We start from the raw sequence: 144,179 nt of genomic DNA, 5'->3' as shown, positions 1-144,179 counted from the left end.
TGCATAGGATAATGCAAAATGAAGGAAGGATTTCTGGACAGCCGCACTCCAAAACTTGTTGCTTTTATTGTAAAATGAAAAACATAGGATACATGCAGGGCCGGATTTGCTCTCCCTGCCGCCCCAAGGCCAGGTTCCGCAATGCACCCCCCTCCCCACCAACCGAACCACCACCCCCCCCCAAATCAATGGAGAATGGCAACCGGATGGCAAGGGCGGCACAGTTAGTTCTAATAGTTTTTATTTTGTAGCTTGTCGTTGACTTTTTTTATTTCTGTATAATTTTCTTATTATTTTTAGTATTGTTTTTCTTATTCTTTACTTTTTAATTACTTTTTTTATTTTAATAATTTAATTATTTCTTATTTTTTAATTTTTTTATCAATTTTTTCTTTCACTTGGCAATAAAGTTATCACACAGGAGAAAACAATTCCCTGTGTGATAGCAATTGGAGGTGACAGGTTCTCTTTATTGACATTGTCACCTCCAAAACAGGAGTCCTAGCACTGTGCTAGAACTCCTGTCACAGCTCACCCCTCTCATTGTGTACATCGGTGGCAGGGACAGTCACAGGAGACAGACTCAGCAGCCTGGGGGAGGACGGAGTCCCGAAGACAGAGCCAGTAGAGAGAGGTATGTGGGGGACGGGGACGGCAGCACACATCGCCGCAATCACTTAAGGAGCAAGCGGATTCCAGAAAGCAACTTGCCGTCCTTAACTGGCCATCGGGGGACTCAATGCCGCTGCCGCCCCATGATGCCCCGGGGCCTGGCCTTGGTGGCTTTGTGGGAAATCCGGGCCTGGATACATGCCACAGCAAGCGGGAAACAAGCTGACGCGTTTCACACTAAACTTTAGTGCTTTATCATAGCTAACAATGTTAGCTATGATGAAGCACTAAAGTGTAGTGTGAAACGCGTCAGCTTGTACCCCGCTTGCTGTGGCATGTATCCTGTGTTTTTCATTTTACAAAAAAAGCAACAAGTTTTGGAGTGCGGCTGTCCAGAAATCCTTCCTTCATTTTGCGTTGATTTACTAAAACTGGAGAGTGCAGAATCTGGTGCAGCTTTATATGGTAGCCAATCAAATGGAGCTTTTTAATAATAAATGGTGGAGGTTTCCTAAAAAAAATGGTTCTGTTGATGTATATTGCAACATATCAGGCGAGTTACAGACAGGTCCTCTTTGATTCTTGCAGGCCGTGTTTATTGTCGGTGATACGGGGAAGTCTGGTGGATGGTTTCATGACATTAACTTATACGGCGTGACCTTTGATACCATTAGTCACAGTTTATGATGGTTATAATTTATTAGCAGCCTGTAACTGGAACCATGACAAGTTCTCAACCCCAAGAGATCAGGACAACCCGGACTGTGACGGGACAAAACAAGAAGGCAATCAGAGGATAGGGAACATTTTCAAGAAAGGTCGTTCAAAGCCAAGGCTGGATCTAATACTAGAGAGCCTTCCTAAAAAATTATAATCTGTTGGCAAGCTGACGCAGTTTCCAGGCGAGATCATGCTGAACATGCGGCTGAGTCCTTCTTGATTTATTTAAAAAAAAAAACAACCGAAACAGAAAACAGGAAATGACATCACAACCCTGTAGTTCCTCTACAAAGAACATTACATTATACATGCATGTCAGCTGACACTGCCATCTGGTGGCATAACTAGTAATCACAGTGTAGGGCTTATTCCCGTGGGAGCCGCTGGTGATCACAAGTCCTCTGTTCTTCCACGACTCTTAACCACTTAAGACCCGGACCAAAATGCTGCTAAAGGACCCGGCCAGGTTTTGCGATTCGGGAACAGCGTTGCTTTAACAGACAATTGCCCGGTTGTGCGACGTGGCTCCCAAACAAAATTGGCGTCCTTTTCTTTATCGTACATCACGGGACACAGAGCGGCATATTCATTACTATATGGGTTATATGGAGTACCTTCAGGTGATGGACACTGGCAATCTCAAAAACAGGAAGTGCCCCTCCTTATATAACCCCCTCCCATAGGAGGAGTACCTCAGTTTTTACGCCAGTGTCTTAGGTGTTGGTCATGGTTTAGCTTGCCTCCACATCCTTGGGATTAAGGTGGGCTAACCGGTTCTGTCCAAAGGCCTCAGTGCTAAAGTGGTCAGCAACCGGACCCCAAACCATTGGGGTATAGCCCATAATGCTTTCTGTCACAGAGAGCTGGACCCTGGGCCCAGAACTTAGAAACCTTTGGGGGCCTAATGTTTCTGTTGCCAGGGTGCTATATGGGCCCAGGACAGTGGATCCTTCATAGGAACCCAGGGCCTGAAGGTCTAGACGCCCCACGGAGATAGGGGAAGATTGGACCTCTTGCTGTGCAAAGTCCTGCGGCATGGAGCAGGTAAGTGAAGGGGAAACTTGCGGAACTTGGTTCGCAGCAGGTTTTGTCTGGGGGAAGGACACAGCGGGACATGCCTATGGTTTATGCGCTGCATCTGGCAAGGTGAGTCACATATCTTAAGATAGGATGACTCTATATGTGTATATTCCCCATAATTGTGACCTCCCTGGTAGTATTGCAACTGGTGCTAGTAGCATTGAAAAGGGCCTGTGTGTATAGTGACAATTCTCTTTAAGAGAAGCCCCTGGGAATCTATTGAGGTTTCTTATGTAGAGAGTGAATGCTCTTACCTGCAAGCCTGCTCAGAGAGGTCCAGGCGGTTGCTGCAGAAAAATAAATGCCGCTCTGTGGATCCTGGCCTGGACGGCAGGATCAGCCTCTGACCTCCTCGTGGGCCTCCCCCCCCCCCCCCCCCCCCCGCCGGCGGGCGCGCGCGCGTCCCCGTGATATGGGCGCAATTTCGCGCCGTTTTTCTGAAGGGGAAGGGCGGGCCCGTAGGTAAAAGGAAGGGGCGGCCCTTCCAAAAGAGTTCCCAGCTCAGTGATGTGTTGGAACTGAGAGAGGAAGGACCAGAGCGGCAGAGTGGGGCGCCGAGGACACACAGTGGCCAAAGAATAGTATTACAGTCTTCAAAAAGACTGTCTTTCACCCTAAAGATAGGGTTTCTTTTTCTTTTTAGCAGTTTTTATTGGCAAATACTACTAAAGGGGGACAGAATGGTTTTTCTTTCTTTGGTTTAAAAAAAAAAAAAAAAAAAAAAAGAAACAAACCAAGATTAATAAGGAAAGGCATTTTTTTCCCCAGAAAGGGTTTGTGGGCAACAACTATTTATTTTCCCAAACACCATTAAGTAGCGGGCGTACCTCGGTATTGTACCATGGCATCTGGTTCGGAGGGTACAAAAGGTGGGGATTCCCCCAGAGGGTCCGGGGTCTCGGACAAAGTCTTACCGCTACTTTCCCCAGAAGGAGCCTTGGTGAGACCATCGGGATCTGGGGCTGGAGCTGGCACGGGTCAGTCCAACCCTAGGGTGGTCACGGACGAGGTACTGTCCACCTCTCTAAAAGAGATGGAAAAAAGAATGGAAAAAATGATAGCCAAGGCTATGCGGGGCAGAAAACGGAATAGATCTCCGTCGCCCGAGCGTGAACCCTCAGATGAGGAGGTCCCTTCCGCAGAGGAATGGGAAGACCTCTTGGACAAGGACCAAGTAGGTTCAGGGATCGAGGATCCGGGTACGGAGGAGTCTGGCGCAGCCTCCCAAGGGGAGAGCTGGTGGGTTCAAGTTTTAACAGACTTGGTCCATAGGACGTTCAACTTGCCAGTACCAGATCTCCAAGTATCAACGGTCTCAGCTTTGGGCTCAGAGCGCCTCAAACCAATGCGGTTTTTCCGATCCATCCTCTACTAGAGGAAGTTATGTTCCAAGATTGGGCCAAGCCAGATAGAATCTTTGTACCACCAAAGAGATTCTCTGCCTTATATCCTATGGAAGAGAAATTTTCCAAGAGATGGGCAGCCCCGGCTGTAGACGCAGCCATCTCATGTGTTAACAAGTCTTTAACATGCCCTGTAGAAAACATACAGGTGTTCAAGGATCCGGTTGATAAACGCTTGGAAATGCTACTTAAAACCTCCTTCACTACTGCAAGGGCAGTAGTGCAGCCAGCTGTGGCTGCAATTGGGGTTGCGCAAGCATTATCGGATCAAGCTAAGCAGATGCTTAAACGTATTCCTGCCCAGCAGGCAGAAGAATTTTCGGACGTCCCTAGGGCCATACGCTTTACGGTAGATGCGATTAAGGATTCGATCCAGCAAGCGTCACGTCTATCATTATCCCTTATCCATATGAGAAGACTCTTATGGTTAAAGAGCTGGGAGGCAGAGCCCCCATGCAAGAAGCTCCTGGTAGGGTTCCCCTTCCATGGAGGACGACTCTTCGGAGAAGACCTGGACAAATACATCCAGACCATTTCAAGCGGAAAAAGTACTCTTTTGCCCACCAAGAAGAAGTTTCGGGGGCCTGCGTTTAAACGACAGTACTCCCCTGGGCAGGGGCCCTCCAATACCAAACAGTATCGACGGCCTCCTGCAAGATCAAATTTTAACAAGTCGCAGGGACAGGCCGGCGCAGGCAAGAAGCAGTGGTTTCGCAAGCCAGCAAAGCCAGCCCCCAAGCCGGCCTTATGAAGGGGCGCCCCCACCCTCGAAGGTGGGGGGAAGACTGCGTCTCTTTACAGAGGTTTGGGAGGCCAGCATTCCTGACAAATGGGTACGGTCCTCCGTGGCTACAGGCTACAAACTAGACTTCCTAAAGTTTCCTCCTCCTCATTTTCAGGAGTCAAGAGTACCAAACGATCCGAAGAAGGGAGCCGCATTAATAGCGGCATTGAATCATCTACTCTCTCAGGAGGTAATAGTAGAGGTACCAGTCCAAGAACAGGGGCTAGGTTTCTACTCCAACCTATTCATTATCCCAAAGCCCAACGGCGATGTCAGGCCAATTTTGGACTTAAAAATGGTAAATGCATACCTAAAGGTCCGCTCATTTCGGATGGAATCCGTGCGGTCAGCAGTTGCCGCACTTCAGAAGGACGATTTTATGGCATCCATAGACATAAAGGATGCTTACCTTCATGTTCCAGTTTACCAGCCACATCAAAGATTTCTACGCTTCTCGGTGGCTCTACGTCATTTCCAATTCATGGCGCTTCCCTTCGGGTTGGCTACGGCCCCCCGGGTGTTCACGAAGGTCCTAGCTCCAATCCTAGCCAATCTAAGGATTCAAGGGGTCACAATCCTAGCATACCTGGACGACCTCCTAGTCATAGATCACTCGTCTCCTGGCTTGGAACAAGCAGTGGCCCTCACAGTTCAGTACCTCGAGAGGTTCGGCTGGGTCCTAAATCGAGAAAAATCAGCATTCCAGCCCACAAGGCAGTTGGAATATCTCGGCATGAGATTAGACACAGAACAACAGAGGGTGTTTCTGCCTCTGATAAAAGTCAAAGCCATCAAGGAATTAATTCTACTGGTTCTAAGCAAGAAGGAACCAACGGTTCGCCTATGTATGCGGTTACTAGGCAAGATGGTGGCCACATTCGAGGCGGTACCGTACGCCCAGAGCCACACTCGCATCCTGCAGGCAGCCATCCTGTCAGCCTGGAGCAGGAGGCCACAGGCCTTAGATATCCCTTTGCCGCTCTCATCAAGAGTCCGACAAAGTCTGTGTTGGTGGTTAGACCCTCAGAATCTACTGAAGGGGAAGTCTTTCAGCCCAGTGGCTTGGAAGATAGTAACCACAGACGCCAGCCTAACAGGCTGGGGAGCAATTTTGGATGGTTGCACTCGCCAAGGCACTTGGGCAAAGCCAGAGAAGCAGTTGCCCATCAACATCTTGGAGCTCAGAGCTGCTCGACTAGCCCTCAGGGCTTGGACGTCCAAGTTGCAGGGGTTCCCGGTGAGAATTCAATCGGACAATGCCACGGCAGTGGCATACATAAATCACCAAGGGGGAACCAAGAGTCAAGCCGCTCAGAGAGAGGTGAGCTTGATTCTCCTATGGGCAGAAGCTCATGTGCCCTGCATATCGGCGATATTCATTCCAGGAGTGGACAACCTTCAGGCGGACTTTTTAAGTCGCCAGACTCTGTTGCCGGGGAATGGTCTCTACATCCACAGGTCTTTCAGACACTCTGCCAGAGATGGGGAGTGCCGGACGTGGACGTCATGGCATCAAGACTCAACAAGAAGCTAGACAGGTTCATATCCCGCTCAAGGGATCCGATGGCCTGCGGAACCGATGCGCTGGTTTGCCCTTGGCATCAGTTCAGACTACTTTATGTATTTCCCCCGCTCCAGTTACTACCCCGCCTGCTGCGCAGGATCAGGGTGGAGCACATACCAGTCATCCTGGTAGCTCCAGCATGGCCCAGAAGGGCATGGTATTCACTAATCCTAAAGATGGTAGTGGGAGACCCTTGGACTCTTCCTCTACGGCCAGACCTGCTATCGCAAGGTCCGATCCTCCACCCTGCCTTACGGCATCTAAATTTGACGGCCTGGAAGCTGAATCCCTGATTCTCAGGGGTAGAGGTCTGTCTCAGAAAGTAATCTCTACCCTAATCAGAGCCAGGAAACCGGTCTCTAGGGTGATTTATTACAGGGTCTGGAAGGCCTATGTAGGCTGGTGTGAGTCCAAGCGATGGCTTTCTCGCAAGTTTACCATCGATAGAGTATTAAGTTTTCTCCAGCTAGGAGTGGATAAAGGACTGGCATTAAGCACAATCAAAGGACAGATTTCAGCTTTGTCAGTATGGTTTCAGCGGCCGCTGGCCACCCACTCGCTAGTTAAGACCTTCCTTCAAGGGGTCTTACGTATTAATCCTCCAGTTAAATCCCCGCTTTGTCCGTGGGATCTAAATCTTGTTCTGTCAAGTTTACAGAAACAACCTTTTGAGCCGTTGGCTGAAATTCCTTTGGTTCTACTGACAAGGAAGTTAGTATTTTTGGTCGCCATAGTTTCCGCCAGAAGAGTATCGGAACTGGCAGCCTTATCCTGTAAGGAACCATATCTTATTTTGCATAAGGACAGGGTCGTTCTCCGCCCTCATCCTTCCTTCCTACCAAAGGTTATATCCAGTTTTCATCTAAACCAGGATTTGGTATTACCATCCTTCTTTCCTAAACCTACTTCCAGAAAGGAAGGGTTGCTGCATACCTTGGATATTGTCAGGGCCATGAAGGCCTATCTTAAAGCTACAGAGAAGATCCGGAAAACAGAGGTGTTGTTCATTTTACCGGATGGGCCCAAGAAGGGGCAGGCAGCTGCAAAATACACCATCTCGAGGTGGATTAAACAGTTAATCACTCAGGCCTACGGCTTGAAAGGGTTGCCTCCTCCGTTATCATTAAAGGCTCATTCTACTAGGGCCATGGGCGCCTCCTGGGCAGCACACCACCAGATCTCTATGGCTCAAGTTTGCAAGGCGGCAACCTGGTCTTCTGTCCACACGTTTACAAAATTCTACCAGTTGGACGTAAGAAGGAATTCTGATACAGCCTTTGGGCAGGCAGTGCTGCAGGCTGCAGTTTGAGACCCTCGGATTCCGGGGGGCTCCCTTTTGAGTTAAATTTAAAAAATTTATTTTTTCTCAACTAAGTTGGATTTATTATGATTTGAGTATATCTCTAAATTAAATCCTTTTGTCTTAGGAAGATGTTCTCCCTCCCCTCATTGTAAGCATTGCTTTGGGACATCCCATATAGTAATGAATATGCCGCTCTGTGTCCCGTGATGTACGATAAAGAAAAAGAGATTTTTAATACAGCTTACCTGTAAAATCTTTTTCTTGGAGTACATCACGGGACACAGAGCTCCCACCCCTCTTTTGGGGACCATTTTGGGAGGCATACTGCTTGCTACAAAACTGAGGTACTCCTCCTATGGGAGGGGGTTATATAGGGAGGGGCACTTCCTGTTTTTGAGATTGCCAGTGTCCATCACCTGAAGGTACTCCATATAACCCACATAGTAATGAATATGCCGCTCTGTGTCCCGTGATGTACTCCAAGAAAAAGATTTTACAGGTAAGCTGTATTAAAAATCTCTTTTTTCCCCACAAATAAAGCTTTCTTTTAGTTGGTATTTGATCACCTCTGCGGTTTTTATTTTTTGCGCTATAAACAAAAATAGAGCGACAATTTTGAAAAAAATGCAATATTTTTTACTTTTTGCTATAATAAATATCCCCCAAAAATATATATAAAAACATTTTTTTCCTCAGTTTAGGCCGATACGTATTCTTCTATCTATTTTGGGTAAAAAAAAACGCAATAAGCGTTTATCGGTTGGTTTGCGCAAAATTTATAGCGTTTACAAAATAGGGGATAGTTTTATTTAATTTTTATTAATATTTTTTTTTTTACTACTTATGGCTGTGATCATCGATTTTTTTTGTGACTGCGACATTATGGCGGACACTTCGGACAATTTTGACACATTTTTGGGACCATTGTCATTTTCACAGCAAAAAATGCATTTAAAATGCATTGTTTATTGTGAAAATGACAGTTGCAGTTTGGGAGTTAACCACAGGGGGCGCTGTAGGGGTTATGTGTGACCTCATATGTGTTTCTAACTGTAGGGGGTGTGGCTGTAGGTGTGACGTCATCGATTATGCATCCCTATAAAAGGGATCACACGATCGATGACAGCGCCACATTGAAGAACGGGGAAGCTGTGTTTACACACGGCTCTCCCCGTTCTTCAGCTCCGGGGACCGATCGCCGGACTCCAGCGGTGATCGGGTCCGCGGATCCCACGGTCCCGGTCACGGAGCTTCGAGCCGGGTCGTGCGTGCCAGACAACACCACAGCACATACAGGTACGTGCTTGTGCCCAGCCGTGCCATTCTGCCGACGTATATGTGCAGGAGGCGGTCCTTAAGTGGTTAAAACCGTTCGGACCCCACTGACACACCCAGTTAGAGGTGGAGGACCATTTGCACCTATATAACTTGAGGGTTACTAAAGCAGGCCATACACGGTCGAATTTCGAACAAATTTTCTTTTCAAAATCAAAAAGTTTCTTTCTTTTGTGATCCGATGATGCCACCATTGATTTTCGAAATTCGGCCGACCAAACCTTCAAGTTGCCGGGAATATTCTTTTCTCTCCGGGAATATTCTTTTCTCTCCGGGAATATTCTTTTCTCTCCGGGAATATTCTTTTCCCTCCGGGAATATTCTTTTCTCTCCGGGAATATTCTTTTCCCTCCGGGAATATTCTTTTCTCTCCGGGAATATTCTTTTCTCTCCGGGAATATTCTTTTCCCTCCGGGAATATTCTTTTCTCTCCGGGAATATTCTTTTCTCTCCGGGAATATTCTTTTCTCTCCGGGAATATTCTTTTCTTGCACATGCGCATTTTTTTTTTCTATTACAATTTCTCGCACGATTCTCCCATCGTTGATCAGAAAATGGTTTGGTTTTTCAAAAAATTTCCAACATGTCGGATTCCTCAGATTTGATTGCCGCACGAAAATCGGCTGTTGCTGCAGCCCAATAACGGTGCGAAATTCGTACGAAGATTCTTTGATACGATTTTTGAAAGAAAATTGTTTTTCGAAATTCGAACCGTGTATGGCCGCCTTACAGTAAGTCACAGATGTAGAGTATTGTCCAGAAATCAGGCCAAAGATTACCAGATGGTACTGTATGTTAAATTGGATGTAAACCCAAAATTTTAATTTTATTTTTGATGTCACAATGTAGATTATAAGATTTCCTATCATCTGTGCCCAGTCTTGCCACACAGAGTTACTGTAATCCAGCTCTGAGCAATCCTCTTTTATTGTTCAGTGAAAATTAACAGACTTCCAGATAAAACCCTGTCTAAATAAAAAGTCCTTTCCTCTCTCCTTGCTTCGAGTGACAGGTTATTTACATATCTAGCTTGGACATGTTTATCATATGTTATGTTTATCATAATATGAGGTGATCCACAGCTCATTGTATATTACCAGGATGTGTTATGTGGGGGAGGGGTGGATTTCTCACCTCATATTATGATATGAGGGGGCGGAGCCGGAACCCGGGAACACACCGGCCTGCATTTTTACTGAACAGTGGAGGATGTCATCAATTACAGGGGTTCAGTACATGGGGCACCCAGCCGGACAAGATAAATGCTAGGATGAGTTCCCTGAGCCACCTTTGTATTGTATAGGAATGTTACAGTTTTCTTCTAGTATGTGACTTGGCCCCATTCACACCTAGGCGTTTTTACGCCTGAAGCGCACTGCTCACAAACGCCAGAGGGGAGAATTAACATTATTCCCTATGGTGACTGTTCACACCTGAACGCCCGAACGCCTGTCGCGCGAAGCTCAAACAAGTCCCGGACCTTTTTTTGTCGCGCGTATCGTGCGGTTTGGGCGTATTTGAGCGTTTTTTTTTTTTCCCATAGAAAGTAATGGGAAACGCGCGAATTGAGCGTATCGCGCGACAACGGGCGTTTGCTACGGGCGTTTCGTCGCTTTAATAAATAGAACTTGTCGCCCATGCAGAAGATTAAAAAAATCTACCAACATAGCAACAAGTGATGAAAAGATGATAATTTTTCCTATTGGCTAAAATAAAAAACGCCGAAGTACAAAAACGTCGCACAACGCTGTATGCAAACGCTCAAATACACGCGACAAAACGCCAGAAAAAAACGCCCAAAAAACCGACGCTCAGGTGTGAATGCAGCTTTATAGGCTCTATCACATTTGTGCGATTTGGTCCCACTCCATTCTTTTCAATGGCACTTTGAAAAGGTACCAGCACCACTTCGGTGAGACTTTTGATGCAACTTGGCTTCATTGAGTGTAAAGTCTGATCAAAGTCGCACTGGAAATTGCGCAACTTTGGAGACGAGCTAATGTGAACGGAGCCTAAGTAACAGAGGTCCTTCCTATGGCTGAAGCAGGTATTCAGTGACAACCAAAATATTTTAAAAAATCCTAATTTCCCCAGTCAATGTTCTCTGTTCTGCTGTCCAATTATTTGTTTTTGGGGTCACCAACTGAAATTTCCTCTCGTGTCCTACAGAAATTATTGCAGTGGAGTCGGCGAGCTCAGGCGTGCTCAGCAACGGCGTTGGATCCTATTGCTCTATCTGCGGGGACCGAGCCACCGGAAAACACTACGGAGCTTCCAGCTGCGATGGGTGCAAAGGGTTCTTCCGAAGGAGCGTGCGCAAGAATCACGTGTACGCCTGCAGGTAAGGCGCTGAGCACTAATCTGCATGCTTTTCTCCTAAGCATAAATTCCACCTCCTCCCAGTACAAAACTGCCCCCCCTGCTGAAATCCACCCTCTCAGCACAAATCTTTGCCCCCTCCACAAATAAAAATTCACCCCCCCACCCAGCACAAATCCTTTACCCCTAAATTTTCCCCTCTTAGTACACATCTTCTCTCCCGCACTTCAAATCCCCCCCCCCCTCCCAGCACAAATTTCCCCCCAAATCCCCTCTCTTAGCACAAATCTTCTCCACTATTACCCCTTGACACACAAATCCCTCTAAATCATCACTCTTATCACCTCTCGCACCAAATTTCCTCTACTAGAACAATACTTACTGCCTGCCACCCCTACCAACACACATATACTCCCCCGTAACCTTCTTGTGGTACCCCAACCTCACATGATACCACTGTGCCCAGAGCAACCTCCCCTCGTGCCCACCCCCTGTCCCTGCCCACTGGCTACTGATTGTGAGCAGAGACCAGGGGCGGACTGACAACTCATGGGGCCCCCGGGCAATAGGAGATTATGGGGCCCCCGGGCAATAGGAGATTATGGGGACCCCGGGCAATAGGAGATTATGGGGCCGCCGGGCAATAGGAAATTATGGGGCCCCCAGGCAATAGGACATTAGAGGACCCCCTGGCAATCGATTATGGGGCCACACAGTAAACACACACATACAGTATACACACACACAGACACACAATATACACACACAGTATACATACATACATACAGTATACACACACACAGACACACAATATACACACACAGTATACATACATACATACAGTATACACACACACACTGAGAAGGTACTGGAGAGGCGGGGCAGCTATAATCTTGGGATTTTTAGACCAAAAGGATGTCGTTAAGGGACATTTCAGGGACTGATGTAAAAAAACACAGATTTTTACATACTGTCCCTGGTTTTACTGAGGCTGGCAACCCTGATGGGGCCCCCTAGTGGCATGGGGCCCTCGGGTTGTGCCCGAGTGCCCGAATGGTCAGTCCGCCCCTGGCAGAGACTGAGCTCTCAGTCACTGTTCTGGGAGGGCACAGTGAGCGCTCTCTTAGCAAAGAAAGCTCTGCTACCCATGGACACATAAATGGGGTATGTGGGCATTAAAGCCCACCCTCTTTGCCGCCGCACGTTTGCATTACATGGGCTGTGGGAGGTTAAAGTTCAGAATGTGGAAAAGCTTAGACTTTAAGGTAAAAGCTACAATTTACAGCAATGAGGTTGCACTGGGATGTCTATAGGTTCACAACGGCTACTTTTCAGCCACTGGCTCAGCCGCCGCGTCCATCATCCCTCCCCTCGCTGGCGACCTCTGAGCTCGCTGGCTCCCGTAGCGCTCGCATTCTGCCATATCGCAGAGTCAAGGTTTACACTTGTTTTCCGCTCATTAATTACCGCTAACCCTTCCAAGGCACGGAGAGGGAAATAATCAGTCTGCTGATGGAGCTAATTAGGCGGCGGGGAAAGTGGTAACGAAGAGGAATGAAAGCTTCTGGCTCTATTCATCAGGCCGGGCCGAACAAAGGAAACAAACAGCAACTCTCTGCAAAGCACAAATATTCCATAGGACTAGAGGCAGAAAAGGGGAGAGCGGGGCTCCAGCTGTGGGCCCCCCATTAATAAGGATTGCAATAGGTACAGAGAATCCCCCCATTTGCATTGGCCCATCAGACACCAACTGCCTATAAGTACTCTCCATCCTTCCGACATTGACCAATTGCACTATCCCTCTATATTACTGCAGGAGAATGAAGGTTATAGATGGGCCCCTAGACATCCACCGGGCCCTAGGCTCCTGCCTGTAACAGCATGAAATAAAATGTTGGGGAAAAGCAGCAGAAAACCAAAAAATAAATAAAACAATCCCTTTAAAGTACACATAAAGCTAAGCTGAAATACAATAACCACTTCAGCCCCAGAGGATTTGGCTGCCAAATGACCGGGCCACCTTTTGCGATTCGGCACTGTGTTCACTTACTTCCTTTCAGTCCGGCCCGGGAACAGCAAACTAAATCTCCTGTTCCGCGCGGCCGACCGGACTGCAGGAGGAAGCAGCGGTGCTGCAATGGCTGGCGTCTTAGTAGGCTCTGCAGAGGATAAAGGTGGACTGTCTTGAGCGGGTATAGTAGCGGTATCCTGGATGGTGGGGAGAGGAGTGCTGCCCATACACGTGTATGCAGGCTAGAGAAGATTGTAAGATATCCTAACAAATTATGTAATGTTTTCGGCAGCAATCCCCCCCCCCCCCCGCTTCTCAACTTGAAAATGTGACATTTTTTTTTCTATGCTTGGGGCCCCCAAATTCCTTCAAACGGCCCTGGGTATACCACATTCATTTTACTCAAAATATACTCCCCAATTACACAAATGAGAGCCTCACAGACACACATAAACTTCAGCACAAAGGATCCGTTTTTAATATTTAAATTCTGTCATTACACATTGCTGTGAGCTGAGAACAGGAAACTGAGGCTACAATTCGCACAGGATTACCAAAATTGGACAATAGAAGACTGGAGAAACGTTTCCTGGTCTGATGAGTCTCGATTTCATCTGCGACATTCAGATGGTCGGGTCAGAATTTGGTGTAAACAACATGAAATCATGGATCCATCCTGCCTTGTGTCACCAGTTCAGGCTGGTGGTGGGGGTGTAATGGTGGGGGAGGGATATTTTCTTGGCACACTTTAAACACCACAGCCTACCTGAGTATTGTTGCTGACCATGTCCATCCCTTTATGACTACAGTGTCCCCGTCTTCTGATGGCTCCTTCCAGCAGGATAATGTCACCATGTCACAAAGATCCAATCATCTCACCACCAGGGATGGACTGGCCATTGGGACTACAGGGAGTTTCCCAGTGGGCCGACTTCAGTGACATCAGACCGCCGCCCCCCTCCGCTCCTCTGTCTCTCCCTTCCCGCAGCGCTCACCTCCTCTCCCTCCCCGCAGCGCTCACCTGGGGGGAATAGAGAAGCAGGGGGAGGACCAGAGGAGCAGGAGGGACGACAGAGGAGCATGGGGAAGGGGACAGACAGCTGACTCAACAGTTATGGCCTGGGAGTTTCTCACTTCTGCCTAATATTGTCCCATAAGGGGGGGGCACCAAACTGATTATTTTCCCCTGGTGAAATAATGTCTACCTTCCCCACTGGTACTGCCTATAAAAGTACCAGTACCAGCCGTTTTACTCTAATAATGTAGAACGGCTAGTGGCTAGTGAAGGGGGAGAGGGGGCTTGGGTGGCCGGAGGGGGGGGGGGGGGTTAGTTGCGGGAGTTGTCCGGCCACCATGGGAGAGACCTGTCAAAGTGGGCCAGTCTGGATGAAGCCCAGGGCCAAATTTTTGTCCCAGTCCAGCCCTGCTCACCACTGGACAATGAGGTCCCTGCACTCCAATGGCCTCCACACTTACCACATCTCATCCGATAGAGAACCTTGGCATCATGGATGATGATATCATGTCAATATGGACTAAAATCTAGAAAGAATGTTTCCAAAACCTTGTTGAATCTATTCCATGAAGAATGAAGGCAGTTCTGAAACCAAAGGGGGATCCGGCCCGGTACTAGCACGGTGTACCTAATAAAGTGGCCTGTGGGTGTACTTGCCCATTATGGCAAGAGCTCACGCAGAGCACAGCAGTTTAATATCACATTAACTACTATAATGAGATATAAGCCACACAGGGGGTGCATTGTTTTTATTGTGATGGCCGAAGCAGGAAACTGATTATACATGTGTGTGAGCAAACATGGCACCCCAGTGTACCCATATAAGTACACATTATAATTATCTTGTACATGCCTACCTAATAATAAACATTCTAAATTGCCTTTAAATTCAAACATCTCATGTTAGAGGGGAGTCACCCCCCAATGCGGAATTTTAGATTATTTTCAGGTTTAGTTGTATTTTCTCACAGATTCTTTATCTGACCTCTCTTTGCTCCTCTGTACCCATCGTAACTTTTTTTTATTAACGTTCCCGTCATTTCAGATTATTTTTCCCCCCGGCAGAAATCCAACAGCTAGGCTCAGAGGGTTGTGGGAAAGTATGACGGCTCTAGCTTTTTATTATAGGATTGAGACATCATATGGGTCTGTATGGGATGAGCAGGTGACAGCTGGGATGAAAATTATATAACAGCCATGTGATACGATCACTGACCCCATTACCACCATGGGCGTAGGAACTGGGGGGGACGCATCCCCCCCAGGAAATAATGCGGGGGGGACAGGTATGGTAAAATCCCCCCCAGACAACTATATGTGATACGATCACTGACCCCCCCAGACCACTATATGTGATACGATTACTGACCCCCCCAGACCCCTATATGTGATACAATCACTGACCCCCAGACCACTATATGTGATACGATCACTGACCCCCAGAGCACTATATGTGATACGATCACTGACCCCCCCAGACCACTATATGTGATACGATCACTGACCCCCAGAGCACTATATGTGATACGATCACTGACCCCCCCAGACCCCTATATGTGATACAATCACTGACCCCCAGACCACTATATGTGATACGATCACTGACCCCCAGACAACTATATGTGATACGATCACATACCTCCCAACCGTCCCGGATTTCACGGGACTGTCCCGCGATTTGCAGTAAATCCCGCGATCAGTGCTAGAGTCCCGCGATTCTGCGGACGCCCCCCCCCCCCGCTCAACAACTTCGTTGGGAGGTATGCTCATTTGACCCTCATTCTGAAGTTGAAAAGTTGGGAGGTATGCTGACCCCCAGACCACTATATGTGATATGATCACTGACCCCCAGACAACTATATGTGATACGATTACTGACCCCCCCAGACCACTATATGTGATACGATTACTGACCCCCCCAGACCCCTATATGTGATACAATCACTGACCCCTAGACAACTATATGTGATACGATCACTGACCCCCCCAGACCACTATATGTGATACGATTACTGACCCCCCCAGACCCCTATATGTGATACAATCACTGACCCCCAGACCACTATATGTGATACGATCACTGACCCCCAGACAACTATATGTGATACGATCACTGACCCCCAGACAACTATATGTGATACGATCACTGACCCCCAGACAACTATATGTGATACGATCACATACCTCCCAACCGTCCCGGATTTCACGGGACTGTCCCGCGATTTGCGGTAAATCCCGCGATCAGTGCTAGAGTCCCGCGATTCTGCGGACGCCCCCCCCCCCGCTCAACAACTTCGTTGGGAGGTATGCTCATTTGTCCCTCATTCTGAAGTTGAAAAGTTGGGAGGTATGCTGACCCCCAGACCACTATATGTGATACGATTACTGACCCCCCCAGACCCCTATATGTGATACAATCACTGACCCCTAGACAACTATATGTGATACAATCACTGACTCCCCCAGACCACTATATGTGATACGATTACTGACCCCCCCCCCAGACCCCTATATGTGATACCATTACTGACCCCCCCAGACCCCTATATGTGATACAATCACTGATCTCCAGACCACTATATGTGACTCGCTTATAAGTACTGATTGGTAATTATAAATCTCCAGACATACTACAAGAGATGGTGAGATCCTGGCTGGTGATGGAAGCTCTGTGAGAAGCTCTCTGGCCTCTTGCTGTAATGATGACTCCCTAGTTGCTTTCTCTTGTTACCTGGAATTGCTCCTTAATCCAGACCGCTGTACATGGCACATAACCTGTCACTGTTTTGTCCCCTAGGTTCAGCAGGCAATGCATCGTGGACAAGGACAAGAGGAACCAGTGCCGCTACTGCCGGCTGCGCAAATGTTTCCGAGCGGGAATGAAAAAAGAAGGTGAGTACTCCTCGCTGGGGTGCTGGGACCTCTCACAGCGCCGGTGTCTTTGCGGCACAAGAATTATCTTTTCTTAGCTCTATCTGTTGAAAGAAATCATTAAAATAATTTGGGTATATTGTTGCATGTCAAAGTAATTGTCAGTAAAACTATCAAAGTACTGAAACATTTCCTTGTAATGAAGGGGGTATTATAAGCTGCTTCTGAAGGGGTTAACAGGGGTCCAAATCAACAGGAAAATATTATTGCCTTCCTCTGCATGGCGGTTAACCCGTCTCATGGTTCCCAAGGCCGTATGAGTTTATCTGCCGGTCAATATTAGCAGAGAAGGGCCAGACCTTTAACCCACTTCCTTTTGCTCTTTGAAGTCAGAATTGTATTGATTGGTTGGCCCATATGACGTCACCAACCAATAACTCAACGTGATTGCCTGAAGGGTCAGTTTACTCAGAAGTGAGATTTCAGTGTTCAATGTTAGACAATAAAACCTCAGAACTGTTTTCTCAGAGACCCCAACAGTGAGATGTACCATATCTACCATAGTATCTGCAGGACTGGAGGATCGTCTACACCAGTGGTTCTCAACCTGGGGGTCGGGACCCCCTCGGGGGTCGAATGATGATTTGCCAGGGGTCACCGAATCCTGGGCTGGTCCTGAAGCCCGTATCGCTCTCCCAGTCTTTTTGCGACCACCCAGCAAGGGCTATCCCTGGAGCCTGTGGCCGCCCAGCTGGGCTGTTCCTGGAGCCCACAGCTGCCCACTCAGCCTCTTCGCAGGCTCCCATTCAGTTCACGACATGGCTGGGGAGCAGAGACTAGAGGTCAGCTGACCGGTGAGGAATGGGAAGTGGGAGGGACTGGAGGAGACCCTATCTCCTAATTTCGGCATAGGTGTCACTGCTACGAAACACCACAGAGGAAGCCACTGACCAACATTAAAACATCATCCCAACGGTGAAGCATGGCGGAGGGAACATCATGATTCCGGCTTGCTTTGCCGCCTCGGGGCCTGGACCACTTGCTATCATCGAGGAGAAAATTATTTCCAAAGTTTACCAAAATATCCTACAGGATAATGTCAGGGTATCTGTATTAGTAGAAGTTGGGTGATGCAGCAGGATAATGATGACCCTAGGCATGAAAATAAATCCACCACAGTCTCGTTAATTCTATTCCCTGGGTTAGGGCAAGTTCTGGTACTGAGTTGGCATTACAGATATCACTCTTCTCGTTACAGCAGTTCAGAATGAGCGGGATAGGATCAGCATGCGCAGGAACAGCTATGAGGACAATGGATCCTTATCTATCAGTGTACTGACACAAGCGGAAGCCATAACGCATCAGGTGAGCTGTGCCATGTGACTTGTAATATCCAAATCCATTTACACCAAAAGCTTGGAAAGACAACCCATAAACCCTGTGGCGGCTGGTGCTTACATTTTTTTGGTGGGGGGGAAACAAATTGAAAAAAAAAACATTAATTGCAGCCTCACTGTGCCATCAAATGCTGCCACTGTGCCCATCAAACGCTGCCACTGTGCCATCCAATGCTGTCACTGTGACATCAAATGCTCCCAATGCTGCCACTGTGCCATCCAATGCTGCCACTGTGCCATCCAATGCTGCTACTGTGCCATCAAATGCTGTCACTGTGACATGAAATGCTCCCAATGCTGCCACTGTGCCATCCAATGCTGCCACTGTGCCATGCAATGCTCCCAATGCTGCCACTGTGCCATCCAATGCTCCCAATACTGCCACTGTGCCATCCAATGCTGCCACTGTGCCATCCAATGCTCCCAATGCTGCCACTGTGCCATCCAATGCTCCCACTGTGCCATCCAATGCTGCCACTGTGCCATCAAATGCTCCCAATGCTGCCACTGTGCCATCCAATGCTCCCACTGTGCCATCAAATGCTGCCAATGCTCCCACTGTGCCATCAAATGCTCCCACTGTGCCATCAAATGCTCCCACTGTGCCATCAAATACTCCCACTGTGCCATCAAATGCTCCCACTGTGCCATCCAATGCTACCACTGTGCAATCAAATGCTGCCACTGTGCCATCCAATGCTACCACTGTGCTATCCAATGCTGCCACTGTGCCATCAAATTCTCCCAATGCTCCCACTGTGCCATCCAATGCTCCCACTGTGCCATCCAATGCTGCCACTGTGCCATCAAATTCTGCCACTGTGCCATCAAATGCTGCCAATGCTGCCACTGTGCCATCAAATGCTGCCAATGCTGCCACTGTGCTATCAAATGCTCCCACCGTGCCATCCAATGCTGCCACTGTGACCCCCCCCCCGCCCCCCATCTGCCCGACACTTACCCTGTCTCGGTGGGGCAGCGGGTAACGGAGAACGGTGTCTTCCATGCATCTTCCCCCCTCCATGTGTCTTCTCCCGTCTTCTTCCCCTCCCATCCTCTCCTATGATTGGACGCCTGATAAGCGTCCAATCAAAGCGCCTGACATTTCGTTTCAGCCAATCAAGCGACCGCTAACAGACCCGGTAACCTGATGAGGCTGAGAGGCGGGCCAATGTCAGCAAATCGAATTCCTTTCCGCTTTGCTAACATTGAGCTAAGTGAGAAGGAACGCACAGCGTTGCGCCCGCTTCTCACTTTTTCGGACGCTCCTGCGCCCCTTATGGACGAACCGCCACTGCATAAACCTGACAGGTTCAATTAATAGATGGATAATAAAGTAGAATTTCAGTAGAAGACTGCTCCTTGAACTAATGCTCCCCTCCCAAAATACTCTGCTTATTCCTCCATCTAACTCTCCTCTCCTGAAATACTCTGCACTGCCGGAGGACTCTGCTCCTTCTTCTATAACTCTCCTCTCCTCTCCTGAAATACTCGGCTCTGCTAGAGGACTCTGCTCCTTCATCTATCTATCCTCTCCTGAAATACTCTGCACTGCTGGAGGACTCTGCTCCTTCCTCTATCTATCCTCTCCTCTCCTGAAATACTCGGCACTGCTGGAGGACTCTGCTCCTTCCTCTATAACTCTCCTCTCCTGAAATCCTCTGCTCTGCTGGAGGACTCTGCTACTTCCTCTATAACTCTCCTCTCCTGAAATCCTCTGCACTGCTGGAGGACTCTGCTCCTTCCTCTATAACTCTCCTCTCCTGAAATCCTCTGCTCTGCTGGAGGACTCTGCTACTTCCTCTATAACTCTCCTCTCCTGAAATCCTCTGCACTGCTGGAGGACTCTGCTCCTTCCTCTATCTATCCTCTCCTCTCCTGAAATACTCTGCACTGCTGGAGGACTCTGCTTCTTCCTCTATAACTCTCCTCTCCTGAAATACTCTGCACTGCTGGAGGACTCTGCTTCTTCCTCTATAACTCTCCTCTCCTGAAATACTCGGCACTGCTGGAGGACTCTATATCTTTTCCGTCTCTCACCCATTGCAGTATTGCACCCCATGGGCCAGATTCATAAAGAAGATATGACGGCGTATCTCCTGATACGCCGTCGTATCTCTGAGTCCGGCCGTCGTATCTATGCGCCTGATTCATAGAATCAGGTTACGCATAGATCTCCCTAAGATCCGACAGGTGTAAGTGACTTACACCGTCGGATCTTAAGCTGCAATTCCAGGCCGGCCGCTAGGTGGCGTTTCCATATCTTTTACGCGTCGGATATGCAAATGAGCATTTACGCCGATTCAGAAACGAACGACCGCCCGACGCTTTTTTTTTACGTCGTTTGCGTTCGGCTTTTTCCGGCGGAAAGTTACCCCTGCTATAGCAGGGGTAAGTGCGGCGTATCCTATGTTAAGTATGGCTGTCGTTCCCGCCCCGAGTTTTGAATTTTTTACGTCGTTTGCGCAAGTCGTTCGCGAATACGGCCGGACGTAATTTACGTTAACGACGAAACCAATGACGTCCTTGCGACGTCATTTGAAGCAATGCACGCTGGGTAAATTTGCGGACGACGCATGCGCTGTTCGATCGGCGCGGGAACGCGCCTGATTTAAATACTACACAACCCCTAGCCGAGGAATTTGAATTCCGCCGGGGGAATTACGATACGCGCCGGAACTTTAGAGGCAAGTGCTTTCTGAATAAAGCACTTGCTTCAAAAAATAGCGGCGGCGTAACGTAAATCAGATAGGTTACGCGGATCTAAAGATCCGCTAACCTATCTGAGTCTAGCCCCATATCTCTACATCTTTGAAAGCATTGATCATTTCTGGATGCCAAAATAAAGAAAGATTTGCAGGACTGGCTCCGGTATGCGATGCTCTGCACATTGTCAGCAAACACTGAGGACTAAACTTCTCTGATCTGCAGCCAAATCTAAAGAAAAAGTCAGAAAAACAATAAACTTAGCTGTGTAATGCCTGTCATACAGTGACCTCTAGTGGATATAAACTAAAAGGCATGCAGAAGCTTTATTATCCAATAGTATGTTGTGATGCCACATGCACAGCTTGTGAAGGTGTCAGATGTTCAGCATAAATGTCAGCTTCTCTCCCATTAGGAAATTTTGTAACAACACCTGATCATTGGGAATCCACTTCCTGCACATAATTTAGACCCGGGAACTCAGTGCAAGGATGGTGGGAATCTCAAATAATGGGCACAGCAGGTGTTCAGAAGCAGGGGCGTAACTAGAAATCACAGGGCCCCATAGCAAAATGGGGTATGGGGCCCCCCCAGAGCCGCCCTAGTGTCAATGCAGCGTGACCTGTGCCCCATACAGCGTGACCGGTTCCCCATGCAGCGTGACCTGTGCCCCAATGCAGCGTGACCTGTGCCCCAATGCAGCGTGACCTGTGCCCCAATGCAGCGTGGCCTGCCTGTGCCCAATACAGCCTGGCCTGACTGTGCCCCATACAGCGTGACTGTGCCCTATACAGCATTGCCTCTGCCCAATGCGGCATGAACTGTGCTCAATGCAGCCTGGCCTGCCTGTGCCCAATAAAGTCTGAACTGCCTGTGCCCAATACAGCCTCACCTGTGTAGAGGAAGAGGCAAGCCGGCCGGATCAGCAGAGAGCGGGATTTCCCGCTGTAATAGCTTTCATTTGAATTTCCCGTCTTCCCGGGGCTCATTGTCACATAGCCCCACCTCTTAGCCCAACACTGGAAGTTCTAATGAAAGCTATTACAGCGGGCAATTCCGCTCTCTGCTGATACGGACAGCTCGCCTCTTCCTCTCCTCTCTCTTCCCCTGGCTGGGAGACCATGCCGGCGATCAGGGCCAGTGCAAGGATTTTTGCCAACTCAGGCGAAGGTGCATTTTGCTGCCCGTAACCCGTGTGCGTCATACCGTCTGCAAAGTGCCTCAGTGTGAAAGGGGTCTTAGGCTACTTTCACACTGAGGAGCTTTGCAGGTGCTGCAAAAAAAACTACAAAATAGTGCCTGCAAAGTGCTCTGAAAGACCACACAGATGCAAGCAGCCAATCAAATATAGTACTTGCTCAATATGGATTAAATAAATTAGAATTATGCATAGCCATAGATATAAATAAAGTGATTTGTGCAACAGCAGGTACTACTTGCACAAATCACTTTATTTATGATATCTATGGCTATGCATATTTCTCATTTATTTAATCCATGTTGAGCAAGCACTATACATTTTGGTGGCTTGGCACTGTCTTGCAGTTGGAATCTGGCACACATCATGATGATACAATGCAACATACACATGATAAAAAGCAGAATCAATGCCTATGTGAAATAAAATATTTGCTCAATAACTCAGTTAGCAACATCAACATTTCCAGGAAGAAAAAAATTGAATAGATCTACTTTCCTAGTGAATTACTAGCTTTCTCCTCTGTGTTTTTCTGCTGGAATAGGTGGCAGCTGTCCCTGACACACACACATGATTCATGGTACCTGGCTGGCCTAACCTGCTGCTGCCTGGGCCTGGCTTTGGGGTTTCCGGTTCCCCTAATAGCAAAGTCTCCTCACCTGTCCAGGCTCAGTCCTCCACATGATGGGTACGAGATGAAGTCAAACAAGGCGCGCAGAGGAGGGTAGGCTCCGCCTACTCTAGCTACCCAGCCGAATGACGCTAGTTTGGACGATCACACTATTCACCAAGCATGGGGGCGCCTGTCAACTCGGCTCCTCCATGCTGACAGCTGCTGAGCTAATTTTTTTTTTTGCAGGTGAAAATGTGCTGTGCTGTGCCGCCGCCGGGGCTTGCGGGAGACGGACGCAGCCATAGAAGGACGAGTGGGAATCATTTTAGGAGCATGGAGGTTTTTTTCATGCCGCACCCCCTCCCCCATAGCGCCGATGGTACTTCCCAACATGCATATCACATACACAGACACATTTTCTCTACTGCGGCAGCGGTGGAAAAAAAAAAAAAAAAAAAAGAAAGACTCGGTCAATTTTCCGATGCTCTTATCCTCACCGGGCCCCCCTGATCCTCACTCAGCTGCGGGCCCCATAGCGCCCGCGTGGGTCGCTATGGCGGTAGTTCCGCCACTGTTCAGAAGTATGAATTCAGCACAGGGATAGTGGAAACTCTTGATAACGGGCACAGCAGGTGTACAGACCCAGGAACTCAGCACAGGGATGGTGGGAACCCCTCATAATGGGCACAGCAGGTGTACAGACCCAGGAGCTCAGCACAGGGATGGTGGGAACCCCTCATAATGGGCACAGCAGGGATACAGACCCAGGAACTCAGCACAGGGATGGTGGGAACCCCTCATAATGGGCACAGCAGGTGTACAGACCCAGGAGCTCAGCACAGGGATGGTGGGAACCCCTCATAATGGGCACAGCAGGTGTACAGACCCAGGAGCTCAGCACAGGGATGGTGGGAACCCCTCATAATGGGCACAGCAGGTGTACAGACCCAGGAACTCAGCACAGGGATGGTGGGAACCCCTCATAATGGGCACAGCAGGTGTACAGACCCAGGAGCTCAGCACAGGGATGGTGGGAACCCCTCATAATGGGCACAGCAGGGATACAGACCCAGGAACTCAGCACAGGGATGGTGGGAACCCCTCATAATGGGCACAGCAGGTGTACAGACCCAGGAGCTCAGCACAGGGATGGTGGGAACCCCTCATAATGGGCACAGCAGGTGTACAGACCCAGGAGCTCAGCACAGGGATGGTGGGAACCCCTCATAATGGGCACAGCAGGTGTACAGACCCAGGAACTCAGCACAGGGATGGTGGGAACCCCTCATAATGGGCACAACAGGTGTACAGACCCAGGAACTCAGCACAGGGATGGTGGGAACCCCTCATAATGGGCACAACAGGTGTACAGACCCAGGAACTCAGCACAGGGATGGTGGGAACCCCTCATAATGGGCACAGCAGGTGTACAGACCCAGGAACTCAGCACAGGGATGGTGGGAACCCCTCATAATGGGCACAGCAGGTGTACAGACCCAGGAGCTCAGCACAGGGATGGTGGGAACCCCTCATAATGGGCACAGCAGGTGTACAGACCCGGGAACTCAGCACAGGGATGGTGGGAACCCCTCATAATGGGCACAGCAGGTGTACAGACCCAGGAACTCAGCACAGGGATGGTGGGAACCCCTCATAATGGGCACAACAGGTGTACAGACCCAGGAACTCAGCACAGGGATGGTGGGAACCCCTCATAATGGGCACAGCAGGTGTACAGACCCAGGAACTCAGCACAGGGACAGGGGGAACCCCCTCATAATGGGCACAGCAGGTGTGCAGAGCTGGGAACTCATCAATATCACCCATCCAGAAGCCTGAGTTTCCATCTCTTTGCACTGACCATGGCATCTATGAGTAGTGGTGTAAGCCTGTTGTTGATTCCACAACCCACCCTTCGCCCCCTCTGGCTCGCTCACAGCCAGTAAAATATACAGATTCATACACTGTATGAATCTGTATATTTTCGCCGCTGCCGCCCACTATTCAGCTGGCCGGAAGTTGAGCGCCGGTGGAAGTGCCTATCAGGGCCAGCGGCCTTGTTTTTTTTTTTTTTTTTCGTTTGAGCCCCCCCAAAAATTTTGAGCACCAGCCGCCACTGCTCGCCCCCGTAACTGAGATATCATTTATGTCTTGTGGGGGGCTGACCCTTTGACATTTTATTGACCCTCCTTTTTTCTTCATGTCCCTCCAGTTTTCTTCTCTCAGCCCCATGCACACCGGTGACATCTCCATGAAGAAAGTCGCAACAATCAGTGACGTCTGTGAGTCCATGAAACAACAGCTCCTTCTTCTGGTGGAGTGGGCAAAGCACATCCAGGCATTCTGCGAGCTTCCTCTAGACGACCAGGTGACACCATTACCAATAACTGACTTCCACCCTTTCTATTTGACCAGCTCTAACATTTCACCTAAGGGGCCCCTATACTCAGTTCCAGGGTTTTATCACACTTTATCATAGCTGCTTCTGTTCTGTAGTTATTAAAAAATAAAAATAAAGTAACAATGTTTATAAACATTGACCAAACAGGAGATAGAGAGAAATAAAATAACGTTGTTTATAAACATTAACCAAACAGGAGATAGAGAGAAATAAAATAACGTTGTTTATAAACATTGACCAAACAGTGGCTTGCCGTGACATGTCACTGATCGCTGTTTCCAGGAACAGACGATCAGTGACATGTCAGGGGAAGGACGGGCGATGTTGTGTTTACACTGACATCTCCCTGTTTTTCAGCTCTGTGACCCGATCGCGGGACACCGGCGGACATCCAGTCCGCGGGTCCCGCGGGCACGGTCACGAAGCTTGCAACATGGTTGCGAGCGCACCGCCGGCGCTGGCGTGCCCGACCACACAGCTTGCAAATAAAAGGGGAGGTATATATACGCCCATTTGTGCAGCCGTGCCATTCAGTCAACGTAAAAGTGCGTGCGGCGGTCAGAAAGAGATTGACATCCCGTGCCCTAACATTAACAGGCCAGGCTTTATGTATTGCCCTGGGGAGATGCAGAGTAGAATGCTGCAATCACTGAGCAGCAAATTATTATTATTATACAGGATTTATATAGCGACAACAGTTTACGCAGCGCTTATGTTATCACCTGTGACGTATTTCAGTTATCTTGCAAACCTGGCCTGTTAGTGGGCCCTGAGAACAGGAGTTGATGACCAGTGCTTTAACTGCTTGCCGACCTGCCGCCGTCATTCTACGGCGGCAGGTTGGCTCTCCTGCGTGAGAGAGCCCGTCATACTACGTCGGTTCTCTCGCAGGCTACCAGGGGCGCACGCGCCCCCCGCTCACCCCCGACTCCCGTGCGCGTGCCCGGCGGGCGCGATCGCCGGGCACACGCGATCGCTCGTAAACACACAGCTCCCGGTCCTGTCAGGGGGGGAAATGCTGATCTTCTGTTCATACAATGTATGAACAGAAGATCAGTGTTTCCCCTAGTGAGGCCACCCCCCCCCCCCACAGTAAGAACACACCCAGGCATACTTAACCCCTTCCCCGCCCCCTAGTGTTAACCCCTTCACTGCCAGTGGCATTTTTATAGTAATACAATGCATTTTTATAGCACTGATCGCTATAAAAATGCCAATGGTCCCAAAAATGTGTCAAAAGTGTCCGAAGTGTCCACCATAATGTCGCAGTACCGAAAAAAAACGCTGATCGCCGCCATTACTAGTATAAAAAAAATATTAATAAAAATGCCATAAAAATACCCCCTATTTTGTAAACGCTATAACTTTTGTGCAAACCAATCAATAAACGCTTATTGCGATTTTTTTTAACGAAGAATAGGTTATGTATCGGCCTAAACTGAGGAAAAAAATTGTTTTTTTATATATTTTTGGGGGATATTTATTATAGCAAAAAGTAAAAAATATTATTTTTTTTCAAAATTGGCGCTCTATTTTTGTTTATAGCGCAAAAACTAAAAAACGCAGAGGTGATCAAATACCACCAAAAGAAAGCTCTATTTGTGGGGAAAACAGGACGCCAATTTTGTTTGGGAGCCACGTCGCACGACCGCGCAATTGTCAGTTAAAGCGACGCAGTGCCGAATCGCAAAAAGTACTCTGGTCTTTGACCAGCAATATGGTCCGGGGGTTAAGTGGTTAACACACATATATGAGACAGCAAAGAGGGTGGGAGAATCTCCCTCGTGGGGACAGCAATAAAAACCTGACAGAGTGTCCAATCCGTTTACACTCCTTCCAAAACAAAAAAAAAAGTTTTGATTTTAGTGCCATATTACCAGTATGTGGAATAAAGACCTGTATACATTATGTGTTATTCTTGAATAAACCATCATACTTCCTCTTTCTGCCTGCAGGTGGCACTGCTACGAGCGCATGCCGGGGCCCATCTCCTCCTGGGGGTTGCCAAACGCTCTCTCCCTTACAAAGACTTCCTGCTGCTCGGTAAGGCCAAATTCCCCCTTTGCATAATAATAATAATGAAACAACAATGGATTGTCAGAAAGGTTCTAGGATGAAAATGTGTGACAATGAGAGATGACATAATCAAGCAAATCCAGGTGCCTGTGCAATTCTTGGCTGTGTTCACAAATTTATTGACACAGCTCAGCCCCTGCTGCAGCGTCTCACCTTGCAACTTTCTACAATCACTAGGGGAGGAAAGATTGAGGAAATGCTTCCTCCTGCCTGCAGCAGACGGATGACATCATCTCAGCCTAGGCAGTCTCACTGGACTGGAGCTTAAAGCGTTTGTAAAATTATTATTTTTTTTCTCCTGCAAGGCAAAAGTCATAATGAGCTAATATGCACCGCATATTAGCTCATTATGAAATACTTACCTCGGAACGAGGTGTGTAGAACTTACCTGGTCCACGCCGAGCGAGATATCATCTTGACTCGGCGTGTCTTCCGGGTATCGCCGCTCCAGCGCTGTGATTGGTTGGAGCGGCGATGACGTCACTCTAAAAGTGGTTTTAGAGCAGCTAGAAAACAGCGATAATAAATTAGAATCACTTGCAGAATAGAGCGATAGCGATTTGTGGGAAAATTCGTCATCAAAAAATTAAAAGTAATAATTTGTATTATTATATTATTTGTTATAATTATTTATATGTATTTATTATATTATAATTTCGTGTTTCAAATTTTATTATACCCGGGATGTCTACTAGACTCTTGTTTGGACAGATTTAACCACTTACCCACCGGAACATATTGCTGCCTAAAGACCAGAGTACTTTTTGCGATTCGGGACTGCGTCGCTTTAACAGACAATTGCGCGGTCGTGCGACGTGGCTCCCAAACAAAATTGGCGTCCTTTTTTTCCCACAAATAGAGCTTTCTTTTGGTGGTATTTGATCACCTCTGCGTTTTTTATTTTTTGCGCTATAAACAAAAATAGAGCGACAATTTTGAAAAAAATGAATATTTTTTACTTTTTGCTGTAATAAATATCCCCCAAAAATATATAAAAAAACATTTTTTTTCCTCAGTTTAGGCCGATACGTATTCTTCTACATATTTTTCGTAAAAAAAATCGCAATAAGCGTTTATTGATTGGTTTGCGCAAAAGTTATAGCGTTTACAAAATAGGGGGTAGTTTTATGGCATTTTTATTAATATTTTTTTTACTAGTAATGGCGGCGATCAGCGATTTTTTTTTCGGTATTGCGACATTATGGCGGACACTTCGGACATTTTTGACACATTTTTGGGACCATTGGCATTTTTATAGCGATCAGTGCTATAAAAATGCATTAGATTACTATAAAAATGCCACTGGCAGTGAAGGGGTTAACACTAGGGGGCGGGGAAGGGGTTAAGTATGCCTGGGTGTGTTCTTACTGTGGGGGGGGGGGGGGTGGCCTCACTAGGGGAAACACTGATTTTCTGTTCATACATTGTATGAACAGAAAATCAGCATTTCCCCTGCTGACAGGAACGAGAGCTGTGTGTTTACACACACAGCTCCCGTTCCCCGCTCTGTACCGAGCGATCGCGTGTGCCCGGCGGCGGCTATACGATAGGACGTATAGCTACGGGCTCTCGCCCAGGAGAGCCGACCTGCCGCCGTATAATGACGGTGCGCGGTCGGCTAGTAGTTAAGTGAGTTATTCCTAAGAATTACAGGCCTACAATATAAAACGCCAAATTTCCGTGCAAAATAATGGTACCGCTTTCAGCACCTAAAAACTGAAATAATCATACCGCCAGGGAGGTTAAAGGATAGTGGAGTTTTCTGTTAACCCGTCTTCTCCACCACCAGGTAATGATTTCATCATCCCCATGCATTGCCCTGACCTGGAGATCGCTCGCGTTGCTGTGCGGATACTGGATGAGCTGGTGAAACCGCTGCGGGAGATCCAGATTGATGAGAATGAGTATGCCTGCCTGAAAGCCATCATATTCTTTGACCCAGGTGAGAAGAGGTGGGACCTCTGCAATAGAGGACTACCTTTTAGATGATCATATTTAGAAATTAATTTATTAATATTCCTATTTTGTGGCTTAAAGATTTTCTCCACCCTCGACTGATATTTGAGTGTTAAGTGGATGCTGGAGAGTTAACCATTAATAGTTCCCTACCTCTCAGGAACTTTATTGATGAGTTCCTGGGTGTGTACACTTGAGTTGCCCGATATGAACACTTCCACCATCTCTGGTCATTTGGTGAGACTTCAAGGCTCCGGATTACAAATGGTCTCTCGTTTGTAGCTCACCTTTTATTTATTTACAGGTTCTTATACAATACAATGTGACCGTTTTTAATGTTTGAAACAACATAGCATAACGGCGGATTCCACCTAAAATAATAATTCCAGATTTTGATCATCTCTGTATCCCGTAGACTGTAAGGGCCTGAGCGACGCCAGCAAGGTGAAGAACATGCGCTTCCAGGTGCAGGTGAACCTGGAGGATTACATCAATGACCGGCAGTATGACTCGCGGGGGCGGTTCAGCGACATCCTCCTCCTACTCCCGCCCCTGCAGAGCATCACCTGGCAAATGATCGAGCAGGTCCAATTCGCCAAGCTCCTCGGGATGGCCAAGATCGACAGCCTGCTGCAGGAGATGCTGCTAGGAGGTACAGCGACTGCTCTTGCCAAATATTCTTCTCTATATATTACAGCATGGAATGAGAGGGAGGGGTTTAGACCAAAATGAATTTCACAAAATTACTCATTTAAAATGATTGAGAGAAAAATAAATTATTTCCAGGTGAATGTATAATAAAGATCCAGAATGAGACTCCCTGAAAATTATCTACAATTTCCCATTATTAACAGATAAAGAGGGTTCAGATCTGTCCTTTGTCTTTCAGGATCCACCATGGAGGGGGGTCATTACCTTCACTCAGCTGCACCAAGCCTGGGCATGGACGCAATTCATAGTCATGTCATTCACAACCTGCACTCAGTGATTCATGCTGTGCCATCAGGTACGATCCCAACACTGTGATTGGTCACTATAGAAGGTTAGCTTGCAGGGATTGAAAATGTGTCATTCTCTATCTTCCAATGAGAAGTACAGCTTAACCACGTAAGGACCGGACCAATATGCTGCTAAATGACCCAAGGGGTTTTTACAATTCGGCACTGCGTCGCTTTAACAGACAATTGCGCGGACGTGCGACGTGGCTCCCAAACAAAATTGGCGTCCTTTTTTCCCCACAAATAGAGCTTTCTTTTGGTGGTATTTGATCACCTCTGCGGTTTCTATTTTTTGCGCTATAAACAAAAATAGAGCGACAATTTTGAAAAAAATGCAATATTTTTTACTTTTTGCTATAAAAAATATCCCACCAAAAACATATAAAAAAAAAATGTTTTCCTCAGTTTAGGCCGATACGTATTCTTCTACCTATTTTTGGTAAAAAAAATCGCAATAAGCGTTTATCGATTGGTTTGCGCAAAATTTATAGCATTTACAAAATAGGGGATAGTTTTATTTTATTTATTTATTTATTTATTTTTTTACTACTAATGGCGGCGATCAGCGATTTTTTTTGTGACTGCGACATTATGGCGGACACTTCGGACAATTTTGACACATTTTTGGGACCATTGTCATTTTCACAGCAAAAAATGTGTTTAAATTGCATTGTTTATTGTGAAAATGACAGTTGCAGTTTGGGAGTTAACCACAGGGGGCGCTGTAGGTCTGACGTCATCGATCGAGTCTCCCCTATTAAAGGGATCACTCGATCGATGCAGCCGCCACAGTAAAGCACGGGGAAGCCGTGTTCACATGGCTCTCCCCGTTCTTCAGCTCCGGGACCGATCGCGATGTGGTGGCTATAAACGAATAGCCGCGCCGTCGTCCCGGATCGCTCCCCGCGGGTATCCGACCACTGCATGTAGCGGGGGGGGGGGTCCCGATCGGACCCCCGACCTACGTCTAGGCAGGAACGTACAGGTACGCCAATGTGCCTGTACGTGCCATTCTGCCGACGTATATCTACATGCGGCGGTCGGGAAGTGGTTAAAGCCGTGATAAACCCAAAATCAAGCATTTATTTTATTGCAGCTTACCATTTCTTAGTTGTGATGGCTGCATAGTTTTCTTTTTTAGGCTTTCTTTCTTCTATTTTCATCTGGTGACCTTCCCAGTTCGATCGACCGAACGGGTCGAGGTGGGTGGGTGTTCAGGTGGTTTGTTTGCCGCCACTGGTTATACAGCTGTCCTCATAGCTATTTCTCCTGTAGGTGGCACTATAACCCTAAGTGGCTTAATTATCATTAAGCTGTATCCCTCATAGCTATTTCTCCTGTAGGTGGCACTATAACCCTAAGTGGCTTAATTATCATTAAGCTGTGTCCCTCATAGGGTTATAGTGCCACCTACAGGAGAAATAGCTATGAGGGACACAGCTTAATGATAATTAAGCCACTTAGGGTTATAGTGCCACCTACAGGAGAAATAGCTAAGTGGCTTAATTATCATTAAGCTGTGCCCCTCATAGCTATTTCTCCTGTAGGTGGCACTATAACCCTATGAGGGGCACAGCTTAATGATAATTAAGCCACTTAGGGTTATAGTGCCACCTACAGGAGAAATAGCTATGAGGGACACAGCTTAATGATAATTAAGCCACTTAGCTATTTCTCCTGTAGGTGGCACTATAACCCTAAGTGGCTTAATTATCATTAAGCTGTGTCCCTCATATCTATTTCTCCTGTAGGTGGCACTATAACCCTAAGTGGCTTAATTATCATTAAGCTGTGTCCCTCGTAGCTATTTATCCTCTAGGTGGCACTATAACCCTAAGTGGCTTAATTATCATGAAGGTGGCACTATAACCCTAAGTGGCCTAATTATCATTAAGCTGTGTCCCTCATAGCTATTTCTCCTGTAGGTGGCACTATAACCCTAGGTTGCTTAATTATCATTAAGCTGTGTCCCTCAAAGGACTGGGATTTTATATGTCATTACAAAAACCTTATTTTGAAGCATTCATCATTGAGTTTTTATGTTAATACTGTGAATAAATGTGAAAAAGTCACTCTTGACTGACCAACTTCTCTCTCTCTCTCTTCAGCTTCCCCTAAAACATCCTTATCTTCCCCTTCGGGCAGCGCCGGAAATGACGATTATAAGATCAGCGGGACATCTATGGGTGCAATTTCTCTCATGCCGCGCACCGTCATCGCCAAAAAAGAGATTTTATAGAACATAGAGCAGACTGGAGGAAAACTATTTTGTTTCCAACATTGAACAAAGTTATTAGGAAAATGATGCTACTGAGCTGGAGTGACTCAGCCTGCTGTGGTCTGTACAGCCCCTAGGGACTGCAATACACCGTCCCTCACCATCTCCGGGTACCATCCCTCACCGTCTCCGGGTACCATCCCTCACCGTCTCCGGGTACCATGGCACACCATCCCTCACCGTCTCCGGGTACCATGGCACACCATCCCTCAACTTCTCTGGGTACCATGGCACCTCCTCCCTCACTGTCTCCGGGTACCATGGCGCACCATCCCTTACTATTTCCGGGTACCATGGCACACCATCTCTTACCTTCTCCAGGTACCGTGGCAACCATCCCTTACCATACCCAGGTACCATGGCGCACTATCCCTCACCGTCTCCGGGAACCATGGCGCACTATCCCTTACCGTCTCCGGGAACCATGGCGCACTATCCCTCACCGCCTCCGGGAACCATGGCGCACTATCCCTCACCGTCTCCGGGGACCATGGCACACTATCCCTCACCGTCTCTGGGGACCACGGAGCACCATCTTTCACAGTCTCCGGGTACCATGGCGCACCATCCCTCACTGCCTCCCAGGACCATGGTGCACCATCCCTCACTGCCTCCCAGGACCATGGCGCACCATCCCTCACTGCCTCCCAGGACCATGGCGCACCATCCCTCACTGCCTCCCAGGACCATGGCGCACCATCCCTCACTGCCTCCCAGGACCATGGCGCACCATCCCTCACTGTCTCCCCGGACAATGGCGCACCATCCCTCACTGTCTCCCAGGACCATGGCGCACCATCCCTCACTGTCTCCCAGGACCATGGCGCACCATCCCTCACTGTCTCCCGGGACCATGGCGCACCATCCCTCACTGTCTCCAGGGACCATGGCGCACCATCCCTCACTGTCTCCAGGGACCATGGCGCACCATCCCTCACTGTCTCCAGGGACCATGGCGCACGATCTATTATCCCCTCCAGGTACCATCGCTCACTGTCTCTGGGGACCACGGCTCACCATGCTTCACTGTCTCAAGGGACTGCCTCGCACCATCCCTCAAGGTCTCCAAGGACCACGGTGCACCATGCTTCACTGTCTCCAGGGACCACGGCACACCATCCCTCAAGGTCCACAGGGACCACGGCACACCATCCCTCACTGTCACGAAGGACCACGGAACAACATCCCTCACTCTGAATGCAGCACTGCATTGCATGAGAAGGACATAATTTTTTTACAATTTAAAAAGAACTTAAAGACTTATTAATTTTTTTTAAGGCTACATATCTGGAAGTGATCAGCGTAATGTGTATAGTTCAATTATAATCTCAGCATTCACTTATCTGAGGATGTTTCTATGGCTTGATGTACAAGGTAGCCACTAGAGGGCGACTATCCAAGTCGTTAAAATACCATCATGAAAACATGTAACAGAAATATTGTCACATCAAAAATTCCAGATAAATGTTACAATAACAATACAATGTTTTAAAACCCAAATGTATACAAACACAATTACAAAAATAATATTCTTTCACTTTAAATCTTTTTTACTCCATGTGTTGAGTTCCCGGGTCTGTGCACCTGCTGTGCCCATTATAAGGGGTTTCCACCATCCCTGTGCTGAGTTCCCGGGTCTGTACACCTGCTGTGCCCATTATGAGGGGTTCCCACCATCGCTGTGCTATGTTCCCGGTCTGTACACCTGCTGTGCCCATTATGAGGGGTTCCCACCATCCCTGTGCTGAGTTCCCGGGTCTGTACACCTGATGTGCCCATTATGAGGGGTTCCCACCATCCCTGTGCCGAGTTCCCGGGTCTGTACATCTGCTGTGCCCATTATGAGGGGTTTCCACCATCCCTGTGCTGAGCTCCCGGGTCTGTACACCTGCTGTGCCCATTATAAGGGGTTTCCACCATCCCTGTGCTGAGTTCCCGGGTCTGTACACCTGCTGTGCCCATTATAAGGGGTTTCCACCATCCCTGTGCTGAGTTCCCGGGTCTGTACACCTGCTGTGCCCATTATAAGGGGTTTCCACCATCCCTGTGCTGAGTTCCCGGGTCTGTACACCTGCTGTGTCCATTATGAGGGGTTCCCACCATCCCTGCTGGATTTATATTTCATTTTATGGGGAATACAGCAGAAGGGCTGGAACACACAAAAGGTGTGCAGGGAAACCCCTAAATTCCCAGGTAGACAGGAACAGAGCGGGGAATTATTGCAGGTGTTAGGCTGGATTGACACCTATGGCATTTTTAGTGATTTTTGCATTTTGCCGATTTGCACTGCAGTCCACATAACATGATTTCCTATGGAACACAATCTGTAATGCAAAAATCACTAAAAACGCCACAGATGTGAATCCAGCCTCAGAGCTGACTCAGCACTCCACCTCGGATGAAAATAGCCGCTTTGGGTGGAATGCACTTTGGAAAATAAGTCATTGGTATATTTTGAATCCTGCAGTAATAAACCTCCACATGTAACTCGAGAAATGATTTACGGTATAATTGGCTGCTACAGGTCTATGAGCAATCTCCCAGCCGCAATAATCCTGATTAACGACATCCATAAATCCTGTATTACCATAGTCTATGTATAACTGCACTTCATACGGGATTATCCACCAGTGCTGAGTCACTGCAGAGTCACCAAACAAATTCCATCCATGTTTATGTGATGACATGGAGACGGACTCGGAATGAACGCGATGTAGGAGACTAGCGCACAAAAAAAAAAAAACAATGATCAGCAGCTCTACAGAACACGTTTTCATGATTACAGTAAACTCTCTCATCTGGAAACAAAGGTTTCAGTACAATTTCCGGTTTGTGAAAATCGCAACATACCGTATATACTCGAATATAAGCCGAGGCACCTAATTTTACTATAAAAAAAACTGGGAAAACGTATTGACTCGAATATAAGCCTAGGGTGTATATCTGCATGCCTCACTGTGCCCATGACTAGACTGACGTTTAACATGGGAGTCTATGGAAGGGGTGCCCGGCTTTGAAAAATTGGTGCTCCCCAGCCAACGAACTTTGCAAACTTGTAGAGGAGAAATGGGGCTACATGTGTGCCAAGTTCGGGGTCCAGGGGACCTACGACCGGCCGGTACCGGGTCCCCAAATCACCGGAGAAATTACCATTTAACATGGGAGTCTATGGAAGGGGTGCCCAGCTTTGAAAAATCGGTGCTCCCCGGCCGCAGGTTCTCCGGACAACAAACTCTGCACACTTGTAGAGGAAGAGTGTGGCTACTTGTGTGCCAAGTTTGGGGTCCAGGAGACCTACGGGCAGTCAGTACCGGGTCCCCAAATTCTGAGAGATCAGGCGCAAAAAGGTGACTCGAGTATAAGCCGAGGGGGCAGGGCCGCCATCAGGAATTATGGGGCCCCTTACACAGCTTCAGGCATGGGCCCTCCCCTCCAGCAGGAGCAGAGAACCAGGGGGGGTGGGTGCTGCCGCCTGAAATTGAGAAGCAGGGGGGGGGGGCTGCCGCGAATTGAGAAGCGGGGGGGGCCCTTTACAAAAAAAAAGAAGAAATAAAGAAAAATATATATATAAAAAAAGGGGGGTAGCCCTTTGGGCCCTATAATAAAAAAATAAATAAAAAAAAAAGATATATATATATATATATATATATATATATACACACACACACAAAGTAATTTTTTTTATAAAAAGAAATTACAAAAAACCGGGGGTTGCCAACCGGGACCTCTGGGCCCTTTAATTAGAAAAAAAAAACTCTGGGCCCTTTAATAAAAAATAAATTAAAAAAATATATAAAAAATAAAATAAAACATTTATAAAAAAAAAAAAAAAAAAAAAAGGGGTTGCCATCCAGGGCCCTGGGGACCTCTGGGCCCTTTAATAATAATAATAATAATAATAATAATAATAATAATATATAATAAAATAAATAAAAAAATACAAATAAATATATAAAAAATAAATAAAAAAATGGGGTTGCCATCCGGCCCCCTTACAGGTGTACTGCCTGTACCCCCCTGATGGTGGCCCTGTAAAGGGGGGCATTTTCAGCACAAAAAAATGTGCTGAAAAACTCGGCTTATACTCGAGTATATACGGTAAGTAACTTTTTCCGTTTTAAAATGTAACTCCCGGGAAAACGATTTCTCTAGCTTTGTACAGCTTGTACTGCCAAGTTTTTATTTCTTCAGAATCACAAAGTACAATGCCCAAGGTCTTCTTCTGGTGATGCTCTCCAAAGCTGAAAACCGGTGCTTGCAGCTGGCAAGTGCCGTCCCTCAATACTTTTAACATTGATAAATAATCAGCCGGAAACGTGGTGGACTCAAGCGTTAAAAATCTTTATTGGCTACACAAGAACACCCAGAAAAACAAATCTAATGCATTTCAGCGACTGTGTCCCTATGCTATGAGTAAGGCCAAAGCGGCCGAAACGCGTTAGTTGGTTTTACTGGTTGTACTTGTGCAGCCAATAAAGATTTTCAACGTTTGAGTATACAGCGTTGCTGTTTTTTTTTTTTCTTTAGGCTCAGTTCACACAGCAAACACACCAGGATAAAGATGCTTCCAGAGGAACCGTGGATTACGAGCATAATCTGTTCCAGGAGAATGCTCGTAATCCAAAGCACTTGCATATCAAAACAAGTTTCCCTAAAGAAGTCAATGGAAATGAAAATAAATTTGTTCCGCATTGACTTCTATGGCATGCAATACCACATGCGGTCAGAGGTGGGGGGGCGCCGGAGAGCCTCAGAAATACTCGGGGACAGCTAGGCTGAACTCGGATACCCTCGGAAAGGCTAGAGAATGGAGTATTTTCAAGTATTTCTAAACGGCTCCGATCGATTCCGCCACCCCGCTTCTCTGCCCAAATGCGGTACTGCACACCGCAGAGGCTTGACAACACTCGCAAATAAAAAAATAAATAAATAAAAATGCTCGTATTGTGAAATGCTCGTTGACTGCGTTACTCACAATCCAAGGGTTCACGGTATTAAAAAAAATAAAAGTGTCAGTTATTTTTAGCAGAGTCCAATGAGATTTGAAAATTACAGTCACATGACTGAAAATAAAGACCCTTATTTTTGTGTTAAAGCTTTGTGAATTGAGCCTCTTATCTCTCTGCTGTAGGCATGCCCAGAAGTATAGTGGAAGCGATATGCAAATACGACTTTAATGGTAAAAGTCAAGCTTTGCTCCACCCTCTCCCATCAAGCCAACCTCATTGGATAAAGAGAAGGTCCATTAGAAAATGGAAATAGTTTGCTTAGCAATTCAGAGGGAAAAATTTGCTGTTCACATAATGTGTCTATATCTCCTCCATATAGTGTCATATAGTTTAAACCAGTGGTCTCCAAACTATGGCCTGTGGGCAACATCCGGCCCCCAACTAGGGTCCCTCCCCTGGCATATCCTCAATGAGCACCGATTCAGGATTAAAGTTAAGCAGAGGCTGCCTATGGGCTCCACTTCTTATGTAAGGAAGGACTCTAAGGACCTTAACATAAGGGGGACTCTGATAGCGACCCCGATGTATGGAGGGCTTTGAAGGGAACCCTGTTGTATAGGGCAGGGTTTGACAAATTTGCTCGGAATCTAGGAGCCAGCTAAAAAAGTTAGGAGCCAGAAAACGCGCCCCGTCCCGACGAGCTCGCGCGCAGAAGCGAACACATACGTGAGCAGTGCCCGCATATGTAAACGGTGCTCAAACCACACATGTGAGGTATCGCCGCGATTGGTAGAGCGAGAGCAATAATTCTAGCCCTAGACCTCCTCTGTTACTCAAAACATGCAACCTGTAGATTTTTTTTTAAACGTCGCCTATGAAGATTTTAAAGGGTAAAAGTTTGTCGGCATTCCACGAACGGACGCAATTTTGAAGCGTGACATGTTGGGTATGAATTTACTCGGCGTAACATTATCTTTCATAATATAAAAAAAAAATGGGGATAATTTTACTGTTGTCTTATTTTTTAATTAAAAAAAGTGTATTTTTTTCCCCAAAAAGTGCGTTTGTAAGACCGCTGCGCAAATACGGTGTGCCAGAAAGTATTGCAACGATCGCCATTTTATTCTCTAGGGTGTTAGGATAAAAAATATATATAATGTTTGGGGGTTCTAATTAGAGGGAAGAAGATGGCAGTGAAAATAGTGAAAAATGACATTAGAATTGCTGTTTAAATTGTAATGCTTAACTTGTAATGCCAACGGCCACCACCAGATGGCGCCAGCTCACAAAAAAGTCGCCAAGGACACTATTTCTAGTCGCCCTGGCGACCGGTATTTGTCGAGCCCTGGTATAGGGGATTCAGATTTAAGGCCGGACTCTGATAGCGACCCTGATGTAAAGGGAACTCTGATGGCGACCCACTTGTTTAGGGGATTTTAAATAAGGCGGGACTCTGATGGAGACCCTGATGTAAAGGGTACTCTGCTGGGGACCCTGTTATTTAGGAGATTTTGATTTAAGGCCGGACTCTGATGGAGACCCTGATGGGGATCCTGTTGTATAGGGCATTCAGCTTTAAGGCCGGACTCTGATGACGACCCTGTTTAGGGGATTCTGATTTAAGGCAGGACTCTCATGGAGACCCTGTTGTATAGGGCATTCAGATATAAGGCCGGACCCTGATGGAGACCCTGTTTAGGGGACTCTGATGGAGACCCTGATGTAAAAGGGGCTGGGAGGAGGACCTTGTTGTATAGGGGATTCCGATTCAAGCCAGGACTCTGCAGAGGACCCTGTTGTATAGGGCATTCAGCTTTAAGGCCGGACTCTGATGACGACCCCGTTTAGGGGATTCTGATTTAAGGCATGACTCTGATGGAGACCCTGATGTAAAAGGGGACTGTGATTGGGACCCTGCTGTATAGGGGATTATGATTAAAGGCAAGACTCTGCTGAGGACCCCGTTGTATAGGTTGTTCTGATTTAAGGCAGGACTCTGATGGGGACCCTGTTGTATAGGCAATTGATTCTGATTTAGGGCAAGACTCTGCTGAGGACCCTGATGTATAGGGGATTCTGATTTAAGGCAGGACTCAGAGAGAGACCCTGATGAGGATCCCATCGTCGGGGAGGACCCTAAAGTATCGGGGACCCTTTATTTTAAGGGATTGTAAATCTTCGTGTTTTTTCACCTTAATGGATCCTATCCATGCAGTCACCTTGCAGTCTCCGCCCCCCCTTAGTGTATTTTAACATAAAAATATACACTATATTGTCAAAAGTATTGGGACACCTACTTTTACACGCACATGAACTTTAAAGCCGAGTTCCACCCAAAAATGGATCTTCAGCTTTTTAGAATCCTCCCTCCTGTATAATACAGGTATTTGCTCCCACTTCCCGGCATAGATCACCGCTGTGACCTATGCCATGTCCTGCGCCTACTGCCCCCTCTGGTGTCTTCTGGGAGACACACAGGTCCCAGAAGACAGCAGGGACCAGTGAGGACGCGCATGCGCAATAGGGAACCAGGAAGTGAAGCCGCAAGGCTTCACTTCCTGATTCCCTTACCGAATATGGCGGTGCCTCCATTCGAGAGCCGAAGGATAATTCAGCTTCGGTACCAGACATCGCGGGTGCCCTGGACAGGTAAGTGTCCATATATTAAAAGTCAGCAGCTGCAGTATTTGTAGCTGCTGACATTTTTTTTTTTCGGCGGAACTCCGCTTTAATGACATCCCAGTCTTCGCCTGTAGGGTTCAATACGGAGTTGGCCCAGGGTTTAGAAATGTGTCTATGGGAATGTTTGACCATTCTCCCAGAAGCACATGTGTGAGGTCAGGCACTGATGTTGGATGAGAAGGCCTGGCTCACAGTCTCCGCTCTAATTCATCCCAAAAGGTGTTCGATCAGGTTGAGGTCAGGACTCTGTGCATGCCACCCACCCCAAACTTGCTCATCCAATAGAACTTGCTTATTCCACTGGCGCTCGCTCGTTTGACGAGAAGGCCTGACTCGCAGTCTCTGCTCCAATTCAAAGCCCATCCACTTTGCCACACATATATGCATTAAAAGGTAAAGCGGAGTCCTGGCCACAATTTCACTTTTTAAATATAAATACCCCTGTAATACACAAGCTTAATGTATTCTAGTAAAGTTAGTCTGTAAACTAAGGTCCGTTTTGTTAGGTTGTTACAGCATTTAGACACTTTATAAAATAGAAATTGACTGGGGCCATCTTAAGTGTGGGCATCATGAAGCCAGACTGTATGACTTCCTGGATTTCAGCCTTGCAGATCTCGCACATGCTCAGTGCTGCACAAGCAGTGTATTAGGTTTCAGATCAGGTTTCAGCACCTGTACTGTCCAAGTCACATGATTCTTCGAGACTGGGGAGTGCACAGACTCCTGGAAAGTTACACCCACTACATTCCCAGGAGTCTGTGCGGTGTAGGTTAGGAAGCTTAAGCACCTAGGTGCAGGAAGTGGGAAGATTAACTATTCTGCCTAGCAACAACACTTTGAAGGCATCTAAAAAAAAAAAAAAAATTCTTAAAGGACTAATGACATTTTTTTTTTAAACTACTGATGTAATGTTATATTTATGGGTGGAACTCCACTTTAAACATTTTTTTTTTTTCAACACTCTTAAACGAGTGCCAAGCATTGAATATTCCACAGACAGACTATAAGAAAATGACTTCAATACTTTATTTCACAAATCAGTGCAATTGAACTTCCATCGGTAACGGCGCTCAATCTTATACATTGAAGATAAAAATTAAAAATAAAAATCAGATATGGAATTCCAGAATGATATTTACCAGCAAGCAACAAAGTGTTTCACAATGACGTGCGGCGGCGGGGGTGTGGTCAAAGATTCGCCAGCTTCGAAGCAACAAGAGTTTTGGTAGCCAAAAACCGACAAGAAGAGTGCATGCCAGAGCGTCTTCAGGAGAATGGCCACAAAACGACTGGCTGAACAGGCCGGCCTGAGGAGGCATCAAAACTAAAGAGGAACTCCACTCCAGCAGAACGTTGTTGGCAAAAAAAAAAAACAGAGGCGCAAGAACAATATAAACTATCAGTATTTACTTTCAACCTAGTTAAGGAATGCAGTACCCGACATCCTAAACATGGGGTGTCCAAGTCCCCCTACCAGCACAAGAGGCTCCAATTGCATGTAAGGAGCAGAGTCCCTGTTACCAGGTTCAGCCCCCCCTCCTCCACTATTATATTTTTAATTCTTCTACATGTGCCTACAGAAGTGAATGTACAAGAATGAGGCTAGAGCTGGGTGATTTGGGCCTCCCCAAAAAATCAGCGATTTAAAAAAAAAAAAAAATCAAAATCAAGTTTTTTTCCTGATGGACACTGCGCCGGTCCTAAGTTTTTAGGAGAGGCCACGGCTTCGGCCTAGTCCGTCGCGATCCTGGGAAAGGGCCGTGGACCGGCGCTCCATGGAATAGGCCGAGGCCTCGCCTAAAACATCCTGCCCGCAGCTCGCCGCGATCCTGGGCAAAGGCTGTGAGCGGCGTCCTTTTCCCAGGATGGCGGCGAGCTCCGGGCAGGATTTTTTAGGCGAGGCCGCAGCTTCCGCCTAGTCTGAAGAGCGCCGGTCCTATGAAAAAAAAAAAAAAAATCTAGAAAAAACGATTTGGTCAAAATCTGAATCGATTTGCCCTCGCAACTCGATTTTTTCCCCAGCCCTACCACTAGCACAGTCTTTATTAAGGATCCAGAGAAGGAAGGAAGAGCCGCTCATTGTACTTTACTATTGAGTGATCTAATGCAAAGACAACTCCAACTGAAGTCCAATCACCCCTCCCCCCAACACGTTTTACTCAGTAAGAAGCCTACTCTAAAGGCCCGTAGACACGATCGGATATTGCGACAATTGTGTGATGGACGTGTTTTGTCGTATAATCCGACCATCTGTACGCTCCATCGGACAATTGTTGTCGGAATTTCTGACAACAAATGTTGGGTGTTCATGCTCTCAAATTGTCCAACAACAAATGTGTTCCGTCGAATTATCCGATCGTGTGGACACAAATCCGTCAAACTAAAATCCAAAAGTACAACATGCATGCTCCGAACCAATGCTAACCATAAGACAACATTAGCAGAAGTTGCCCAAAAGGGTGGCGGTAAAGAGCTAAAAAAACACGTAGTTTTGTGAATGTTGGGTGAAAAAGCTCCTTACCGAGTGACACTTGTTAGAGAGTTTGTACTTCGAATAGAGAAGTCTGTGTGTTGGAAGACTCAATAAATTGTTCCAAGGCAATATGGGGCGTGTGGTTCCTCCTTCCTTCTTTGGACCCTTTGTAGAGACTTTACAAATTTGAATTTCCGCTTGGTTTCGCCTAGGTTTGGGTCCAGCGCCCCATCAATACAACTGAAAAGCTGACCATATACGTGGAATTTTCTATTGTAATAAAGATCAAAGGAATCATTCAGTGCATTTGACCGGGAAAGTAAGTTTAAGAAACCGAGAATCATCCACAACAGCAGACAGGGCTCGCGTTTTCTATTGAATTGCAACTTTCAATATATTAAACACGTTTCAATCTGATTGGCTCTTCTGATCACTTTTGAGTCTGTTAGTAAAAAATCGAAAAAATTGCTCGTAATGGCATAAAATAATTTACGTGAATAAACAGCATTTAGGTATTGGGACCCGTAAACCATCTGTATTTAACAAAGAATGGAGGATGTATTTTTAATTTAGAGTGGCTTGACCCCGCCCCCCCACTCTCGTCATTGGTTCACTGCCTGTGATTGACAGCGGCCAAAGCCAATGGCCCCAGCTGCTGTTTCAGCCAATGAGGAGGGAAAGACCCCAGAGAGCCGAGGCTTCCATGCACAACCCTGGAGGAAGATCGGGCTCTGGTATTAAGGCTCTTTCACATGGGCGATCTGCAGTACCGATCCTGACCACCTCCCCCCTGGGGCCCTAAGCAAAATGAAATGACATGTCACATTAAAGTTGAGAAAAGGGGGGGGGGAGTTGCGCTGCTGACAGTGACATATCAAAGATTAAAGTTGAGAAGGGGGGGGGGATTGTGCTGTCGACAGTGACGTCAGATTAAAGTTGAGAAGGGGGGGGGCGGGGTTGCGCTGCCGACAGTGACATGTCACATTAAAGATTATAGTTGAACAGGGGGGGGGGCGGGGCTGCGCTGCCGACAGTGACATGTCACATTAAAGATTATAGTTGAACAGGGGGGGGGGCGGGGTTGCGCTGCCGACAGTGACATGTCACATTAATGATTATAGTTGAGAAGGAGGGGGTGTTCTGCTGTCGGAAATGACATCTTACATTGAAGTGAGAATCGGGGGGTGCTGACTTCTTACCTCTTCTCCAATGCAGCCAGCGAGTTGAGAAGCGGTGGTGAGGGGCCGAAAATGACTTCTCACCAGGCGGGGCCTCTAGTAATTTGGGGCGCCCTCCTTAGCTTTGCAGGGCCCTAAGCGGCTTGCATAGTGAGCCTATAGGGCGAATTGGCCCTGGCGGTCTGCTCGACGACTCCGCTTTGCTCAGCGGGGGATCGATGCGCCGATCCGGCAGAGGACAGGTCCGTCTCCACTCACTGTACTGAGACGGACCTGTCAGCTTCCCACTCTCCTCCATGGGGAGATCGGATGAAAATGGGACCGCCTGTCTGTTTTCATCCAATCCGATCTTCCAGACAGATGGAAGATAGTGTCTCCATCCACCTGGGCTTTGGCAGACAGGATCAGATTGGATAGCAGCGGGTGTCAGAGGACATGTCACCGCTGCTGGCATCTGCCGCCCCATAGGGCTGAATGAAGCCTCCGATCAGGTCGGCCTGAAAAACTAACAGACAGACCTGATCGGAAAGTCTGTGTGAAAGGGGCCTTGGGGGCGGGGGGAGCTGCTGCACAGAGACCTTGAGCCTTTAGAACCACTGTAAGGTAAATATATAAAATTTGCATAGCTATCTATCAAAACTGCATGAATATTTGTGGGGAATACACCACATCATGGCCACTAGATGGAGCCGAGTAGCATTACATATTCTCTATGGTAGTCAGCACCATCTAGTGGCCATATTGCAGTATATTCCTCATTCACACATTCGATCTGCAGAGAATAAAACCTGAGAACATTTGATTTTGTCCTATTCATACAAAACAAAATTTGCATGTAGTTTTGATCGATGAACAGCAATGCAAATTGTTTTTATACACATGTGGACACAGTACTTCAATCCTAGACTAAAATGGAAACAGATCATTTTGATATTCCTGTCTTATTTAGGGGGGGGGGGGTTATCAAAGCTTTTTAAAAACTAAGAAAAAGTTGGAAACCAAAACGGACTGCTTGTTTTCAGTGCCATTTTTAGGTGAAAGCAAAAAGATTTGCCTTTGGTCAACCTTTTAGTGCATAAATAAAAAAATATTAAAATTGGCTCGAATACAACAGAACATTGTGTGCAATTGATCGATAGAGGGTTCAATGCATAAAATTTCTAGTTGATTAGTAAAAAAAAAAAAAAAAAAAAGCAAATTTGATTGTTGTGAATCCATGATTATACAACACATCAGTGAAGGCGAACCTTGACACTTCAGGTGTTTTGGAACTACATTTCCCATGATGCTCAACTACACTGCAGAGTGCATGAGCATCATGGGGAATGTAGTTCCAAAACATCTGGAGTGCCAAGCTTCGCCATCATTGGACTAGGACGTCCCCAATATGGGCCAGCGACCAGTTTCAGGAGGGCAGTCTGGAGGACCCCTGGGCACCAACACTCATATAGACCTTCTGGAGGTTTATAGTTCCAGAACTGCAAACTGCCCTTTTTTTGTTCTATAAAGTACATGTCACAGTCAGTCTCTATTTCACCAGCATTTCAGTTGGGGGAGGGCCCCTCCTAAACATCTATTTTTTTTTTATGACACATACTCTGTGTAGAGAAGGGGCTCTTGGGAGATGTAGTTCTGGGGGCAGGTTTACATAAGACAACATTAGCAGAAGGAACGGAACTCCATATCGAACTTTGGGGACAATAGTTCAATTTCCTGCAGTGTACAGCCAACCATAGTAATGAATGATGGGATGTATACACTATTTGCCTTATGCACATGGGAGCATGAGGCTGCACAAACGTAAATTTCATATAGTACCAACCATAGTAATGAATGACCATATGCAGGTTTACGTTTCTTCTCGCATAGCTGTTATGCAGGGCCGCCATCAGGAATTATGGGGCCCCTTACACGGGGGGGGCGTGAATTAAGGGGGGGGCCCTGAATTAAGAATCGGGGGGGGGGGGGTGCTGCCGCAAATTGAGGTCGTGGGGGCTTTGGGTGCCGACGAGCAAAAAAAAAAAAAAGGGGGGGGGGTTGCCATATATATATATATATATATATATATATATATATATATATATATATATATATATATATATATATATATATATATATATATATATATAATGGGGACCTCTGGGCCCTTTAATAAAAAGAAAGAAATAAAAAAGAAAAAAGGGCCCCTTACAGGTGTACTGCCTGTACGCCCCTGATGGCGGCTCTGCCCATATGCATGTGTGGGTATATGCAAGTGGGAGCATAAACCCGCGTACTGCCATTCAATATGGAATTTACATTTTCACAGCCTCATGCACCCATAGTGGCTCAAACCCGTGTACAGCCGCATACAACCATTTATGACTACGATTGGTCATATGCGGCTGCTGTGTATACAGCCCCAGGCGCCCACGTGCACGAGGCCTAAAGCAGAACTAAAGGCAAAAATTTGAAACCGATCATTTGTTCAGCATTCTGTAATGCCCTCAACTCATCCCACTAATTACCCAATAATTTCGCCACAGCTCTCTGCTGTATGGAACTTCCTGTTTGAGGGTGACAACATTTTGCTGCCTCTTGAGAAATGGCAGCGTTGGCATCTTTGTGCCAGCTGCAAGGACTATGACGGGACATGCCAACGATGGGGAGAAGGCATGCAGTCTCCTCTGATAAGCCAATTTGCACATCCAGCATCTACTGAAACAATGTAATTTCAACAGCAACGGCACGAGAGCCACAAAATGACCAGACTAGTTACTGAAACCTCCAAGCTAAACGCAGAATAAGGGGCCATAACTCTTAAAAATTTTGGAAAGAGCAGGAAACGATTAAAACCTTGGGTCAAGATTATCTGGCCTTGGGGAGATTTTCATTCACTTCCTGCTGAAACAAAAAAAAACAGGAAGTGATCTAAATGCCCTCAAATGGTTGTCACCAAAATTCATGTTCACATTTATCTCTATTTCTGTTCACTTCTGGAATAAAGATCTGGTGGTCGTTGCCCATGGCTGGCAGTGGGGCTTTAAGTCTGGCTACTGGCATCTTAATTAAAGAATAAGTCCACCTTTAGGAGGAAGTTACATGTTACACCCCCATATTTAGTGGGTAACATGCTCCTGTACACCCAACCGTCAGCGGGCGGGGGGGAGTCTTTTCCTTGCACCCACTGTCACTTTTTGAAAACAGCAGGGCTGTGTGGGGCGTGGCCTGGTTGGAGTCCAGGCTGAGGTTTCCACAAACCTTTGATCCATTGGATGTGCGGCCATTGGGAGACTTTCCAGCGATCATAGAAGCTGGGACAAGCTCCCTCCTAGACCGGCACTCTGGGCAGCGGATGTGAGGGACTTGTGTCCCTTTTGAGAGTCTGAGTGGCTCACATATTGGGTCTTTTGGCTCCACCCACCCAGCCGCATCATTCTTTCAGTTACCCGTGAATGAATAAACTACAATTACCGCCAGCCACCGCGGCAGGCAGCTAGCAAGTCCATTGACGACTTCTTGCTCTGTAGTAAACGTATCCCCGTACAGGAGGTAAGGGCAGACAGTCGACTCAGAGTCTGCAGGATCCTAGCATTGCACCCACGATCTTCTAATCGCAGGAGCAATGCTTTACAGGCTCCTAAGAAAATGCAAATTTCTTTTACCTGCAAAAACGTGAATTTTTATTTTTTTAACTGTGAACACTTTATTTAACCTTCTTTCACCCAACACTTTTTTACCAAGGGGTGGAATAATCCTTTAATTCAAAAGTCTCCGAACCTTTCATTATGGGGGGGGGGTCACATATTTTACAAATACTTATGGGCTGTAAAAAAAAAAAAAAAAAAAGAAGGAGTATTGATTCCCCCTTACATCAGGGTCCCCAACAGAGACCCCCCTTACATCATGATTCACAGCAGATTCCCCCTCTTACATCATGATTCACAGCAGAGACCCCCTCTTACATCATGATTCACAGCAGAGACCCCCTCTTACATCATGATTAACAGCAGAGTCCCCCCTTACATCATGATTCACAGCAGAGACCGCCCTTACATCATGATTCACAGCAGAGACTGCCCTTACATCATGATTCACAGCAGAGACCGCCCTTACATCATGATTCACAGCAGAGACCCACCTTACATCATGATTCACAACAGAGACCCCCTTACATCATGATTCACAACAGAGACCCCCTTACATCATGATTCACAACAGAGACCCCTTACATCATGATTCACAGCAGAGACCGCCCTTACATCATGATTCACAGCAGAGTCCCACCTTACATCATGATTCACAGCAGAGACCGCCCTTACATCATGATTCACAGCAGAGACCCACCTTACATCATGATTCACAGCAGAGACCCACCTTACATCATGATTCACAGCAGAGACCCACCTTACATCATGATTCACAGCAGAGACCCACCTTACATCATAATTCACAGCAGAGTCCCACCTTACATCAGGGTTCCCATCAGTGTCCCCCTTACCACTTTAAGGCTTACAGCAGATTACTGGTTGCCAAGACACCAGTAAAAACCTACACTAAAAATCCTAGGGGGTGGGGGTGTGCATGGCCTAGGGGCTTTCGTTTGGACACCCCTGCCTTAAAAAAAAAAAAAAGAACAAATAAACGTAGTGTAAACAAAAGAACTGCAAGTAAAATACATTCATGATGAGGAGGGGCTGGTAGGAGGAGTTAAAGAATTGAGTGACTGGGTACTTGAAGACGGACAAAGCCGCATGCATAGACAAAATCCAGCGTGGAGCATGCCGACATCTAGTTTTGCAACAATACGATCTCTAGAACTCCCCGCCCGACGCGCCGACGACACTTTGGAAGTCACATTACAGTTTCGAGATGTCAAAATAAAAAGTTCCTCTATACAGCAATAAAACGTTTGTCTCATTGGGCTTGCCATAAGAATAAAAAAAAAACACTTTTCAACTTAAAAAATACATTTTTACGCTAGGTGCAATCAGAACCCTGTATCGGAATAAATTAAAGTTCAGAGCAATCGATCCTTCACCATTTCCAGCCTCAAGCACGCCGTTTTGCGTCCATACATGATGCCACTTTGGAATTAATATTTTTTCTTTAAAAAGGATAAAACTGAAATTCCCCCTTCTCCCCATCTTCCATGATTGTATCTTTTCTGAGTCGTATCGCCGTGTAAAATAAGGTCCTTTTATATGTTGGCGATTCCAGCATTGATGAGGGATCCGGAGGGTTCCGGTTGTATCGGATCAGACGGAGAATTCCGTGCCGCCTTTTCTTGCTCTGAGGAATCGTCTCATCTGTAAACCCATGAAGGGGTTGATCCAGAGTAAGGATGGCTGCCCGCCGAACACGGACCTCATCCCGTCCCACCTCAGTCTCCGCTCCCACGTGGGCTTCTCACTTTTCAGCCTTTCGATTTCCTACATTTGAGACAAATGGAAAAAAAAAAAAAAACAAACACGTTTGTGAGACGCAACAAAAAATTTACACACACACACACACACACACACACATATATATATATATATATATACATACACACACACACACAAACGCCTGCCTTTACACACACATGAAATTTTATGGAATCCCAGTCTTAGTCCTTAAAGTGGAGTTTCCATCCCAAAATTTTTTTTTCATTATTGTGCTCATTAGACCTAAAATGGAAAATGGAAATGCCTGTTGCTATGCGGTCCCACGAAATCTGCCTTTGAAACCACCTAGGATTCTGACATCATCTCCCTCTAATGCTCCTGGGAAATGTGTGTCATCATTTCCCAGGATGCAGTGCGCTGTCCAATTATCATTCCCCATCCAAGACTTCCAGGAAGTAAATGCTTGTAGGCTTCACAATGCCCACAAGCAAAATGACAACGGTGTAGACAGTTTTATAAACTATCTTCTATGCGGATCGGCTGCGGATTGCAAAATATTAAAATTGTAAAATAGTAAGTGACCAGAGTTATATTATAAAAACGCAGGATGAAAGGACATACATTTAAAAAATGCTAATTGTGGTTGGAACTCTGCTTTATGGTTCAATATTGAGTTGGCCCCGCCCTTTTCAGCTATAAAAGCTTCAACTCTTTTGGGAAGGCCGTCCACAAGGTTTAGGAGTGTGTCTATGGGAATGTTTGACCATTCTTCCAGAAGCGCATCTGTGAGGTCAGGCACTGATGTTGGACAAGAAGGCCTGGCTCACAGTCTCCACTCTAATTCATCCCAAAGATGTTCTAATCGGGTTGAGGTCAGGACTCTGCAGGCCAGTCAAGTTCCTCCACCCCAAACTCACTCATCCATGTGTTTATGGACCTTGCTTTGTGCACTGGTGCATAGTCATGTTGGAACAGGAAGGGGCCGTCCCCAAACTCTTCCCACAAAGTTGGAAACATGAAATTGTCCAAAATGTCTTGGTATGCTGACGCCTTAAGAAGTTCCCTTTACTGGAACTAAGGGGCCAAACCCAACCCCTGAAAAACAACCCCACACCATAATCCCCCCTCCACTAAATGATTTGAACCAGTGCACAAAGCAAGGTCCATAAAGACATGGAATTTTAGGTGGAGGAAATATGTAGCAGAATACTTCAATTTATGAAGAAATTTGATTTTTTCTATTTTTTTATTGGATATATTTTACTTGTGCATGTGTAATGGGAAGCCGGCTGTGAAGCACCAAAAGTCACAACTGTCTTCTCCCTTCCAAGATGGCAGTGCTAGGGACCCAAAGACCAGCAAAACACCGGCCCGGGTGAGGACAGCGCTGAATCCCTGGACTGGTAAGTGCGCGTTTATGGAAAGTCAGCAGTTACAGTATTTGTAGTTGCTGACTTTTTTTTTCTAGGGCAAAGTTCCTCTTTAAAGGTTGTTTTTCCCTAAACAGAGACAAAACGCCAAACACCAGAAATCAATAGAGCAGCAACAGTCATGACTCCGAACAACATACAGGGAAGCCCCACGTACCGTTTCATCATTGCATATGGAATGAAGCTGTGTCCCAAACATGACGGCTGTGAAGGTGAGAAAGAGGAGGCCCTCGAGGCAGAGAAAGATCATGAGGATGACAGTGACAGGTGGACTGAAGCTGCTGCAATCTGCGGGATGACAAAGAAGGTAAGTGGGAGGAGAGGGGGAAGGGGTGGTCACAGAACACCAACACAAAAAAATATATATATTTTTATTTTATTTTGTATTTAAAAATCTATGAGGTTTTTATTGCCCCACCCGCTGCCTAGGTATGCCATACATTGATGGCAACAGAAATATTAAGGTGAAGAATTGGTTAATTCGAGCCGATTAGGAAAAACTAAGGGTTAATAGGGGTTAAACAGGAAAATGTCAGGGTTTTTTCCTTGATCTACAGATGAATGAAACTACAAAAGTAAATGTTACTTTGTATTTTTCCATCTCCAGTCTGATCAACGTTTATAAACATTGTTAAAGGGGTTGTAAAGTCAATTTTTTTTTTAACTCCTTGTGCTCTGTCGAGAAGCGCCCCCCCCATCAAATAGTGCCCGGGACTAACTGCACATGCGCCGCACGTCATAGCACAACAGCTGATTCGCCGATCAGCTGGGCTGACGTAACCATGGCGCACGTGCACATCGTAGGAGGTATCTCTTGATGGGAGATACCATTTCACGGGCACAATTGAAACCTATACAAACAGCGGGGGGAGACCGTAGATCTCAGATTGTGCCTCGCTGTTGCGGGGCGGCTTTACAGTGTGCTGATGGTCCGGTTTTGTCAGTGTTGCAGGGCAGGTTTGCAGTGTTAAACGGCCGCTTTTGCCTGTGTGAAAGGGCGGGTTGCAACACAGCCCTTTAACCAGGGGTGGACTGACAACTCATGGTGCCCCTGGGAAATAGAAGATTATGGGGCCCCTGGGCTTACAGATGGCCACCACGCCAGAAGGCAGTGCAGCTAAAATCTCAGGATTTTCAAAAACAAATCAAAAGCATGTCGGTTTCGGACATAAAGGACAGATGTAAAATCACAGATTTTTACATACTGTCCCTGGTATTATTGAGCCTGGCAACCCTGATGGGGCCCTCTAGTGGCATGGGGCCCTCAGGCAGTGCCCGAGAGTCCCATTGGTCAGTCCGCCCCAGCCTTTAACACAGCCACATGTCGCCCTCCAGCAGCAGCGATGCACAATCTGAGAACTACGGTCTACCCCCGCTGTTTGTATAGGTTTAAATTGTGCCTGTAAAATGGTATCTTCCATCGAGAGATACCTCCTACGATGTGCACATGCGCCATGGTTACGTCAGCCCAGCTGATCGACAAATCGGCTGTTGTGCTGTTCTGTACGGCGCATGCGAAATACACCCTGGGCACTTTTCGATAGCGGGCACTTCGACAAAACACCGTCCCTGGTGATGTTGTACTGCACCAAAACAAGGTCTATTTGTGTGAACAAAATGCTAACAATTTCACGTTGGTACAGTGTTGCATGACCGCGCAATTGTCAAAGAGCGACAGCGCTGAAAGCTGAAAAAAAATAAAAAATCGGCCTGGGCAAGAAGGGGGTGAAAGTGCCGGTAATGAAAAGGGCACTGTTGGCCACTTACCTGTCCACTGCCCCCGGACACAGGTGAAGAGATGGAAGCCACAAAGAATGAGGGCGTGCAGAGAGATCAGTGCTATGTACATCTAAAGGGAGGCAAAAAAAACCCATAAAACTTAACATAACGTGTGAACAATGAACAACTGTATTGCTTCAAAAGTGATTAAAAATTGGTAGAACTGAATCTGGGGTCACCAGTCAGGAAATTATCTGGCAGCACATCAGACAATTTCTGATACATTTTTGAATTCATAAAATTTCATTTGCAACTCTCAAAGTGTGTGTAAACCCCAACACTAATGCCGCATACACACAATCGCAATTTCCGACAACAAATGTTCGATGGGAGCTTTTGGTCGGATATTCCGACCGTGTGTAGGCCCCATCAGACATTTGCTGTCGGAGTTTCCGACAACAAATGTTTGAGAGCTGGTTCTCAATTTTTCCGACAACAAAAGTTCTTTATCGGAAATGCTGATAGTGTGTATCCATTTCCGACGCACAAAAATTCTACACATGCTCGGAATCATTGTACTTAATTTTTCTCGGCTCGTTGTAGTGTTGTACGTCACCGCGTACAGGGTGCTTGGGAGTGGATGTGAACCGGGGAAGGCCAAAATACAAGCATATTAAACCAGTTCCCTACCGAGCCATAGTAATATGACATCGGCAGGAACTGTCTCTCGCTCTGGGTGGACGTCATATGACGTCCTTTGCGTCGCGGCTGTGCCATCGCTCGCGACCCGGTGCTCATGTCCACCGGGCACCCGCGATTGCCTGTGATCACGGTAGGAGTGTGGATCTTTGTGTGTAACCTCCTGTCTAAGGTGAGGAGACCGATGTGTGTTCCCAGTACAGAGGAACACACATCGGTCTCCTTCCCTTGCGAGTCCCCTCCCCCTACAGTAAGAATCACTCCCAGGGAACATATTTAACCCTTTCAGCGCCCCTAGTGTTAACCCCTTCCCCGCCAGTCACATCTAAACAGTAATCAGTGCTGTTTTATAGCACTAATCGCTGTATAAATGTGAATGGTCCCGAAAATGTGTCAAAAGTGTCCGATATGTCCGCCGCAAAAATTTGAGAAGAATACGTATCGGCCTAAACTGAGGAATATTTTATATTTATTAAATAAAAAAGTAAAGAATTGTGTTTTTTTTTTCAAAATTGACGCTCTTCTTTTGTTTAATAGCGCAAAAAATTAAAACCGCAGAGGTGATCAAATACCACAAAAAGAAAGCTCTATTTGTGGGAAAAAACAAACAAAGATTTCATATGTGTACGGTGTTGCATGACCACGCATGTTGTCATTCAAAGTGCGTCAGCGCTGAAAATGAAAAATTGGTCTGGGCAGGAAGGGGGTGAAAATGCCTGGTATTGAAGTGGTTAAACTTCAACTTTTAGTTTAAAAATGTTTTATATTCTGAAGCAAAACCTGCAAATTTTCACTGAAATTGTAAATTCTAAGCAATACTCACAGTGAAGAGCACGAAAAACCTTTGGTTCTTCTCACCCACGCAGTTATTCACCCAAGGACAGTGATGGTCCATCTTCCGGATGCATCGCTTACAAATACTGGAGAAGGAGGGAACACAAGAGAGACAGATAAAGAGGTGCAGAGGATTCTGGGAATAAAACTCCATGTACATTGTGACACTTCTTCTACAGCAGGGACAGTAGACGGGATTTTATGAATGGAACCTTTTGTTTAATAAGTCATTAAAGTGTTACTAAACCTAAAAACGTTTTTTACCTAATGCATTGTTTGTATTAAGGTAAAAAAATGATTTCGTCAGATCTCACCCGATCCGATATGGACGTATCGCCATACGTCTATTTTTAGCGGATCGGGTCGAATGTCATCGCACATGTCTCCGCTGACATCCGATGCTCCATAGAGATGCATGGAGCGGCCGTTCAGGTAAGCCGTCAAAACAGACAGGCGGACCTGTACTTGTGAAAGGGGCTCTAGTCCCACTTTGTAAGTCTATGGAGCGCGGCTCCGTAGATACATAGGTTGGGAGTGCCGGGACTACTCTTTCCCCATAGCCAGCGGCTGGCTATGGTAGTCCCTCAAAAGAAGAGAAGAGGAGGAGCCAAGATCGCTGCCGGGGACCCCAGAAGAGGAGGATCAGGGCCACTCTGCGCAATAAAAAAAACTGCACAGAGCAGGCAAATATAACAGTCCAACAATAGCAGACATCGGTTTGTACCGGTTACTCATTAAATGTCAGAATTAGAGTTATTGTTAAGTACGTAAGGCATATTGTTAATTTAGCCCCTGCCATAGGCATGCGCAAGGGGTGTGCCTGGGCACACCATAATCCTGGGGTTGGCAACCAGTCAATCGTGATCTACCTGCTGATCGTGTGCAGGTGACAGGTAAACCACGATTCTTCCTTGCCGACCCCCAGAATCTGGTCAAGAAGGGAAGCAGGGCTGCGATATAGTGGAACCTATCTGTAATTTCCTCCTGCAACAGCTGAAAGTAGGCTTCTCCTCCTTTCCCTCTCCCCGACATTCAGCTGCTACAGGAGAAAAATACAGGGGGGGATCGGTACCAATAAATGCCACCCCTTCTGTCCCTGTTCATCTTCTTTCTGCTGCCCGGATCCCCCTTACTCCACCCCAATGTTTGAGGTGCACACCCCAATGCAATAGGCTGTGCACGCCTATGGCCCCTGCTTAAATTTATTAGTACAGGCTGACAAACTGACAACAAAAAGGTTCAACAACATTGTTATATAACAGAAAGAAGTAAGAATGTTTATAAACACACAGAGAGATACAAAGTAACATTATTTATAAAAACACTATTCAGAAATACAAAAGTAACATTGTTACTTTTGTAGCCACCCTGTTTCATTCATCTGCAGATCAAACAAAAAAGAGCTTCAGTCTGCCTGTCAAGGCAGGTAAAGCAACAAAAAATAAAAATAAAAAATTAGATAGCATTTTTCCTCATCAACCCTTAGTTTACCCTAATCAGTCCTAACTAACTCGTTCTGCCCCCTAACCATTATTTTCTTGCTTATGTTATTCTAGCCATTCATTGGAGTTTACTTTGCGATTTGTTACCTTTATCAGTGTCATTAAAAAAATATATATGCAAAATCCCAAAAGAATGAAATTTAATTTAAAAAACAGGAAAAAAAGAACAATTATATTTAGAGTAACATTTTTAACTTTAACTCAACACTAATAAAAAAAAACAAAAAACAAACAAACAATGCTTTTTAATACATTTTTGTCTATAGAATGCAAACAAATAACAAACAACAAATGCATCCCTTTTTTTTGTCATCTTAGACCCCTTTCACACTGGGGCGCTTTGCAGGCGTTACAACGCTAAAAATAGCGCCTGCAAAGTGCCCTGAAACAGCCGCTGCCGGGGGCTTTCACACAGGTAAAAAGTCCTGCTAGCCGCATCTTTGGAGCGGTGAGTATAATGCTCCTGCCTATTGAATTCAATGGGCACCGCGGCTATACCGCCGGCAAAGCGCCTCTGCAGAGGTGGTTTTAACCCTTTCTCGGCCGATAGCAGGGGTAAAAGCGCCCCGCTAGCAGCCGAAAAGCACCATGAAAACGATGGTAAAGAGCAGATAAAAATAGCGGCGCTTTACCACAGATTCACCCCATTGCCCCAGGGTGAAATGGGCCATAGAGCGGAGTTTCGCACAGAAATGGAACTCAAGGGAGTGCGGATACCTGTCAAATCCAGGTATCTGCTCCCACTTACGGGGAAAGATTGTCGCAATATTGTGCAGCCAACTACGCAATGTCTGGCCCTCCTCCATTCAATCGCCTACCCCCCGCTGCCCTCTGGGGGGCACACAGGTCAGAGACAGCAGGGACCATTCAGAAAGTGCAGCACGACTCATGCATGCGCACTAGGAAACAGACACCTCCACCATGGAGCCAAAGGAAGGGTCGGCTTCGGGTGCTGACATCACGGGCTCCCTGAACGGGTAAGTGTCCCTATATTAAAAGTCAGCAGCAGGCGGAACTCCGCTTTAAGCAATGACAAAAGCGTATTTCTTTCTCCCAGAGCAGTGCAGAGCGAACGGACAGAGGACTGAAGTTCCACTCAATAAACCAGGTTATACCCCCACATTCTCTTTGTAACAATGGAGGAAGCAGTAAATATACTCTCATGGTAATAACCAGTTCCTCATTGCAAACTTGCTTGATTTGCCTGAATGGTTTAATAGTCGCAAATTTCTAAAGAAAAAGGTGGGCTTGATCTGGGACCCCAAAACACAAAAGGTATTACCTGCAGTGGTGCGCTCGCTCCGGTTTGATGCTGCAACACTTCGGACATTTGTAGATGACCTCCCCCGGTTTCAGCTGTAGGCTCTCCATGTACTCCTTAGTGGCATTCCCTTTGGGCACCGCTCCCTGCAATCACCATGCAACACGACAGACATTAACAGCAGGCCGGAGAACCAACAGAGGCTTCTTACAATCACCCATACAAAGATGAACTCCAGGCAAAAAAAAAAGAAAATTTTTTTTTCCCAATTGGGACTCGATTCAAAAATATCAAAAATTCTTATATCGAGTTAGTATTAGATACCCAAATCTGTTTTTATATCAGGTACTGAAACCCCCTGCAACACATTAGAGCAGCCTTTCTCAAGCTTTTTAACCCAGGGGAACCCATTTAATAATTTTCAGGTCTCGGGGAACCCCTGATAAAACCCATTCATTGGGGGGGGGGTCAGTGTGAACAATGCCCTTTTTTTTTTTTTACAGTGGTGGAAAGAATGGCCCCCTTACAGAGAGCTATAAAGATCATTGGCATTATACCACTGGCTCCTTCAAGTGGCATTGGCTCAGAACCATGTAGGGCACCATCAAGCAGGAGGTAAATCAGCCACAGCTCAAGGAACCCACCTCTGGAGGAACCCTAGGGTTCCATAGTACCCTGGTTGAGAGTGGCTGCATTAGAGCCTGTAGCTCTATATAGGCTCCGGGCAGGGCCGCCATCAGGAATTATGGGGCCCTTTACACAGCTTCAGGCATGGGCCCCCTGGAGCAGGGGGGTTGTAATCCGGGGCCCTGGGGACCTCCTGACCCCTAAAAAAAAAAAATTAAAAAAAATTGTCCCTTTAATAAAAAAGAAATTAAAAATATATTAAAAAAAAAAACATTTTATATTTTATATCCTATATCCTTTCTCTGGGGCCACAACGAGCAGTACGTAGGGGCCACTGTCATTTACCATGATGTTACAAGCAGGAAGTTCCCTTTTCCCTAGGGCCACAAAAAAGTAAAGCATTGCCCGCTGTTTTTGCCATGCAACGTCACTGCGGGACATTCCCTCCCTCTGTGGTCACAAGGAGCGTCATGTAGGGCTGCGTCCTTCACGATGAGGTCTTAACTGGACATCCCCTTCCTTTTCCCAGGGCCGCAGTGTCACGTGGGGGGGTCATCTACAATGATTTCAAAGCAGGACCTTCCCTCCCTTTCCCTGGGGTCACAAAAAGCATCATGTAGGGCTCAATGTCATTCACGATGAGGTAGTATCAGGAAATTCTCTTCCTTTCCCCAGGGCCACAAAGAGTGTCACATGGGGGGGGGGGGGGCAATGTAGTTTACGATGATGTGACAGCAGGATCTTTATATCTTTCTCCGGGGACACAGTGTGTACACAATCATCATGTGACATCACAGTGGGACATTCCCTTCCTTTGCCCCCACAATACAAAAAAAAAAGAGAGAGTCCTATGGGGGCCACAGCCAATAACAATGAGGGTTTTGCAGGACATTCCCTTCTTTTCCAAGGGGCTGCAAAGTGGTGCTGTAAATCTTGATGACATCACAGGACGACAGTCCCTCCCTCTCCCTGGGGCCACAAAATGCATCATCATGTAGGTCTCAGTGCCATTCACGATGAGGTCTTCACAGGACATTCTCTTCCTTTCCCCAGGGTCACAAACAGTGTCACAGGGGGTCATCATTTACAATAATCTGACAGCAGGACCTTTCCTCTCTTTCCCCAGGGCCACAAAGATCAAGCATGGGCCGCTATGTGACATCACAGCAGGACATTCCCTCCTGTTCACAAGGGCCCCAGAGAGTGTCATGTGGGGGGGGTCTACTGCTGTCAATCACCATGTCAGACTTTGCCTACCTTTTCCTAGGGCCAATAAACGCTATAGTGGGGGTCAGAGTCAATAACAAGGAGGTCTTGGCATGAAGTTCCCTTTTCTCCAGAGCCACAAAATGTCACAAGAGGACTGTGGTCAATGATGTTGGTTACACCCTGCACGCCTTCCAAGAATGTCGTATGGAGCAGCTTTCAGAGAAGAAGAGAGGAAGTGCACAGCTTCCTCCCTGGCAAGAACTGAAACAATACCTGGTTAGAATGGCAAAGATGAAGGACTGGCGGTGGCACTGAGCAGGGAAAGAAACATTGAGCACACAAGAGCAATTCAGCTGACTGCTACACCAGATACCATTTTCTGCATCTCATTCCAATGAGAAGTCTCGTTCACTTGCTTTTATCAGGCAGGGACGCCCACTTTTCTCTGTACAGCACTTCCGGGATGGACCAGGGGGATTGTAATTGGTCAGCGCCAGCAAAGAGCATTGCTCTGATTCTTCCTGGAATCTCTGCACAGAGAACAGTAGGGATCTCAAATGCCTGAACCAATGCATGGACTGACTGGACAATGACAGCTCAGCACCCACAGAGGTAAGTAAAAGGCTGGTGGGAAAGGTGTACAGTTATTAGTTCACCTTTTCATTTTTTTCCAAAAAGGTGAACACTTTAAATGCAGCAGAGAAAAAAACAGGTTCAGGTGCCAGTATTTTCAATGTCGCCTAAAACATGGTGCCACTATTGTTGAAGCTCCTGCTCTTTTTTGGGGCGACAAGCTTTATGCGATGCGATTGCCACGCGGCAAAACCACACCATGTTTTTAGGTACCATTGAAAATAATGACACCTGAACCTGCGCTTGGCGATTGTGGTGCATTTCGAGAAGAATCGGAGCAACCCCGGGTGTGGTGCTGGAGACAGGCAGGGAGGGGAGTAGCAGATAAACTTTCAATGTTTTTAATGCGCTGTTTAAGTTGCCATAAAGCCGCTTACGTTTTTAACCACAAGTAAATTTTTCTCCTTCACTGATGTGCGCCGATGAGGCTGCACTGATGGGCACTGATAAGCGTAGCCCCATCAGTGCAGCGCACATGGGCACCGATGAGGCAGCGCACATGGGCACCGATGAGGCAGCGCACATGGGGCTACGCTCATCAGCGCACATGAGTGAAGGAGAAAAATGACTTATGAGCACCGAGTATCACTGATGGGGCTGCACAGATAATGAATGCACCGATTATCTGTGTGCATGTGCCCACTGAGGAAAGCCGCTCATGGGCTCTCCTCTCGTGCTGTCAGTGATCAGCTGTGAATGGACACAGCTGATCACGATAAATCGCCTATGTCATAGGCTCTTTACTATGATCATTGATGCAGTGTGTCTAAGGGACGCCGTGCACCCCCAAGGCCGCACATGAGCGGCCCGTTCTGAAGGACGTCAAATGACATCCAGTCAGGATGGTAAAGCCACCACCCGACCGTCAATATGCTATAGGCCAGGCAGGAAGTGGTTAAAAGCCCCAGACATTCCTAAAAGCACCTCTGCTTAACCATTTAAGGACCCCTTAAACAAATGTCCACACCCCCCTGTCCTCCCAGGACTGATCCATCACTGAGCACCGGCAGACTGCATCACCATGTTGTATAAATACGACAATTTAGAAACCGACATAAAGTGGGTGTTGAAACTGGGAGAAGGTGGGGTGGGGGGGGGGGGGGGTCTTGCACTCACCGGATCGGTTAGCATGGTCCTCATGTGGGAGGCCAGCGCCATGACTGCCAGGCAGTTGAAAAGGGTCCCGTTAATGACGGAAAACCAAAAGTCTTTGGATGGCAGCAGCATTACAAAAGTCACCACAAAGTCTGCATACAAGACCAGCATCCATGTGATTACGGCGCACACCATGCCGCAGCCGTCCCGGATGAACCACAGTCTGTCCGCCAAGTCGCCGTCTGGAGGGGCGGGGCTGTAGCCATCGCTTTCGTTTAGGAGAGGATGGTGCTCCACGTCGCGGAAGCGGTGCCCTGAGGACTGCATGTCTGGCGGATTTTCCTGGGTAAACACAGGGACAGATCATTAAAAAAAAAAAACTATAAAGAAAGGGGGTTTAAAGCAAAAAAGTTATATAAACTGAATAACTGAACAAATAGCATAAAGTAGGACTTGCTTACAGAGGTATTGCAGCATGCTCAGTAATGATGCTTTTTTTAAGTTAGTTATCTGTCAGTGTAACCCGTCCAGGTATTTATTACCACTCTGTGATCACAGTACTCCCCCTGACACTCCCTTCATCTGCTTTTTTCTTCAGAAGGACAGCACCATCATTGCTCAGGCATCATCTAGGGTCACTATCTACTTCCTGGATTGAGATGCCGGTCACTTGTCGTTAAGGTTCCCCTAACGAGAAAGTTCCTTTAAGGACTGCACAGGCGCAATCCTTGCCGACGGAAATCTCCGAACCTCGGCCGGCATCCAGGCTCATTCTTTAACATCCCCGTGGATTGGAGGATGTTAAAAAAAAACAAAAAAAAACACGTGAGGCCGACTGGCCACTTTCCTCAAATTCCACGTCGCCCTGGATGCCGGCCGAGGTTCGGAGATTTACGTCGGCAAGGATTGCGCCTGCGCAGTCCTTAAAGGAACTTTCTCATTAGCCGGAACCATATCGGCAGATCACCGGCTCAGATTAGGTAAATCGTGGTGATTGAGAATGTCTGACTCAGACCCCTGCTCTAGCCTCTCACCTTGTGACTTTCTACAAAAGCACAACGTCCGATCACAGGGGGAGACTGAGGAAATGCTTCCTCTTGCCTGCAGCAGACTGAAGACATCTCAGCCTTGGCAAAAAGTCACCGACAGGGTCAGCTATGTGACAAAGGGACTATTGCAGTGAAATACAGAGCTCCCTATAGTGGCTTATCTACAGACCTCTATATTTAAAGGAGAAGGACCAAAGCTTTTTTTGGCCCCACGTCTCCTAGGGATCACAAGGCTAAAGTCCACTGTCGGTTGGCTCCACAAAGCCGGTCCAGGCTCTAGACCAGTGATGGCGAACCATGCCACCCCAGATGTTTTGGAACTTCCTTTCCCATGATGCTCATGCACTCCAAGGGCTCTTTCACACGGAGCGGACTGTTTCTGGGTCCGCTCCGTGTGTCTCCGTCGGCTCAGCGGGGATCCCCGCTGAGCTGTCGGTGGATAGGGCGGTCCCCGCACACAGTGCAGAGACCGCCCTGTCTCAGCTCCGCTCTGCCCTATGGGGAACCGGATGCAGACGGACCGTGTGTCCGTCTGCATCAGTTCCGTTCTGCCGGACAGAAGAAAAATAGGGTTTTCTTCCGTCCGAAAACCGGATCCCGACGGACGCGGACGTTAGCGGATGCTCCATCCGTTAACGGACGCGATCCCATAGGGATGTATTACAAGTCCGTTAACGGACTTGTAATAACGGACAGGCGGAGCGGACGTCTGAAAGTGGCCTAAAGTGTAATTGGGCATCAAGGGTAGTTCCAAAACATCTGGGGTGCCAAGGTTTGCCATCACTGCTCTACACTGATCCCAACTTTAATGTCAGGAGCCACCCAGATGCTTGAGTGACATCTGGCTCAGCCTCTCATTGCACCAAGAACCTGAGCCAGCCATTACCGCCCCTTACACATCCTGGAGCTCCAGTGAGTGCTGGAGGGGCACAGCAGAGAGCCGGTGACTGACAGTCACTGAAGACCGAGAGCTGAGCAATAAGCGAACTTTGATTGCTCAGTTCTCGGTGTAGAGGCGGCAGGGGACAGATGCAGCATCGGATCGGTGCTGCATCCCCCCCAAGCAAGTATGAATATTTTTTTTTTTTTGCATACAATAACAAATATGGAGAAGCAAACTGGTAAAAAAGTGTCAAAAATTACTTAAAAGTTAAAACGTTAAGGCCTCATTCACACAGGCGGACTCCGTCGATACGGAGTCCGCCTGCTCCCGCCAGCTCAGCGGGAGATCCGTCCGCAGATCCCAGCTGAGCCGACGGATGACAAGCTCTTCTCTGCTCACTGAGCGGGGAGGGGCTTGTCGGGCACCGCTGTCTCCTATGGAGCGATCTGATGAAAACGGACAGCAAGTCCGTTTTCATCAGATCTGACCCGATCCGATATGGACGGATGAGGACGTGTCCCCATACGTCTGTTTTTAGTAGATCGGGTCGGGTCGGATGTCAGTGGACATGTTTCCGCTGACATCCGACACTCCATAGGGATGCATGGAGCGGCCGTTCAGGTCCGCCGTCAAAACTGACAGGCGGACCTGAATGGTCCGTCCGTGTGAATGAGGCCTAAAATATCTGCTCACTGAAAATGTATATTTCTGTTTAAGAGAGATAAATAAAGAGGTCACTTACCTCACAGCGTCATCAATGTTATTTGGACATATCCTTCTCCTTTCCTCCGCAGGTGGAATCAGTCATGTCCGGGAGACCTAACGAGAATCAACAAGGCAGAATTTAGCCCCATATACTGAGACATTGAAACGATTTTTTGGGGTATATATGTTATATCATGGGCTCAAAGATTAAATGTTTATAGAAAACCCGTCATAAGAAAAACGTGTTGCCCATCCCGACACACTTTTTAAAAATGCAAGTTGCAGCCGTGCAGTCCCAGTAGTCTAAAGTAATTTCACAAAACAAATCTTTAAATACATCCCACGCGTTTCAGGGTATCAGGGATGCTGCGTCAAGGAATCAGTTGTAATAGAAAGCCAAAAATTGAATCAGGAGACAGAAAACACCATCATTGGTTCAGGATGTAACGCAAGGCACACTTGTCACAGCAGACGGCTGTTGCCGTTTTGATTTTCAAGGGTTATTTTGAAGGGGACAGAAAATTTACACCGTTATACAAGCTGAACACTCACTACTTCACATTGTAGAAAAGTGGCATTTCTTCAGTGTTGTCACATGAAAAGAATAATTTACAAAAATGTTAGGGGTGTACTAACTTGTCAGATACTGCGATATATATTTTATACAGACACACACACACAATTTTTATTTATATATATATATATATATATATATATATATATATATATATATATATATATATATATATATATATATATATATATATATATAGATATAGATATAGATATAGATATAGATATAGATATAGATATAGATATACACATACACATACACATACACAGTGGGAAAAAAAGGAAAATAAGTATTTGCTCCCCAAGCAAAACATGACTTGGTACTCGGTGGAGAAATCCTTGTTGGCAATCACAGAGGCAAGACATTTCTTGTAGTTGGTGATCAGGTTTGCACACATCTCGGGAGGGATTCTGGTCCTCTCTTCTTTACAGATCTTCTCTAAAGGGGTTGTAAAGGTAAAAAAAAATTTTTTCCCCTAAATAGCTTCCTTTCCCTTAGTGCAGTCCTCCTTCACTTACCTCATCCTTCCATTTTGCTTTTAAATGTCCTTATTTCTTCTGAGAAATCCTCACTTCCTGTTCTTCTGTCTGTAACTCCACACAGTAATGCAAGGCTTTCTCCCTGGTGTGGAGTGTCGTGCTCGCCCCCTCCCTTGGACTACAGAAGAGTCAGGACACTCTACTTAGATAGAGAAAGGAGCTGTGTGTTTGTGGGCGTCCTGACTCTCCTGCTCGCCCCCTCAAGAGGCTTTCTCCAGACCAGGGGGAAAGCCTTGCATTACTGTGTGGAGTTACAGACAGAAGAACAGGAAGTGAGGATTTCTCAGAAGAAATAAGGACATTTAAAAGCAAAATGGAAGGACTGCACTATGGTAAAGGAAGCTATTTAGGGGGAATTTTTTTATTTACCTTTACAGCCCTTTAAGGTTTCTTGACTGTCGCTTGGTAACTCGTTCCAGTTCCCTCCATACATTTTCTATAGGATTAAGGTCTGGAGACTGGCTAGGCCACTCCATGACCTTAATGCGCTTCTTCTTGAGTCACTCCTTTGTTGCCTTGGCGGTATGTTTTGGGTCATTGTCATGTTGGAAGACCCATCCACAGGGCCGATCCGCCCTATAGGCTCACTATGCAAGTCGCTTAGGGCCCCGCAAAGGTGCGGAGGGGCCCCCAAATTACTAGAGGCCCCTCACCTGGTGAGAAGTCATTTTCGGCTTCTCAACTCGCTGGCTGCATGGGAGAAGAGGCAAGAAGTCTGCACCCCCAGCTTCTCACTTTAATGTAAGATGTCATTTCCGACAGCAGAACACTCCCTCCCCCCGCTTCTCAACTTTAATGTGTGACATGTCACTGTTGGCAGCCCCCCCGCGTCTCAACCTTAATGTGACATGTCATTTTGCTTAGGGCCCCAGGGAGGTCAGGATCGGCACTGCCCATCCCACGACCCATCTTCAGTGTTCTGGGTGAGGGAAGAAGGTTCTCACCCAAGATTTGACAATACACGGCCCCACCCATGGGCCTCTCAATGCGGCAAAGTCGGCCTGTACCTTTAGCAGAGAAACATCCTCGAAGCGTAATGTTTCCACCTCCAAGCTTCACTGTAGGGATGGTGTTTTTTTTAAAGGGTCATAGTCAGCATTTTTCTTCCCACAAACACAGCAAGTTGAATTAATGCCAACAAGCTCAATTGTGGTCTCATCTGACCACAGCACTTTCTCCCAATCCTTCTCTGAATCATTTAGATGTTCATTGGCAAAATTCAGATCTGCAGGAGATCAAATAACTATTTTCCCCAGAGTGTGTGCATGTGTATATACCGTATTTATCGCGGTATAACGCGCACCCCTAAAGTGACCCCGAATCCTGTGGAAAAAAATTTTTTTTTGTACTTACAGTTTTGGTGATTTGCGCAGCGTCCATCGGCGGCCTCGTTGGGTCCGGCGTCCTTCTGCGGCTTCGGGTGTCCTTCTGCGGCGGGTCAGGTGTCCCTCTGCGGCGTCCTCGCTTGTTTCCCGCACCGGCAACTTCCGCGCTGACGTCCTGTACATCCAGGACGTGAGCGCTGAAGTTGCCGAGACTGCCCGACTATACCAGAGTGTACTGCGCTCGGTATATGTCGGCGCAGTATTCAAAACTCGCCGCGGGAAAGTGGGTATCGGCGTATACCGCGCACCCACGATTTTGCCCTGATTTTCAGGGCAAAAAAGTGCGCGGTACACACACATACATATACACATTATATATATATATATATATATATATATATATATATATATATATATATATATATATATATATATATATATATATATATATATATAAAAATATAAATGAATATATAAATGAATATATATATATATATATATATATATATATATATATATATATTACACATACATACACACACACACATATATATATATATACACACAGAAATATTATTATAATACCCCGTTTCCCGAAAAATAAGACCTACCCTGAAAATAAGACCTAGCGTTATTTTCCAGGAGGGCTGCAATATAAGCCCTACCCCAAAAATAAGCCCTAGTTAAAAAATGCTTGTAAAATCCTATAATACACTATATTACAGTAGTTTATAATGTACAATGTGTGTGGTTCTGTAATAAAATTGCAGGAAAGAGAGCTCCGTCGGGTAACAGAAGTGCAGAGCGGCGCTATAACAAATGTATTTGGCACAATTATATTACAGAAACGCACACATTGTACATTATATAATACTGTAATATAGTGGATTATAAGATTGTACAAGCATTTTAACTCAGTTCACAATGGGGATTCCTGACAGGCAGGGAGGGAGAGGGGGAGAGAAGACAGCACATTACATGGTAAGACCTACCCTGAAAATAAGCCCTACTGTGTATTTTGTTGGCATAATTAATATAAGACCCAGGCTTATTTTCGGGGAAACACGGTATACACACACACACAGAAATATTATTATAATATAAACACACACACAGAAATATTATTATAACACACACACACACACACACACACATCTAAATATCCTATATAAATGTTTCAGCTGGACATACCCTAGTTACATTCTTCCAATGTTCAGCCAAAACATCCAGAAGCCCTACAAGCCTCAATCTTGAGCTCCAAAGCGTCCAAAATCTGACAACAAAGGCGGGCGCTAAGGACGGGTCAAAGTTCTGGTCCCGAAAACGCAAATCTGATCTGAGAGGATAAAGAAAAATGATTCTGTACTCAAGCTGAACCTCCCAAACCTGTCATCAGATGTGACCTACAGGGAGGACTTCATGGGCTGGAGCAGAAACTGGACCTATAGGAACGGAGCGTGCGAGGATGACAACGATTCCTCGCAAAACGTGACAGCGAGACCTTCCCAATTCCTGACACCATTGCAAAACCATCTACCGGAACACCGACAATAAAAATCAATTTGTATAATGTATTCCAACTTCTAATTTCCTAATTATATACAGGAGGACTTCTATAAAACACGCTGCTAATAGAACGTAATTAGGAGGGTACAGTACATTGCAGTTGGACGGGTTTGGAAGAATGCGGCCAAACTGGTCCGATGTTTATTGAAGAGCGAACACAGAGAAGATGTTTATGGAAGGCGAGAGATGAAAGATTTGTGTCAGGAGCCAAATGGCATCATTACCCAAGTATTAAAGGATTGACACATTACTGCATACATAATAAGAACAGATACCGAGAAGGCCACCTTAAAGGGGAGTTCCAGCCATTTGTGTGTTTATTAAAAGTCAGCAGCAACAAAAAGTGTAGCTGCTGGCTTTTAATAAACAGGCACTTACCTGCTCCAGCGCTCCAGCGACGCGCCGGCCGGGGCTCCGCTCCTCTCCCCCCCTCCCCGGCCGGCGTCTTCATCTTCAGTGTGGGCACCCGGCCGTGACAGCTTTCGGCTTCACGGCCGGGCACCCACTGCGCATGCGCGAGCGGCGCGGCACTGCGCATGCGCGAGCGGCGCGGCCCGGCGCCGCGCCGTGTAATTGGCCAGGAGATCGCCTAGGACCTGTGACGTGTCCTAGGCGATCGCCAACAGCAGCCACTTCCTGAAGGCGACTAAGCTTAGTCGCCTACAGGAAGGAGGAAGTGGGACAGGAAGTCCCACTCGTGCTGAAGCCCCCACTCCCCCCCCAAAAAAATTACATGCCAAATGTGGCATGTAAGGGGGAGAGGAGTGGGTTAAGAGGAAGTTCCAAATTTGGGTGGAACTCCTCTTTAAAGTGGAGTTCCACCCATTTTTTTATGTTTGTCTGTGCTGCATGCTCTAATCTCATAGTGTTCAGAATGGACAATTTTTATTTAATTTGTTGCTTGTAAATACCTTTATTTTGTAGTCCTTCATTACTTCCTCCTCATTTGCCTAGGCTATTTGCAAGGGTTTCTGGGATAGGCATCAGGTTTCCCAGTAGTCCTTGCAAACCTGACTGAAACCTATTACATTGCTTGTGCACTGAGCATGTGCGAGATATGCAAAGCTGAAATCCAGGAAGTCATACAGTCTGGCTTCATGATGCCCACACTTAAGATGGCCACGGTCTATTTCTAGATTATAAACTATTTAAATGCTGTAACAACCTAACAAAACGGACCTTAGTTTACAGACTAACTTTACTAGAATACATTAAGCTTGTGTATTACAGGGGTATTTATATTTAAAAAGTGAAATTGTGGGTGGAACTCCCCTTTAATAAAGGGGAAGTGGTACTGAGCAGAATCGATATATACATAAAAAGAAATAATTGTATATAATATAACTGGGTACTGACATTTATAGGTAAAGTTGGTCCAGTGAAAATCCGATTGCCTCTCGGGGGATCAGGAAGGAATTTTTTCCCCTGCTGTAGCAAATTGGATCTCATGCTCTGCTGGGGTTTTTCGCCTTCCTCTGGATCAACCGGGGGGTAAAGGATTGTGTATATAGGATTGTATTATTTTTCTTTTTCATCTTTTATTGGTTGACCTGGATGGACTTGTGTTTTTTTTCCCCAACCAGACTAACTACCGTATTTATCTTGCTATAATGCGCCCCGGCGTATAGCGCGCACCCCCAACCTAGAAGGAAAATTCCTGAAAGAAAAAAAAAAAAAATACTTACAGTTTGGATGCCCCTCGTCGGTGTCTTGCCCGCCCGTCCATCGGCGGCCTTGTCCAGGCCGGTGTCCTTCTGCGCCCATCGTGGTGTCCTCCCCGCGCTGTGTTTGAACCACTCCGCCGACATATACCGAGCGCAGTACACTCGGGTATAGTCGGGCAGGCTCGGCTCCTCTCGCGTACAGGACGCACAGGATGTGACCGCAAGCGGAGCCGAGCCTGCCCGACTATACTGCGCTCGGTATATGTCGGCGCAGTGGTTCAAACAGCGCGGGAAGTGGGTATCGGCGTTTATCGCGCACCCACGATTGTCAGGGAAAAAAAGTGCACGGTATACGCCGATAAATACGGGTATGTAACTTTATACAGAATAAGAACGGATAGCGAGAATGACACCCGGCATACAGTGCAGGCTGGTGATGTTCTGTACTCTCACTATACATAGTTCTGTGTCCGTTATATTTCATGGCGTTGTATACAGAATGCAGCAGAGTCAGGGAACGTTATCAGCACGGCCCACACACAGCAGGACGCACATCACAGCGATGAAGATTTCTGAAGTCGCTCAGCTTATAGCAGTGCAGTCATCAAAGCCAACAATCTGTTTGGCATTAAAACAAGGCGGCTCAATACCAGAAGACGTATGTGCTGGAATTACGCGACTCTGTCCTCTATATATTTAGCTGAGGGAACGAAGCTGACAGCTTGCAAATTAAAATGACAGACAGGGGAGGTATATGTGTGTGTGTATATATATATATATATATATATAAATAAAAAGAAGAAGAGGTGATACATCGACACGTTAGATTGTAAGCTCCTTGAGGGTAGAGGCTGATGTGAATGCACAATGTATATGTAAAGTGCTGCCTAAAATATACAAGTACCTTAACCACTTAAGGACCGCCTCCTGCACATATACGTCGGCAGAATGGCACGGCTGGGCACAAGCACATACAGGTACGTCCTGTACTAGTACCCAGCCGTGGGTCACGGGCGCTCCGCCCGCGGCGCGCTCCCGCCACCCGGTCCGAAGCTCCGGGACCACAGGTCCCGCGGACCCAATCGCCGCTGGAGTGCGGCGATCGGTCCCCGGAGCTGAAGAACGGGGAGAGCCGTATGTAAACACGGCTTCCGCGTGCTTCACTGTGGCGGCTGCATCGATCGAGTGATCCCTTTTATAGGGAGACTCGATCGATGACGTCACACCTACAGCCACACCCCCCTACAGTTGTAAACACACATTAGGTGAAACGAAACTCCTTCAGCGCCCCCTGTGGTTAACTCCCAAACTGCAACTGTTATTTTCACAATAAACAATGCAATTTAAATGCATTTTTTGCTGTGAAAATGACAATGGTCCCAAAAATGTGTCAAAATTGTCCGAAGTGTCCACCATAATGTCGCAGTCACGAAAAAAAATAAAATAAAAAAAAAATAAAAAAAATAAAAATCGCTGATCGCCGCCATTAGTAGTAAAAAAATAAAAAAAATAAAACTATCCCCTATTTTGTAACTGCTATAAATTTTGCGCAAACCAATCGATAAACGCTTATTGCGATTTTTTTTACCAAAAATATGTAGAAGAATACGTATCGGCCTAAACTGAGGAAAACATTTTTTTTTTTATATATATATGTTTTTGGGGGATATTTATTATAGCAAAAAGTAAAAAATATTGCATTTTTTTCAAAATTGTCGCTCTATTTCTGTTTATAGCGAAAAAAATAAAAACCGCAGAGGTGATCAAATACCACCAAAAGAAAGCTCTATTTGTGGGGAAAAAAGGACGCCAATTTTGTTTGGGAGCCACGTCGCACGACCGCGCAATTGTCTGTTAAAGCGACGCAGTGCCGAATTGTAAAAACCCCTTGGGTCATTTAGCAGCATATTGGTCCGGTCCTTAAGTGGTTAAATAAATAATACACAGGAATATTATAAAATCCCTAAAGAAAAAAAAAAAAGGAGAAGAAGAAATCGGGGGGTTGCTCCGATTTGTGTGCACACATGTTTTCCATTACAGGAAAGAAGACGTGTGCTGTGTACAGAAATGGCTTTTTGGCTCTTAGCACAGAATCAGCCGCGTATGGAAAGCAGACTATCCCTCGAGTTTTTATATTTATTACAAAGACGTTCTCCCACTGTTGCACTGTAATCATTCCCCATTGCTCTCTGCTAAGCAGCAGCCACCAAGTACCGCATGCAACAATTTGTAGGGAGTTGGTCTATGTCAGGGGTGGGCAAACTTTTCGACTCGAGGGCCGCAATGGGTTCATATATTGGACCCGGGGGCCGGACCAAGAGTAGATAGACGGTGTTGTATGTGTGAATTAATATAAATAAAATTTAAAATTTGTAACATTAAATGTTTAGATTAATTTAAGGTAGAAAAGCATAAAAATAGTTATTTTACAAAATATGCAATGTATTTCTTTCATAAAATAGTACCTTCAATTTTAGTGGGAACAGTGTCGTTGGCTTTCCCTTTTTTGTTAAGGCATCAAAGTCAGGAGTTAGCTTTGTTGCTGCAATTCGCAGAATAGTGGCTGCGTTTGATGGCATGGCACAGTGGTGACAATTGATGGCACAGTGGCTGCATTTGATGGCATGGCACAGTGGTGACAATTGATAGCACAGTGGCTGCATTTGATGGCATGGCACAGTGGTGACAATTGATGGCACAGTGGCTGCATTTGATGGCATGGCACAGTGGTGACAATTGATAGCACAGTGGCTGCATTTGATGGCATGGCACAGTGGTGACAATTGATGGCACAGTGGCTGCATTTGGCATGGCGCAGTGGTGACAATTGATGGCACAGTGATTGCTTTTGATGGCATGGCACAGTGGTGACAATTGATGGGCACGATGGCTGCATTTGATGGGCACAGTGAGGCTGCGTTTTTTTTTTGTGTTTGCGCCCCCCCCCCCCAAAAAAAATTTGAGCACCAGCCGCCACTGCCCCCCAAGTACATTTGAAAAACGATATAATGGGCACATATATAAAAGTGGATATAAATTGTGGTCTTAAAATATGGTTTTTAAATTAGTCTTTTTGGCCTCTATTACCATATCCTGCTGTTCGCGCGCTGTGTGATCACGTGACCGCTGTGTTATCTGCAGCCTCCGGCCAGCTCCTTTCCTGTGTCTCCCTGTGGCAGTGACGTAGGTGGCACCGCCCTCTGAGAGGAATTCTCCAATCCCCCGGGGCGAGAGGCAGCCGGAGGCGGAGCGCCCGCAGCCCATCTGCGCTCTTTTTTTATATCATCCCCGACCCCGCACAGCTGACGGTGGTTCCATGAAACTCGAAGCATAGGCCGCAAAGCCGCGGCCTCAATTAGCGGCGATCGCGGAGCGATCGCGGGGGATGCGCGGCCAACGCTCACAGGATAATCCCAGCTCTGCTGCCCTGTTAGCTAGCGCTCCGCCCCGCGGGCCGTAGTTAACCCAGGATTAGGTAACCCTGGGGGAGAGGTAGAATCTACCCAACAACCTGGATAAAATCAAAAGGGTGCAATGCACTTTTTATTTTTTATATAGCCTAGCAAGGCAGGGGGCAAGGCGCAGGGGGCATGAGTAAGTAAAGTAGAGTGTAGGGGTCAAGAGTAGGCAACACAGACTACAGGGCCTAGTAGTGTATAATGCAGATTTCAGATGTCAAAAGTAACAGAGTGCAAGAATCAGTAAGTAAAGCAGACAATAATAAGTAGCACACAGTGCAGGGGTCAGGATAAAGTAATGCAGAGGTTGGGGTAACGTAATACACAGTGAAAAGGTTTGTAGTATGTAACACAGTGCAGAGGACAGGAGTAGCAAACACACATCTCCCCCACTACAGTCAAAAATCCCCCTTTCCAGCATAAACATCTCCAAAGTTAAACTCGCTCCCAGTACTGTTGCCCTCCCATGGAAAATTTACTCACCAGACCTCAGATACAATTGTGACCAGCAGAGGAGAGGTCATCCCAGGTCTCTCCTCGGCTTTATCAGGACACCAGAGTCAAGAAGCCCAGGGCTTTTCCCGGCTCTGATATGAAGGCTAGGTGGGCAAGGTTGGGAGCTGGTGGCTGGCATGGGGGGTTCTAATGTACCAATCACATGGCTGCAATCAGCATAGATCATGCTCAGCCTGTTGCCAACTCTCGCACTAACTGGATAAGGAAATATATACACTGATCAGCGGCTGCAGCTGATTGGCTGAAGTCACTAATCATTGAAAAACTTTGCAACATGTCACTTCAAAAGAACAAATCAGGAGGAGCCCACACATTGATGGAAGGTCAGCGGCCCCCTGCCGAACCGGGCCAATCAGTATATGGCCAGACCTATTCCCCACCCATCCCACAAATGTAAATTAGAATGTAGCACACAAATCCCTATATGGTGACATCACACATTTTATGGGACTAAATTGCTGTCAGTGTTCTTGATGAATTCATTGACATAAAATTAGAGATACAAGAAACTTGATATAGACTAATTATATCTCCGATAACAGGATGTATGGTAATGAATGGAGGACCTCTCCCTTTGAAAACATTGTTCATCAACTGCATAATCTAATTTATGAAATTGTCTAGAAGAAGTCTTAACAGAGACAAATGAATGGTGCTGCGTCAAAAATGCAACACAAAATGTATTTATTTTAAAATGCGGTGCATCCACCGTCACTGCGCTACGCTTAGGTGTGAATGGAGCCTAACAGAGATCAGCCCCTGCTGCGGCCTTCTGCTTTGTGACTGGTTACATAGTTACAATATGGCCACTGGGAGAAAGGAGGAGGGTCCGGAAATGCTCGTAAAATAAATACCAGGTACCCACTCCGCCCCAAAAAGTGCTAAATGTGGAGGTGGGGGGAGGGTGCGAACAAGCGGAGCTTCTCCTTATGGGTGAAGCTGTATATTGTGACTTCTTCCAAGTTTGTATACATTTCTGAGGTTTTACTGAGATGTCCACTTTAACCACTTTAGTACTTTTACTGTGGATGGGCGGCACTGCCAGGCTTAGCACTGTAAACATACGCCCCTTCGCACATGTGCACTGGCACACCCCCTAGGGCCTGCCACAACCATAATTGATGTGTGCGCCGGATACAGTGCATTAGGGTTTCAGCCGGTTTGAGCGGCCGGGGTATCACGTGACCACAATGTATACACATGTATTATGAATGAGGTTCACTCATAATAGCTGTGCTTACTGTAGTGATGCTGCGATTGGCCCACAGCAATCACATGGCACCATGTAATTAGCAGTAGCCAATCACAGCATGTCAACAGCAAGCACAAATATTACCCATTCATGACAGTTCAAACGAATCCGGTGTCACTGAACTATTCTGATGAAAGTATATATATTTTAGTAAAGTAGGATTAAATTTTTTTTTAAAGATTTTAATAAAAAATGTAAAGGATAAGTTTACCTTTCCTAACAAGTTGCATTCATATTCAGGGTGTAACATTTTAGTGACCCAGCCCCGTACAAACGAGAGGTTTCAAGAGCTGATCACTTTATTAAAACTATCGTACGACGGAATAAAAGGGAACTGGGCTCCATCCACCCAGCTGCATCATTCATTCACAGAGTTCTGTGAATGGGGAAACTACAACTACTTTCAGTCATTGTGGCCGACTGCCTGTAGTTTTCAATGAACAGGGCACTGGCAGTTCATTGATGCTTCCTATCATTCAGTAACTGCCTGCACGAGAGACGAGAAGAGAAATATGCTGACAGCCTGCAGAAGCCTGAGACTGCACCCACAATCTGCTGATCGCAAGTGCAATACTTTACAGGTTCCTGAAATTATATATATATATATATATATATATATATATATATATATATATATATATATATATATATATATATATATATATATATATATATATATATATATATATATATATAAAAAACTTACATTTGTCATTTTTTTATAAAGGTAAACTATGTTAAAAAAAAAAAAAAAAATTGAACATACTGCCACACCATACGATGAATCATCTGCTGTACTACACTGGTGACAGTATGTAAAAATGTAAATGTTTTATTTCTTAATTTTCCCAAAATTGTGACAAAAATAATAGAACTTAAAGCGGAGCTCCACCCTAAAGTGGAACTCCCGCTGATCGGAACCCTCCCCCCCTCCGGTGTCACATTTTACATCTTTCAGGGGGAGGGGGGTGCAGATACCCGTTTAAAGACAGGTATTTGCACCCACTTCCGGCCACACACTCTCGGGTAAAGTGCGGGCAAGACGTCACCTCCCTTCCCCCTCCCCCCATTGTGTTCTGGGAACACTTGGCTCCCAGTACACAGCGGGAGCCAATCGGCAGGCGTAGCGCGACTCGCGCATGCGCCGCAGGGAACCAGGCAGTGAAGCCGGAGCGCTTCACTTCCTGGTTCCCTCACGGAGGACGACTTCAGAGGCGACCTGCAAAACGACTTCTGTATAGAAGTCAATGCAGGTCGCCCCGAGCCGCCCCCGAAGTCGTGCAAGAACCTTTTTCTAAGTCAGAGCGACTTGCGTCGCTCCTATTAGAACGGTTCCATTGCATTGAATGGGATGCGACTCGTCAGGCGGCTGAGCCACCGGACGAGTCACCCCAGTGTGAACCGGGTCTAAGAACATTTTGTTTTACAAATTTTTTGTTTATAGCCCAAAAAAAAAAAAAAAAAAAAAAAAAAAAAAAAACAGTGGTGATTAAAGAGAAGCTCCAGGCTCCTTCCAAAAACCTTAAAGCCACAAATACTAGGGCTAATATTAGGGCACTTACCTGTCCAGAAATACAGAGGTGTCCTCACACAAGCCGATTTTTCAATCAGCTATGGTGCTGGTGCTGCCATCTTGCGTAACGGAAACTGGCAGTGAAGCCTTGCGGTGTCACAGCCGATTCCCTACTGCGCATGCGCAAAGTGTGCTGCGCTTTGCGACTGTGTCAGCTGCAGGGGAAGGAAGGGGGTCGGACTGCTGGCTCAGAATTGCCACGGCGAACTGAGCCGGAAGTGAAAGTGGGTACGTGTTGAAACCAGCTACCCGCTCCCCCCAAAAATAATGTAGGGGAGGGGGCAGACAGGTGGAACTTACCCTTTGGGGTGGAGCTCCTCTTTAAAATACCACCAAAACAAAGCTCTATTTGTGTGAAAATAAATGCAATAAATGTCATTTGGTTACGGTGTTGCATGACCGAGCAATTTCCAGTAAAATAGCACCAAAAATGTCCTGGTCATGAAGGGGGTTAATATCTTGTGGAGGTTAAGGGGTTAATAAAGAGTTGGTTGAAGTTGAGCTCTAGAACAAACTTCCAATATTTTCTATTACTAATGTCAGCCCTCCCCCACCCTCTGCTGTGATTGGGATACAATGTATCGGTGATTACAGTGTAACCAACAAGCTGCACAATGTGGCCAATTCTATAGTTAATGTTTAGATGAATGCAGCTCAGGAATAATCTTTACACAGCAAAACTTTGAACGGTGTAATGCGAGTATTGATAAGAAGCTCCGCTGCGCCCTCCTGTCTGGCCCGAGACGCTCTTATCGAAAGCAAGTACAGTGTAGGATTTCAAGGACAAAAAGACGCAGCGGGGGCCGTCCCTCAATGTGCCCAAGTTCAGGCAGAACTCCGGGATCAGCAAATATTGTCTAAATCCATTCATCATGTGCGATCTTCCTGAATCTCGGGGGGCTTTGTGTATTTCTTCCAGATCTGTGCAGCAATCCAGTGTGAGACTTCCTGTGATAAAGACCGCTCACTGCTACCCTCTCTCCTTGTGCAGTGTGACTGGTCTTGTCTCCGCCCCCTCCTGTAGTTTTCTGTAGTGGGTGGAGTCTGCTGATCCCTCCCACTGCTCCGTTTAGCACAGTGATGTCATTGCTACCTCTACAAGGTCATATCTGGCTTTGCAACATATTTTAATTACACAGATTTTCCAAAAGGCACACCTGTTATGCCGCGTACACACGATCAGTCCATCCAATGAGAACGCTCCAAAGGAAACAGCCAGAGGGGGCTCTCACCTGCCAGCAGCATCCCACAATCCTTCCCGGCGCTGATGGCCTGCCGCGCATGCGCGCACACGCGTCGTGAGCGGCACACCATGATGTTGCGCCGTTTTGGCGGCCGAAGAGACGGCAGTGTCGGGGTCTCGTCCTTGCGGAAAGGCCGGGGAGGCCGCACATGGGCCTTCTGCAGTCGTGAGTCCGGAAGGGGGAGGAGGGCGGGTTTATGGAGCCACTTGACTCAGAGCCTTTCCAGGCATGCTCATTTACACTGACAAACAGTTTAATTCTCAGTATCTGTCCTTATTCAGTATGTATGGACTCTGCACAGTACTACTTCTCTTTCCTGTATGCCGGGTGTAATTCTCAGTATATGTTCTTATTCTGTATGTATGGACTCTGCACAGTACCACTTCTCTTGTCCTGTATGCTGGGTGTAATTCTCAGTATCTGTTCTTATTCTGTATGTATGGACTCTGCACAGTACTACTTCTCTTTCCTGTATGCTGGGTGTAATTCTCAGTATCTGTTCTTATTCTGTATGTATGGACTCTGCACAGTACTACTTCTCTTTCCTGTATGCCGGGTGTAATTCTCGGTATCTGTTCTTATTCTGTATGTATGGACTCTGCACAGTACTACTTCTCTTGTCCTGTATGCCGGGTGTAAGTCTCAGTATCTGTTCTTATTCTGTATGTATGGACTCTGCACAGTACTACTTCCTACTGCAACTCCTAATTATCCACAATATAAATATTGTATAGGAATCATCTCTCACACACACACCTAGCGCGCCATTCACAGCAGTATGCCATTAAATATACATCAATATCGCATGACTATACCATGCACAGTGATTGGTCAGTGGCAGTTTCTATACAGCGCAGACACAGAGTGGTCTCTCCAATCAGATCTCAGGAAGATTTGATATAATAATAGAAATGCAGAGAATGATAGAGAACAGAGGAGGGGAGGGTAGAGGAGCCGCGGGATTCATCCTGAAGATTCTATAGGATAATGAATGAACCCGTCTCAGGAGAGGATGGGATGGAAGAACTTCTACATACAATGTATCTCCTGGAGGGCAGAACACCGGGATCCACAGGAGAAATCTTCTATAGGATGTCGTAATAGAACACACAGTGCTATACAGGAGATCCCTTATAATAGGATCACAGACAACACAATGATCTGCCATGGATCCTTCATAATGATGCTGATCTACAGAACTCCCAAGTTTTAGGCTGCATTTACACCCGTATTTTGCAGCGATTTCGTTTACTTTTTTTTTTTACAAAGAATTAACATTGCTGTCTATGGCCGAACGCCAATGTCGCCTGAAAAAAAAGGGTCCGGGACTTGTTTTCAGGCGGCAGGCGTACGACGTTTCGGCGTTCGATGTGAACCATCTCATAGACAGCAATGGAAATTCGCCCGTCCAGCGTATCGAGCGTCAGGCGTTTTGTCGCCAAGGTGTGAATGGAGCCTCATAGAACACAGCTCTACAGCACCTGGGGATTGATCAGCGATCTATTCTATACGATAATAAATACCAACACCCAGTGATTGATTACTAATATATTCTATATAATATATAAATCCCCCCCAATGATGGATCAGTGATAGACTCTATATAATAATATGTATATATGTACATAATTTGTGATTGATTCAATATATCTGCACCCCCCCCCCCCCATTGATTGATCAGTGATAGATACTATATAATATATATGTACACCCTCAATCAGTGATAGATAGATACTATATAATACACCCCACCACCACCCTTCTGCCTGATCCCCCCCCCCCCCCCCCCAACTTATATTTTGTGCATTTAGGGCAGGAATGCATTTCAGGTCTTTGTTAAAACAATCTACTGAGCAGCCCAGAACTAGTTTGTTAGAGAGTCCGTCTATTCCACATTTCCACGGCTCTTACAGCAAAGAAGCCTTTCTGTTTTTTCCTCTAGATGGAACAGATTATAGATCACTCTACTCTGCCCCCTTTGTTCTCTGGAATGAACTGAATGTGAAGAACATGTAGCCCACTTTTGGGATGGCGATGAGAATCGCCCTCCCCAAACCCCAAACAGGAAATTACACTAAAAGCAAATTCAAATAATAGAGTTCTTCTGACGGCTTGAATTTTTGGATTAAAAAAACCACGGGCGTTACTCGCGATATCGAATCAAATCGAATCGTTGACAGGATAAGCGTAATCAATTTGAATCACGAGACCAGTGAAGATGCGCACCCCTAATATATCATCTTTACACCCCCAGTGATCTACCCTACATATATAATCTCTATACCGCCAGTGATCTACTCGACATAGAACCTCTACACCGCCAGTGATCTACTCTACATAGAATCTCTATACCGCCAGTGATCTACTCTACATAGAATCTCTACACCGCCAGTGATCTACTCTACATAGAATCTCTACACCGCCAGTGATCTCCTCTACATATATAATCTGTACACTGCCAGTGATCTACTCTACATATAATCTGTACACCGCCAGTGATCTACTCTACACAGAATCTGTACACCGCCAGTGATCTACTCTACACAGAATCTGTACACCGCCAGTGATCTACTCTACATAGAATCTCTACACCGCCAGTGATCTACCCTACATATATAATCTCTACACCCCCAGTGATCTACTCGACATAGAATCTCTACACCGCCAGTGATCTACTCTACATAGAACCTCTACACCGCCAGTGATCTACTCGACATATATAATCTCTACACCGCCAGTGATCTACTCGACATAGAATCTCTACACCGCCAGTGATCTACTCTACATAGAATCTCTACACCGCCAGTGATCTACTCTACATAGAATCTCTACACCGCCAGTGATCTACTCTACATATAGAATCTGTACACCGCCAGTGATCTACTCTACATATAGAATCTGTACACCGCCAGTGATCTACTCTACATATAGAATCTGTACACCTCCAGTGATCTACTCTACATAGAATCTGTACACCGCCAGTGATCTACTCTACATAGGATCTGTACACCGCCAGTGATCTACTCTATATAGAATCTCTACACCTCCAGTGATCTACTTTACATAGAATCTGTACACCGCCAGTGATCTACTCTATATAGAATCTCTACACCTCCAGTGATCTACTCTACATAGAATCTGTACACCGCCAGTGATCTACTCTATATAGAATCTCTACACCTCCAGTGATCTACTTTACATAGAATCTGTACACCGCCAGTGATCTCCTCTACATATAGAATCTGTACACCGCCAGTGATCTACTCTACATAGAATCTGTACACCTCCAGTGATTGATCAGTTATATATATTATCTATATACACCCTCCTAATGACTTCTCCTATATGATATAATATCTATGTACACTTCCCAGTGATTGATCGGTTATAGACTCTATATAATATCTGTACACCCCCAATGATTGATTGATGGTAGGATAGATATATATATATATATATATATATATATATATATATATATATTTTATACATATCAGTACACCCCCCTCCAGTGATAAGAGAGTGACAGATGTCTGGGGTCACGTGACCCCCCCCTTCCTCCACACTGATACATGACATCCTCTCAGTGATACATTGTATATACATTGTATCAGCGCTCCTGCCGGGCACATACACGGCACTGTGCTGCCTCTGGGTCCCGGAGCTGCACCCACAGGGCCCCTCAGCCTCCAGCCCGCTCCCCGTGTCCCGCCCTCACCTAGCTGCCGCTCTCCTCCATTGTCCCCTCGGCCTCCGCCGGCCACACAGACCCACCGACTGGCTGTGGTCGCCACTTCCGGGGTCGCGGCTGGGATCGGCTCTTTCCGGAGGCGCAGGCGGCGCCTCTCGGCAGAGTTCGGACGTGATCTCTCCTCGCATGCGCATCACTCAACGAGCGTATATGCGGCCATGTTGGTTATTGGTGGACTTCCGTACACGGGCGCTGTTCGGCGGCCATGTTGGTTGAGGGCAGGTTTCAGTTGAGGAAGGTACTGTCTGGACGCTATGTTGGTTCACAGGTTTCGTCATACAGTACTGTGCGGCTGCCATGTTGGTTGAGGGCAGACTTCAGTTGAAGGATACTGTATGGGCGCTATGTTGGTTCACAGGCTTTAGTCACAGAGTACTGTGTGGCGGCCATGTTGGTTGAGGGCAGACTTCAGTTGAAGGGTACTGTATGGACGCTATGTTGGTTCACAGGCTTTCGTCACAGAGTACTGTGTGGCGGCCATGTTGGTTGAGGGCAGGTTTCAGTTGAAGGGTACTGTATGGACGCTATGTTGGTTCACAGGCTTTCGTCACAGAGTACTGTGTGGCTGCCATGTTGGTTGAGGGCAGATTTGTATGAACTCTGAATTAGGAATCTTTGGGATAATAGAGTAACTAGAAATTGAAGATTATAATCTCTAATGAGCCGGGCCCTCTGATTCCACCTGCATTGAATTGTATTATAACTGTACTGTTTGCCCTCGCGTTGTAAAGCAATGCGCAAACTGTTGGCGCTATATAAATCCTGAATAATAATATTAATAATAGTAATATAATCCCAAATTATAAAATATCAAAGCCTTTAAATAACAAACATGTTATACTTACCTCCACTGTGCAGCTCGTTTTGCACAGAGTGTCCCCTAATCCTGTCATCTGGGGCCCCTCGACGGCTGTCTCGGCTTTTCCTCGCAAAAGCTTTCCACCTTCATGCGAGCGAGCTCCCGTGATACAGCGGCAGGCATTACCCCACGACTGTATCACTCGGCCCAGCTCCCCGGCGCGCCGCGTCGTCCGCTGTGATTGACAGCAGTGCCAGCATAGGATGCATTAAGGTGAAAAAACATTTACCTTTACAACCCCTTTAAGACTCCACGTGCAGAGCCCGCCAGGAAGTCGGCACGGCGCTGCGCTTATCACAGGCAGGGAGACATTTCCCGATCTCTGCAGCCACGCATCGGGACAATGTCTCCCTGCCTGTGATTAGCGCAGCGCCGTGGCGACTTCCTGGCGGGCTCTGCACGTGGAGTATGCGAACACGTCGGAGCTCATGTCTATTTGCAACCACTTTAAATATTAGAGGAAGGGAGGGGGAGCTGCGGCTGCGGCTACTGTTGTTCCAAAGTCCAATGATATCCACCTCCAGAGGATTCTATGAACTAGGAGAGCCGTGCAGCCAACAGACCGACATCTGACTGCAGCTACAACTGCCAGGTACAGGTGATCGACTAAAAAGCCATCTGTCTAATGGTGGCCATATAAGCTTTTTTGAGCCTTTTTTATCCAATCAATCTGCAACTTGATCAAAATGATTGAATCTGAAAAAAATAAATAAATAAATAGCAATAACTTCCCTTCCAATCAGTTATGCCCCGTACACACCATCACTTTATGTGATGAAAAAAAACGAAATTTTCTGTGAAGCAAAAAATGACGTTTTTGAAACTTCAATTTTCAAAGACGAAGTTGCCTACACACCATCGTTTTTCTCACAATGTTCTAGCAAAGCGAGGTTACGTTCTCACCACTTTTTCCATTGAAGCTCACTTCATAAGTAGCTTCTAGGCATGCACAGGTGAAAAAACGTCGTTTTAAACAACTTTTTTGCTACACACGGTCAATTTCTGTGAAGTAAAAGTTGACGTTTTGAAAAACGACACATAAAATTGAAGCATGCTTCAATTTTTTTTGGTCGTTTTTTAGAAGACATAAAACGACGTTTTCCCCCACACACGGTCAATTAAAGTGACGTTTTTAAAAACGTCATTTTTTTTCATCACATAAAGTGATGGTGTGTACGCGGCATAAGACTCAATTTTGATTGGATTCGATCAAACTGAGTCTACCGGCCAGAGAGGAAAATTATTGATTATTTTGCATCGATTGGTAGCACCAAGATACTTTTTTCATGGATACTATTGTATTTTGATCAATGAAATTACGAGAGTTACATGGTGGAAATAGAAATGTGATCAATGACTCACGATTGTGTTACAATAACTTTTTAAATATACATCAAAATCCACTTTCCCATGAGCAGCATATGAATTGAATGGGTTGTTGACTATAGATTGATTTATCTGATCGGAGGAGATGATCGTAGAATAAATCAATCATTTATTAACCAATTCAATACCGGGCCTTGTCTGGCACTTCTCTCCTACATGTAAAAATCATATTTTTTTTTGCTAGAAAATTACTCAGAACCCCCAAACATTATATATATTTTTTTAGCAGACACCCTAGGGAATAAAGTGGCGGTCATTGCAACTTTTTATCTCGTATGGTATTTGCGCAATCATTTTTTAAATGCCCTTTTTTGAAAAAAAAAAAAACTGTTTCATGAATTCAAAAATAACAAAACAGTAAAGTTAGCCCATATTTTTTTTCTAAAATGTGAAAGATGATGTTACGCCGAGTAAATAGATACCCAACATGTCACACTTTAAAATTGAGCACACTCATGGAATGGCGCCAAACTTCGGTACTTAAAAATCTCCTAGTGTCGCAGTCGCGATAAAAATCGCTGATCGCCGCCATTACTAGTAAAAAATAAAAAAAATATTAATAAAAATGCTATGTGTCCGCCATAATGTCGCAGTCGCGATAAAAATCGCTGATCGCCGCCATTACTAATAAAAAAGAAAAATTATGAATACAAATGGCATAAATCTATCCCCTATTTTGTAGACGTTATAACGTTTGCGCAAACCAATTAATATACGCTTATTGCGATTTTTTTTTACCAAAAATATGTAGAAGAATACATATCGGTCTAAACTGAGGGAAAAAATAATTTCTATATATTTTTGGGGGATTTTTATTATAGCAAAAAGTAAAAAATATTGCTTTTTTTTTGTTTATAGCGCAAAAAAATTAAAACCACAGAGCTGATCAAATACCACCAAAAGAAAGCTCTATTTGTGGGAAATAAAAGGACGTCAATTTTGATTGGGAGCCACGTCGCACGACCGCACAATTGTAAGTTAAAGCGTCACAAAAAGTGGCCTGGTCTTTTGGCAGCCAAATCCTCCGGGGCTGAAATCCTTTTTAGGCAATGGAAAGCTAGTTACTAGGGAATGCGATCAATGCATTTTTTTTTCACACGGTTTTCATGCACTCCCACTGAAATCTTTTGGGGCCAAACAGCTTGAAGCTCACATATATTTTTCCGTGCAGACACTGCGCTCAGGTGTGAACAACCACAATTGATAACTGTGGGATTTCAGATGCTGAGCGTTTTGGAACTTAGCTCAATAGATAGCTGTGAATGGATCCTGATTGGCTGATGGAATCCTGATCAGAGGGTTTGCTTCTATGCAGGGGCAGACTGACCATTGAGGCACTCGGGCACTGCCCGAGGGCCCCATGCCACTAGGGGGCCCCATCAGGGTCGCCAGGCTCATTAAAATCTGTGTTTTTTTACATCTGTCGCTAATATGTCCAAAACCGACATGCTTTTGATGTGAAAATCCTGGGATTTTAGCTGCCCCGCCTCTGTAATGCCTCCTGGCTTGGTGGCCATCTATAAGTCCGGGGGCCCCATAATCTTCTATTGCCCGGGGGCCCCATGAGTTGTCAGTCCGCCCCTGCTTCTATGTGTAACAATAAGTAAAAAATGTTAAAAGTTCATTTATGCTGCAACATGGAGCCCATCCGCTGTACACTATGGAGTGAGCACAGGAAGGCGTTCAGGATACATGTAGTATTGTGTAGTATTGTGTAGTATTGTGTAGTATTGTGAATGTCGGGTGGACTCTTCCTGGACAGCAGCTTGAGGATCAGCACACAGCAAAGACTATTCGATTTACTGTTCACCGCTGGGGCTGGGTAGGATCTGCAATGAGAAGGGCTTTGCTGTTTGGTGTTTTTCATACAGAGACTGATGAAAAGGGGGCAGTATGAAAGGTATCGGCAATGACAAGGGAGTTCTCTGCTCCCATGTCCACACCTACAAACACCTCACAGTATCATCCCCTTTCCTAACTCCTGGCCTCTGCTGAAGTATGAAGATTTAGGACCCCCATGGTAAAGCCACAAGAGCCACAGAGAAGAACATTTCCCCAAGAGATACAGGTAAGAAAAATATGTGTAAGGGGGACAAGCTATGCGCAGGGCGTAGGGGGTATATGCAGGGCTGGTGCAAGCATTTTACCACAAATGGGCACTGACTAGCAACATGGGCACAACATGTAAAAAAGTGATATCCAGCATTGCCACCATCAGTATAATCAGTGCCACCCCTCAGTGTCCATCAGTGCCACCTCTCAGTGCCCATCTGTGCCACCTATTAGTGCCACCCATAAGTTCCCATCAGTACCACCCATAAGTACCCATCAGTGCCGCCTATGAGTGCCTATCAGTGCCGCCTATGAGTGCCCATCTTCCGTGCCACCTCATCAGTGCCACCTCATCGGTGCCCATTAGTGCCGCCTTATCAGTGCAGCCATATCACTGCCCGTAATTGAAGAAGTAAACTTGCTTATTAACAAAAAAAATTAACAGAAAAAAAGAAAAACTTAATTTTTTTCAAAATGTTCGGTCTTTTTTTAGTTGTTGCACAAAAAAAAAAAAATTGCGAGGGTGATCAAATACCACCAAAAGAAATCTCTATTTCTGTGAACAAAATAATAAAAATTTCATTTTGGGTACAGTGTTGCGAATTGTGTTCAAATTGCGACAGCGCTGAAAGCTGAAAATTGGCCTGGGCAGGAAGGTGCGTAAGTGCCCGGTATTGAAGTGGTTAATCCTCCAGTGTCACATTTGGCACCTTTCGGGGGGGGGGGGGGGGGGAGCAGATAACTGTGTAATGCAGGTATTTGCTCCCACTTCCTGGCATAGATCACCGCGGTGACGTACGCCAATTCTTGCGCCTACACTGTCCTCCCCCGCTGTCTTCTGGGAAATGCACAGGTCCAAGAAGACAGCAGTGACGAGTGAGGACTTGCAGCGCGAGTCACGCATGCGCAGTAGGGAACCAGAAATCACTTCCTGATTCCCTCACCGATGATGGCGGCGGTGGGGCAGCCGAGAGCCGAGCAACTGATCGGCTTCGGTTTCCGACATCACGGGCACCCTGGACAGATAAGTGTCCCTATATTAAAAGTCAGCAGCTGCAGTATTTGTAGTATTTGTAGCTGCTCGCTTCTAGTATATTTTTATCTATAGGCGGACCTCCTCTTTAAGTGTAAGCTCCTTTGACGGCAGAGACTGGTGTACAGTATATTCTGGGCCAGATCCTTCGTAGCGTGGCGCATTGTTGCGGCCGGCGTAGTGTATCAGAGTAACTTACAGCGTATATTCCTTATCCTCAAAGAATTTGCGCCGTAAGTTACGGCGGCGTAGTATAACTGAGGCGGCGTAAGGGCGCGCAATTCAAATCGATGTGATGGGGGCGTGTTTTATGTTAATACGTCGTGACCCGACGTAAACGACGTTTTTTTTTAACGGCGCATGCGCCGTCCGTGGGGGTATCCCAGTGCGCATGCTCAAAAAAACCCCAGGAACAAGCCAATGTTTACGATGATGTTGTCATTCTACGCGAATCCCTATTCGCGAACGACTTACGCAAACGACGTAAAAAAATTAAAAATTCGACGTGGGAACGACGGCCATACTTAACATTGAGTACGCCTCATATAGCAGGGGGTAACTATACGCCGAAAAAAGCCTTACGGAAACGACGTAAAAAAATGCGCCGGCCGGACGTACGTTCGCGGATCGCCGTATCTAGCTAATTTGCATACTCGACGCGGAATTCGACGGAAACGCCAGCTAGCGACGCGGGAGCTTTGAAATTACGCGGCGTATCAATAGATACGCCGGCGTAATATTTCTGTGGATCTGGGCCTCTGTATATATATCTATGTTGTTTCAGTGAAATACCGAACATTCTCATACTTCCTCTATGGATATTCTGTTTCCTTTTTGCAGAGACGGAATGAGCCACATCAGTCATCACCGGTTGGTCAATGAGCAGCGATTCTTATTTATTCCTCAAACTAACATCCGTCTCCTTTTACTGCAGATGCCAATGATATTTCATGGAAGAGAAGCATTTCTTTTGAAGTTTTTTCAGAGTAATCGGTGATACAATGTCTCCATTCGCGTCCAAGTTGTTGCGAAACCTTGGCTCCTTCTTATTGGCAGGACATAGAGCCAATCTCTGCCTTCTGCCCAGTATATAATCCATTTTTTAGAAGAGAAAAGCTTACACCCAGCAAGGACTGACCAGAGAGAAGTCCCTCTGAGCTTTACACGGGAAAATGTCCGCGTTCGTCGCAGTGGGTGTGGCCGCCCTCGCTGCCTTTTTGGCTAAATGGCTTTTGAGTGGAAATAATAATCCCACTAATAATAATGGGATGTATCCGGTTCCAGGGAGATGGTATCATCTGAAGAAAAATATTTTCTGGCTGCTGGTCCAGTTAGGCTCTGTCCTTCAGTCCCTTGGATTGAGGAAGTCACCTGGGGAAAAGCCTGCGCCGCTGACCGAAGACGATCAGAGAAAGATAGTGCCAAACGCAGAGACGACGCATGTAAGTTTTTATTTAACGTGAACCTGTCGCCAGACCGTTCATGTCAGCAACGATTTTCCCATAAAGTTATATGAGCGTTTAATGTATTTTATACACAATATTTACCTGTAAAAAAAATTGCACTTGTGTGTGGACATCAAAAAGCCCTGAGATGCCAGCTGGGTGGCGCCATCTTGGATTTGATGTCGGTAGCCCCAGAAGACTCCAAGTTGCCACTCAAGTGTTAAAGTGGATGTAAACCTGAAATTATTACATTATTAACACAAAGAGTTAATCCAGCTCTGAGCAATCCTCTTTTCTTTTTTCAGTGAAATAAACCCCCCTTACCCAAAAGCACCCCTCGTGTTGATGGCATGTGGCCTGGTATGGTACAGGAGGAGGGGTGCTCGCTTGTTTCCCCTCCCCTTTCCTAGCCAGCTGGGCTGCATGCTTGGATAAGGGCATGCAGCTGTGTGATTGAGCACAGCTATCACATGATACAGGGTCACTGTGATTGGTCCTGGTATCATGTGATCACTGGGTCCAATCACAGCAATCACATGGTATCAGGGTCCCATCACAGCACCCTGATCGGTGATCTTCTTGCTTGACAGGAAGCGATGGAAAATGCAAACATTGAGTTGTCACCAGAACAGAAACAGAAGGAAAAAACAAAAACTTTCAATAGGGGTTTTAACCCATTTTTGCAAGATCTAATATGATAAAAAAAAAAAAGTGTGTGCTTTAGATACGCTTTAGCCCCTGCATACCACAGTATGTTTTTCAATGGCAGATCGGTGGTCCTTTATTTACCCAGTGCTGATTATGAACGGTAGTGGATAAATAGCTTTCGGGAGGCCAATCGCTGTGTTCCCAGCCGTCATTAGACAGCTGACAACAGACCGATGGGGCGTACACACGGTCGATTTGGACCGATGAAACTGAATTTCAGTCCGTTTCCATCGGTTTGGACCGATGGTGTGTACGCGGCCTTAGTGTTCACTTCCTTTAAGTCCGGCCGGGAACAGCAAACTGAATCTCCTGCCGCGTAGTATGCGGCAGGGAGGCGGGTCATCAAGATCCCCCCTCCACGCTTATCAGAAGTACTACCCGACGTTCGGCGACAGCAGCAGCACAACCCCCCCACTTATCAGAGGAAGCACTTATGAACGAAATTTAAATTGATAAAGAAAAAAGGTTCCAAAGATACCTTTTTAATAAAACTGCACCCCCCGCACTTATCGACTTGCAATGACAGAAGAAGTACTCAGTTTTCGGCGGCAGCTGCATCTCCACCCCCCCTACCGCTTCTCTCAACTTGAAACTCAGCAACACCCCATCCCCCGCTTCTTGCTTGGGGCCCCCAAATTCCTTCAAACGGCCCTGTCTATTTATTTATTTCCTTCAATTGTCAGCTCCATCTAGTGGCCGTAATGCAGTGTTTTTTCTGTACTACCTCAGTCAGAACAAATACCACATTATGGCCACTAGATGGAGCTGAGGATTATAGGAATTTATAAGCTGAATATGGTTAGAATTTGTCATGGCTGGGTAAATGCATGATACTGTATATTCATCTAACAATTCTTTTTACAAATAGACCTCATAGTTTGTGGTACATTGCACATAATGCAAAGTGAGACTTCCAGGACAAAGCCAGGAATCCCAGCCAATGAAAGCCGGGGGGCGATACAGCGCACGAGCCATATATACCCATATCTGAATTATTATTTTTGGGCAAATCATCCCTTTAAAACTTGTTGTGTAAAGGCAATGAGTGTTGTTGTGGTGGCCTCACCATCTCTTTCTTGTTACAGTTTATCGATTCTGTGTACTTCATGGCGGTATCTAAAGTGGACAAGAGCTTCCTAATATGCCGCATCGCTCGGAGGCAGAACAAAAAGTGCGAAGCTTGGCTTTTTTTGAGAGTGGATGGCGTTGGCGATTTTCAAGTAAGTGCAAAAAGACAAAAAAAGATAAGAAAAATTAGGACATTACATAGGGTGGTCTGCATGATGACTGACATCCACCCATCAAGGCATTTGATATTTGCATAACTCCTCCCAAGAGGAAGGCGCAGCGTGACTCGCACATGTGCAATAGAAAACCAGCTGGGAAACCGCAATGTTTCTCAGACTGTTTCCCTTTAAAGTGGATGTAAACTCGATTTATGAAATTTTGAGCTGGGCACATATATGTGCGGTGTTTTCTTATCTCTCTCCAAAGCACTATGGGCCAGATTCACAAACTAGATACGACAGCGTATCTACTGATGCGCCGTCGTATCTCTGTTTCTAACTATGTTACGCATAGATAGGCAGAAGATCCAACAGGTGTAATTGAATTACACTGTCGGATCTTAAGGATGCAATTCTAGGCCGGCCGCTAGGTGGCGAGGCCATTGCGGCCGGCGTAGAATATGCAAATGAATACTTACGGCGATCCCCGAACGGCCCGTCGATCTAACTCTACGTCGTTTCCGTCGAGTTACGCCGCGTAAAACTAGGGCTGAGCCCTAGTTGTCTTAAGCCATGGTAAGTATGGCCGTCGTTCCCGCGTCGAAATTTAAACATCAACGTCGTTTGCGTAAGACGTCCGTGAATGGCGCTGGACGCCATTTACGTTAACGTCTAAGCAAATGACCTCGGTGCGACGTCAATTAGCGCAATGCACGTCGGGTAATTTACCCGACGGAGCATGCGCAGTACGTCCGGCGCGGGAGCGCGCCTAATTTAAATGGGACTCGCCCCATTCGATTGGGCCAGCCTTGCGCCGGACGGATTTAAGTTACACCGCTGCAAATTTCCAGGTAAGTGCTTTGTGGATCGGGCACTTAGGCAGAAAATTTGCGGCGGTGTAACTTAAATCGGAAAAGTTAAGTTGCGCCCGGGCTACGTGAATCTGGCCCTATGTCCCGTAGCGTTCTCCTGCTCACAAACAAAGGTTTTATTTAAAAATGTCATTAGCATGTTGATGGGGGGCACCTTGTGACTATTCAACACTGCTCTTACAGTAAATAACCCTTTCCCCATGGAAAGGGTTTTTTTGCTGTAAGAGCAGCATGAAATCATCTTTTGCAGGAATTAGTGAAATTTGTAGAAAATTTCTGTTACTTCAAGATAGGGTTGTATGTGTTCCTAAAGGGGTCAAGTTTTAAGGGTTTCTCGCACATATAATAAATACTGTATATAGTTGAGGATACATACAGTAGAGGTCCAGAATGTCCTCTTACTGGTTTTAGGGCAAGGATGGACTTGTTTCTCTGTTGTGATAGATTGACTAAGCTCTGTGAGGAATTTTGGCCTCAGTTCCTATCAGATCAGGTCTCAGGGGTTCCTGTGTTTGGGACGTGGTTCTTGTGTTCATCCATGTGACTTTGTTATTCAGCACACCGAGCACCCCGACACCATTGTGGATGATGATTCTGACACGGCCTGGAGAACCTCTGGATTCTGCATCGGATATGAGGAGCCACTTCAGAAATGGAAAATAACCTTTAATGGGAACCTCAGGTACTGCGCATGCTCCTGTGATATCTCACCTGCAGCACAACGATACACCAATCAATTGTCTGTATTGTCCATTCTTTATGAATAGGTTTTACTTGGATTTTTTTGGTAATCCACATAATATGATTCAATACAAATGAGAAGGAATGTTAGTAAGAGATCCTATCAGCGTTCCCCCTTACACTAGTGTCCCCATCAAGGCCCCCTTACTTCAGGATAGCCATCAGAGTCCCCTCCACACCAGAGCTCCTCTAACATCAGGGTCCCCATCAGAACCCCCATCAGAGCTCCTCCTACATCAGAGTTCCCAACAGAGCCCCCTCTAACACCAGGGTCCTCATCAGAGCCCCTTTTACACCAGGGTCCCCATCAGAGCCCCTTTTACACCAGGGTCGCCATCAGAGCCCCTGTAACATCAGAGCCCCCATCAGAGCTCCTCCTACATCAGGGTCCCCATCAGAGCCCCTCTAACATCAGGGTCCCCATCAGAGCCCCTCTAACACCAGGGTCCCCATCAGAGCCCCTTTTACATCATGGTCCCCATCAGAGCCCCTCTAACATCAGAGTCCCCATCAGAGCCCCTCTAACATCAGGGTCCCCATTAGAGCCCCTCTAACATCAGGGTCCCCATCAGAGCCCCTTTTACATCAGGGTCCCAATCAGAGCCCCTCTAACATCAGGGTCCCCATCAGAGCCCCTCTAACATCAGGGTCCCCATCAGAGCCCCTCTAACATCAGGGTCCCCATCAGAACCCCCATCAGAGCTCCTCCTACATCAGAGTTCCCAACAGAGCCCCCTCTAACACCAGGGTCCTCATCAGAGCCCCTTTTACACCAGGGTCCCCATCAGAGCCCCTTTTACACCAGGGTCGCCATCAGAGCCCCTGTAACATCAGAGCCCCCATCAGAGCTCCTCCTACATCAGGGTCCCCATCAGAGCCCCTCTAACATCAGGGTCCCCATCAGAGCCCCTCTAACACCAGGGTCCCCATCAGAGCCCCTTTTACATCATGGTCCCCATCAGAGCCCCTCTAACATCAGAGTCCCCATCAGAGCCCCTCTAACATCAGGGTCCCCATTAGAGCCCCTCTAACATCAGGGTCCCCATCAGAGCCCCTTTTACATCAGGGTCCCAATCAGAGCCCCTCTAACATCAGGGTCCCCATCAGAGCCCCTCTAACATCAGGGTCCCCATCAGAGCCCCTCTAACATCAGGGTCCCCATCAGAACCCCCATCAGAGCTCCTCCTACATCAGAGTTCCCAACAGAGCCCCTCTAACACCAGGGTCCCCATCAGAGCCCCTCTAACACCAGGGTCCCCATCAGAGCCCCTTTTACATCAGGGTCCCAATCAGAGCCCCTCTAACATCAGGGTCCCCATCAGAGCCCCTCTAACATCAGAGCCCCCATCAGAGCTCCTCCTACATCAGGGTCCCATTCAGAGCCCCCATCAGAGCTCCTCCTACATCAGGGTCCCCATCAGAGCCCCTCTAACATCAGGGTCCCCATCAGAGCCCCTCTAACACCAGGGTCCCCATCAGAGCCCCTTTTACATCAGGGTCCCCATCAGAGCCCCTCTAACATCAGGGTCCCCATCAGAGCCCCTCTAACATCAGGGTCCCCATCAGAACCCCCATCAGAGCTCCTCCTACATCAGAGTTCCCAACAGAGCCCCTCTAACACCAGGGTCCCCATCAGAGCCCCTCTAACACCAGGGTCCCCATCAGAGCCCCTTTTACACCAGGATCCCCATCAGAGCCCCTCTAACATCAGGGTCCCAATCAGAGCCCCTCTAACATCAGGGTCCCCATCAGAGCCCCTCTAACATCAGAGCCCCCATCAGAGCTCCTCCTACATCAGGGTCCCATTCAGAGCCCCCATCAGAGCTCCTCCTACATCAGGGTCCCCATCAGAGCCCCTCTAACATCAGGGTCCCCATCAGAGCCCCTCTAACACCAGGGTCCCCATCAGAGCCCCTTTTACATCAGGGTCCCCATCAGAACCCCCATCAGAGCTCCTCCTACTTCAGAGTTCCCAACAGAGCCCCTCTAACACCAGGGTCCCCATCAGAGCCCCTCTAACACCAGGGTCCCCATCAGAGCCCATTTTACACCAGGGTCCCCATCAGAGCCCCTCTAACATCAGGGTCCCCATCAGAGCCCCTCTAACATCAGGGTCCCCATCAGAGCCCCTCTAACATCAGAGCCCCCATCAGAGCTCCTCCTACATCAGGGTCCCATTCAGAGCCCCCATCAGAGCTCCTCCTACATCAGGGTCCCCATCAGAGCCCCTCTAACATCAGGGTCCCCATCAGAGCCCCTTTTACATCAGGGTCCCCATCAGAGCACCTCTAACATCAGAGTCCCCATCAGAGCCCCTCTAACATCAGAGTCCCCATCAGAGCCCCTCTAACATCAGGGTCCCCATCAGAGCCCCTCTAACATCAGGGTCCCCATCAGAGCCCCTCTAACATCAGGGTCCCCATCAGAGCCCCTCAGGGTCCCCATCAGAGCCCCTCTTACATCAGGGTCCCCATCAGAGCTCCTCCTACATCAGGGTCCCATTCAGAGCCCCCATCAGGGCTCCTCCTACATCAGGTTCCCCATCAGAGCCCCTCTAACATCAGGGTCCCCATCAGAGCCCCTCTAATATCAGGGTCCCCATCAGAGCTCTTCTAACACCAGGGTCCCCATCAGAGCCCCTCTAACATCAGGGTCCCCATCAGAGCCCCTCTAACACCAGGGTCCCCATCAGAGCCCCTCTAACATCAGGGTCCCCATCAGAGCCCCTCTAACACCAGGGTCCCAATCAGAGCCCCTTTTACATCAGGGTCCCCATCAGAGCCCCTCTAACAGCAGGGTCCCCATCAGAGCCCCTCTAACATCAGGGTCCCCATCAGAGCCCCTTTTACATCAGGGTCCCCATCAGAGCCCCTCTAACATCAGGGTCCCCATCAGAGCCCCTCTAACATCAGGGTCCCCATCAGAGCCCCTCTAACATCAGGGTCCCCATCAGAGCCCCTCTAACATCAGGGTCCCCATCAGAGCCCCTCTAACACCAGGGTCCCCATCAGAGCCCCTTTTACATCAGGGTCCCCATCAGAGCCCCTCTAACACCAGGGTCCCCATCAGAGCCCCTCTAACATCAGGGTCCCCATCAGAGCCCCTCTAACATCAGGGTCCCCATCAGAGTTCCTCCTACATCAGAGTTTCTATCAGAACCCCTCTAACATCAGGGTCCCATTTAGAGTCCCCTTTAAACCAGAATCCCCATCAGAGTCCCCCTTAAACCAGAGTCCCCTGCAGTTCAATCACATAATTGTATATCTGCAGCAAGGTGCAGGTGTAGAGCCAGGTGCATGGGTAGGTACAGGCAGCCTGAGAAGTGACCACTGGGGTGATTGCAAACACAATGATGATGCTCCAAAACACTTTGGCCTGGAGCACTTTTATTGTGTTTGCAATCATTAGCCTCATTCCAGGCTTTCCTAGTGTATTCCATTTGAGTTTATTAATGTCTGTTGTTCCAGCCCTGAAGAAGGGGAAACTCTGTCCCCAGAAATGTGTTGGCTGTATCTGACGCTCCTAACCAGTGGTCTCCAAACTGTGGCCCGTGAGCCAGATGTGGCCCATTGCTTGATTTTATCTAGCACTTGGGGCACCATTCCTCCCATTGATACCAATGATGGGGCACCATTCCTCCCGTTGATACCAATGATGGGGCACCATTCCTCCCGTTGATACCAATGATGGGGCACCATTCCTCCCGTTGATACCAATGATGGGGCACCATTCCTCCCATTGATACCAATGATGGGTCACTATTCCTCCCACTGACACCAATGATGGGGCACCATTCCTCCCACTGACACCAATCCTTACATTATTATCAGACTATGATTGCTTTTTTTTCTTCATTAATCACCTGGTGATGTCTCTTACAGAAAGGGGCCATTCCAATACCGTGACAGCAAAGACGAGACGCAGACCATTCATGTGAAATTCTCACTTCTGTAAGATAAAACTTTATTTTTCATATTTTTCATTAAAAAAAAATCATATACAACACCATTTAGCCATTCCGCAGTTAAAGCGACGTTGTGCCGTATAGCAAAAAAATGGCCCGGTCCTTAGGGGGGAAAATCTTCTGGTCCTTAAAGTGGATGTAAACCCAATTTTTTTTTTTTGATGTCACAATGTAGAGCAGGGGTGTCAAACTGAATTTCATAGTGGGCCGCATCAGCATTATGATTGCCCTCAAAAGGGCCGGTTGTATCTGTAAGATTAGATGTCAAGCACATCCCCTCCCCTTACATTAGATGTCAAGAGCCACCCCACCATCAGAGGTTGAGTCCCCCACTCTCCCTTACATCACAGCGCACCCCCCTTTCCTTATGCTGCTGCTGGGAAGAAGCTGGATGCATTGCTAGGAAGCAGAAAGTAAGGGTCTGGATGAGGACCAGAGGAGTGATGGAGCTCTGCTGCAGCTGCAGGAGAGGTGCGAGGGCCACATGAAATGGCCTGGAGGGCCCAATTCGGCCCGCGGGCCTTGTGTTTGCCACCTATGATGTAGAGTTTAGGATTTCCTATCATCTGTGCCCAGTCTTGCCACACATAGTTAATCCAGCTCTGAGCAATCCGCTTTTATTGTTCAGTGAAAATGAACAGACTTCCAGATAAAACCCTGTCTAAATAGAAAGTCCTTTCCTCTCTCCTTGCTTTGAGTGACAGGTTATTTACATATCTAGCTTGGACATGTTTATCATATGTTATGTTAATCATTATATCAGGTAGGGTTGTCCAGATACCGATACCAGTATCGGTATCGGGACCGATACCGAGTATTTGCAGGAGTACTCGTACTCGCGCAAATACCCCCGATACCTAAATAGAATACTTCCCCCCCTTCCCCCCCCGCCGCTGCCGCCGCATCGCGCCGCCGCATCGAGGGACATGGCTAGAGGGACATTGCTGCATATGTGAGGGACATGGCTAGAGGGACATTGCTGCATATGTGAGGGACATGGCTAGAGGGACATGGCTGCATATGTGAGGGACATGGCTAGAGGGACATGGCTGCATATGTGAGGGACATGGCTAGAGGGACATGGCTGCATATGTGAGGGACATGGCTAGAGGGACATGGCTGCATATGTGGGGGACATGGCTGCATATGGGGGGGACATGGCTGCATATGGGGACACATTTAAAAAAAGTATCGGTATTCGGTATCGGCGACTACTTGAAAAAAAGTATCGGTACTTGTACTCGGTCCTAAAAAAGTGGTATCGGGACAACCCTAATATCAGGTGATCCACAGTATAAAAAGTGAGAAATCCACACCTCCCCCACATAACACATCCTGGTAATATACAATGACCTGTGGATCACCTCATATTATGATAAACATAACATATGATAAACATGTCCAAGCTAGATATGTAAATAACCTGTCACTCAAAGCAAGGAGAGAGGAATGGACTTTGTATTTAGACAGGGTTTTATCTGGAAGTCTGTTAATTTTCACAGAACAATAAAAGAGGATTGCTCAGAGCTGAATTAACTCTGTGTGGCAAGACTGGGCACAGATGATAGGAAATCTTATACTCTACATTGTGAAAACATTTTTTTGGGGGTTTACATCCACTTTAAGTGGTTCAGAAATATATTTAAATGAATGTTTTTGTGCCGGGAGTTCAGCTTTCAATACAGAAGATCGAATCCTTTACAAAATGTCATCTTTCTTCTTTGCAGCTGGACTCCCAAATCCAAGCTTTTTGACTTTGGATCGGGGATGCACCCCGGTGCTATCACACACAGCATGGCCCTGGAGGACATAAATCGTTTGCCGGCGATATTGAGGTAAGCCCACTCATATAATCACCCAAAGAGTGGCCTGTGTACAGCAGCACCGTGCAGTTTTTTTGTAGGTTTTGGGCCAGATTCTCGTAGATCGGCGTATCTTTGTTCCGGCGTAGCGTATCCTATTTACGCTATGCCTCCGCAACTTAGACGGGCAAGTGCTGTATTCTCAAAGCACTTTCTCCGTAAGTTGCGGCGGCGTAGCGTAAATAGGCCGGCGTAAGCCCGCCTAATTCAAATGTGGAACAGGGGGGCATGTTTTATGTAAATAACTTGTGACCTGACGTGATTGACGTTTTTTCACGAACGGCGCATGCTCTGTCCGTGGAATATCCCAGTGTGCATTGCTCCAAAGTATGCTGCAAGGACGTATTGGTTTCGACGTGAACGTCCAGCCCCATTCACGGACGACTTACGCAAACGACGTAAAAAAAATTAAAAATTTGACGCGGGAACAACGTCCATACTTAACATTGGTACGCCGCATGTACGCCTCATATAGCAGGGGTAACTTTATGCCGGGAAAAGCCTAACGTAAACGGCGTATCTGTACTGCGTCGGCCGGGCGTACGTTCGTGAATTCACGTATCTAGCTGATTTACATATTTTTAGGCGTAAATCAGCGTACACGCCCCTAGCGGCCAGCGTAAATATGCAGTTAAGATCCAACGTCGTAACAGACTTACGCCGGTCGGATCAAATAGAAATCTATGCGTAACAGATTCTAAGAATCAGGCGCATAGATACGACCACCCAGACTCAGAGATACGCCGTCGTATCTCCTTTGACAATCTGGGCCTCTATTCCTTTTAATTTTACCCGGTGATCCTGCCAGTAACACCCTTCCTGTCCTAGAGTGACAACACTCATTGGAGGATAGAGTCTGTCATTCTAGAACAAGGTGTGTGTTAGGACTACAGAACACCCACCACTCTTCTCTTCTCTATCCCTTTCATGACTAAGCCTATTTCTGACATTTGTTGCTTACAAGTTAAAATATGTTTTTTTTTTCCTCAAAATTTTCATAGAACCCCCAAACATTATATATATATTTTTTTAGCAGAGAATCTAGAAAATAAAATGGCGCTTGTTGCCATATCTTATGCTCCTAGAGGGGGAACCCATGTCGTTTTTTTATTTAAAATTTGGCGTGGATTTCGCCTGTGGGAGGGAGGAGCTTGCCTTAGAACAGGTTCACACTGGGGCGACTTCCTGTAAAGTTGCCTCACTGTGAACAGGGATCCGACTTGGAGGCGACTTCCACTGAAATCAATGGGTACAGGTCGCCAAAAAGTCGGATTCAAGTAGTACAGGAACCTTTTCTGAAGTCGGAGCGAGTAGTGTACATTAAGACGGCTCTCATTCACTTCCATTCATTTTCTCGACCGCACGACTTGGGGCGTCTTGAAGTCGGATCCCGGGTCGCCCCCGTGTGAACCGGCTCTAAGTGTTCTTGGAATGAGTAAACACAGAAAGGAGCAATACATTTTAGTTACAGTAATACCTCGGATTGTAAGCAACGCGGTTAACGAGCATTTCGCAATACGAGCTATTACTTTAAAAAAAATCCTGACTCAGTTTGCGAGTGTTGTCTGTCTCACAAAACAAGCAGAATTCAGACCTCTGCAGTGTGCAGTACCACATTTGGCCAGAGGTGGGGCGCTGGTGACACTCTGTTCCCTAGAGTTTTCTGAACCTCTCCGAGGGTTTCCGAGTCCATCCCAGCGGCTCTGATCGGTCTCTGAGTATTTCAGAGTCTCTCCGGCGCCCCCCCACCTCTGGCCAAATGTGGTACTGCATACAATGGAAGTCAATGTGGAACAAATTATCTTCATTTCCATTGTGTTCTATGGGGAAACTCGCTTTGATATGCGAGTGCTTTGGATTACAAGCATTCTCCTGGAACGGATTATGCTCGAAATTCAAGGTTCCACTGGTGTCATGGGACAGGAAGTCAAGATAAGTTTCCCTAACAGGGACATAGACACTGATACAAAAAAAAAAAGACAAATATTGTAATCTTTATCCAGTCCACTGAAGACAAATAAAAAAGTAAAATAAAAGATAAATAAATTCTCTTCCAGATCTAGTAATGAACATTTCCGCTTTGAGCAGTGGGGCGACTATGATATAAATGTGGCGATTGAAGGCCAGGAGAGGAAGACACTTAAAATGGAAGGACTTCGCAATCGTTCATATGGTGAGAAAGCTCTGCCTGCAAAATGCTTCACCTTTCTATTCTATTAGATTGTAAGCTCTTATATACATGGCCCTCTTGTGTTTTTTTTTTGTATTGTAACTATACTGTATCCCTTTCATAGGCGTGCGCACAGGGTGTGCCAGGGGTGCCTGGGCATACCCTAATGACCCTGTGCTGGGCAGATTCCCCCAGCTGCTTGGCTGCAGAGAAAGGGACTGGGGAATCTCTGTCCTCAGTCCCTTTCTCTGTCCCTAAAGTCAGGCATCAGGGGTCTGTTTAGCCCCAAAGGGTTGACCATTTTTCGAATGACCTGAATTTGAATTGTTTGGAAAATTTTGAATTTGTTAGAAAAGGAATAAACAAAACGAAATTAAACACATTTCAATAACAAATAACCAAAAGCTAGTCCAAATTTTTATTCGGACTGAAACAAATTGCACATGTCTAGTTTGTGTCTCTGCCCCTCCCACAATGGTGAGATTTCCTGCAGTAATTTGTCTCTCTGCCCCTCCCACAATGGTGAGATTTCCTGCAGTAGTTTGTGTCTCTGCCCCTCCCACAATGGTGAGATTTCCTGCAGTAGTTTGTGTCCCTGCCCCTCCCACAATGGTGAGATTTCCTGCAGTAATTTGTCTCTCTGCCCCTCCCACAATGGTGAGATTTCCTGCAGTAGTTTGTGTCTCTGCCCCTCCCACAATGGTGAGATTTCCTGCAGTAATTTGTCTCTCTGCCCCTCCCACAATGGTGAGATTTCCCTGCAGTAGTTTGTGTCTCTGCCCCTCCCACAATGGTGACATTTCCCTGCAGTAGTTTGTGTCTCTGCCCCTCCCACAATGGTGAGATTTCCCTGCAGTAGTTTGTGTCTCTGCCCCTCCCACAATATCGTAACCCCCTCCCCCCCATAACATCATAAACGATCGCTTTCACAGATGGTCTGTCTAGTAATTGCTTTATTGCATATTATAGAGATGATATATAGAGGGTGACACTATAATATGGACAAGATTTTGGATAATAGACAAAGTTTTGTTGGGTTGGTATGGCCATTGAGGACCCCCCCCCCCCCCCCAAAAAAAAAATCCAATTTTCATTTGGAGTGGAATTATCCTTAATATTGTACTAGGAGACCATGCAGTAAAAGTGCCAGAATAGATGAGATATTTCCTAGCATTGGTAACATTATGTTCTTCATTTTATAGGTCTGAGAAACTGGGCAGAATTCCACCGATATATCATGTTTTTGATGGTGTTTGAGGTATGTGAAATAGTATGCGTGAGACTGACCCAGGAAGAGAGACATGGATGAAGTGACAAATGACACAAATCTATGGACATGGATGGAAAGAATGACATTTGACACAAATTGAGAACCATGGGTGGATAAAGTGACAGATGACACAAACCTATAGACATGAATGGGCAGAGTGACAGATGACACAAACCTATAGACATGAATGGGCAGAGTGACAGATGACACAAACCTAGAGACACAAATGGACAGATTGATAGATCACACAAACCTAGAGACATGAATGGGCAGAGTGACAAATGATATAAACCTAGAGACATGAATGGACAGAGTGACTGTAACGGAATGACCCGGGACACCCAGAGACTTTGTGAGGATGGGGGATACTCCTGTGTCAGCGTCACTGATAACTCTTGGGTCTGAGTCCACCCTGTGCCTTTTGGGCATGGGGTGGCAAGTGAATCATAATTCATGTATTACATGAGATAGGACATCACTGATAGTTCGTATTGCAGGATTTTGAGATACTGCAAGATGTTGGCCCAACCAGTCAATAGTGACTCATTCTATGCTTAGCCCTGACTAGTGACATGCTAATTGAGTCAGGGCTCCTGGAAGACATTCCATTGTCCTTGTGTAAAGGTGTTAACCCAGGTCTGCTCCCAGAACTCTAATTATGCATGCTAAATACTGTTTATGTGTGATAACACTGTCTACAGCCTGTTGATGCTCAGAGGTGTGAATAGGTGTCAAGCTGTATGCGGAGACGAAACGTCTGCCTAGGGAACTCAGTGGGTGAAGGTGTTTTGTTGTTATGCTGTTAATTAAGGAATGTTTAGTAATTAGCCTTAGTGTGTGATTAGGGGGGTGGAGATCTCATTGTTGCTTTAATGCTTTGTACTGTATAAAAAGCTGAGAAGAAACCATTAAAGTATCATTACATTTGGAACAAGCACAGAGCTGTGTCTCGTCTTGATTCTGGGCAAATGAAATGGGAACGGGTCCTGTCGGTTGGAGTGTCGATAAGCTGTCTTGGATGTGATGGAAGGTCGTAAACGGTGGTGACCGTTACAGTGACAGATGTCACAAACCTAGAGACATGAATGGACAGAGTGACAGATGACACAAACCTAGAGACATGAATGGACAGATGACACAAACCTAGAGACACGAATGGACAGATTGATAGATCACACAAACCTAGAGACACGAATGGACAGATTGATAGATCACACAAACCTAGAGACATGAATGGGCAGAGTGACAGATGACACAAACCTAGAGACACGAATGGACAGAGTGACAGATGACACAAACCTAGAGACATGAATGGGCAGAGTGACAAATGATATAAACCTAGAGACATGAATGGGCAGAGTGACAAATGATATAAACCTAGAGACATCAATGGGCAGAGTGACAAATGATATAAACCTAGAGACATGAATGGGCAGAGTGACAAATGATATAAACCTAGAGACATGAATGGGCAGAGTGACAAATGATATAAACCTAGAGACATGAATGGGCAGAGTGACAAATGATATAAACCTAGAGACATTAATGGGCAGAGTGACAAATTATATAAACCTAGAGACATTAATGGGCAGAGTGACAGATGACACAAACCTAGAGACATGAATGAAAAGAGTGACAGAGGACACAAACCTAGAGACATGAATGAAAAGAGTGACAGATGTCACAAACCTAGAGACATGAATGAAAAGAGTGACAGATGACACAAACCTAGAGACACGAATGGACAGAGTGACAGATGACAAAAACCTAGAGACATGAATAGACAGAGTGACAGATGACACAAACCTAGAGACATTAATGGGCAGAGTGACAAATGATATAAACCTAGAGACATTAATGGGCAGAGTGACAAATGATATAAACCTAGAGACATGAATGGGCAGAGTGACAAATGGTATAAACCTAGAGACATGAATGGGCAGAGTGACAAATGATATAAACCTAGAGACATGAATGGGCAGAGTGACAAATGATATAAACCTACAGACATCAATGGGCAGAGTGACAAATGATATAAACCTAGAGACATGAATGGGCAGAGTGACAAATGATATAAACCTAGAGACATTAATGGGCAGAGTGACAAATGATATAAACCTAGAGACATTAATGGGCAGAGTGACAAATGATATAAACCTAGAGACATTAATGGGCAGAGTCACAAATGATATAAACCTAGAGACATCAATGGGCAGAGTGACAGATGACACAAGCCTAGAGACATGAATGAAAAGAGTGACAGATGACACAAACCTAGAGACATGAATGGGCAAAGTGACAGATGACACATTCTGAATAATCAGAATGACACAGACTGACACACATGGATAAAGTGACAGATGACACAGACTGACACACATGGATAAAGTGACAGATGACACAGACTGGCACACATGGATAAAGTGACAGATGACACAGACTGGGGGACATGGATAGGTAGAATAATGGATGACGTAGGCAGACAGACATGGATGGGTAAAATGAAAATAATACAGACCGAGGACCATGGAAGGGTAAAGTGACAGATGACACACACTTATAGACATGGGTTGATAAAGTGACAGATGACACCAGTTCCATTCCCTCAGCTGTCTCTGATACAATGTACAGGAATGTTACATATTTATGTTGTGTAATGATGACTTGGTTCTCTCTGATCTTTGTCCCCATAGACGGGGGAATTGGTACATCTGAACGTGGTCAGCATTCCTCAGACTACAAGACAGTAAGTAGAAATCAGCCGACAGTCAGGAATTCCAGTTGTCGGCTCGGATCGGATTCTTTCTTCTAATTCTTTGACGTCAGTGAAGTTAATTATCTCAATTAGGATTTAATTCCCCCCTGTGTGGTCCTATATATCACCCCGGGTGTATTTTCTACAACTATAGGAAGAGTTCATGTTCCAATTCCAATCTATTGGAAGAATTAGAGGGATGAGATTACAAATATGTGAACTCTGAACCAGCATACTGTCCACTGTACAAGTATTAATGTTATTGAGATATTCAAAGATACAGGGAAAAAAAATATGGGTGAGAGAGGGAGGATAGAAAAAGGGGGAAGGGGGAGAGAAAAGAGAGGTGAAAAAGAAAAAAGAGGGAAAGAAAAGAAGGGGCTGAGAGGGAAGGATGGAGAGAGAAAGAAGGGGGAGGGAGAATGGGGAGATAAAAGGAGGGGGAAGAGAGAGAGAGAGGGAGAAAAAAGGAGGGGGTGGGAAAGTGAGATGGGATGTGGGGGGAGAGAGAGAGGGGGGTTAGGAAGAGGCGAGAGTGGAGAGGGGGGGAGAAAGGGAAGAGGGGTAAAGAGGTAAAGAGGGGAGGGGCAAGAAAAAAAAGGGGGAGGGAAGAGGGGGGAGAAAGGGGAGAGAAAAGTGAGGGGAAAAAGAAAAGGAGGAAAGAAAAGAAGGGTGTGACGGAGAAAGAGGGAGAGAGAAGAGGAAAGAAAAAGAAGGGGAGAGAAAAAAGGGGGAGGGGAGAGAGAGAGAAGGGAGAAAGAAAAGAGGGGGAGAGATAAAAGGGGAGAGAAAAGAGAGTGGAGAAAAAAAAGGAGGAGAGAGAAAAGGGGGGGAGAGAGAGAGAGAGGGGAGGAAAGAGAGGGGGGAGAAAAGGGGGTGAGAGAGAGGGAAAGAGAGAGAGAGAAGGGGGAGAAAAAAGGGGGGGAGAGTGTGGGGGGAAAGAGAGAGGGGGATAGGAAGGGGAGAGAGTGGAGAGGGGTGAGAAAGGGAAGAGGGGGAAAGAGGTAAAGAGAGGGTAGTGGGGGAGAGGATAAAAAAGAGGGGGGCCAGAATAAAATGGGGGAGGGGGAAAAGTGGGGGAAAAGGAGGTAGAAAGGGGAGGGAAAAGTGAGGGGAGGGAAAAGAGGGAAAGAAAAGAAGGGGGTGAGAGAAAAAGGGGGGAGAGAGAGAGAGAGATGAAGGGGGAAGAGAGGGGGGAGAAAAAGGGGGAGGGAGAGAGAGGGAGGGAGAGAGAGAAGGGGGAAAAGAGGGGGGAGAAAAAGGGGTTGGGGGGTGGGGGGAAAGAGAGAGGGGGATAGGAAGGGGAGAGAGTGGAGAGGGGCGAGAAAGGGAAGAGGGGGAAAGAGGTAAAGAGAGGTGAAGGGGAGAGAGAATAAAAAAGAGGGGGGGCAAGAAAAAAAAGGGGAGGGGGAAAAGTGGCGGAAGAGGAGGTAGAAAGGGGAGGGAAAAGTGAGGGGAGGGAAAAGAGGGAAAGAAAAGAAGGGGGTGAGAGAAAAAGGGAGGGGAGAGAGAGAGAGAGAGAGATGAGGGGGGAGAAAAAGGGGGGAGGGAGAGAGAGGGAAGGAGAGAGAGAAGGGGGAAAAAGGGGGGGAAAGAGAGAGGGGGATAGGAAGGGGAGAGAGTGGAGAGGGGCGAGAAAGGGAAGATGGGGGAAAAAGGTAAAGAGAGGGGAAGGGGATAGAGAATAAAAAAGGGGGAGGGCGAAAAAGGGGGGAAGAGGAGGTAGAAAGGTGAGGGGAGGGAAAAGAGGGAAAGAAAAGAAGGGGGTGAGAAAAGAGGAGGGAGAGAGAAGAGGGTAAAAAAAAAAAGAAGCCGAGAGAGGGAAGAGGGGTAAAGAGAGGAGGAGGGGTGATAAATAATATTGAACTTACCTCCTTTCCTCTTGATATTATCTCTTACCCTAATATTTAACTAGGAAGTGTGGAGGGAGGGGCCCACAATGATTTATTTTATTTCACTATAGTAGAAGTTCAGTAAATCCAGCAAAATTTTGCTCCCCAGGCGATCGCAAGAAAAGATTGATGTGATTTGGTGGCTCATTGCTCCCTCTTCATCAGGGCTGGGAAACTACAGAACATAAAATAAAAATAAAATAATATAGATGTATTATTTAATATGTCCTAATGCCAAGATGCGGTTATATGAGAACAATGTTCTATATCCTATGTGTAGTATGTAATGTTCTATAATTATAACTACCGACACACCTGATCATTTTCTATGACCTGTCCGTTTCCACACACCTCCAATCCTACCGGTAATAAATATTCTGTTTATTGGGCAATGCTGAAATGTATTCGGTCCTCCCAATAAGTAAACATATGGGATAGAGCGATGGCTGGATTTATAGAGATAGATAATATTAGAGAATAACCTTATGCGGCATCATACATCATCATACATCATAAATTGGTCACACTAAGCTAAGGATACGGCACTAATGATCCCCCCCTGCGGGTGTGCCGGTACACACTTGTTGGCGGTTGCGGTTGTACATGTAGGGCACACCGTCGGCATAGATATAGGCTCTGGTGTAGGAACTCATTGCAGATTATGGTGAAGAGCCATGCTGGCCTTTCTTTATGGGGAAATCTGAACTAGTTTGGAATGGGATTGATCAGCCAAGCAGCCAGAACACAATTATCATCTCTTCTTATTACTAATTATCTCCGTTATGTTCCAGTTTTACTCTAGGTTACATGTTTCTCCTGGATGGTAGGAAGGAGGGAATCCAAAGCTCCAATGTTCTCCTCTCACAGTATGCGGAGGATGAGGACATCAAAGATCATTACGTGTTCAACTTCACAGCAGGTAAGAGCGAGCACACCCCTACAGGTCACAGATGGTATACACCGGACCTCTAGATGGGTTGGATCCATCTGATTGGAGATCCTGGAAACCAAGCCGGGCTTTATTGGACAGAAATAAGAAGTACATGCTAGGAGACCCAAAACCTCAGGGGGGAGCTATACCAGTGAATATACACCCTCTATGGACCGGAGATCCCATATACTTCCTATTCTACTCATTGCATTATAAGAACAATCTTTTCAGGTTAAATTACAATTTGAATTTTGAGTATTAAAGTAGAACAAAACATCAAATCTGATCTCAGGTCTTCCCTTGAGTCTTGCCCCATTGTACAAAAGGGGGAACAGGGGGCCCCTGAGTGCACTCAGTCTGGGGCCCCCTGTTGTTCTCCTTTTTTGTCTGTTACAGAGAACAGCTTCGCTCTATAGGGAGCTGCCACTAGTGTCACTATTGTGTTTCCCCGAAAATAAGCCCGGGTCTTATATTAATTTTGGCAACAAAAGACACAGTAGGGCATATTTTCGGGGTAGGTCTTACTATGTAATGTGCCGTCTTCTCTCCCCCTCTCCCCCCCTGCCTGACAGGAATCCCCAGTGTGAACTGAGTTAAAATGCTTGTGAAATCCTATAATCCACTATTACAGTATTATATAATGTACAATGTGTGTGTTTCTGTAATATAATTGTGCCAAATACCTTCGTTAGAGCGCCGTTCTGCACTTCTGTGACCGGCCGGAGCTCTCTTCCCCGCAATTATATTACAGAAACACACACATTGTACATTATATACTCCTGTAATAGAGTGGATTATAGGATTTTACAAGCATTTTAAACTACGGCTTATTTTGCAGCCTTCCTGGAAAATTACTCTAGGTCTTATTTTCGGGGTAGGTCTTACTTTCAGTGGTGTTGCCCTTTAAAAAAAAAATACTTTTTGCGCTAAGAGCAAGAATTCAGGGTCCATAAATGTAGATTAAAAGTCCATACAATCCATAATTGAAAAAGGGCAACACTAGTGACAAAAAATGTAAAATGTACTGAAAATGGAAAGGTTTTGTTTAAAATTTTTGATAAGAGGGGAAGGGGAACCAAGGAAGGAAAAAATCTAAGCAGGTCAACTCAACTTCAGTTTTAAATAGATTACATTTTAGGCCCGTACACACGATCGGATTTTCCTACGGGAATTGTGTGATGACAGGCTGTTGTCAGAAAATCTGGCCGTTTGTAAGCTCCATCGGACAATTCTTGTCTAATTTTCCGCCAACAAATTTTGGATAGCATGCTTTAAAGTGGTTGTAAGCCCTTTACAACCACTTTTACCTACAAGTAAGATTAGATTATGGCTTACATATAGGTGATAGATATATATCCTAAACCTCCACGGTTTTGGAGATATTTCCAATAATGACAGGTGCCGATGTCTACGGCGCATGCGCCGTAGACAACGGCGCAGGCACTCTTTACAGACGTCGATTGTGCATTTCTAAAGAAGATTGGGCCGTGACTGGCGGCTCCGGCTCGCATGTGCAGGAGTGACATCATCGCGGCTCCGGCCAATCACCGCGCCGGAGCCGCGATACCCGGAAGTAACCCCGGGGAAAGATGTCGGCCGCCCGAGTGGTGTACGAGGACTGTTGTGGGGGCTTCGATCGGAGGTGTACAGAAGTCCATCGGACAAAACTCCAAAGTACAAACACGCATGCTCAGAAGCAATGCTCGCCATAACACAACATTAACAGAAGTTGCCCAAAGGGTGGCGCTAAAGAGCTGAAAAAACACGTAGTTTGCCGACCGACAATTCTTTGCTGTTTGTATGCAAGACAAGTTCATGGCCAACGCCAATCAGACAAAAGTCCTATGGAAAATCCGATCGTGTGTACCAGGCTTAAATTGGCTAAAGTGTATCATAATTTTTTCATAAAATATTCTTTCACCTTCTTTTTTCATACTTTTTTCCCCCCCATCTGGTGCTGCTGATCTCCTATCGCTTCCTTCAATCAGTGTTAATTTTGGCAACAAATTTTAATTTAGTTTTAGTCTTCAGCTTGTAGTCTTCATCAGGGGGAATGTGTTAGGGTGACAACACAGGAGCACAATTGGGAGACAGTTGTCACCTCATAACAAGAACATGACACCTGCATTTTTCTTTTTTTGTTGTAATTTACCTTCATCCATTCTTGCAGGAGGTAAAACATACAATGTGTGCGCCAAGCTCGATCAGAAGACCAGCCCCTTTGTCTATAACGGAAAGCCGCCAGTCGGATTCACACACGAATGTATCGCCGATTTCACGATGGCTCCTGCGCACAAAGGGTGGGGCGTAGTTGAGTTTTATTTCAGGTACGGGTCACTGAGTAATTATTAATGTTGGCCGCATTCTGTTGATTTGACCGATGTAAGGGCTTGTTTACACTTGACTAAATTTCTAACGCTTAACAAGCGCTTCTATAGCGTTTGTATGGTGTTCATATGGGCGTCAGACTGGCGTCAATGAGCTTTAGTATGGGGGCATTTTAAAAAACGCTTCCTAAATTAAGGTGACCAGATTTTTTAAATGAAATCTGGAGACATATATTTTTTTTTACTAGTTATGGCGGCAATCAGCGACTCTCTGCCCGTTGCTGCCGCCGCCCGCCTCACAGCCTCTGAAGTCTCACTCTCCGGGCCCCGGCTACTACTGGATGGGGAGCGGCGGAAGATCCCTCCGCCAGGGAAGGCAAGGAGATAGGCAGGTGACTGGCTGGGACTTGAGCCAAGGCAGAAGAACATGCGAGCGGAGCTGAATGGGCACCCGAAACTGAAGAAATATTCCCTCCGCTCCGACCAGCACATGATCATCAGAAAGGGGCACAGGTAATGAAAAAAAATCCCCCCCCTATGTGTAATTCAGATTTTTTTTTTTATTATTCTGCACTGTATTCTCTGTAGAAATATGGCACAGGTCTAGGAAAAGATGAGACTTTGAATTATATGCTCTGTTGGATTTTGTATCGTCTGTGGACTTTGGACTTTGTTCGTTATTGGAAGTTAAATTAAAATGCATTCTCTGGAGAGCCTGGTGTGTTGCTGCGAAACAACAAATCTTTATAGTCATCATACTAATATCTAAATATCAATTATCTAATCGGACTCCACTATACACATTTATATTACTACAGTCTGTACGCGGCATTAGAGTGAAAAAATAATTAATAGAAGATGAACAGGAAGTCAGAGAAGCGATTCACTTTTTGCATACTTACTGTATCGGGGCGGCCCGTCAATTAAGGGCGCACGGGACGACGTCCCCCCCATCCATCGCCACCTCCTCTATCCATGCGTCTGGCCCCTTACGAAAATACAAAATCAGAGATTACTTCTATGAAAACTCTGGGGCAGATCCACAGAGATCTGCACCCGCGCAGCGTATCAGAGATACGCTGAGCCGCCGTACCTTACCTGGCTTTAAATCGAATCCTTAAAGATTTTGCGCCGTAAAATACATTACGGCGGCATAGTCTATCTCTGGCGGCGGAATTCAAATCGGTGATTAGGGGGCATGTTTCATTTAAATGAAGCGCGTGCGCCGTCCCGAAATTTCCCGCCGTGCATTGCGCTAAATGATGTCGCTAGGACGTCATTTTTTTTAACATAGACGTGAATTACGTCCATCCCGATTCACGGACGACTTACGCAAAAAAAAATTAAACGCGGGAACGACGGCCATACTTAACATGGCAAATCTAACTATACTCCGCAAAAAAGCAGCTTTAACTATACGCCGGAAAAAGCCGACTACAGACGACGTAAGAGAATGCGACGGCCGCTCGTACATTCGTGGATCGTCGGAAATAGCTAATTTGCATACCCGACGCGGAAAACTACGCAAACTCCACCCAGCGGACGCCGAAGTATTGCATCTACGATCCGAAGGCGTATGCCTGTCGGCTCAAACCCAGATGCCGTCGTATCTTGGTTTGAGGATTCAAACTAAAGATACGACGCGGGAAATTTTAAAGTACGCCGGCGTATCAGTAGATACGCCGGCGTACTCTCACTGTGGATCTGGCCCTCCATGTCCAAATGATAAGCAGATCCAGGGTAACAGGTAACTACATTTGTATTCAAATGTTGACTTTTCTTGAAAAAGTCAAGTTTATCCCTCCCCCTTCTCCTGAGACCCAATAGTTGTGCTTAAGAAGGAGGCAGCTTCGTGCTCAACTTGGAATGAATTTGGTTAAAATGTTGCAATATTTTTATTTCTGTTATTGATAAACTTTTTTATCTTTGATTTGACAGGAAGGAGCAATGACTCTGTGGCCAGGCTGCCAGTCATCGTAGTTCATCCAGTAATGTGATCAGCCATCCAGTATAAGATTACCATTGTTCCTGTTGTATCAGATTCTTTCCCCTGTGTCCATATTTTAGGCATGTCTGATCTTTTGTATGATGTTTATTCTTATAGTAGGGGGATTCTGTATATTAGAACATGAACCTCACTATACAGAGGGCGCTTGTCACTGCCGCATGGCGTTCCCGTCTGTCCGTTCATGTAGCCAAGCTGAGACCTCTATTTGTATTTAAATATTTTAACGGCTAACTGGGGAAGATTTTAATGTTCAATATCACTAAAAAGCTGCAGTCTTATCTATGGAATAAAATAAATATTTTTGCATTCAACTTCTTGTGTTTACTTATACGTTGGCTCTCGCGCAGGCCACTAGCCTCACTAGCCACACTCGCAGGCCACTAGCCTCACTAGCCGCACTCGCCCCCGACTCCCGTGCGCGTGCCCGGCGGGCGCGATCGCTCGTTACATGCTATAAAAATGCACTGATTACTGTGAAAATGACAATTACAGTTTGGGAGTTAACCACTAGGGGGCGCTGAAGGGGTTAAGTGTGACCTCATGTGTGTTTCTAACTGTAGGGGGCGGGGCTGGACCTGTGACATCATTGATCGTGTTTCCCTATATAAGGGAACACACGATCGATGACGGCGCCACAGTGAAGAACGGGGAAGCTGTGTTTACACACAGCTCTCCCCGTTCTTCAGCTCCGGGGACCGACCGCGAGACTCCAGCGGCGATCGGGTCCAAGGGTCCCGCGGCCGCGGTCACGGAGCTTCGGACTGGATTGTCATTCTGCCAGCGTAAATGTGCAGGAGGCGGTCCTTAAGTGGTTAAGCCGGTCGTAGATGGATCGAAATTCAGCCAATTTAGCAGGGACTGGCTGAGTTATTGTATTCCCTCCGCCAGCAGAACACAATAGCGCTGCAGGAGTGATTTCACATTCTATGTGGATGGGAGAATCGGTACTCCTTTTTTTTAACCCGATGGTTGAACAAAAAAAAAGTACAAAGTTTGGCCTGTCTGACTTCGATATCGCTGCACGCTTTGTGTTCGGGGGACCCCACATGGTTCCCATGGATATGAATGGGACTGCCTGCATGAGGATGCACAGAACACCTGCACATCCCCATGTGGGCAAACATGGCCCTCACACGGGTATAAGCTTAAAGGGGTTGTAAACCTTTTGTGTTTCTTCACCTTAATGGATCCTATGCATTAAGGTGAAAAAACACCTTGCAGTCACGGCCCCCCCCCCTCTGAGCCCCCATTTTACCTACCTGAGCCCCGAATTTCCGAGGGCGCGATCCCACATCGTTCTCTCCATGTCTGATCGGCTCTTCATTGGATAAATTGATAGCAGTCATTGGCTCCCTCTGCTGTAAATCAAATCCAATGACGTGGCTGCCGGGGGGCGGGGCCGAGTCATACAATCGGCGGCTATGGACACCGATGGTATGGCACGGGAGCGCGCCCGCAAGGTAACCCCCTCGGGAGAGAGCCACCAAAAAAAACAGGTTGACAATATACTGAAAGGCTTGCCAGTTATTGGCTCTCTTTTCCTCAACACAGACACAGCTTGGGAGGAAAGGACTGCCGATAACCAGCAAGTCTGTTTACATGTGATCAGCTGTGATTGGACACAGGTGAAGTGCCGCTGTGGCATTTACCACGATCTGTGATCAGCTGTGTCCAAAGGACACAGCGGTCACAGAACGCGCCCGATGCGTGCTCCAGGAGGCGTGCGGGAGGTGGGGTTCTTGGAGGACGTCCAGTGCCCACAGGAGGAGAAGGGAGGGAGAAGAAGGAGCAGATCGTCTCTTTCCTGTCCTGTCCGTATGAGGAAGGAGGGAGTGGGAACTGTCAGTGCAGGCTCTGGGCTGTATGAGAGAGATGCTCTCAGCTCAGAGTCCTGCTGATGGATACTGATAGGCGGCATTGATGAGCACTAATAACTGGCACTGATGGACACTGATAGGGGGCATTGATGAGCACTGATAAGTGGCACTGATAGGGGACATTGATGACCACTGATAAGTGGCACTGATAAGGGGCATTGATGACCACTGATAAGTGGCACTGATGAGCACTTATAAGGGGCATTGATGAGCACTGATAAGTGGCACTGATAGGGGACATTATTGACCACTGATAAGTGGCACTGATGGGCACTGATAAGGGGCATTGATGAGCACTGATAATTGGCACCAATGGGCACTGATAGGGGCATTGATGAGCACTGATATGTGGCACTGAGAGGCAGCACTTATGGGCACTGATAGGTGGCATTAATGAGCACTGATATGTGGCACTGATATGTGGCACTCATGAGCACTGATATGTGGCACTGATGGGCACTGATAGGTGGCATTAATGGACACTGATAGACAGCACTGATAGGCAGCACAGATGGGCACTGATAAGTGGAATTGATGAGCACTGATAGGAAGCACTGATGGGCAGCACAGATTGGCACTGATAAGTGGAATTGATGAGCACTGATAGGCAGCACTGATAGGCAGCACAGATGGGCACTGATAAGTGGAATTAATAAGCACTGATGGGCAGCACTGATAGGCAGCACTGATGACCACTGATAGGCAGCACTGATAGGGCTGCACTGATGATCAGTGTAAACATCAGTCTTGCTGGTTAACGGCTCCCCTTTCCTCAAACAGACACATTGTGGGAAGAAAGGACTGACAAGTCTATTTACATGAGACCAGCTGATCACAAGGTAAAGGGCTGCTGTGGTCAGCCCTTTTGTCAAGTCACCTGTGGCCAGGTGACAAGTGCACCCCGTTGGGGTCAGGGATGCACCACAGGGTAGTGAACCCTATGGCCGTCTGCTGCGATCAGAGAGGAAGCGTGAGCCCAAGATTCCCCAGGGCGCGGAGTCTAAGACCCAGCTTTGTGTTCACCAGAGCCTCTAGTGGTGAGGATGGCCTTCGCCGCAGCTGGATCCAGGTCGTGACCCCTGGGGTCCCCAAGGTCACGCTCCGCAGGGAGAGGGGGGAAGCGATAGTGATGGGTAACCCGAGGTTGGGGCAACAGGCAGACAAGGGTAAACAAGGAACAGGCCAAGGGTCAGGCAAACAGGAGAAGTCAGAGATGAGCCAAGGTCGGTACACAGGAAAGTAAACGTAACACACTGCAGACAGGAACAAGCTACAAACAAAGGTTGAACAGCACTGCAGACCTGTAGTGCAACAGTTAATATAGACTTCCTGGGATGGCCTGGGTGGGGCCAGACAGGGAGGAAGGTGATAAAAGACAGCCAGAAAGAGGGTCAGGCCTCTAATGAGGACATGAGACAGGTAAGCTGCCAGACTTTATTGCATGTCCATGACACCTTTACCGTGATCAGCTGTGTCACGGGGCGTGCTGGATGTGCTCCCCAGACGGCACCTGGGGGAGACGTAGGGTGTCACTGAGGGAATCTCCGAGGCGCACTACACCATGGCCGACGCGTTTTATCAAACTTGGATTGAGTATTGGTGAGGATTGATGACAATCTCTCTCATTGATCGTTACCCAGTTCAGTTTATGCGGAACACATTGAGATTCATTTTTAATGGCATCTGAATGTACTAAGGCAACACGGCTCCAGGGCCGCACATCACAATACGCGGTAATGCGCTACCGTGCGTTGTGGTGCAAGGCCTTGCATGTCTGATTTCTTGGGCATTCTTGTTGCTTGGCGAGCCTGTGCATTTCAACAGCTGGCCTTAACCTAATGCACATTACCGTGAAAATAAACGCACATTACGGTGAAAATAAACGCATGTGCATAAACAAAGCTCTCCAGGACGCCAAGCTCTAAATGAGCCCTCAATGCAGATTCTCCGAGCGATCGTTTATCGCCGCGGCTGAATGTCCAATTTTACAAACCAGAATAATTTTTCTCTTCTACATTTTGGCGGATGCAGATAGTTTTCCCCAAATACTAATCGCCATGGTAACTATCTGGCCTCCGTGGCCACGGGCATAGATGGCGAACACATAATCCCCCCCACCCCCAGTTGTGTTATCGCAGCTCGCAGCCGTGTATTCCTGGCCGCGGGTTACATGCGGTCTATCTGGACCGCCGTGCCGCGTGGAATGACCCCAGCGGGGCTCCACATCCTGTTATGAGGATCCTAATGGTAATCAGGGACCACCAATCCAACTTTCCCTTTATTTTCGGACAGATAACGCCGCGGAGGGCGATTAATCAGCGGCATAATGAGCGTGCTGGGAATTCAAAGGGGGACACTTTTTTTTTTTTTTTCTGGAGAGGAACATCAACATCTATCACAGACTGGGCTGCCGTCCAAATCCAGGCGTGGAGTCCCAGCGCGGTGACAATAATTAATGTGTGATTGCCAACGGGTGAAGGGAAAACGGCGATCTCATTACAGTGCGTCTTAACCCTTTCAGCTCTCACACCTGTGTACCCCTTATGGAGCGTTTTTACATTCATTAATGCATTCCCTTCATTGGCCCATTCACACCAGCAACTGCACACACAGGTCCAGATTCACAACCGAGATACGACGGCGTATCTCTGCGTTGCGCCGTCGTATCTATGCGCCTGATTCTTAGAATCAGTTACGCATAGATAGCTGTTAGATCCGACAGGCGTAAGTCTCTTACGCCGTCGGATCTAAACTGCATTTTTACGCTGGCCGCTAGGTGGCGCTTCCGTCGAATTCCGTGTCGAGTATGCAAATTAGGTAGATACGCGAATTCCCGAACGTACGCCCGGCCGACGCAGTAAAGTTACGCCGTTTACGTTAGGCTTTTCCCGGCGTATAGTTGCCCCTGCTATATGGTGGCATAAGTGCAGAGTAACAATGTTAAGTATGGCCGTCGTTCCCGCGTCGAAATTTGAAAATTTTGCGTAACTCGTCCGTGAATGGGGCTGGACGTCATTTACGTCCACGTCAAAACCAATACGTCCTTGCGGCGTATTAGGAGCAATGCACACTGGGAGATTTCCACGGACGGCGCATGCGCCGTTCGTGAAAAACGTCAATCACGTCGGGTCACAGTACATTTACATAAAACACGCCCCCCTGATCCAAATTTGAATTAGGCGGGCTTACGCCGGCCGATTTACGCGACGCCGCCGCAACTTACGGAGCAAGTGCTTTGAGAAAACAGCACTTGCCTGTCTAAGTTGCGGCGGCGTAACGTAAATAGGATACGTTACGCCGCCGCAGAGATACGCGGATGTACAAGAATCTGGCCCATAGTATCTCACAAAAGTAAGTACACACATCACATTTTTGTAACTATTTTCTTCTATCTTCTCATGTGACAACACTGAAGAAATGACACTTTGCTACAATGTTGTGTAGTGAGTGTACAGCTTGTATAACAGTGTAAATGTGCTGTCCCCTCAAAATAGCTCAACACACAGCCATTAATGTCTAAACCGCTGGCAACAAAAGTGAGTACACCCCTAAGTGAAAATGTCCAAATTGGGCCCAAAGTGTCAATATTTTGTGTGGTCACCATTATTTTCCAGCACTGCCTTAACTCTCTTGGGTATGGAGGTCCCCAGAGCTTCACAGGTTGCCACTGGAGTCCTCTTCCCCTCCTCCATGATGACATCACAGAGCTGGTGGATGTTGGAGACCTTGCGCTCCTCCACCTTCCGTTTGAGGATGTCCCACAGATGATCAATAGGGTTTAGGTCTGGAGACATGCTTGGCCAGTCCACCACCTTCACCCTCAGCTTCTTTAGCAAGGCAGTGGTCGTCTTGGAGGTGTGTTTGGGGACGTTATCATGTTGGAATACTGCCCTGCGGCCCAGTCTATGAAGGGAGGGGATCATGCTCTGCTTCAGTATGTCACAGTACATGTTGGCATTCATGGTTCCCTCAATGATCTGTAGCTCCCCAGTACTTTCATGCAACCCCAGACCATGACACTCCCACCATCATGCTTGACTGTATAGACCAGGGGTCCTCAAACTACGGCCCGCGGGCCACATGCGGCCCGCGGAGGACTTTAAAGCGGCCCGCCCGACCCTGACAGGCAATGCCGGTTACACAGCGATCCCCGCTGTGTCACTGAGATCAGTTTGGGCGCGCTGTGATAAATGTTCCGCCCTCCTCCTCCTAGACTAGCTTGTGTGATAGAGCCAGTGTGCTGTCTGTCACACGAGCTGATCTAGGAGGAGAAGAGGCGGGACATTTATCATAGCGCGCCCAAACTGTTACCAACAACAGCGTGAGCACAGCGTGACAGAGCCAGACCGTGACACAGCCCAACAGCACAGTAAGGAGAAGGCTGTGAGGAGGTTACAATGATGAGTGAGGGAGGGGGTGGGGTCTTGGCTTGCGATGGCGGTTTTGTGATGATGGGGGGGGGGGGTGATGATGACTTGCGATGGCGGTTTTGTGATGATGGGGGGGGGGGGTGATGATGACTTGCGATGGCGATTTTGTGATGATGGGGGGGGGGGGGGGTGATGATGACTTGCGATGGCGATTTTGTGATGATGGGGGGGGGGTGATGATGACTTGCGATGGCGATTTTGTGATGATGGGGGGGGGGGTGATGATGACTTGCGATGGCGATTTTGTGATGATGGGGGGGGGGGGGGGGTGATGATGACTTGCGATGGCGATTTTGTGATGATGGGGGGGGGGTGATGATGATGATGGCTTGTGATATGATGATGATGATAATGACTTGCGATATGATGATGGCTTGCGATTTTGATCATGGCTTGCGATTTGATGATGATGATGATGGCTTGCGATTTGATGATGATGGGGGCTTGCGATTTGATGATGATGATGATGATGATGGCTTGCGATTTGATGATGGCTTGCGATTTGATGATGATGATGGCTTGCGATTTGATGATGATGATGGCTTGCGATTTGATGATGATGATGACTTGCGATTTGATGATGATGATGGCTTGCGATTTGATGATGATGATGGCTTGCGATTTGATGATGATGATGGCTTGCGATTTGATGATGATGATGACTTGCGATTTGATGATGATGGCTTGCGATTTGATGATGGCTTGCGATTTGATGATGATGATGATGATGGCTTGCAATTTGATGATGATGATGATGATGACTTGCAATTTGATGATGATGATGATGATGATGACTTGCAATTTGATGATGATGATGATGATGATGGCTTGCGATTTGATGATGATGATGATGATGATGGCTTGCGATTTCACTTCAAAATAACATATGTGCAGTGTGCATAGGAAATTGTTCATAGTTTTTTTTATAGTCCGGCCCTCTAACGGTCTGAGGGACAGTGAACCGGCCCCCTGTTTAAAAAGTTTGAGGACCCCTGGTATAGACACACTTGTCTTTGTCCTCCTCACCTGGTTGCCGCCACACGCGCTTGTCACCATCTGACACCAAATACGTTTATCTTGGTCTCATCAGACCACAGGACACAGTTCCAGTAATCCATGTCCTTAGTCTGCTTGTCTTCAGCAAACTGTTTGCGTCTTTCTTGTGCATCATCTTTAGAAGAGGCTTCCTTCTGGGACAACAGCCATACAGACCAATTTGATGCAGTGTGCGGCGTATGGTCTGAATACTGACAGGCTGACCCCCCCACCCCTTCAACCTCTGCAGCAATGCTGGCAGCCCTCATGCGTCTATTTCCCAAAGACAACCTCTGGATATGACGCTGAGCACGTGACCTCAACTCCTTTGGTGGACCATGGTGAGGACTGTTCTGAGTGGAACCCGTCCTGTTATACCGCTGTATGGTCTTGGCCACCGTGCTGCAGCTCAGTTTCAGGGTCTTGGCAATCTTCTTATAGCCTAGGCCATCTTTATATAGAGCAACAATTCTTCTTTTCAGATCCTCAGACAGTTCTTTGCCATGAAAAGATAGATTCATTCATACCCACGACCGCCGCCGCCAGCGGTAGGAGTGTTTTTCTGAAGCACCTGATGAGAGCCAGAGGCTCTAATAGGCTTGAAAATAGGGTAAGCATGGGTTGCAGAGCATTGCTCCAGGAGCCCACCCAGGTGTTACAACAGCGAATGAATATTCGCTATTGAAACACTGATGACCAGTGACCAGTATGAGAGAGTGAGAGCGATAACACCAAATTTAGCACACCTGCTCCCCATTCACACCAGAGACCTTGTAGCACTAACAAGTCACATCACTCTAGGGAGGGAAAATGGCTAATTGGGCCCAATTTGGACATTTTCACTTAGGGGTGTACACACTTTTGTTGCCAGCGGTTTAGACATTAATGGCTGTGTGTTGAGTTATTTTGGGGGGACAGCAAATGTACACTGTTATACAAGCTGTACACTCACTACACAACATTGTAGATACAAAGGCCCAGATTCTCATATAATTACGTTGCTCCTGGGCAGCGTAATGTATGTGATTTACGTTACACCACCGCAGGTTTACAGCGTTAGTGTCTGATTTTCAGAACACTTACCTGTAAACTTGCGGCGGTGTATCGTAAAAGCGCTCGGCGCAAGCCCGCCCAATTCAAATGGGGCGGGCACCATTTAAATTAGGCGCGTTCCCGCGCCGAGCGTACTGCGCATGCTCCGTCGGGTAAATTACCCGACGTGCATTGCGCTAAATGACGTCGCACCGACGTCATTTGCTTAGACGTTAACGTAAAGGGCGTCCAGCACCATTCACGGACGTCTTACGCAAACGACGTCGATTTTTTAAATTTCGACGCGGGAACGATGGCCAACATTGGCTGCGCCTCATAGACCCAGGGGCAACTTTACGCGTCGCAAAGGCTACGTAAACTTCGTAAATTCTCTGCGTCGAGCGCACGTACGTTCGGGAATCGTCGTAATTTGCTAATTTACATAAGCGACGGGGAAAACGACGTCGGCGACACCTAGTGGCGGGAAAAAAAATTGCATTTAAGATCTGACAGCGTAAGAGCCTTACGCCTGTCAGATCTAATGGGTATCTATGCGTAACTGATTCTAAGAATCAGTCGCATAGATACCCGGGGCCAGATTAGGACTTACGACGGCGCAAATGGTGTTGCGCCGTCGTAACGCCTTTGAGAATCTGGGCCAAAGTGTCATTTCTTCAGTGTTGTCACATGAAAAGATAGAAGAAAAATTTTACAGAAATGGGAGGGGTGTACTGACTTTTGTGAGATACTGTATATCACTAGGTTGCCCATTTGATTACTAAACCATTGTTTCCATCGAAAGGATCGTCTGATCGATCGGCAATGAATTGTTAGCTCGCCGTTTCATGTATGGCCAGAAAATGGATCGTCTCTGACCTGTTAGAAAGTTCACCTTTTTGTAATTTCTGAGCGTGTAATCGCAGCACCTCGCTGTACGTATGATTGACAGCCGATGATTGACATGTGCGCTGGGAGGGGGGTCAATGTTTTGTCTGCAGCGCTCATCGCCAATCAGATCAGTGTCCTATCAGATGGAGGGAGGTGGCGGTCCCCCCCCCCCCCCCCCCCCCGGGGCGATTTCCAGGGTGTTTATCTTATTGGCTTCTCCCAACAAACAGACGATGGCGGGGATCTTGTATCAACAACGGCTGAGGACAGACAGGCGTGTGGAGGGGAATGTGACAGCGCAGTCCGGAGGTGATGAGAGGCGCAGAGGATTCTGGGAGATGGGCAGACTGGGTACATGAATATCCATCCATGGAAAATAAACATCGACCTGTCAGAGGGGAGAATGTCTAACAAGACAATGACGTGTCTAGATATGGGGGGGGGGGGGGGTGTATCTACAGGTCATGGGGGGCCCCATCGAAAAAATGTAATGGGGCCCCCCAGCGACCCCTGGCAGTGCACTGCCAATGCTGTCATTTGTATAAGGCTTAATTTCCACTGGCGTTTTTACAGCCACTGTTGTTAGTCTTTTTTACAGCTTTTTTTGTGCGCTGGAGCTCAAAAACGCCGCAGTAGCGTTTTTGAGCGTTTTCGTGCGTTTTTCAGCGTTTTTTAATGTCTGGCGTTTTTACAGCTCTATTGCTGGAGCCACAGAACGCCCTGGTCCCGCGTTTTTTTTATCAGCTCAAAAACGCCTATGTGGGAATGATGCCAAAGAATAACATGGACAGGCGTTTTTAAGCTGTAAAAAACGCTCAGAAAAGTGGCTGTAAAAACACCAGTGGAAATGAAGCCTAAAAGTTGTACTAAGGGCTTGTTTTTTTTTTTTTTTTATAGACCATCTAAGCCAGTGGTTCCCAACCTGGGGGTCGGGACCCCCTCTGGGGTCAAATGATGATTTTACAGGGGTCACCGAATCCTGGGCTGGTCCTGAAGCCCGTATCGCTCTCCCAGCCTTTTTGCGGCCACTCAGAAGGCCTATCCCTGGAGCCTGCGGCCGCTCAGCTGGGCTGTTCCTGTAGCCCACAGCTGCCCACTCAGCCTCTTTGCAGAGTCCCCCCCTTGCAGTGAAAGGGAACTCTGCAAGTTCAGATGTAAAAGGGGAACTCTGCGGACTCTGATGTAAAGCGGGACTCTTGTTAAAAACTTCTTGTGATTAGAAATGTTATTTAAAGGGGAGTTCCAGACTTTTGTTTTGGTTTATTAAAGGGGTTGTAAAGGTAAATGTTTTTTTCACCTTAATGCATCCTATGCATTCTAAAACCTTTCTGTCTGTATAAAAATTAAAACAAAGAATAGCGGTGCGAAAAAGTGAAAAGGATTACATTTATTGATACATAGAAGAAGCTTATATTAATCTGATATTCGTAACCATAACATAAAGGATATGTGATTCTCTTCGGTTCCCAGCCTGGCCGTTGATTGGCTAGGCTGGACGGTTTGATAGCAGCGCAGCCATTGAGCTGGCGCTGCTGTCAATCACAGTGGATGCCGCGGCGCACCGGGGGGGCAGGGCCAAGTGATATAGTCGACGGCTATGACCGCCGCTGTATCACGGGAGCGCGCTCGCAAAAGCTTTCTACCATACGAGCTCGCATGAAGGTGGAAAGCTTTTGCGAGGAGGAGCCAAGACAGCCGCCGAGGGACCCCAGAAGACCGGATTCGAGGACACTCTGTGCAAAACGAGCTGCACAGTGGAGGTAAGTATAACATGTTTGTTATTTAAAAAAATAAAAATAAATTGCCTTTAGTGACCCTTTTGCATTTGAGGGGAAACTTACTGCATTTGGGGACAAACTTACTGTATTTAGGGACAAACTGGCTGCATTTGGGGGGAAACTAGCTGCATTTGAGGGGAAACTGGCTGCATTTGGGGGCAAACTGGCTGCATTTGGGGGGAAACTAGCTGCATTTGGGGGCAAACTGGCTGCATTTGATGGGAAACTGGCTGCATTTGGGGGGAAACTGACTGCATTTGGGGACAAACTGGCTTCATTTGGGGACAAACTGGCTGCATTTGGGGACAAACTGGCTGAATTTGGGGGCAAACTGGTTGCCTTTGAGGGGAAACTGGCTGCATTTGGGGGGGAAACTGGCTGCATTTGAGGGGGGAAACTGGCTGCATTTGAGGGGGGAAACTGGCTGCATTTGATGGGCAAACTGACTGCATTTGAGGGGGCAAACTGACTGCATTTGAGGGGGCAAACTGGCTGCATTTGAGGGGGCAAACTGGCTGCATTTGGGGACAAACTGGCTGCATTTGAGGGGGCAAACTGGCTGCATTTGGGGACAAACTGGCTGCATTTGAGGGGGCAAACTGGCTGCATTTGAGGGGGCAAACTGGCTGCATTTGAGGGGAAACTGGCTGCATTTGGGGGGAAACTGACTGCATTTGGGGACAAACTGGCTGCATGTGAGGGGAAACTGGCTGTATTTGAGGGGGCAAACTTGCTGCATTTGGGGACAAACTGGCTGCATTTGGGGACAAACTGGCTGCATTTGAGGGGGCAAACTGGCTGCATGTGAGGGGAAACTGGCTGTATTTGAGGGGAAACTGACTGCATTTGGGGACAAACTGGCTGCATGTGAGGGGAAACTGGCTGTATTTGAGGGGGCAAACTTGCTGCATTTGGGGACAAACTGACTGCATTTGAGGGGGCAAACTGACTGCATTTGATGGGCAAACTGGCTGCATTTGATGGGGAAACTGGCAGCCTTTGAGGAGGGAAACTGACTGCATTTGAGGGGGGGCAAACTGACTGCATTTGAGGGGGCAAACTGACTGCATTTAAGGGGGCAAACTGACTGCATTTGAGGGGGCAAACTGGATGCTTTTGATGGGGAAACTGGCTGCATTTGATGGGGAAACTGGTTGCATTTGAGGGGGGAAACTGGTTGCATTTGGGGGGCAAACTGCCGGCATTTTATGGGCACTAATGGATACAGTGGCGGCAATTGATGTTTTTTTAGTTCGTCTGCGCCCCAGCTTTGAGCACCAGCCGCCACTGCCTGGACGGCTGTCTGGGTGGACGTGCGTTTGAATGGGCTGCCATGCCCGTCCGGCATGCAAAAAATGCATTTTTTTTTGTCCCAATACAATAAGGCACCTGCACTGTGGCTTGCTATAAGGATCAGCAACATACAAAGTGTGTGGCAGAGCATTGCATTTGAAAAAAAGTGTATGTACTTTTCATGCATGTTAGGGGGCATTCATTTCATAATGCAACGCATCTTAACGCACATTAATGCGCCGCTATTAAGGAAATGGGCCCTGAATGCGGCAGAAATTTGGCTGCACTGGTGACTGAAGTTGCTCTGAGATCTTATACACACTCACATCCTCCCCCCCCCCCCCCCCCCCCCCCGGAGGAGAAGCAGGTTCTGGAACTTCTGTGAACATGTTACAGGTTGCGTGTTGGAAAAAAAAAATCTGCTGAATCTGCACTTTTAATTACTTGTGTTGGACAAATTCCAACATCAACAAGACAGGAAAAAAAAAATCCCAATCCTGCCAACAGGGAGAGAAAAGTACAGAGAGCTATTACACAGAGCCATGTTCACCCCGCAGCGAAATAGCGTGCGGCCTGACCTCGCTCGCCTCTCATATGTAGGCAGCTACACGTCACTATTAGTACTAAGGCAGAACTCTAACTCACACCAATTTGCTTACAAACGCCACAAAGATTCACAAACAGTTTCCTTGTAAGGCCCTTTCATACTGGCGGAGTCTGCCAGAGGATCCACTTGCTCAGCGGGGGATGTCTCCGTTGATCCCCGCTGAGCAGCCGGATGACAAGTCCGCGTCCAGTCCGCTGATGCAGAGCAGACACAGGCACAGACACGGGCCGCTGTCCTCTATGGGGCTGTCCGATAGCAGCAGACCACTAGTCCCTTTCCATCTGACTGTCATTCGATCCGCCGGACAGAGGGGAAACGGATCCCCATCAACAGTGGTGGCCAGTGGTAATTTTTTTGGGGTGTGGCAAACGGTAAAACCCCCCCCCCTGGTCGATCAGGGGCGGGGCGCATCGCTTCTCCCGAGCTTCAGCGGTGGCTTCCCCTTCCCCTGCTCTCCACGGGCATTGCGGCGGCTTCAGTTTCCTCCTTCCTCCTCGACGGAAAATTAGGACTCTTCTCTTTTCGGCCAATCAGTCTCAGACCTGCTTCTGATTGGCCGGATTGAGGATCAGTGTTTCAATAGAGAATATTCATTTGCTGTTGTCAGTGCCGATCCTGACTTCGAGCCTCTGTCTCTAATCAGGTGCTTCAGGAAAAACACCCCCGCCGCTGTAATTCATGCATCCGATGTCCTGAAAGGGGCCGGACGCATGAATTGGGGTGGCGGCGGCAGTCGTGGATATGAATGAATCTATCTTTTCATATAGGGGGTGGCGGCCGTGGATAAAGGGGGCGGCGCCGGCGCGTCCCCTAGTGGACGGGCCGCTACTGCCCATCCATCTGTTTTCAGCAGACAGAATCGGATTGGATGTTGGCGGGTGTCTGACGTCCACCGCTCCATAAAGACCAATGACTGGTCCAATTGGATCCACCTGAAACACTGACAGGCAGACCCGATTGGTCCATCTGTGTGAAAGGGCTGTAAGTGTTCATGAAGCAGAACACCAGACAGGGAGTGTGAACAGGTTTGCTGTCTGTGTCTCCTTTAAGTGTATGTAAAGCCTGAATAGGCCTGTAGCATGTAGATCTGCATAGAGAAATGATTATGCTCCCTGCTGATTAGAGGGATTTTTGCTCTAACTCAGCAAAGGAGCATGTTGGACCTATGCAGAGAGACTACTGCTTTCACACAGAGATAAAAGGGTTGACTGGCAGAAAACTGGAAAATGCTAAATCTGGAGCAGCTGTGCATGGTGGCCAACCAGCTTCTAACTTCCTGCTCATTCAATTAACCACTTAAGCCCTGGAATATTTTCCCCCCTTAATGACCAGGACATTTTTTGCGATGCGGCACTGCGTCACTCAAACTGACAATTGCACGGTCGCGCGACGTTGCACCCAAACAAAATTGATGTCCCTTTCCCCCAGAAATAGAGCTTTCTTTTTGTGTATTTGATCACCTCTGCGTCTTTTGTTTTTTTGCGCTATAAACAAAAAAAGACCGTCAAATTTTGAAAAGAAAACACTATGGGCCAGATTCACAAAAGAGATACGACGGTGTATCTCCTGATACGCCGTCGTATCTCTGAGATACGATTGTCGTATCTATGCGCCTGATTCATAGAATCAGTTACGCATAGATAGCCCTAAGATCCGACAGGTGTAACTGTGTTACACCGTCGGATCTTAGGCTGCCACTCTAGGCCGGCCGCTAGGTGGCGATTCAATTGCGGTCGGCGTAGAATATGCAAATGACTAGTTACGGCGATTCACGAATGTCCGCTTTGCCCGTCGATCTAAATTTACGTAGTTTCCGTAGAGATACGTCGCGTAAAACTAAGTATTCCCTCTAGGTGGTCTAAGCAATGTTAAGTATGGCCGTCGTTCCTGCGTCGAAATTTTAAATTTCACGTCGTTTGCTTAAGTCGTCCGTAATTGGCGCAGGACGCCATTTACGTTAACGTCGAAACCAATGACGTCCTTGCGACGTCATTTAGCGCAATGCGCGTCGGGTAATTTGACGGACGAAGCATGCGCAGTACGTTCGGCGCGGGAACGCGCCTAATTTAAATGGTGCCCGCCCCATTTGAATTAGGCGGGCTTGCGCCGAGCGGATTTACGTTACACCACCGCAAGTTTACAGGTAAGTGCTTTGTGAATCAGGCACTTACGCTGTAAACCTGCGGCGGTGTAACGTAAATGGGATACGTTACGCCGCCGCTGCGCAACGTATTTGTCTATGAATCTGGCCCAGTATTTTGTACTTTTTGCTATAATAAATATACCAAAAAAAAAAATCAGTTTAGCCCAATACGTATTCTTCTACATTATGTTTGGTAAAAAAAAGATACATTTGCACAGATTAGTATAAACTTATTGGGATTTTTTTGTACTGAATATTTGTAGCAGAATAAATTTTGGCCTAGATTTAAAAATAAATATATATATATTTTTTTGCATATGTTTTATAACAGAAAGTAGAAAATATTGTTTTGTTTTTTTCATTTTTGATCTTTTTTTATATAATAAAAAATAAAAAAACCCCAGTGGTAAGCAAATACCATCAAAAGGAAGCTCTTGTGTACGGTGTTGCATGACCGCGCAATTGCTAGTTAAAGTAGCGCAGTGCTGAATAGCAAAGATCTGATCATAAAGGGGATAAAACCTTCTGGAGGTCAAGTGGTTAAATGGCTTTAACCTGAATGTTTGAATGATTTTTGACACCCTAGGTGAAACCTTAATTTTCCCTCCCCCACCTTGGCTCCACCTCCACCCCCTATGCCCTATGCCCTATCCATGTGTACCCCATATTTTTAATGAGGTGCCCATCAATGAAGCCTACCAGCGTCCATCAATACAGCCTACCAGCGCCCATCAATGCAGCCTACCAGCGCCCATCAATGCAGCCTACCAGCGCCCATCAATGCAGCCTACCAGCGCCCATCAATGCAACCTACCAGCGCCCATCAATGCAGCCTACCAGTGTCCATCAATACAGCCTACCAGCGCCCATCAATGTAGCCTACCAGCGCCCATCAATGCAGCCTACCAGCGCCCATCAATACAGCCTACCAGCGCCCATCAATGCAGCCTACCAGCGTCCATCAATACAGCCTACCAGCGCCCATCAATACAGCCTACCAGCGTCCATCAATACAGCCTACCAGCGCCCATCAATGAATGAATGTTTGCTTGCTTCCATTCATTCAGGAGTCGGGACACAGACACAGTCCTCCGCCGCCACTGCACCTCTGACACTATGTGCAAACGGAGCGGTGGCTGCCTGCTGATGCTGAGACTTAGTTGCTTGCTGCAGAGAGAAGAGAGTAATAACACCAGTGGCCGGGCGCCCTAGGCAGCAGTGCACCCTAGGCGGCTGCTTAGTTTGCCTAGTGGTAGCACCGGCCCTGGTCCCCACTATATCTGCATATGTGATTTATGTTGTGTTAAGGACAAGTATGACATTTGAGTATACTTGTATGTGGCCACTAGATGGCGCCATGAGACTCTCCTATTGGTAATAATGCTAATTTCTTTTACCTGGGATAACATCTACTGCAGCCTGAGGAAGGGAATTGAGGTTATTCTGTCCAATATGATGTCATACAGTAGAAGAAGGATCTGGGTGATGAATGTAGAAAAATAATATTTACACGGCTGAGATTCACAGCGCTGGGCCAGGAAGACAAAGTGATCAGTGGCGGAATTACAGGGAAACGCCAGCCAGACACAGAATTCTATGCATGACATACAGATGTGGACCCCCATACATTGTACATGTTTTCATGTCTTTCTTCAATTGCATTAGGATAATATTGCAGCTCTGCAGTATGTATGTGCTTCATGTTTCTGGGCAGGTCTTCTCAGGATGCCCCTGTTTTTTTTTTCATTCAAATTTTAAGTTTATTTTCAATAAAAGTAGAAGATACAAGTACATTAAAATAAAATACGGAAGGTATATCATTAGCATACATAAATAAAATCATTAAAATACAATTCATATCTAATATTCACACTCCATTATCATCCTTCTACACCCAACAAGTCTATAGACTCAGTATCATGTAAAATGAGAATGGGAATATAAATATTGAAAAAGACTTTAGTTACCTAAAACAATAAATTATATTAAAAAAAAAATGTCTTCATATATCAAGGAATCCCCAGATATATCATGAACACCTAATATATTATGGGATATAATGCATACACCAGATTAAATAATGGGATCTATTTAAAGGATAGATTTCTAGAACATTTCCACCTCTCTGACACCCCCAATGGGATCATTCTGTGTCTAAGAAGTAGAGCAATCCTTTCAATCTCAGCTCCCTCCAAGTATTTAAATTGGAACAATCTGGCATCCAAAAAAAAAAAAAAAAAAAAAACATATATTCTTATGGGTTCCCCTGTTTTATCCAAGAGCCCAAAATGAACCTACCTGATCTCTAGACAGATTAACTATACTAAATAGAGGTGTGGTCATGGCTGGGGTAGTAAAGGTGACTATAGACATGAGATGACAGTTACCACAAAATTGATACGTTGAACAATTTATTCAAATTACATTTTGGTGTTTGCTAGAGAGTTAAATCCCATGAAATGGTCTTCTCTCCCTCTGGGACTCTATTGGTGAGATCTTTGCACCATCCCTGTGCTGAGTTCCCGGGTCTGTACCCATTATGAGAGGTTCCCACCATCACTGTGCTTAGTTCCCGATCTGTACAATTGCTGTGATAATTATGACAGGTTCCCACCATCCCTGTGCTGAGTTCCCAGGTCTGTACACCTGCTGTGCCCATTATGAGGGGTTCCCACCACCCCTGTGCTGAGTTCCCAGGTCTGTACACCTGCTGTGCCCATTATGAGGGGTTCCCACCACCCCTGTGTTGAGTTCCCGGGTCTGTACACCTGTTGTGCCCATTATGAGGGGTTCCCACCATCCCTGTGCTGAGTTCCTCGGTCTGTACACCTGCTGTGCCCATTATGAGGGGTTCCCACCATCCCTGTGCTGAGTTCCCAGGTCTGTACACCTGCTGTGCCCATTATGAGGGGTTCCCACCACCCCTGTGTTGAGTTCCCGGGTCTGTACACCTGTTGTGCCCATTATGAGGGGTTCCCACCATCCCTGTTCTGAAAGGTGAACCACCGCCCCAGTCTCAAGTTTTGCAGACTCTAACAGGTTTTCTTCTAAGATTTCCCTGTATTTGGCTCCATCCATCTTTCCATCAACTCTGACCAGCTTTCCTGTCCCTGCTGAAGAAAAGCATCCCCACAGCATGATGCTGCCACCACCATGTTTCACGGTGAGGATGGTGGGTTCAGGGTGATGTGCAGTGATAGTTGGTCTCATCTGACCTTCTTCCACATGTTTGCTGTGTCTCCCTGCAAACTGCAAACAGGACTTCTTATGACTTTCTTTCAACAATGACTTTCTTCTTACCACTCTTCCATAAAGGCCAGATTTGTGGAGAGCACGACTAATAGTTGTCCTGTGGATGCTGGAGGAATTTCCCCCTCCACATAGACATACAGTACATCCCATAATATACTTTTCTCCCAAGGCAGACAGACACAATAAAAGAATGGAATACAACCGCACCACAAACGACCCAGCAAAGAGTACACAACAAAATGAGACAATATAAAATATACTGTATTTTTCGCTCCATAAGACACACCTAGGTTTTAGTGGAGAAGAACAATAAAAAAAATATTCTGAACCAAATGGTGTACTAAAATATTTAATATTATACTACTACTATAGGTGGGTGGTGGACACACAGCAATACCACCCCCTCTATCAAATCAGCTCAGCTACACTATACCTGGGTGGTGATGGTGGACACAGCACGGTTCTTGCTGCTTTCGGGATGTGTCAGATTTGGCGGGCGTCAACTGACCTGGGTGCGGCACACATGGCAGACCGCCTCTCCCTGGGTATGCCCCTGCAAGGATCTGCCTCACATCCTGTCCTCTCTCCTCCATAGAGAAGCTGAGCACCGATACTCTGATGTGGCGGCGAGACGGGGGGGTTTCGGTGCCTGGTCAGTATGCGCTCCATAAGACGCAGGGACATTTTCCCCTATTTTTAGGGGGGAAAAAGTGTGCCTTATGGTGTTAAAAATACGGTGTGTATATAGAGAGAGAGAGAGAGAGGGGGAGAGGGAAAGAGAGAGAGAGAGGGGGGGGGGAGAGAGAGAGAGAGAGAGAGAGGGGTTCTACAGTGAGTCCGATTAGTACAGATCAGACTGGATTTCTTGGTCACCCTGTGCCCCTATTTCTTAATTTTCCAAAAATTATGAAAAGAAATTGCAACTTTGAAAAACTCGCCAAGCCTCTTACTAAATACCTTGGACTGTCTACTGTCCAAAAAGGGATAATTTTAAGGTCTTCTGTATTATCCTGAAATTTTTGGGCCTCAAGAAATGAGATAGGCCGTCAGTAAATCAGGATTGATCAATTTTTTCAGATATATACCATAGTTTGTAGACTCTATAACTTTCCTACAGACAAAATAATATACACTGATTTGGGTTATTTTCATCAAAGAAATGTAGCAGAATACATTCTGGCCTAAACTTATGAAGAAAGATGATTTATTTGCAACAATTTTTAGTAGAAATTAAGAAAAGTGCGTCTTTTTAGCAGGGGTGGACTGACAACTCATGGGGCCACCGGGCAATAGGAGATTATGGTCCTCCCAGGCAATAGGAGATTATGGGGCCACACAGTATACACACACACAGTATACATACACACACTGAAAAGGTACTGGAGAGGCGGGGCAGCTATAATCTTATAGCCAGATTCAGAGAGGTTTACGCCGGCGTATCAGTAGATACGCCTTCGTAACTCTGAATCTGCGCCGTCGTACATTTAAGTGTATTCTCAAATTGAGATACACTTAAATGTAGCTAAGATACGACTGCCTGCGCCGCCGCATCTTAGCTGTCTAGTTCGGCTGGCCGCTAGGGAGGTGAACGCTGATTTACGCCTAGAATGCGTAAATCAGCGAGATACGCCTATTCACAAACGTACGCTTGCCCGTCGCAGTAAAGATACGCCATTTACGTAAGGCGTTTTCAGGCGTAACGTTAGTCCAACAAAAAGCTGGCCTAACCAATGTTATGTATGGACGTCGTTCCCGCGTCAAATTTTAAACATTTTACGTCGTTTGCGTAAGTCGTCCGTGAATGGGGCTGGACGTAATTTACGTTCACGTCGAAACCAATAAGTCCTTGCGGCACACTTTGGAGCAATGCACACTGGGAAATTCCACGGACGGCGCATGCGACGTTCCGAAAAAACGTCAATCACGTTGGGTCACAGTAGTTTTGCATAAAACACGCCCCCCTGATCCAAATTTGAATTAGGCGGGCTTACGCCGGCCGATTTACGCTACGGCGCCACAACTTACGGAGCAAGTTCTTTGAGAATACAGCACTTGCCCGTGTAAGTTGCGGAGGCGTAACGTAAATCAGATACGTTACGCCCGCACAATTTTACGCGGCTCTACGTGAATCTGCCCCACAGTATACATATACACACACTGAAAAGGTACTGGAGAGGCGGGGCAGCTATAATCTTAGGATTTTTAGACCAAAAGGATGTCGGTAAGGGACATTTCAGGGACAGATGTAAAAAAACACAGATTTTTACATACTGTCCCTGGCTTTACTGAGGCTGGCAACCCTGATGGGGCCCCCTAGTGGCATGGGGCAGTGCCGAATGGTCAGTCTGCCCCTGCTTTTTAGTTTATTTAGCAAAAAAAAAAAAAAAAAAACACAGTGGCGATTAAAAAGCACCAAAAGAAAGCTCTAGTTGTGTGAACAAAATTATAAAAATGTAGTTTGGGTACAGTGTTGCATGACCGTGCAATTGTTATTCATAGAGTTCTGTGTGGGTTCCAAATTTGCCTGGGCAGGAAGGGGGTAAAAGTGCCCGGGATTGAAGCACTGCAGTAAAAAAAAAAAAAAAAAAAAAAAATCTTTACACTGCTTATACCTCCATCTAGGTGCCTTAAATTGGGGGTGTAAAATACAATAATGAAAATCTAACATCATACATATAAAAATCAACCCAAACGCGATTTCTGATAAATGCCGCATAAAAGAGGTGAAGAGATCACAAACTCAAACCATACAGTAGTGTCTCTGTAAATGCAACCCTTCCCCCTCCTATACATGGAAGTGTTAACTGGCCCGGTAACGGACGCGTTGCTGTACGCTTCCGACAAATGGTGAGGCCTTTGGTTTCTGCGTGTTTATTTTGGATTTTTCAGACCCCCTAATTATTTCACTTTAACAGACTGCGCTCGCTCCGGCCAATTTTCACACCTTAAGTGAAGAAAAAAAAAGCAAAAAAAAAAAGCAAAAACTAAGATATCCTCTATAAAGGTTTTCCTAAAATACCTTTTTCACGAGCTGCCCGAAACAACGAGGAAATTAGCGGGCGGTAGAGGACTTTCTAATGTACATTCTGCTGACCAATGTAATGTGAAATGAAAAAGACTTGACTTTTATCATAACAACACCTTGTAGGGAAGGAAGAAACACTTTCTATGGGGTCCCCATGGCTGGAACAGTCACATGCAGGAGGAAGAATTAAAAAGAAATTGGATTTTATTACGGTCCCTACTACACCCAAATGTGTGCAGTAAAAGCAGAGCTGGTCTGAACCAGGAATTAATCATGTGATAGTCACAAGTTCTTCTATCAGTGCTCCATGTCATGATGGTGAAATTGTAGTAATGCACCCACCATAGAGTCCGGGCCGGTGCTACCACTAGGCAAACTAGGCAGCTGCCTAGGGCACCCGGACACTGCTGGTTCCTACTCTCTGCAGCAAGCAACTAAGGGCTAGATTCACAAAGAGTTACGCCGGTGTATCAGTAGATACGCCGACGTAACTCGGAATCTAAGCCCGTCGTATGTTTAAGGGCCAGATTCACAAAGAGATACGACGGTGTATCTACAGATACACCATCGTATCTCTGACTTACACTGGTCCTATCTATGCGCCTGATTCATAGAATCAGTTACGCATAGATAGGGCTAAGATCTGACAGTGTTACACTGTGTTACACTGTCGGATCTTTTTTTCAATTTAAAAATGGCGCCGGGGGCGTTCCCGCTGATTTACGATAAATAATATGTAAATCAGCGAGATACGCAAATTCACGAACGTACGCGGACCCGTCGCAGTGTTCTTACGTCGTTTCCGTAGCGGTTTTCCCGTCGTATACTTACCCCTGCTTTCATCAGGCGCAGCCAATGTTAAGTATAGCCGGCGTTCCCGCGTCGAATTTGAATTTTCCAACGTCGTTTGCGTACGCCGATTCACGAACACGCGCGTCGCAAGTCCCGCTCACGTCGAAACCATTGACGTCCTAGTGACGTCAGTGGGAGCAATGCACGCCGGGAAATTCCCCAGACGGCGCATGCGCATTTAAATCGGCGCGGGAACGCGCCTGATTTAAATAGTACACTCCCCTAGCCACGGAATTTGAATTCCGCCGGGGGATTTAGGATCCGCCGTCGCAAGTTTGGAGGTAAGTGGTTTGTGAATTAGCCACTTGCCTCCTAAACTTGCGGGAGCGGATCTTAATTCACGTAGATCGAGCGGATCTATAGATCCGCTGAGCTACGTGAATCTGGCCCATTGTGTATGCTTAAACTAAGATACACTTAAACCTAGCTAAGATACGACGGCCTGCGCCGTCGTATCTTAGGATGCAATTTTTCCGCTGGCCGCTAGGTGGCGCTTCCGTTGATTTCGGCGTAGAATATGTAAATGACTAGATACGCCGATTCACGAACATACGCTTGCCCGTCGCAGTAAAGATACACCGTTTCCGTAAGTGATACGCCGCGTAAAGATAAAGCTGCCCCCTAGGTGGCGTAGCCAATGTTAAGTGTGGCCGTCGTTCCCGCGTCGAAATTTGAAATTTTTACGTCGTTTGCGTAAGTCGTCCGTGAATGGGGCTGGACGTAATTTACGTTCACGTCGAAACCAATGACGTCCTTGCGGCGTACTTTGGAGCAATGCACACTGGGATATGTACACGGACGGCGCATGCGCTCGTAAAAAACGTCAATCACGTCGGGTCACCACCCATTTACATAAAACACGCCCCCTCATCCTCATTAGAATCATCAGCAGGTGGAGTAGGGCGCTCAGTGTCAGCGGTGGAGTAGGGCGCTTCGGACCTTCCGCTTACGAGCCTGCTCTCACCCAGACCTGGCAGTCAGATGCTAGGCAGACGCTAGGCAGACTCTCCATACCGGCGCTACACAAGAAACAGCTCCCTGGAACCAGGAACCAGCACCTTTCTCTCCTCGTGGACTCCTCTTTCATCCGCAGGTAAGACCCTGCCTCTCAGGGCCTGACATCCTGGGGAACCACTGACGGCCGTCCTTATCAGGGCAGCCGTCACACAGACCCCACACTGCGGCTCTCTGCCCTATCTTTTGCCGGCATCACCGCCCGCACGGCCACCCTCGTTTGTGGTGGTCCCAAGTCACCCCCCCTGGGTGTATTTTCGGCGTTTTTTGGCGTTCCCTCACGCCCGCGCCAGCCTGCTCCTTTTCGCGGCCGCCGCACCTTAGGAAAGTCCGCGGCTTCAGCCGCGGCCTACCGGCGCGCCGTCCGTTTCTCCCTGCATTAACTTCCAAAAGCACAGATCGCTCTGGATTTTCACCCCCACACCCCCAGAGGTCCCCTGTTTAGCAACCTCATCGGTAAATTACTGTTTTTACCAAGCTGACAGCCCCCCCCCCCAGCCTGGGTCCTGTGCTTTGCCTGGCGGCCATTTTTTGGTACACCCCAGCAGCAGTGACACCCAGCATCCCCCCCCCCTTTTTCCCCTCCATAGCCGTCAGTCTTTTGATCCAGGGTTTTGATCCGATCGCCTTCAGGGATCAGGAAGGAATTTTTTTCCCTGCCGCAGCACATTGGCCAGCTTGCCCAGGGTTTTTTTGCCTTCCTCTGGACCAAAAATAATTCCCCTTGAGCAAGGATTCTGCGAATCCTCTCTCACCCAACACCCGCACTCCCGCCCACGGTGACTGGCAACAATGGTTAAATTGCGATACTCTGCAGAAACCATTTGGGGTCTGAGACAATTCGCAACTATGTTACCTGCCGTCACCACAAAAGCCTTAAAATCAGATCAACTTTTGAGATTCGATCGTCGATCGATCATCAAAAATTTCAACCATTCAACACAGCTCAAGCACATATCATGTGCGTTGCTTAACACTAGATCGGCAGTTAAACACCGATCAGAAATCCATGATTTCTTACTACAAAACGATCTAGACTGCCTCTTTATTACAGAAAGTTGGCTGTCGGACGACTGCAACACCATTCTCGGAGAACTGGTACCAGCAAACTACCGCATCTTAACGGAAAATAGAATAGGGCAAAGAGGAGGAGGCCTGGCGGTGATTCATAAGTCTCATATTGCAATCACTAAACCGGTCCTTCAAAATCCTCTACCTTTTATGGAAACCCTTACGCTTCAACTTCAAGCTCACTCTCAGGAGACTGTTCACATTCTCCTCTGCTATAGGCCCCCTGGGCCCAAATCGCAGTTGCTTCCAGCATTAACTGAGTTCTTACCCACTTACGCCCTTAACAGCAACCATCTTTTGCTGCTCGGGGATTTCAATCTGTGGGCCAACTCCTCACAGGATCCCATCGCGGAGGCCTGCATCGACCACCTGGAAGGGATAGGACTTCAGCAACTCATATGCGGACCCACGCATGCTTCAGGTCACACACTCAACCTAATTTTCAGACAAAATCTGAAAATAAACATTGTGGGCAATGAACCTTTGCCATGGACAGACCACCATGCAATTAGCTTCATAATTCCCAGAATTCCACTAGCTATGAAGGTACCCAAGCCGGTCACAATACACTGGGCTAGATCTCAGAAAAGGCTCCACTCTGAACTTTTCAGATCCACCCTGGGAAACCGAATTGAGGGTATTCCTCCTCAGCTAGCAGCCTCAGATACACTGGATGCCATAAATGCAGCTCTGCTACAGTCAGCCGACTTAGCAGCACCAAAGCGCAAAGTCCGCAGCCGGGCAAAAAAGTCCAGCTGGTTCAATAACCAGCTGTCGCTATTGAAGCAAGAGCGCAGAAGGGCGGAAGCCGCCTGGAAAAGAAGTCCTTCAGATGACCGCCTCAACTTCTACTAAGCAGTAACAACACGATATCACAAGGAAATTTTCAAAGCCAAAAAACTTCACTTTTCCATGGTGATTAACAGCGCAATGAATCGCCCACGCGAACTCTTCAGGATGGTCACCCAGACCATGAATCCGGGATGTCTTGAAGTCCCCACTTCAGACTCCCAAGAGTTCTGCAATGAACTATCGGATTTCTTCATCAACAAAATTGAAAAAATTCGGGTAAGTATTCGGCAAAACAATACTCCACTCAGTCCCCTCTTCAATCAAAACACCGACAGAAAGCCTCTACAATCAACTAAGTTCACTTTGGAACCCATCTCCATCGATACCACCAAAAAATTCATTGGTGCGTTGCGGAACAGCACTGCACCCAACGACATCATTCCCACCAAGCTACTGAAGGAATGTGCCGACATCCTGGCGCCTCCAATCACACAGCTTATAAATCAGTCATTCAAGGAAGGCATAGTGCCTTCCCTGCTGAAAGAGGGCACAATCCTGCCGATCTTGAAAAAACCTAATTTGGATCCTATGGACCCAACTCACCGCCGTCCCATAACAAGTCTAAATGCTCTGTCCAAGATAATGGAGAAAGTGGTGGTAAATCAGCTGCAACAGCATCTGGATACCCACAACCTACTTGATCCATTTCAATCCGGGTTCCGCCCCGGACACGGGACAGAAACGGCCTTACTGAAAATATGGGACGATGCGCTCGAGGCCGCAGACGAAGGAGAATCTTGTCTCCTGGTTCTGCTGGACCTAAGCGCAGCCTTCGACACAGTAGACCATAAATTGCTACTGAGACGACTCACAGAAGTCGCTGGAGTCACAGAAGACGCCTTACCATGGTTCTCCTCTTTTCTCGGAAACCGATCACAAACAGTGAAACTGGGATCTTTCACGTCAGAAAAACGCACGGTGCCATGTGGGGTCCCCCAAGGATCCCCCCTATCACCGGTGCTGTTTAATATCTATCTTCGTCCTCTCTTTGATATTATCAGTAGCCAAGAACTACTTTATCACTCTTATGCAGACGACACGCAATTGTATTTTCGCATCTGCCACAAAAAGGATCATCATCTCAGATTAGAGAAATGTCTCTCTTCAATAGAAAACTGGATGACTAAGAGTTATCTCAAACTCAATAGCGCTAAAACAGAACTGTTTATCTTCGATGCCAGTCGGAAGAGACTACCAGCAACAAACTGGACACCATCGCCCATTCTGGGACAAATCATCGCCCCTAGCTCCAAAGTCAAAAGTCTAGGAGTCACGTTTGACACCTTCATGACTATGGATGCACAAATAGGGTCAGTAGTCAGCGGGGCCCACCATTTGATGCGCCTACTACGCAGACTTATTCCATTTATCCCCAAAGAAGACGTAGCAGTCGTGGTGGGAACAATTGTGAATTCCAGACTGGACTATGCAAATGCCCTTTACCTCGGGCTCCCCAAGTACCAAATCGCTCGTCTACAAGTCGTACAGAATACGGCCGCAAGACTTGTGACTGGGAAAAAATCTTGGGAATCAATCTCACCTTCACTGAGAACCCTTCACTGGTTGCCAGTGAAAGACAGAATTGCATTCAAAGCACTCTGCCTGACACATAAGTGCATCCATGGGAAGGCTCCTAGATATCTATGCGACAAGATCAAACCGCACAATTGCAACCGCATTCTGCGTTCCACCGACCAAAAATTGGTCATGGTTCCTAAAACCAAATACAAATCTAAAGGAGAAAGAAGGTTTGCTTTCCAGGGCCCCAGGCTTTGGAATGCTTTACCAACCAGCATTCGGTTGGAGCAAAACCACCTGTCTTTCAGAAGGCAGATCAAGACCCTGCTTTTCTGATGGCATGAGACACAAACAACCAGCGCCCAGAGGCGATTCAGTTCGCATGTGCCGCGCTATATAAATTTTTCATTCATTCAGGCGCGCTTACGCCGGCCCCATTTACGCTACGCCGCCGTAACTTAGGAGGCAAGTGCTTTGTGAATACAGCACTTGCCTTTCTGATTTACGGCGGCGTAGTGTAAATACGATACGCTACGCCGCCGTAACAATGCGCCCGGCTACCTGAATCTAGCCCTAAGTCTCAGCATCATCTTCCTTTTTGGGAAAAAATTATTTTAATGAATTAAAAAAAAACTAGCCAGTAAAGTTAGCCCATTTTTTTTCGTATAAATGTAAAAGATTTTACGCCGTGAGAATCGTGATCTTCATTCTAAGCAAAAAAATCGTGATTCTCATTTTGGCCAATATCGTGCAGCTCTAATTGTAACTAATAAATATAATAAAAAATAAAATAATAAAAATGAAAACTACTGACACCGTCCACTGCTGTACTGACACCAGCAGTATATATATATATTTGAGCTTTGGGGTGCACACCCTAATAGGCTGCGCACACCTATGTACAACACATTACCCAAACATTTTTGTATTGTTATATTCACTTAAAAGTGCAATCATTTACCAAGCGCTTGTGTCAAATACAGAATGTTATTATTCCGCGTGCCGTCCTGGTACGCGCTCGACGCCGCGCCGGCCCTTCAGAGTTGACCCGTCACTTTGAAATTCTCCAGCCACTTCATTAGGGAGGTGAATGAGAAGAAAACAAAAATAAATGTATTTAGTAAACAGTCATGAAAGGAAGCCTTGAAAGATCACTTTGACTTATTAAGTACCTGTTCTGCTCAGAGGCATCGCCTTTCCCCCCTTATGGGTCCCCGAGGACGCCGGGCCGCTGCCAAGTACCATGAGCTCATATTTGTTTAGCGGAAAAGTCTCCACGAGACGGGGTCGCCTGTTCCATTCCCATTCCTACCTTCCTAACAGGATGGACCTTGCTTTACCTCAGGATTTCACCTTGTAAAGTGGCGGTCGTGACTCGCGTTTCAGCTGCGCGTTGATGGCTGTCCGGGACCCCCATTAAACCAGAAAAATAAATGAAGCAAAAAAAAAAAGAAAAGTTCTGTTTAATTTTCTAAAGAAACCAAATCGCCTTCACGGGCCGTCCCGCGATCCCTGCTTTACGAGGTGCGCCGGAGCACCGGTGTAAATTTGCGCTTTCAAAGAGTTCGCTGTTCCCCCCAGTAGGTGTCAAGCGTACGGTTGTATCAGAATAGGCGTCCAGCGGGAGGGCGCGCTCCGCGTCTAAGTCCGAAAAGCCTTTTTTCCACTCTCCTCTTAAATGTATTGAAGTGTCAATTTTTAACTTTCTTTTTTTTTCAGATTTTTGTTTTATTTATTTTTTTACGGTCAATAAAAGTTCTAAAGTGAGCGGATTCCAAACACAAACTTTTCTGGACGGAGATAATATTCGGCACCAACGCCTTTGATTTCAGTTTTATAGTCCGCCGGTAATCTGGTGTTTTATGGACAAATAAAATCCTATTGGTTATCATGTGACATCGGTCGGTGTGAATTTGGAGGAGTGAGGGGTAAAGTACATGAGATTAATTTGGATTTCTGTTATTTATTTAGTTTTGCTTTCCTATGGAGAGCTGGGATTTTTATTGTAATATTATGTCTAGTGGGTTAAATCGGAACTCCGGCCTTCCCTTCAGTCTTGCACAGTCAGTTGTACCGGCTCCTCTCCTGGACTGAAATGGCTCACTCTGATTTCACCGCACACTGTGAGCAAACTGGGCAAAAACAAATGTTCTTAAAGCGGATGTGCCATGGGAAAAAAATATTAAAAGCCAGCAGCTACAAATACTGCAGCTGCTGACTTTTAATATTAGGACACTTACCTGTCCTGGAGTCCAGCGCCGATCGCAGCAGAGGACGAGCGATCGCTCGTCTCTCTGCTGCTCCCCCCGCCATCCACGCTGAGGGAACCAGGAAGTGAAGCGCTGCGGCTTCACTGCCCGGTTCCCTACGGCGCATGCGCGAGTCGCGCCGCGCCCGCCGATTGGCTCCTGCTGTGTGCTGGGAGCCGAGTGTTCCCAGCACACAACGGGGGGGGGGGGGGATCTGCACCCCCCTCCCCCCTGAAAGGTGTCAAATGTGACACCGGAGGGGGGAGGGTTCCGATCAGCGGGACTCCACTTTAGGGTGGAGAACCGCTTTAAGGCAACTTTCTCTTCTGAACGAATGTACTTTTATTATGGTACATAAGACCAGAGTACTTTTTGCGATTCGGCACTGCGTCGCTTTAACTGACAATTGCGCGGTCGTGCGACTTGGTCCCAAACAAAATTGGCGTCCTTTTTTCCCCACAAATAGAGCTTTCTTTTGGTGGTATTTGATCACCTCTGCGGTTTTTAGTTTTTGCGCTATAAACAAAAATAGAGCGACAATTTTGAAAAAAATGAATATTTTTTTACTTTTTGCTGTAATAAATATCCCCCAAAAATATATAAAAAAACATTTTTTTCCCTCAGTTTAGGCCGATACGTATTGTTCTATATATTTTTTGTTAAAAAAAAAATCGCAATAAGTGTTTATTGATTGGTTTGCGCAAAAGTTATAGCGTTTACAAAATAGGGGGTATTTTTATGGCATTTTTATTAATAGTTTTTTTTACTAGTAATGGCGGCGATCAGCGATTTTTTTCAGTACTGCGACATTATGGCGGACACTTCGGACACTTTGGACACTTTTTGGGACCATTGGCATTTTTATAGCGATCAGTGCTCTAAAAATGCATTGGATTACTATAAAAATGCAGCTGGCAGTGAAGGGGTTAACACTAGGGGGCGTGGAAGGGGTTAAGTATGTTCCCTGGGTGTGTTCTAACTGTAGGGGGGGGTGGCCTCACTAGGGGAAATGACTGATCTTCTGTTCATACATTGTATGAACAGAAGATCAGCATTTCCCCCCCCTGACAGGTCCGGGAGCTGTGTGTAACGAGCGATCGCGTGTGTCAGGCCGCAATCGCGCCCGCTGGGCACGTGCACGGGTGTCGGGGGCGAGTGGCGCGTGCGCGCCCCTGGTAACCTGCAAGAGAGCCGATGTAGTATGATGGGCTCTCGCGCAGGAGAGCCAACCTGCCGCCGTAGAATGACGGCGGCAGGTCGGCAAGTAGTTAAAGCCCGCACACGACCATTTTTTACGTCGTGAAAAATTAGAGCATGTTCGAAATTTTTAATGGCCATTTTTTAGATCGTGAAAAATGCTCTGGAGCCCATACACGATTGTTTTTAATGATATTAAAAAAAAAAAGTTTTTTTTTACAACCCGAAAAACGGTCGTGTGTACGCGACATGATTTCTGAAAGCATTTTTTATTTACAGCATTTTTCACACCAGCCTAAAACTTTTGCACATTACTGGATGTATCCACAAATGTTCTTAAAGTTACAAATGTGTCCAAGAATGTTATTATATTTACATTATATATCAATGAATGTTATCATTAATTTGAGATCACTGGCCCTTTAAACCCCCCCCCCCCCCCAATCCAACTCACTCTGCTCCCCCCCACCGCGGCGGGGTTCAATTTCTCCCATTTCCGGTTTCAATTTGTACCTGCAGAAACTCCGGGATAAAGGTCGAGGTCAGACTTGTGAAATTACACCCTCTAAACAGGCCCAAATGTTTGACTTCGCCATAAAACTTTCACATGTCGTTTGGACGACGTGCTGATTAGCGAGCCGCGCAGGTGCACCTAATTACTGCGCCCTCATAACGGGGGGCTTCTCGAGGATTTTGCACCTTCCGCGGGGCAGCGAAATGAATGGAACTCATTTATTATGTTATTTTTATGTACTTTGCTGCAATAATCTAGCTTGGCGTGGCTTGTAAAACAAGGTAATTACTGAAAGCCCCATGGAACTACAAGAACAGGGTGAGCTAATAAGATCTGCGCGCTCTCCAAATGAATTTCTGTACTTTATCCCATTGCCTCCAAATTTCCTGAGATGGGAGAGAGACAACATTTAGTGCCAAAGTTTTTAGGCAAAAGACTGGTGACTCCACCTTTTCTAGGCAGATCTAGGCCCAGATTCTCAAAGGGCTTACGACGGCGCAGCGCCATGTACGCCGTCGTAAGTCCTAATCTGGGCCGTCGTATCTATGCGACTGATTCTTAGAATCAGTTATGCATAGATATCCATTAGATCCGACAGGCGTAAGTCTCTTACGCAGTCGGATCTTAAATGCAATTTTTTTTTGTCCGCTAGGTGGCGCTTCCGTCGTTTTCTCCGTCGAGTATGCAAATTAGCTAGATACGCGAATTCCAGAACGTACGCGCGGCCGATGCAGTAAAGTTACGACGTTTACGTTAGGCTTGTCCCGGCGTAAAGTTGCCCCTGGGTATATGAGGCGCAACCAATGTTAAGTATGGCCGTCGTTCCCGCGTCGAAATTTGAAAAGTTACGTCGTTTGCGTAAGTCGTCCGTGAATGGGGCTGGACGCCATTTACGTTCATGTCGAAACCAATGACGTCCTTGCGACGTCATTTGGAGCAATGCACCCTGGGATATTTTACGGACGGCGCATGCGCAGTTCGTTCGGCGCGGGAAAAATGTGAACATGTTCTCTTTTTTCCCGCCTGGATTCCCGGCAGTCTTTTTCCCAGCAGTTTTCCTATGCGGTGGAGCATACACACGGCCGGGATGCCAAAGTTCTCACCGCAGTTTTCATGCCAGGAAAACTATCCGTGTGTAGGGGGAAAAAGCTGCCGAGCCGGTTCTCGGCTTTCCCCTCGGTTTTCCCGGCGGGAAAAAGTCTGCCAGGAAACCCGTACGAGGCATCAGTAGGGCAGTGGACGGCATCACTAGTTTTTATTTATTTTTATTATTATTTTTATTTACAATTTTTTAGGAGTCTTTGGTGAAATATCAGGGGTCTAAACAGGAGGAATCTGTGCCAAACAGGGTGATTAGGGTGTGCCCAGGCACACCTGGCATACCCTGTGCACACGCCTATGGCACTGTGAAAAGCCAACTGAGCCCTGACCATCTCCTAACCTAGTCATGCTGCATTATATAACGGAATAATTTTTTTATATATATCCTATGTATCTTCCAGATAGAAATGATAATTTACTTAAATGACATCATCGCTCATCCTTCCAGATATAAGATATATTATACAGGAGTGACATCACCGCTCCCCAGATATAAGATATATTATACAGGAGTGACATCACCGCTCTCCAGATATAAGATATATTATACAGGAGTGACATCACCGCTCTCCAGATATAAGATATATTATACAGGAGTGACATCACCGCTCTCCAGATATAAGATATATTATAGAAGAGTGACATCACCGCCCTCCAGATATAAGATATATTATAGAGGAGTGACATCACCGCTCTCCAGATATAAGATATATTATAGAGGAGTGACATCACCGCTCTCCAGATATAAGATATATTATAGAGTAGTGACATCACCGCCCTCCAGATATATTATACAGGAGTGACATCACCGCCCTCCAGATATAAGATATATTATAGAGGAGTGACATCACCGCTCTCCAGATATAAGATATATTATACAGGAGTGACATCACCGCCCTCCAGATATAAGATATATTATAGAGTAGTGACATCACCGTCCTCCAGATATAAGATATATTATAGAGGAGTGACATCACCGCTCTCCAGATATAAGATATATTATAGAGGAGTGACATCACTGCCCTCCAGATATAATTTATATCCATGTCCCTCGCTCTCCCACCCAGTTTGGATTCTGGCGCAGGCGTTGTACATCTAGGGCCAGATTCACGTAGATCAGCGGATCTATAGATTCGCTCGATCTACGTGAATTAAGATCCGCTCCCGCAAGTTTGAGAGGCAAGTGGCAAATTCACAAACCACTTACCTCCAAACTTGCGGCGGCGGATCCTAAATCCCCTGGCGGAATTCAAATTCCGCGGCTAGGGGGAGTGTACTATTTAAATCAGGCGCGTTCCCGCGCCGATTTAAATGCGCATGCGCCGTCCGGGGAATTTCCTGGCGTGCATTGCTCCCACTGACGTCACTAGGACGTCAGTGGTTTCGACGTGAGAGTGACTTGCGACGCGCGTGTTTGTGGATCGCCGTACGCAAACGACGTTAGAAAATTCAAATTCGACGCGGGAACGCCGGCTATACTTAACATTGGCTGCGCCTGATAAAAGCAGGGGTAAGTATACGACGGGAAAGCCGCTACGGAAACGTCGTAAGAAGACTGCGTCGGGTCCGCGTACGTTCGTGAATTTGCGTATCTCGCTGATTTACAAATTATTCAAGGTAAATCAGCGGGAACGCCCCCGGCGCCATTTTTAAATCGAAAATAAGATCCGACAGTGTAACACAGTGTAACACTGTCAGATCTTAGCCCTATCTATGCGTAACTGATTCTATGAATCAGGCGCATAGATAGGACCAGTGTAAGTCAGAGATACGACGGTGTATCTGTAGATACACCGTCGTATCTCTTTGTGAATCTGGCCCATAATCTTCTCAGAGCCTTGACAACGCGGCAGACAATGTTGAATGAGGATAATTATGGCAAAGTGCGAGTCCTATTTTTTTTCCTCCACATTTTGGTGGTGATGGGAAGGGTTGGGGGGCAAACTGGCTGTGTGAGCCGTCTGCACATCTGGAAGTCATTCAGCGATCCCGCGTTGCATTTCTCTGCCATGCAGAGGGCCATCTATGGCTCTCACTGAGCCCCTCTGGCCCACCGCCAGCCTCATTAGCACAATTTACTGTATGTATAATTAAGGAATTTTGCTCCATCTCCTCTGCAGGCCCTCGGAGGCCCTCTCCTGAGAGCGCAGGTTGTTTGAACGGCGGGGGCCCCCTTTTCCCGATGTTGCTCAGCCAGCTTCCTGAGTTTGCTGACAGGAGTGTCTGGCCGGTCCCAGGAATTCCACGCAAGTCTCTGCTCCAAGTCAGCTTCTCCGGGCCCGATTTCAAACAAACACAGACGGACCACCACAATCCCGAAGCTCGACGTGGGACTGGCACCACGTGCCTCCGAGATATGAAACATAAATCAGGCCCCCGGCCGGCCCAGCCAGATGTGGGCGTCCAGACTAGTGCCAAATTCACAGACGATACGCAGAGTCTCCGGCCCCCTGGGGGGTGCTGGGAATTGCGCCGGGGGAAACTTGTTGTGGAAAATTTGGAGTTTAAAAGATACTTCTAACCCCAAAACTCAACCCCTCCCCCCCAAAAA

General features: G+C 46.7%; 4 protein-coding genes across 8 annotated transcripts in view; 3 read left to right on the top strand and 1 right to left on the bottom strand.

Moving 5' to 3' along the window:
• The window catches only part of LOC120917850 (hepatocyte nuclear factor 4-beta-like), a 67,990-nt gene extending 33,806 nt beyond the window's left edge, over positions 1-34,184 (top strand). For 2 of the 3 annotated variants that reach the window (XM_040329421.1, XM_040329419.1), the window contains exons 2-10: positions 10,971-11,142; positions 16,944-17,038; positions 18,276-18,382; positions 25,144-25,299; positions 27,288-27,375; positions 29,198-29,350; positions 29,780-30,016; positions 30,254-30,370; positions 32,471-34,184. In XM_040329421.1, the coding sequence (XP_040185355.1) occupies positions 10,971-11,142; positions 16,944-17,038; positions 18,276-18,382; positions 25,144-25,299; positions 27,288-27,375; positions 29,198-29,350; positions 29,780-30,016; positions 30,254-30,370; positions 32,471-32,601 (1,256 nt within the window). In that variant the 3' untranslated portion in view covers positions 32,602-34,184. The remainder of the gene's footprint in view (positions 1-10,970; positions 11,143-16,943; positions 17,039-18,275; positions 18,383-25,143; positions 25,300-27,287; positions 27,376-29,197; positions 29,351-29,779; positions 30,017-30,253; positions 30,371-32,470) is intronic. The other variant, XM_040329420.1, reaches the window with a different exon arrangement.
• LOC120917851 (MAGE-like protein 2) lies at positions 32,726-34,184 on the top strand. The gene is made up of 2 exons (XM_040329422.1): positions 32,726-32,801; positions 33,009-34,184. Exon 2 carries the CDS (start codon positions 33,032-33,034, stop codon positions 33,905-33,907), a length of 876 nt encoding a protein of 291 aa, XP_040185356.1. The 5' UTR covers positions 32,726-32,801; positions 33,009-33,031; the 3' UTR covers positions 33,908-34,184.
• Positions 34,185-48,856: 14,672 nt separating this feature from the next.
• Positions 48,857-80,526, bottom strand: ZDHHC7 (zinc finger DHHC-type palmitoyltransferase 7). Of its 2 annotated transcripts, XM_040329417.1 has the most exons (9): positions 80,367-80,526; positions 66,567-66,711; positions 62,975-63,051; positions 60,322-60,642; positions 56,758-56,882; positions 53,963-54,059; positions 52,489-52,570; positions 50,879-51,009; positions 48,857-49,336 (listed from the first exon to the last, which is right to left on the bottom strand). In XM_040329417.1, the coding sequence occupies exons 4-9, from the start codon at positions 60,625-60,627 to the stop codon at positions 49,163-49,165; spliced, it is 915 nt and encodes a 304-aa protein (XP_040185351.1). In that variant the 5' UTR covers positions 60,628-60,642; positions 62,975-63,051; positions 66,567-66,711; positions 80,367-80,526; the 3' UTR covers positions 48,857-49,162. The 2 variants fall into 2 exon arrangements, with proteins under 2 accessions (XP_040185351.1, XP_040185350.1); XM_040329416.1 differs by lacking the exon at positions 66,567-66,711.
• A 1,237-nt stretch (positions 80,527-81,763) lies between these two features.
• Positions 81,764-110,211, top strand: LOC120917848. Of its 2 annotated transcripts, XM_040329414.1 has the most exons (12): positions 81,764-81,850; positions 86,664-87,171; positions 88,968-89,102; positions 90,538-90,662; positions 94,603-94,671; positions 96,413-96,520; positions 98,605-98,720; positions 99,920-99,975; positions 102,681-102,733; positions 105,426-105,553; positions 107,736-107,892; positions 109,831-110,211. In XM_040329414.1, exons 2-12 carry the CDS (start codon positions 86,902-86,904, stop codon positions 109,841-109,843), a joined length of 1,230 nt encoding a protein of 409 aa, XP_040185348.1. In that variant the 5' UTR covers positions 81,764-81,850; positions 86,664-86,901; the 3' UTR covers positions 109,844-110,211. The 2 variants fall into 2 exon arrangements, with proteins under 2 accessions (XP_040185348.1, XP_040185349.1); XM_040329415.1 differs by lacking the exon at positions 88,968-89,102.
• The last annotated feature ends 33,968 nt before the right edge of the window (positions 110,212-144,179 follow it).

Source organism: Rana temporaria, chromosome 11 (genome assembly GCF_905171775.1).
Source record: "Rana temporaria chromosome 11, aRanTem1.1, whole genome shotgun sequence".
In the NCBI taxonomy this organism is placed as follows: Eukaryota; Metazoa; Chordata; class Amphibia; order Anura; family Ranidae; genus Rana; species Rana temporaria.
This window is presented reverse-complemented; position numbering and strand designations above follow the sequence as displayed.

Bases quoted from the DNA above. Each gene is read 5' to 3' on its own strand.
- LOC120917851 (XM_040329422.1), top strand. From the start codon at position 33,032: ATGGCGCACTATCCCTTACCGTCTCCGGGAACCATGGCGCACTATCCC.
- ZDHHC7 (XM_040329417.1), bottom strand. From the start codon at position 60,627: ATGCAGTCCTCAGGGCACCGCTTCCGCGACGTGGAGCACCATCCTCTC. The intron at 51,010-52,488 runs GTAAGTGGCCAA...GTCATCCCGCAG, and splicing joins TGTCCGGGGGCAGTGGACAG to ATTGCAGCAGCTTCAGTCCA. The intron at 49,337-50,878 runs GTACGTGGGGCT...TCTCAAATGTAG, and splicing joins CCATATGCAATGATGAAACG to GAAATCGAAAGGCTGAAAAG.
- LOC120917848 (XM_040329414.1), top strand. From the start codon at position 86,902: ATGTCCGCGTTCGTCGCAGTGGGTGTGGCCGCCCTCGCTGCCTTTTTG. The intron at 90,663-94,602 runs GTACTGCGCATG...TGTCTCTTACAG, and splicing joins ACCTTTAATGGGAACCTCAG to AAAGGGGCCATTCCAATACC. The intron at 99,976-102,680 runs GTATGTGAAATA...TTGTCCCCATAG, and splicing joins TGTTTTTGATGGTGTTTGAG to ACGGGGGAATTGGTACATCT.